General features: G+C 39.3%; 1 protein-coding gene and 1 long non-coding RNA gene across 6 annotated transcripts; one reads left to right on the plus strand and one right to left on the minus strand.

Moving 5' to 3' along the window:
• The first annotated feature begins 434 nt into the window (after positions 1–434).
• On the plus strand, positions 435–76,560 carry SEC16B (SEC16 homolog B, endoplasmic reticulum export factor). Of its 5 annotated transcripts, none has more exons than XM_087890148.1 (27): positions 435–560; positions 8,549–8,715; positions 9,680–10,026; positions 11,597–11,682; positions 17,656–17,776; positions 26,468–26,618; positions 26,787–26,934; positions 30,877–31,034; positions 32,460–32,521; positions 34,418–34,553; positions 35,255–35,485; positions 36,392–36,489; positions 36,588–36,669; positions 39,154–39,271; positions 40,091–40,202; positions 43,935–44,040; positions 46,957–47,097; positions 52,970–53,083; positions 59,362–59,431; positions 60,189–60,455; positions 63,552–63,622; positions 64,410–64,556; positions 69,339–69,449; positions 73,765–73,900; positions 74,661–74,725; positions 75,056–75,142; positions 75,725–76,560. In XM_087890148.1, the coding sequence occupies exons 3-27, from the start codon at positions 9,746–9,748 to the stop codon at positions 75,806–75,808; spliced, it is 3,183 nt and encodes a 1,060-aa protein (XP_087746274.1). In that variant the 5' UTR covers positions 435–560; positions 8,549–8,715; positions 9,680–9,745; the 3' UTR covers positions 75,809–76,560. The 5 variants fall into 5 exon arrangements, 4 of the variants coding, with proteins under 4 accessions (XP_087746274.1, XP_087746273.1, XP_034265622.2 ...); XM_087890147.1 differs by having other exon boundaries at positions 466–560; positions 8,527–8,715; XM_034409731.3 differs by having other exon boundaries at positions 466–560; positions 8,527–8,715; positions 74,664–74,725.
• Positions 68,819–74,452, minus strand: LOC117661172 (uncharacterized). Its single transcript, XR_015733200.1, has 2 exons — positions 74,255–74,452; positions 68,819–70,444 (listed from the first exon to the last, which is right to left on the minus strand). It is a non-coding gene; the product is annotated as an uncharacterized LOC117661172 (long non-coding RNA).
• Positions 76,561–144,179: the final 67,619 nt, after the last annotated feature.

Raw genomic sequence — 144,179 nt, forward strand, 5'->3', positions numbered from 1 at the left:
TGTAGGGTTCCAAATTAGAGAAAAATATACTGAACGGAGCACTGCCCGGCATGTTCTAGGAGAGCTGCAGTGCTAATTCTCCCATTTGGGTTTCATCCTTCATGGCTTTTATAAACACTCTGAATTCGTAGGTGGGAAAACGGGTCGTGGTTTTTTACTTTCTTTTTAAAGCAGATCTTGATTCCCCCCCCCCCCTTCAAACATGCAGTGAGGTTTGTCTCAAACCTCAGTTTGCAACATTGATTGCCCCTCTGCCTCCGCCAATCCATGGCAAGCTTAATTATAAATTGCCCTCAAATTTCTCGACCTTCTTTGGAGTGACCTTCTTTGCATGGCGACCTAAATTTAACCATCGAACTTTCCCCCCCCCCCCCGTCACTCTCAGCGTGTAAAGAAGGAACAGCTCCGGCGGGGAGGAAGAATCCCCGCTCGAAGGTTCCGCTTGGCTGACGTGGCAAGGGGGATAGCGCCTATTCTAATGAGCCGATTCAGCGGCCGAGCTTGCTACTGTCATGGGATGCAGAAGCATCTGCAAGCCTTTTGGTTTAGTGATAGACTTTGTAAGTAATCTCTGTGAAGGTCAGTTAAGAAGAATTGCGGAGGTTTTAAAGGTGGAGCAAGGGAAAGATATATAAAACGGGATATAAGATAGAAGAACATATATAAAATGAACTTTGTCACTAAGAAAATTTTAGTTTCTTTTGGGGAGAGGGAGGGAGAGGAAAGAAAATAAATTATTTCCGGCAATGTTTGTTTACAATCATGTGTGGATAAAGTTTTGTTCCAGCTAAGAAGTAGCCCTAGGTGAGACTATGTTCAATTTATCTTCAGTGGTGATCTGCATGGTGATCTACCTCCCCTTAGATATTTTTGTGATTAACAATGTTAACAGTGTGAACTTAAGCAAGATGGCACATTCAGTTCTGAGCTGTGTCCAGGTTTGAAATACTTGTTCCAGTTGCTAATCTATGTGATAGAATAAAATGCAGATCTGAATTAGAATCTGAATTAGAATTTCTTTTTTTTCCTACACCTGCATAACCTAGTTACCTAGTAACCATGTATTTCAGTTTAATGTGAAATCATCAAGCATTTTGGCTCGAAAGCAAAGGATTTCTGTCAGTACTCCATAGTACTGTCTCTGATGTAATCAACTGGGCTAAAAGAATGAATGAAGGACTCCTGGATTCTTTTTTTTTTTTTTTTAATTTTTTTATTGAGTTTTAAACAGAGATATAAAGACAATACAAAAAATACAAAGACATTACAAAGACAAACAAGTTCCCACCACCAACCTACCCATACCAAACTTTACATATATGTTTTGATCATCATCAGAATATATATTGCTTTATAAATTAATATATAAGTAATACTTTGTCAATTTGGATGTTTTAGATTGGAAATAATCTTGCATCTCCTCTTAATTTATTTATTTCCGGTTTTATTTTTTCTACCCTATTTTCTTTCATCTATATTTGTACTGATTTTCTTTTCTAGCCATTGATACCACTGGTGCCATACAAGATAGAATTCACTTTCTTCTTTATCTTGGAGTTCTAGTGTCAGTCTATCCATCTCGGCACATTCTGTTATCTTCGAGATTAGTTTGTCTTTGGTTGGGAGTTGATCTGATTTCCAATTTTGCGCAAACAGTAACCGTGCTGCTGTCAAGATGTGTATGATGAGGTATTTTGTCTCTTTGTTGTGTTGTGTTGTTATCATTCCAAATAAAAAGAATTCTGGAGTGTTTTCTACTTGTTGGTTTATTATTTCTTCAATAATTTCCTTTGTGTCCTTCCAGTATTGTTGGGCCTTTGTACATTTCCACCAGGCATGGTAGTATGTCCCCTTTTTTGTTTTGCACTTCCAACAGCGTGGGGAGGTGTTTGGATATATTTTGGCTAGTCTGGCTGGTGTTAGGTGCCATCTGTAAAACATTTTTATGAGGTTTTCTTTGTAGGGTATGGCTCTTGTCATTTTGATGTTCTGTTTCCACAATTTCTCCCAGTTTGCCAGTTGAATGTTGTGCCCTATGTCCCTGGCCCATCTTATCATATTTTCTTTTACTGTTTCTTCCAGTAATTTATATCTAAGTAAGTAGTTATATAATTTGGTTATCATTTTTTGTTCTGGGCCTTGTAAAATCTTATCTAATTCATTCAAATTATTCGAGATTCCATATTGCTTTTTGTCTGCTATGTGTCTTGAGTGTATTTGAGTATAGGGCCACCAATCGATATTTATGCCAGAGTTTTGGAGTTGCTGTCTTGAAATGAGTTCGCCTTCATGATTCAGTAAGTCTTGGTACCTCATCATTTTTCCTATTTCGAGAGTGTTCGGGTATATCAATGCTTCCATCGGGGACCACCATTTTGGTATTTTAGTATAGTGAGTTCTCTTAATATCCTGCCAGATCTTGAATAATGAAGCTCGAATTATATGACATTGGAAGTACATGTGTCTTTTATCCGATCCGTCCCATAAGAAAGCGTGCCATCCTCTTATTAAGTCAAAGCCTTCTAAATATAAAGTTCTTTTGTTGTCGAGTTCCATCCATTCTTTAATCCAGGTCAATCCTGATGCCTTATAGTAGAGTTCCCAATCTGGTGTTGCTAGACCTCCTTTGTCCCGTGAATCCTGTAGGGCTTTGATTTTAATTCTGGCCTTCTTTCCCTGCCATATGTAGTTCATTGTTGTTTTGTTGAGGTTCTTAAAGAAATCTCTTCCGGGGTGTATTGGTATCACTTGATATAAATATAGTACTCTTGGTAATATATTCATTTTTATTGAGGCAATTCTGCCCATCAATGAGAGTTGTAATCTACTCCAAATTTCTAAGTCTTTTTTGATTTGTTTTAACAATTTGGTATAATTATCTTCTTTAATTGTAGTTGCTTTTGCTGTCAGCCAAATACCTAGGTATTTTATTTTCTTTACTATTTGAAGTCCTAATTCTTGTTCTAATTTCAACTGTTGTGTTTGGGTCATATTCTTCGTCAATACTTTCGTCTTCTGCTTATTTATTTTGAGGCCCGCAACTTCCCCGTATTCCTCTATCATTGTCATCAACCTGGTTCCAGATCGTATTGGGTTTTCCAATATGAAGATCACATCGTCTGCAAAGGCAAGTAATTTGTACTCCTCTCCCCGAATCTTAAGGCCTTCTACGTCTTCTTCCTTCCTGATTTCCGTTAGTAAAACTTCCAGTGCGATTATAAATAATAGAGGTGACATGGGGCAACCTTGTCGTACGCCTTTCTGAATGTCAAAAGTTTGTGTCATGTCACCATTTATTGCAATTTTGGCTGTTTGACAGGAGTAAATCTTTCTTATCAATTTAAGGAATTTCTCTCCGCAATTCATTAATTCGAGTTGTGATGTAAGAAAGGACCAATTTAAATTATCAAAGGCCTTCTGGGCGTCGAGAGATATTAAAGCTATTTCCTTATCTATTTTCTTATCGTAGTATTCCAGTATATCTATGATCGTTCTCAAATTATTTTTAATCTGCCTCCTGGGTATGAAGCCGTTTTGGTCTGTATGTATGTATTTATGAATTATTGTTTTAAGTCTCTGCGCTAATATTGACATGAATAGTTTGTAATCTACATTGAGTAATGAAATGGGTCTGTAATTCCTAACTTGGGTCCGGTCTAAATCTTCTTTGTGTATTAACGTAATAATGGTTTCTGTCCATGATTTTGGGATTTCAGCTGTCAATAATGCTGCGTTGAAGACTTGTAGCAATATTTCGTCTATTTCTTGTTGGGAGTGTTTATAAAATTCAGTAGGAATTCCATCTGGTCCTGGAGTTTTATTGTTCTTTTGTTTTTTACGAGCTTCAGTCAATTCAGTCATTGTTATGGGACGGTTCAGGGTCTCTCTATGTTCTTCTTCAAATTGTGTAATATTCACTTTACTAAGATATTTTCGAATTTGGTCTTCCGGGACATCTTCCTGCCGATAAAGATTCTGAAAGAATGTTTTGGCTATGTTTTTCTTATCTACGTGTGTATGGAATAAAGTTCCTGATTCGTCCTGGAGTTGGTGTATAATTCTTTTGTCTGTTTGCTTTTTTAATTTATGGGCTAACCAGCGTCCAGTTTTATTTGCGTGTTCAAAGTTGGTCTGTTTTGCCATTTTTATTTTTTGTGCCAAATCAGCTTTTGTAGTCAAATTCAATTTGTGTTTAGCCAAATTAAGTTTTTGCTGTGCTATCTTATTATTAGGGTGCTGTTGTAATTTAGTTTCTTCTATCTTGATTTCTTCCAATAAGTCATTCCTGATTCTTTGTTTCTCTTTTTTTCTCTTTGCCACGTATGCAATGGTTAGGCCCCTAATATATGCTTTCGTCGTGTCCCATAGATTTTGTAACGACGTTTGGTCCTTTGTGTTAATTTGGAAAAATATCTTAATCTCTTTTTCCATCATTTGTAGATATTCTTTTTCCTTTATAATGCTTGTGTCCATTTTCCATCTTTTTTGTTTTCGGGAGCCTTTCCAAATTATTTTGATGGGGTTGTGGTCAGCCCACATGTTAGGCATAATTTCTACGTCGTGTGTTTCTTTACTTAGTTGGGGTGTCATCCAGGCCATATCCAATCTTGACCACGATTGATGTGGGCCAGAAAAGTATGTGTACTGTTTGGTTGTAGTATTTAACTCTCGCCAAGTGTCATGTAGACTCATTTCTTGTACCAAGTTCTTGAATGTTTGTGGCAGTGTCTTCCTTTTGATTTTGTTCTTCCTGTTACTATAGTAGTCTTCTCGTGTGTTGACAATTGCATTAAAATCTCCGACAATGCAGATATTTTCATAATCCAGCTCTTTTAATTTATCTTGTAATTTTTTATAAAAGTCTATTTGGTTTCCATTTGGGGCGTAGATGGCTACTAACAGTATTATTTTTGTTTCCAGTTTTACTTCTATTATTAAGACTCGACCCTCTTTGTCCACATATATCGGCTTTGTTCTTATATGGTCTCTAACATATATTACCACTCCCCTTTTTTTACAGTGGCCTAAGGATGTGTACATTACTCCTAATTTTTTATTTTCGAGTAATTTTTTCTGTTGTTTTTTTATGTGTACCTCTTGTAGGGTGATTATATCTGCTCCTAATTTTTGCAGTTTAGTGAATATCTGATGTCTTTTGCTTGGTGAATTTAGACCATTTATATTTATAGAGATGAGTTTTAGTTCTTCTTCCATTCCTGGTGTTGTTTATTTGTCTGTTGTTTTGAGTTTTGATGTGTTTCTTGTGACTCTTTGTGTGATCCCCGTCATTTCCTCCTTCCCCAGCTTTCCCTTCTTCCGTTCCTTGTCCTCCTTATTTATTGGTTGCTCTTCTTGGTCACTGGGGTTTGAATCTTCTCTGCCTCCTCTGCTCTCCTGTTCTCCTTCATATCCTAAATGTTGGTCTGCGAAGTCCTGGGCTTTTTCTATGGTGTCGATTCGAAATTTTCTTCCTTCCCAAGAAATGAGTACTCCTTCTGGTATAAGCCATCTAAATTTAATCTTGAGTTTATTTAACTGTCGGGTTAAGAAGTTATATTCTCTTCTCCTATCCCTGGCCCTTCTCGGTACTTGTTTTAGCGTTAGAACTTCCCTCCCTTTGTACATGACTGTCTCCTCTCTCATCTTTCGGTATATTTCTTCTTTCATTGTTTTTTTTGTAAATCTGATGTGTACTTCTTTAGGGAGTTTGTTTCTTCTGGCATAGTTTGTGAAGGCCCTGTAAATTTCGTCAATACCACCTCTTATTTCATCCTTATCCTTATGTGTCGCCTCTGCCAAAATTCCAACCATAATTTCGCCCAAGTCTTCCTCTCTCTGTTCTTCTATATTTTGAAATCTTAAGTAGAAAGATGCCTTTTCCATTTCGAGAAATGTCAGTGCGTCTTCTGTGTCTCGACTTCTTGTTGCTTGTTGGTTCTCCATCTGTTCCAACCTGGTAGCTGTGACTTCCACCTTTTCCTCAACTTTATGGATTCTCTGTTCGTTTTCGGTTATATTTTGTTGAATTTTCTCTATTTTTTCATCTATATTTCTAATCTCATCTTTAATTTCCCCTACATCCAATCGCATTTGTTCATGGTTCTTTTTGGTTTCATCATGATTCAGGGTCATCTTATCTTCCATCCTTTTCATTCCCTCCTGAATCATTGCAAGGGCAGCTTGGATGTTTTGAATACCTATGTTGGTCTTTTCTTTATCTGTTGTTTCCCCTGTCTTCTGCTGGACCGGGGAAGCCACCAATAGTGTTTGGGTTGGGGGTATTTTCTTGGTTGATTTAATAGTAGTTGGTATGTTTGAGGTTGCCATATCTATTATGCTTATTATTTTTGCCCACAATTTCATAAAATTCTCAGGTCTAATGTTTATAACCTAGATGCAGGATTATTTTTACAAGGTTTTTTCAGAGTATTTCTGGTTAATAATACGATATTGGGAAAACAGCAAAAAGGAAGGCGGGGGGGAAGCAAGAGAAGGGGGAAACAACGGGGAAAAAGTAAGCTTCTAACAATTCATTAGTTACCTTATTCTTCAATTACTTACAAAATAAAATGTATTTTATTATAATAGTTCTAAAATAGTATCAATAGCAATTTAATTATTATAGTTCTATCTAATTATTTAAAATCATTTACTGTATATGAATAAATTAATTAAATATAATTGAAGATAATATGCTATAAATGTTTAATTAATTTCAAATAAACAAATTAGACAAACTACTTAAGAAAAAAACTAATAAGTTATTAAAGGTTATTTTCCGGGTCTAGTATCTTATGATATATAGTAGAATAAACTTAAATCAAGCCAAGCATATATATATTGTCCATTAATTATAATCTTTTATCTTTCTTGGTGTTATGTAAACTTATCTTTCTTCCAACCAAATACAGTTCCAAAGGTCTGAGTCACCCTATTCACTTTAATTATTCCACGATCCAATTTAATCTATAGTCCTCTGTATTCCTGTTGTTAGAATCCACATCCGATCCCCAGAGTATAATGTTGTATCCTCTATTTAAGTCCTTATTATCTGGTTCACCAAGTATTAGTCAATATTTAAATTGTTCAATCCAAACAGTTCAGTCTCTAGTAGTCAAATAATCAAAGTCCCTCACACTTTGTATCAGTTTTGTATCCTAATCTTCGCAAGAAGTATCACTAAAAGATAGTTTGTATAAATCCACTCCAATCAATTTTACCGGGGTTTGTCCCAACTCTCCGCACTCTCCCACAGACTTTTTCTTCTTCGAATTATCTAATTCAATCCACTCTGGCCACTCCACATCAGTAAAATCCAATACGATCAATTTATAAATCCACTCTGGCCACTCCACATCAGTTAAATCCAATACAATTTGTAGAAATCCGTCCAGGTTCCTCTTCTCTCCTCCGATCTCCGGTACTCCACACTGCACACGCTCTCTCCGCTCGCTCTGGTGCTGCACGTTCTGTTCTTATTTGTCCAACTCTCTCCGCTCAATCCAGTCCACACTCATAAAGTCCAATAATAATATCAAAATCTTTTTAAATTATTCACTATTCTCGTCGCAGTGTTCATAGGAATTACCTTCTTCCGTTCTTCCGCTCTCACTGTACACTCAGCTGTTCAGATTTTTGCGCTGTCACTTTGCTTTCAAAATGGCTCCATTCCGATCTATCTTCCGTCGCCGCTTATCCTCTTTCTTTTTTCGGGTTTCTCTTCCACCAGCGCTGCTTCTTATTATCAGGTAGTTTTTTGGGTTTTTCTAGATAATAGTCTTCTGTTGATGACCTCTTATAGTTTTCAATCTTCGCTTCCCTCTTATACAGTTATCAGCGCCTCTGGCCAGTCCCGTAAGGCTGGTTTTTCCTCACTCTGGATTAAGGGCTTAATCTTGTACCTTCAGAGAAGGTGCGATCTCCTCTGAGGTCCTAAGATGTTCCCCTTTAAGCTATTGATCACTACGAGATCAATAACGCCTGTTTCGGCTCCAGATGCGGGATTGTTAGGAACTCAGGAGCGGAGCATCGCCCCTTTCGTCCCTAACGCGCTGAGATCGCCGCCGGAAGTCTGAAGGACTCCTGGATTCATTCTCTTTCCTCCCATTGACTCCATAAAGGCAAGTTGCTGTCTTCTCCAAGTCTCCGTCATCCATACTACTCTTCTGCTATAGCTTCACCTTGAGGACACCTGTTCCACCTGGCCAGTACTCACTAGGTTTTACCTGGCCAGTACTAAGTTTTAAATTTAGAATAGCTTTTGGAACAAACCTGAGCATCTTATGGCTCTTGAAACAAGTTGCTCCAAGCCATTCATCTTTCATTATAAAAACCCAAGAATATGTAGAAAAGGTTCCTGAAGATGGGGGAAGGGAAAACAAGTAATCCAATTTTGCTGAGCAACTTCCCATGTCATTCTACTCTACCTGCATTTTAAGTGATGCAAAATGCACTAAATATTTAGTTTGTTTGGAAGGATCCAATGTATTGTTTACAAAGGTTTAATGTGCCCTTTGCTCTGCTCAGTCAGGATTATTGCATTGTCCAGGACTTTGACACCAGGAAAAAACTGAGAGTACTCATCTACGGTGGGTAGAAACTTGGTCAGGTATCCACCCATGTGGCAAATGGACTTTGACAGCTGTCTTGGAACAGATAAGTACCACTGCGAGTAAGCTGAAAGAACTGGAGCTGGTGGTCTCATTTCTAATAAAGGTATGTGCATTGTAAGTAGGGGTATTATGGGTATATAGACATAAGATAGCATTGCTCACTCAAGTTGTCCTGGAGTTATCCTGTAGCATTTTACCTGATTTTTTTCCTTGCCCTTTTGGTGTATAAATGAAATAGGTTTCACCATACACAAATGTTAGAATTGCACAGAAGACACGTTTGATAGAGAGGATTGCAATCAATAAAAATGTGTTGTCAGATGTTTGTACAATATCACTCCCTGCTGGTTTGGCGATGTGACTGAATGACTGATGTATAGATAGAAGATGGACTACGTATCTGTATGACCCTTTTAAAATGGACTAAGAGACCAGAAAGATCTCAAGTTTATTCAACCTTTAGGGAACTATTACAGACATCTTTTCAATAATTAGTGATATAATATCGGAAAGATTATACTGTATGTCAGAAAATAATCAGATATCTGATGTTATCATTAATGTATTAACTAAATAATGAAAGTATTATCAAGCCATTGTTTTCTGATAAATCAAGCAGGATTTGTTGTATAATTTTGAAATAATGTATGTGGATTGGCCTGATTATAACTCTTTATTTTCATTTAGCAGTAAAGTTACCAATGTTAGATATCAATTAGTGTGAAAGCTAATTGCAGTATTAAAAACTTGTAAGAATTCTGTGCCTAGGGCATAAACTTGTTTCTTTAACAGTAACTTCATGTATTTTCTATCAAACTACAAAGAGATGAATAAATATTAACAATCTCATATATTCTCTTTTCCAAAGGGGGAAAAGGTATTTTAAAAATCCTAATTTATAAAGAATTTATAGATATGCCTCTAGGACGTAGCAAGAATAGTCTTCCCTGGAGCCTTTCTAGACCTATAACCATGAAGGCAAAAGTCTTTACAGTTTGGCTATCTTGTTTGGAAGAATGCTTCTTTTCATTGAACCTACTGCCTTTTGATTGTTTTTATATTTATAGGAAACTGAAGAAATTTAGATACTGAACAAAATCTAAATAAGAACAGTCTTTAATAAAAAGTCCTGAATGGACTCATGGATGCCACCACGACAGCCCCAGGATCAAGGGAGGTGTGCAACCTGGTTTGAAGGATATGGAAGGAGCCCATGGAGGGAAGTCTACCATGGTCCTCCACCTCCACATTTCAGGCATGAAGGATACCATCCTGATTTCCAAGTAGGACCTCCGCCTTGGCTAGATACTCAGCACCACCATCCCATCCATCATCCAAGGCCCCAGAACTATATGAGACCAAACTCCAGGGCAGAATATTATAAAAGTAGCTATCCAGACTGGTCTTACACAAGGTAAAGCTAACATGAAAAATAAGGAGTGACAATGTTGGGAAATGATATAGACAGGCAGCACAAGGAGGTCTAGGCTCTGATTTCAGCTGGTTCTAAATCATAGTCTAAAGAAACAAAATTGTCTGATTTCAGAGATTATGAGAAAGTGTGTTTTATTGCAGTTGGGGTTGTTTTGAATCTTTTTCTCTCATATCTCTATAGCCTGCAGAGCCCTGCATGGGGTCCTGAATAAGGTCAAGTGCTACCATAATAATCTTAATTTTGACCTTTTGGATCCTGCACTGTGGCTGAGCAGGAACATCCACACAAAATCTATTTACTTAGCCTTGTTGTCATATTTAGCTTTTCCTGATGCCCTGGAAGCAATTGCAAGATTGAGGGCTTTTAATGATTTGGTCCTACAGCTTTCAAAGTGACTTCCTCTGATGCTTTAATCTTTCTATCTGGACTTAAAACTTTTGTTGACAACACCACCACCACTTTATTTTGATCATTGAGTGACTATAAAGTTGTGGCTTCCCTGCCTTGTATATTGCTTAGTGTGCAATGTATTGTATGTTGTCATGATTCTCTGGCCTATACTGCATATTGTTTAATATACAGTATATATTTAGTAGGTTTTATGTGGTCTAGCTAATCTATTCTTTGGACTGAAACAACTGTTTAACATTATATATTTTTTAGATTTGCCTGCATTTATACAGTATTATATACAAACTAATGTTCTGCTTTGCCCTTATCTTTGAGCATAATTATAGTAAACTAGAAATGAATATTTCTGATCAACTTTTCTAAACACAAACAAGAAACCAAAGGAACAGCTACCCAAAGTTCAAACCAATCCATTTATGCATAATTGAAAAATTATGAAAGTGAAAAAAGACCAAATTATTCACATAATGGAAGCTATAATTTCCTGCTATTATTTTAACCAGGCCTTTGTAACTCCTAAATTAGAATGCAAAAGCTTTGTGGTTTTGCTACTTTTTTACATTTTGCATCCTTCAGTTTGTCCCATCTTTTTGTTAGTACTGCCACTACTTATTCTATTGATTTATAGATCACTAAGTTCAACCGTCTACTGAGTTAGTGGGCCCTACCAAGTTGTCAATGAAATCTCACATTTTAAAATTATTTAATAATAGATTTAGGAGAAAGAGTCACATTAATGATCGAATAATGGTGATATATTATAACAGTAAATAAAGATCTATTATTATTATGTCTAATAATTATGTGAAGACCCAGCTCTCTGGAAAAGGCTGTAATGTTGGGAAAGGTGGAAGGAAGGATAAGAGGATGGTCTGTACCAAGGTGGATGGATTTACAATGGTGATTGGAAGACGTGGAAGATCAGGTTAGAGACAGATCATCATGGAGAAAATCTATGTGGTCACTAGGAATTGAAAATGACTTGATGGCACATAATCAATATGTGTTAGTTTCTGGAACTGTTTTTGATGAACTATTTCCAACTATTTCCAACTACAAAAAGATATACAGTAGATAGCCTACTAAAGCACATTTTTCTGCCTCTTATTTGGCTCATTCCTTTTGGGTTACTTTTCAGGCAAGAATATGAAGGGCTGCATCATGGCTTCATGGAGGACCCTGAAGCGTACCAAAGATTCACCCAAGTACATCCAAGCAAAAGAGGTACTGCGTTTCCCATAGGATAAATGGCTGAGAACATTATGGAGCTAAAATATTTTTCTCCAGTCTGGTGCCTTCTGGGCTAAAACAATTTATAATTTCCAACTAGCACTGACAAAGACCAATCTATATAGGAATAATGGATATTGGGAAATGCGGAAGTAAAGTAATAGGGTATGCTTATATTTATATGTATTATGGGAAGTCATTTGTAAGCATTTCTTTATTCTTTATGAATTCTTAGTATCTTAGTATAGTGAGGGACTAAAGTTTAGAATGGTTAGAGTTGAATGTCCTCCTGAAAAGGAGACAAATGCAGCAGGCCTGTGAAACTGCAACACTTAAGTATTCATAACTTACTACAGTATACTAACATTTAAGATTTGAAAAAGGAGTTCGTAATTCCCTACTTTTTGGGCCAGATTTTGAGACTAAGGTAGGGCAGTCAGTGTGGCATATTTCTTAGAGACTAGAGGATTAGAGAGGATTAGAGAGACTCAGGTTCAAATCTACCCTTGGCCATGCAATTCACTTGGCATCTTTGAATCAGGCATTCAGCCCAACCTAACAGGAATGTTCTTGTAGAGAAAACTACCATAGGTAGAAAGTGTCAAATATGCTGTCTTCAAGTTCTGTAAAAACTGGGGATGTAAGCTAACACCAAACATTTCAGTTTCCTATCTCAATCTCAGTCTCAAAATGAGTCCCCCTCATTTGCGATCTTATTCAGGAGGGGGGAGCGGACCTGGCAGGTATTACGGAGACCTGGTTGGGCCATGAGAGGGGGGTTCCCCTCGTGGATATGTGCCCACCAGGTTTCCGAGCATTCCATCAGCCGAGAGCTCAGGGCAGGGGTGGGGGGGTGGCGGTTATTATAAAGGAAAGTCTTGATCCGAGGGAGACCACTGTTCCACAGATAGCCGGATGTGAGTCCCTTTTTGTGAGGTGGGGTCGTGGAGTACAGATGGGCTTGTTGATCACGTACCTGGCTCCCTGCCGCATGGCAACGGCCCTGCTTGAGCTGCTCAACGTCATAGCTGAGGTGGCGGTTGGTACCCCCAGACTTTTAGTCATGGGGGATTTCAACCTGCCATCTGTCGGCGAAACGTCTGAGGTGGCTCAGGAGTTCATGGCTTCCATGATGGCCATGGACCTTACTCAGTTAATTCATGACCCCACTCACAGGGGTGGACACACTCTGGACTTAGTTTTTGTCTCTGGTCAGTGGTCGAGTGGCCTTGATACAGGGGATATAGTCATCGAACCCTTGTCATGGTCTGACCACTCGCTCCTTCGACTGGACTTTCTAACCGCTGCACCCCGCCACAGGGAGGCGGGACCGACCAGGTGGTTCCGCCCCAGGCGCCTGATGGACCCTGATAGGTTCCAGATGGAGCTTGGGCCATTTCCTGAGACTCTGGCTCATGACTCGGCTGAGGATCTGGTGGCCGCCTGGGATAGTGTGGCTGCTGGGGCCTTGGACCGTGTCGTGCCTTTGCGGCCTCTGACCCGGCACCGAACTCACCTAGCTCCTTGGTTCTCCGAGGAGCTTAGGGAGATGAAGCGCCGGAAAAGACACCTGGAGAGTAGTTGGAGGACCAGCCGCTCCGAATCCGACCAAACACTGGTGAGGTCTCATATTAAGACCTACCTAGTGGCGATAAAAGCGGCGAAATCTAGCTATTTTGCCGCTCTTATCGCGTCATCAGATAATCGCCCGGCCACCCTGTTTAGGGTGACCCACTCCCTCCTCCATCTGGAAGCGCGGGATGACCCCTTGCAGGGCCGAGCTGAGGATTTCGTGCAGTATCTGTATGACAAAATCGCTCAGATTCGGGAAGGGCTGGCCTCTGACTGGGTATGTCCGGACGGGATGACTGAGGCAGGTCTTGAGAGTGTTATCTGGGGGGAGTTCGATCCTGTGGCTCCCGAGGACATGGACAGGGTCCTGGGACGGCTGAACGCGACCACATGTTTATTGGACCCGTGTACCCCCTGGTTGGTACTGGCTTCCCGGGAGGTGACACGAGGCTGGCTCCAGAAGATTGTTAACGCTTCTTTGGGTGAGGAGGTCCTGCCGGCCGCTTTGAAAGAAGCGGTTGTGAATCCCCTCCTCAAGAAGCCCTCTCTGGATCCGGCTGTTTTGGCTAACTATTGTCCAGTCTCCAACCTTCGCTTCGTTGCGAAGGTTGTTGAGAGTGTGGTAGCGCAACAGCTTCCCCGGTACCTGGATGAAACTGTCTATCTAGACCCGCTCCAGTCCGGCTTCCGGCCTGGGCACAGCACGGAAACGGCATTGGTTGCGTTGGTGGATGATCTCTGGAGGGCTCGGGATAGGGGTTGCTCCTCTATCCTGGTCCTGTTAGACCTCTCAGCGGCTTTTGATACCATCGACCATGGTATCATGTTGCACCGGTTGACGGGGTTGGGGGTGGGGGGCACCGTTCTGCGGTGGTTCTCCTCCTACCTCTCTGACCGGTCGCAATCTGTGTTGACGGGGGGGCAGCGGTCGACCCCGAGGCACCTTGCTTGTGGGGTGCCGCAAGGGTCGGTCCTCTCGCCCCTTCTGTTCAACATTTATGTAAAGCCGCTGGGTGAGATCATCCGTGGCTTCGGGGTGGAGTTCCATCAGTACGCTGATGACACCCAGCTGTACATCTCCACCCCAGGCCACCCCAATGATGCCCTTGAAGTGATGTCCCAGTGCCTGGAGGCCGTGCGGGCCTGGATGGGGAGAAACAGGCTCCGACTCAACCCCTCCAAGACCGAGTGGCTGTGGCTTCCAGCGTCCCGATATAGCCAGCTGACGCCATCGCTGGCTATTGGGGGCGAATTACTCGCCCCCACGGAGAGGGCTCGCAACTTGGGCGTCCTCCTGGACGCACGGCTGTCTCTAGAAGATCATTTGACGGCCGTGGCCAAGGGGGCTTTTTATCAGGTTCGCCTGATACGCCAGTTGCGCCCCTTTCTAGATCGGAACTCTCTACGCACAGTCACTCAGGCACTAGTCACTTCCCGCCTGGACTACTGCAATGCTCTCTACATGGGGCTCCCCCTGGGGTGCACCCGGAGGCTCCAGCTGGTCCAGAACGCGGCCGCGCGGGGGATTATGGGGGCGACGAGGCGCTCCCATGTGACACCTCTCCTGCGCGAGCTGCACTGGCTCCCGGTGGTCTTCCGGGTGCGCTTCAAGGTGTTGGTGACCACCTTTAAAGCGCTCCATGGCTTAGGGCCGGGGTACTTACGAGACCGCCTTCTGCCACCAATAGCCTCCCACCGGCCAGTACGCTCGCACAGAGTGGGCCTCCTCAGGGTGCCGTCCGCCAGATAATGTCGGCTGGCGACCCCCAGGGGGAGAGCCTTCTCTGTGACGGCGCCTACCCTCTGGAACAACCTTCCCCCAGAGTTACGGATAATAACAGACCTCCGGATTTTTCGTCGGGCCCTGAAAACTTATTTATTTCAACTAGCTGGGCTGGCTTGAGCTAAATTTTAAATTGATTTTAAATTGGGTTGTTTTAATTACGGCCAAAATATTTAATTATTTTAATACTGTTTTTAAATTTTGTATGCTCTGTTTTTACTTAGGCTGTGCACCGCCCTGAGTCCTATTGGAGAAGGGTGGTATAGAAATTTAATTAAATAAATAAAATAAATAAATAAAAATCTTCCTGGGATCACGTGTTAAGTCCAAAATTCTGTTTCAGTTCTGTGGCTCCATTTGTAGGATTAAATAGTTCACATTTCTGATTCTTTTTTCTCTCTCTTCTCCTCCCCCTTTAGCTTAGCCTTAGTCTGGTTTCCTCTATATCTTTCCAACGTCCTCACCCTTTCAATAGTTCTAAGACTCCTTTCTATAGTTTCCCCTGTTCTTCTCAAAGCATTTCTCAAAGCAAGAAGCATGGATGCCATTTTCTTCATTAATTGTACTTCCCTTTGAAACTGAAAAACCACAGGCAGCAGTGGTGGATTTCAAATTTTTTTATTATCGGTTCTGTGCGCGTGACAGGGGAAGGATACTGCAAAATCCCCATTCCCTCCCCACTCCAGGGGAAGGTTACTTCAAAATCCCCATTCCCTCCCCACCCTACTAACCTGCTCGGGGAAGGAATCAAACTCCCCTCTCTTTATTTCCCCAAATAAAATATTACTTATAAGAAAAGGCTCCCAGAAAAGCAAGGAAAAATCAAGCTGCTAACAAGGAACCTGCCTGATACTCATTTCACATTCCTGTCAGCTGCATAAAGGAAACTTTGTAAGAAGAAAACAGCTACCGGTGCTTAGAGATTATAGAAGGTGGAAGCCGGAAGTTCAGCTCCATTTACAAGCAGGCAGAAAACTCATTCAAGACAGGATATTTCACAATGGAAATCGCCCAAACCTTTTTAGAAACACAAAGCCCATGTTGTACAAACCCCAAAACTTCAAAAACATAGAACCATATAAGAATCCCTCCTCTTATCCAGTTTGTTGTTCAGCTGACCCAGAAACAAACTGCTGAATGTCACTTTGCTTCTGCAAGTAAAAACCTCCTTCCAGCAGCTGCTTCTTGGCTTGTCAATTTAAAGCAACGGCGTTTTATTTCCTTCTTCTTCTTTGCCAAGTGATCTCCTGGCTAAAATGTGAGCCCTGATTTTTTCCTTCTAGCTGATTAGTTGGGAGGCTTCTTGGCTTCTCAATTTAAAGCGATGGTGTCTTGTTTTTCCCCCCTCTTCTTTGTCAAGTGAGCTCTGATTTTTTCCTTCTAGCCAATCAGCTGGGAGACTGGGAGGCAGTAAATAGATTGGGGGCAGGGCCAGGCAGAGGTGGTATTTACTGGTTCTCCGAAATACTCAAAATTTCCACTACTGGTTCACAAGAACTGGGGAGAACCGGTAGCAACCCACCACTGACAGGCAGTTCCACTTACTCCTAACCTCATTTAAAGAAAACCATGGGGTAAAGTTTTACACACACACACACACACACACACACACACACACACACACACCCCACTTCATTTCATTTCACTTCACTTCATTTCATTTCATTTCATTTCATTTCATTTCATTTCATTTCATTTCATTTCATTTTCAAATACATGTGCTTAAAAAAATTAGGTGTGCTATAGCTGGGTTGTAAATATCTGGATAACCTGTAGGTGGAAGTAGTGAGATGCTATAAACAAGTGGCCCCCAACTTTTTGGGCACTAGGGACTGGTTCCGTGGAGAGAGGTTTTTCTGCAGACCAGAGGGGGCATGGTTTCACATGCTGCCTGCATCCCATGGATGGGGCTTCACTTCTTTGCACAGTCCAGTTTCTTGCATGCTGCAGCCCAATGCCGGTCCACGGACCAGGGGTTGGAGACTCTTGCTGTAAACCTTCCATCATACGGTTTTTAAGCTTTTTGTAGCCCAAATATGATAGTTATAAAAAGTGAAAGCTACCAGTCCCTGCAATTTTCTTGGCAAGTTTTTTCAAAAGTGATTTGCCACTCACTCCTTCCTAGGGCAGATAAAATGTGACTGGCCCAAGGTCACCCATCTGGCCTTGTGCCTAAGGCAGGTATAGAACTCATGACATCTTGGTTTTTATCTTGATGCCTTAACCATTGCACTAAATTATATTATAGTTTGGTTTAAATAAGGAAATATTCTCGCAGTGGTGATTTGCTAAGAGAAGGAAGAGGTGATAGCTTCTCTTCAAGAGCAAGTACGATTCCTACAATCCTAGCCAGTATTTGGGAAAATTACTGTAACTCAACCATTTCATTTCTCTTAATTATTTCTCAGCTTCATGCTGTTTACCTGCAATCCTTCTCTCCCCCCCCCCAGGTAAATAATCATTATTATCTAATCTGTTCCACTAGTGCAGATCATAGTTCAATTGTGTAGTTTAAGGAGAATGGCATTCCATTGCTCTATGCCTAATTCTGACTAGCCTTTCATTCTTAATGCATGCAAGAAGACCTATTTGTTTATATTTACTTTGTACAGATCCAAGATGGAGAGATAACTGGAGTGAAAGTGCAAATTCCTGGCACCAGAATTACTATCCAGATTGCCAGCCTAGGAGTGGTAACAACTCTTTGGGGTATTATGATGTTGCACTAACTCAGTAAGTAAAACTCTTGAATGACAATGTTTAAGATTATCCCTATCCAGTTATTCTTAGTACTGTTGGGTCAATGGATGGCTTTGATATTTATTGACAAAATCTCTGGCCAGCATGAGGATAGAATTGTAGATGTTATCTTTGCCTTGCCTTCAGTCTCTCTCTCTCTCTCTCCCTCCCCCCTCCCCCCCACACTCTCTCTGCATGCCCTCTGGAAACCTACCTCCCTACTGGAGATATTTTAGATTTTTCCAAGCTGAGATGTGTGAGAAGATGTATTCATATTTCTATTTTTCATGCATAGACCTTCTATGGATTATTTTAGGGATTCTCTAAGAAAATTACAGGTAGTCCTCAATTTACGACCACAATTGAGCCCAAAATTTATGTTGCTAAGTGAAACATTTGTTAAGTTTTGCCCCATTTTATGAACTTTCTTGCCACAAATGGTTTTTTAACATTTGTACTATGTGTTTTTTATCTTTTGGCTGTTCACCGCCCTGAGTCCTTTGGGAGTAGGGCGGTATATAAATTTAATAAATAAATAAATAAATAAATAAATAAATAAATACAGTTGTTAAGTAAATCACTGCAGTTGTTAAGTTAGTAACATAATTGTTAAGTGACTCTGGCTTCTCCATTGATTTTGCTTGTCAGAAGGTCACAAAAGCTGTTCCCATGACCCTGGGACACTGCAACTGTCATAAAGATGAATCAGTTGCCAAGCAGTTGAATTTTCATCACATGAATACGGGGATGCTCCAATGGTCGTAAGTGTGAAAAACTGTCATAAGTCACCTTTTTTCAGCGCCGTTGTAATTTTGAATGGTCATTAAATAAACTGTTGTAAGTTGAGGACTACCTGTATATGGGGAATATCAGAAATGTACAGATATGGTATTGAACAATTCCTGAGTGCTTATCAGTGCATTACATGTATCTCCTATTAGTGGGTTGTGGCAAAAGTATGCTGCCTTCCAAGGTCATTTAGATTTGAACCAAATACTATGGTGTGAGTAATGTACTGTAGTGTGAGTGCACCGAGAGGCAAAATTGAGCTTTGGCTGGAATGGTGATTTGTGAGTATCTGCTTATATAAATGTTTGTTTTGAGTCCTTAGTTTAAGTGTAAGTCTGTTCATGCATACACGAAGATGAATTGAGAAGCATGATTTTTACGGTCAAAGATTGAGAGCATCATACAAAGATTATGAAAGATTCTGAATGTGAAGCAGATTACTTTTACACAGTACCATGAGTGAATTTTAGAGAATAAAGGACACACAGAGAAAGAAAATAATTGGAAAAAATCAAAGTGGAAGGACTATAGGAAGAGAAAATGTGAGTCCTGCTTGGAAAAGTATTACAAGATAAATGCATTTTTCAACAGAATAAATGAGAAATGTGTAAAAGGAAAGGGGACTTGAAAGCTGCTTGGAACATGTTACAGAGCATTACAGAAGATTGTAGTGTTATATTAAAGGAAATAAAAACACATTGCAGTGGTAAAAGAAGCTGTGGATTAGGTAAATGAACACAAACACAAGATTGTTGCAAAAATGAGCCTGAGAGGCAGATATTTTATAAAATATACTGCTCAAAAAAATAAAGGGAACACAAGCAGAAGACATCCGAGATCTGAATGAATGAAATAGCCTTATTAAATACTTTGTTCTTTACATACAGTAGTTTATACACTGCTCAAACAATTAAAGGGAACACAAAACTACTGTATGTAACGAACAAAGTATTTAATATGGCTATTTCATTCATTCAGATCTCGGATGTCTTCTCCTTTGTTCCCTTAATTTTTTTGAGCAGTGTATATATTGAGAAAAGACAAATGCAGAATATGTGTTCAACAAGAGCAGGATATGGTTAAGATTTAAAAATGAAGTTAAAACAAAATCTTTTTGAAGTGGGGCAAAACTAAGAATGTACAGAGGTGAGAAAGTTTACTGTACATTTGTTGAAGTAAAAAAATATATATGATGGAATGAATAGGCTGGAATTATGGAATGGTTTGTATTAATATAGAATGGAAAGTTGATGGTTGAATGTGATATTAATAGTAGGTGACGGAATTAAAGATGCCAGAGGATAAATGGAGTATTTAGCAAATGGGTCAACATTGAGCATATTGGCTTGGTTGTCTATTGTGTTTATGAATAAATATATAAGGAAACAATCATGGTGATCTTATACTGGTTGGGGTGTAAATGTGCTTGTATTTGTGTATGCGTCTAGACTTAGTGTTCTAATGTCTGAGAATCTGAATGATTTGTACTGAATATTAGGTAGAAGTATGGTATTATAAAGAGTTTGAATGTTGATATTAAAATTTTAACAGCTGCATTGGTGTAAAGTCTGCAAAATACAGTACTTGTTGAAATTCATGTTTAAGAAACAATTAATGAAAGAGTTTTAGGTTTCAGGTTTTTTAACACTTCTAGCTAATATAATAACCTTGCACATTTAAATGTATTAAACTGCAATGTGAACTTGGATATGGAAAAAGATATTTGATAATGTTCAAATTATGGATTTGTATCAGATATTTAAGGATTTTAGACTTCCTATGCAATTAATTTCTTAGATTAAAGTTTATTATCCTAATCTTTCTGATTTTGTAATTATTAAATTATTTCACCAGTAATAAAAGCAAAGGGTAGAACTTGTCAAGGATGTTCTTTATCTCATTTAATGTTTAATTTGCATGTTCCTGCAATGGATATACAATGGCTAATACACACACACACACACAGAGAGAGAGAGAGAGAGAGAGAGAGAGAGAGAGAGAGAGAGAGAGAGAGAGAGAGAGAGTCAATATTCTAGATATAACATCATACATAATATAATGTAATGTAATATACTATAATATACTACAATGCAATGCAATGCAATGCAATGCAATACAATATAGAGTAAATCAAATATTCTGCTAGATGAGTGTCTGGAAAATATTAGGGTTTTTTATATTATTCAGAAGCTATCCCCAGGAAGATACTGAATTTAGTAGGTAAGAATATTTGAAAATATACCGGTATCTCTCAGGTAAAAGAGGCTATTGAGAGGCAAATGAAAACATCCTTAGGTTTATTGTGAAGGATTAGTGTTATTAAAAACAAATTTAGCATCAAACTAATACATATTTTCAGAGCAATGCTTGTCTTGGTTCAGCTTAAATATTTTAATTAGTTTTTGTTTTAACATATTTAAAAAGTTAATGATTATTGTAAATTTGTATGGATGAAGCAAATACCCAGTTTGTCATTGGTTTACTTATTAATCTAAGTCATGTATTAGAATGCAACTTCTTTTAGCTACTTGTGATCATGGGCTACAATTGTAAGATTCAGAATTATTTATTTATTTATTTAATTAAATTTCTATACCGCCCTTCTCCAATAGGACTCAGGGCGGTGCACAGCCTAAGTAAAAACAGAGCATACAAAATTTAAAAACAGTATTAAAATAATTAAATATTTTGGCCGTAATTAAAACAACCCAATTTAAAATCAATTTAAAATTTAAAATTACAATTTACTACCCTTCTAGTCCAGAGATGTTGGTTCTTATCATAGTAGGAATTAGGTTATTTTCTTCTTTATACCATATAGTGTTTTTAAATGTAGTAGACTAAATTTATTTTTGGTAATACAACAATAATATAGTTATATAGTTATATTTATGTTTAGTTTTTAAATAATTTCATAATTAAGGTTTTTAAATAAATGTTTTATATACATTCACATACATATATCAATATGAGAGTCTGTGCCATGTTGTGAGTTAAGGTGCTGGACAGGGAGCAGGGAGATCCAGATTCTAGTTCTCCCTTAGGCACAGAAACCAGTTGGGTGACTTTGGGTAACAGAAAAATTATTATTTTTCCCCCTGTCCTCCTTCATTATATTTCCTTTCAGTGTTCAGCACTTAAAGTTGTGTCACACTGACCATTTCTTTCCTTTGTGCATTTTTTGATAGAGTTTCATCCTAGCTATAAGATAAAGCCAAACTGTTATATATAACAGAATAACAGAGTTGGAAGGAGCCTTGGAGGTTTTCTAGTCCAAACCCCTGCTCAAGCAGGAAACCCTATATCATTTCAGACAAATGGTTGTCCAATCTCTTTTTAAAAACCTCCAATGATGGAGCACCCACAACTTCAGGAGGCAAGTTGTCCTACTGATTAATTGTTCTAACAGGAAATTTCTCCTTAGCTTGGTTCTCTCCTTGATTAGTTTCCATCCATTGCTTCTTGTCCTGCCTTCAGATCCTTTGTAGAATAGGGTCTATCTATCAGAATATCTTCTATTCTATCTATAGATGATGCACTTTCCTGTGTGCTTCATCTTAGCTTGGAGCACCTGGAGGAGAAGAATACTTATGTGTGAATGCTGTTTATTGATTTTAGTTCAGAGTTCCACAGCATTTGGTGAACAAACTGGGCCTATTAGGTTTTAATAGTCCTTTATGTAACTGGATACTTGATTTCCTTATTGATAGGCCCAGGTTTGTGTGAATTGGGAGAAAAATTTCCAACTCCATCTTCTTGAGTACGGGTTCCACACAGGGCTATGTCTTGAGACCGCTACTGTTCACTTTGATGACCCACGACTGTTGTGCCAAAAGTGCTACGAATCATATTGTGAAGTATGTGGATGACACAGCAGTGGTGGGTCTTATTCAGGACAACAATGAAAATGCTTATAGGGAAGAGGTGAAGGCTTTGGTGGACTAGTGCAATAAAAGTAACCTGGTTCTAAACATTAATAAAATGAAGGAGATCATTGTAGATTTTAGAAAGATCCAGCATAGTCATACTCAACTCAGTATCAAGGATGCAGATGTTGAGGTGGTCAACAGTATTAAGTATCTGGGGGTGCAGATAACGAACAATCTGAATTGGTCTCTCCACACGTCATCCTTAGTGAAGCATGCAAACCAGCATCTGCATTTCTGGAGAGCACATCTTTCTCCTTTTGTCCTGACCACTTTTTACACAGGCACAATTGAGACCGTTTTAACAAATTGCATCACTGTTTGGTTGATAGTAGCAGTGCCTCAGATAGAAGGTCCATACAGAGAGTGGTAAGGGCAACCAAGAAGATTATAGAAAGCTCGCTTCCTGTTATTCAGGTTACTGCTTATAAGCGCTTTGTGCTTAGAGCTGAAAGTATTGTTAGAGACCCCACACACCCACTTTACGGTTTGTTTCTGTTGCTCCCCTCTGGGAGCATTTGAAGTATTTCTAATAGAACTATTTGATTCTGTAACAGCTTTGTTTCCTATGCCATCCATCTGGTAAACTTGCAAGATTTGTTTTTCTCACCATGTTCATGTATGCATCCGAACTAGACTGTGTTGTTTCTCTGTGTCATATAATAGCAGCTCTGTAGTGGACAAAAAAACTCTACAGAGAATCATTAAAACTGCCCAGAATATCATTGGACTCCAGCTACCAGCCCTGGATGACATCTTTGAATCTCGCTGTTTGAGAAAGTTGCATGACATTCTCAGAGACTCTTCCCAACCTGCTTACAATCTTTTTGGACTGTTGCCTTCTGGCAGAAGATACAGAACAATTAAAACTTGGACCACACGTCTTCTGAATAGTTTTTATCCCAGAGTTATAATTGCACTCAACAATGAACTAAAGGCCACCATCAGTGAGCTGTTGGACAGTCTTACTTGGTCTGTTTTGTGGATGTTTGGGTGGTTTAGGGGTGGAGAATTTAATGGGTGGGAGTGTGCTTGGGGATTGTTATGTGTGTTGGACCTGGTCTTTGGGTGTTAAGTGAATTTTGTTGTATGGGTATACTGTATACACGTACAATGACAATAAAGTTATTTATTATTTATTTTATTTAATATATGTGGTTATATGCTTTTTTATTTATTTATTTATTTATTTATTTATTTATTTATTTATTTATTTATTTGTTTGTTTGTTTGTTTGTTTGCTTGCTTGCTTGCTTGCTTGCTTGCTTGCTTGCTTGCTTGCTTGCTTGCTTAATTATCAAGTTTATGTAATGTATATTGGAGGTGGTGACCCTTTGAGAGCTGTGTGCAATGAAACTTCATTTTAACGTATGCTGATTAGTGTACATTTAACATGACAATAAGGTCTGAGATTGACCCTTCTTTGTGGCAGCCCCTTATTGATATTGAACTATTGCTATATGTCATCTCTAATCCTACTTTTCATTAAACTAGATATACCCAGTTCTTGCAACTGTTCTTCATATATTTTAGCTTTCAGTCCCCTAATCATCTTTGTTGCTCTTTTCTGCACTCTTTTTAGAGTCTCAACATCTTTTTTATATTGGGCAATTAAAACTGGATGCAATATTCCAAGTGTGGTCTTACCAAGGCATTATAAAGTGTTACCAACACTTCACGTGATCTTGCAGAAAACTGCAATTCTTTGTGCTTGTAGTATTCTGCAGACTTTTCTAATGCAGAATTGTAAGCTTGTGGGAGGGGACATTATCAATAAAGGGAGGCTTTTCTCACCTGGTAGCTAATTTGGTGATAGGTGAGAAAGATTTAAGTGAAACATTTGCTTAGACAGTTTGCTGTGTACACATCATGAGGAAATTGGGTCAAAATTCTGAATCTTGTAGGAAACAGTACATATTCAGATTTGGCATTCATTTTATGTACTTATCATGATATAAGGAGACAGATATATACAGTCATGGCCGTAAATGTTGGCACCTCTGAAATTTTTCCAGAAAATGAAGTATTTCTCACAGAAAAGTATTGCAGTAACACATGTTTTGCTATACACATGTTTATTCCCTTTGTGTGTATTGGAACAAAACCAAAAAAGGGAGGGGAAAAAGCAAATTGGACATAATGTCACACAAAACTCCAAAAATGGGCTGGACAAAATAATTGGCACCCTTTACTTAATATTTGTTTGCACATCCTTTGGAATAAATAACTGAAATCAATCGCTTCCGATAACCATCAATAAGCTTCTTACACCTCTCACCCGGAATTTTGGACCACTCTTCCTTTGAAAACTGCTCCAGGTCTCTCTTATTGGAAGGGCGCCTCTTCCCAAGAAGCAATTTTAAGATCTCTCCACAGGTGTTCAATGGGATTGAGATCTGGACTCATTGTTGGCCATTTCAGAACTCTCCAGCACTTTGTTGCTGTCAAGTATTTGCAAGCCATTGGCACATGTGTCATATAGACACCAGTAGAGGCAGAGAGTATCTCCACCCCTATGTGAAAAGGGCTTACCCTGAGTATAAAACCCCCTCCAACCTTTTCCACCATGCTCTCTCCATCTCTCTCTTTTCATGTTTGTTCCTCATGAGACTTGATCTCTGTTGTACATAGATAATATGATTTATCATATGAATAAATACGTTTAAGACTTTTATTTATGCATCTGCCTCTGAACTCTTCTATGCTCCTGGGTGTTTCTACGATCCCAATTCCACAGTTGCCATCCATTTCTGGGTGCTTTTTGACGTATGTTTGGGGTCATTGTCCTGCTGGAAGACCCAAGATCTCCAACGCAAACCCAGCTTTCTGACACTGGGCTTTACAGTGTGACCCAAAATCCGTTGGTAATCCTCAGATTTCATGATGCCTTGCACACATTCAAGGCACCCAGTGCCAGAGGCAGCAAAACAACCCCAAAACATCAGTGAACCTCCACCATATTTCACTGTAGGTACTGTGTTCTTTTCTTTGTAGGCCTCATTCCGTTTGCAGTAAACAGTAGAATGATGTGCTTTACCAAAAAGCTCTATCTTGGTCTGGACGTTTGCCCAGAAGGATTTTGGCTTACTCAAGTACATGTTGGCAAACTGTAGTCTTGCTTTTTTATGTCTCTGTATCAGCAGTGGGGTCCTCCTGGGTCTCCTGCCATAGCGTTTCATTTCATTTAAATGTCGACAGATAGTTCGCGCTGACACTGATGCTCCCTGAGCCTGCAGGACAGCTTGAATCGCTTTGGAACTTGTTTGGGGCTGCTTATCCACCATCCAGACTATCCTGCGTTGGCACCTTTCATCAATTTTTCTCTTCCGTCCACGCCCAGGGAGATTAACTACAATGCCATGGGTTGCAAACTTCTTGATAATGTTGCGCACTGTGGACAAAGGCAAATCTAGATCTCTGGAGATGGACTTGTAACCTTGAGATTGGTGATATTTTTCCACAAGTTTGGTTCTCAAGTCCTCAGACAGTTCTCTTCTCCTCTTTCTGTTGTCCATGCTTAGTGTGGCACACACAGACACACCATGCAAAGACTAAGTGAACTTCTCTCCTTTTTATCTGCTTTCAGGTGTGAGTTTTATATTGCCCACACCTGTTACTTGCCCCAGGTGAGTTGAAAGGAGCATCACATGCTTGAAACAATCTTATTTATCCACAATTTTGAAAGGGTGCCAATGATTTTGTCCAGCCCATTTTTGGAGTTTTGTGTGACATTATGTCCAATTTGCTTTTTTTCTTCCCTTTTTTGGTTTTGTTCCAATACACACAAAGGGAATAAACATGTGTATAGTAAAACATGTGTTACTGCAATACTTTTCTGTGAGAAATACCTCATTTTCTGGAAAAATTTCAGGGGTGCCAACATTTACTGCCATGACTGTAAGTTTGCTGTAAAGTTGAGTCCAGTAGTTTTTAAGCTCAACCTTTTTCTTTTTCCTTTGATTTCCTCTAGATCTAAGAAGCAGGATCCGTACGAAGATAGCTATGCTTCAAAGAAAGATGCTTCCTATGATATCAGCTACCATTCTCCTTTGTTGCAAGAACACACTTGGGATAATTTCCAAGAGAACTCTTTGAAGAATGCCACTGTTCCAGCCCATGAGGTATCTAATCTCATCCTTGCTGACAGTTTAGCCGGTGGGAGGAAAGATGTATTTTTTTTTCAATAGTAAAATTCCTTGGGAAAGAAGTTATATAGTAGATTATTTTGCTTTGTTTTAATTCAGACTACCATTCACTTCCATATATTTTCTATGTTTTCCCCTACATAGCTTTCATTGCCTGAGGGGCTAACCCCCCTCCAACAGTACAAGGAATGTGGTCTCAGTTCCAGCAGTTATGAGCTTAGTCAATATATGGAAAATTCTTCCAACCACTATGAAGCAGCTCCCTCCAAGGATTGGAGCCCTGTTCAGTTAGGTGAGTTATTCAACAAAGATAAGATGCAGGATGAGGGTAAAAAGGCTGAATACTTGTCAAAGACTGGATAGAACTATGGTGAAACTCAGTGTTAGAGAACAAAAAAAATCTATTTGATTCAGGAGGACAATCCGAAGATTCCCCCAAATTTAAATGCTGGCACTGGATTGGGCTAAATAGCAGTTTGATCTGTAGGGAAGGAGAAGTGTTCTGTGTATAAAGAAGGTCTGAATAGACCTGTCTATGATAATTTTCATCTGAATAACATGGCTACGATTTCTTGTTGTGATATTAGTATTAATTTGGCTCATTTTCCTTTGAAGAGTATGTGATGCTAAGATTGGTGAGAAAGGCCCTTTTTCATGGTTTACCCAAAGGAGAGTTAGATTGGATGGTCTTAAGGACTTTTTATGTTTATACTTGTTTGCTCCAGATTTACATAGTAGTTCTGGGTGAACTCCACTTTCTATCCCTTCTACGTTGTTCCTAAAACTTAAAAAAAACTAGTCAAGCTTTTATTGCTTTTATTCCTACCCTCCAAAAAGTATCTTTAAAAAAACTAGCATTACTTTTATTATGTTCATTATTAATAACATTTGAAAACTTGCTCTGGGAGGATTTGTCTGAAAATGCTGACTATAAAATATTGAATAAATAATATATTCCTGTTGTCTGCCCTAGATTTCCCTTTAGATTGGATTTTTAAGAGTATTGACTATATTCATAGCTAGATCATAGCTTGAGTTAGATCAGACTTGATGGAAACTGCTCTAGCTTTTAAAGATGAAACCTAGAAGTAAGGAGAAATTTTCTGAAAATGATTAATCAATGGAATAGCTTGCCTCCCAGAGTTATGGGTGGTCCATCACTGAAGATTGTAAGAAAACCAGGGATTTTTGGCACCAGATTAGGATATGGTTGGAGGAGATATTAGACCAAAACATAGATCTGAAGCCAGAATTATTCCTATTGGAATCACAAAAGAGAAATATAGCAAAGAATTGATATACTTAATGCTGCATGTTATAACAGCAGCAAGGCTGGTTTATGCGCAATACTGGAAAAAGGAAGAAACTCCCCCGAAAGAAGAAATAATAAAGAAAATCTTGATTTATGCAGAAATGGACAAGCTGACATTAGAACTCAAAAACAAGAACGAGACAGAATACTATAAAATTTGGAACAAAGTGTATCAATGGTTGGAAAGGAGAAAAGGAGTTGGAACAAAAAAGAATTAGGGTTTGTAAAATGGATACTGGGTAATATTTAGACAAATATGTAAATGAGGACAAGGGATATCTATATAAGAACAAAATAGTAAAATTAAATATATAGTTAAATATATTTGTTGTTATGTTAATATATATATATATATAATGGTTTCAGTGGGGATGTGTTTGGGAGCGACTGCAAAGTTGAATCCTTTGGAAAGGACATTGGTTTTGGCTTTGGTGAGGATCCTATCTGAGATGTTATGCACTGTTTGTTTCATGTGTGGCTGTGAGGGGGGAGGGGTTTGTTTCTGGCGTTCTTGTAGTCTTCGGAGTTTGTTAGTGTGTGTGTCTGTCTTGAGGGTGGTCTGTGTTTCGGCTCTCCAGACAGCGAGTTGTTTGGATTTGTCCCAAAGTGCGGGGTGGATCTTGTTGCTGAATTTGAGGTGAAGTGTGAGGAGATCTTTGTTGATTTGGTCTAGGAGGAATCTTTTTGTGTGAAGTTCATTTCTGAACTTCAGTTTTCTTCAGTTCAGTCCCTAACACAAAGAATGACACCAGACCCACACTCACGAGAGCCACACAGGATGTAACCACCACACATCCACGCAGAAAGCAGACTCAAACCCACATTGATGATGAGGCACGACCCCGGACCAGAAGCCAGACCACAGCTGCATCATTAGCCACTTTAAACCCCTCCAATCCATACATGAAGCAGACTGACACCCACCATGAAGAGGTGGCACAGCCACGAACACGAAGCCAAACAACAGCAACACAGCTCACCAGCTCAAATCCCCCTGCTACTCAGACTAACCCGAGCACAACCAAGCCCCCACCTAAACAGAACACACACCCATCCAATCAGAGCACAGCCAACCCCCCATCCAATCAGAGCACAGCCAAACCCCCAACCAATCAGAACACACCTCCGCCCAATCAGAACACAGCCAAGCTCCCACCCAATCAGTTCACACCCCCACTGGCAGTTAAAAGGAAGAAACAGCTGCGATCACACACATTGCTCCTAGAAGCATGAAGACGAGAACACCAGCCTGAAGATGACGAATGAGACTTCGTCGAAATGTTGCCAAGAAACCTCCAATTTTATGCGGGAGAAAACCTGAATAACCAAAGACCTACATACAAACACCCGCGAAAACCTCAGTAAATAGATAGATAGATAGATAGATAGATAGATAGATAGATAGATAGAGATATGACAAGACCGGGATGGTCACACTATGTCCAATGTTTTTAATGCTTGTTTAATAAAAAATTGAAAAATTAAAAAAAAAGATTTTAAAAAATATCTTGACATCTCTTTGATTGGGATGGTATAGGGACTCCTGGCTTGAACACAGGGTTGGGCTAAAGACCTCTAAGGTCCCTTCCAGCCCAATGATTCAATGTTCTACAACCTGAAATGGCTCCAGTCACATAAAAGAAAATGATGCTCACATTGTAAAGCCAAGTAGCTGTACAGAAGCAGAGAGCCAGCCATCAGTTGCCAGTAGCTTTCTTCCTTGTAGTTTCTCTTCCCATATGATTTTCTCCCAAGCAAAGAGACTTCTGGGTATCAAAGTGCACCTGAAGAGAAAAGATCTCAGTGAGAGAAGCTATGGATAGGGCTCCCAGATCTGAGTTACAAGAATCGGGATGACTTTTAGATAGCAGCCAAGAAATAGAACGTTCTGTATTTATTTATTTTTTTGCTATCATCTAGTGATCATCTGGATTTCTGCAGCCCAGATTGGCTTGGAATGGTGAATCATTGGCAGAAACAATGTTTTGCATTTCACAGTCATATGCTCTTGGCTTTTAAAAGCATATTTCTCCCAGGCTCTTTCTACAAAATGTATATGATTATGAGTTTGTACATATGGAACTATAGCCATTGCTGTAGTGTGGTCTTGAGCAGTTCAAAGGCTCTAATCAACACATACTAGATCACCATGATCTCTGCATGACAAGGGGCCAAAGGATGCCTTTCTTTGTTTCCCTAGAAGGTGGGCACTACATTTGAGGCAGGGTTGCATAAAAAACTGAATCATATTATCACTCTCCTTTTCAGTTTTGAGAGGAAGCATTTTTGAAATAAATGGATTAATGGACATAATCCCACTAAGAGCTGTTCTATTGTACCTAATTTTAAGGACATGTCAGAAGGACATGTCTCATACTTCTGTAATTACAAAAACTGGATACCTGGTAAATAATGACTGATTGATCAAATTTGAATGCTGCCAAATCTGTATAAATTCATGGCACCTTGCAAATGTCACATTAAAATGCCCATAGTAACAACCTAAAAATCAGTACATTTTTTTGATGCACTATACATAGTAAGACTTGCACAGTAACAATATCGTACAATCAGTTAATCAATTGTCATTAATCCATAATCACATATAAATCAATGCCACAGTTCAAGGAATCTGGACTAGAATCCAACTTGGTAACTATCAGTTTATTTTCCATTGGATTGGATTTCTGAATAGACAGACACTGGGACATGGTTTGTAGAGCAGGTTTGGGAATATTTATATTTGTAGTTTATCATTTAGGCCAGGGGTGGATGCGTCATGCTCAAACCACACCCACCCCAGCTCCGCAAAGGGAAAAACGTCTCGAAACATCACATGATGACAACATGACGCTGCAAGTTTGACACCCGTGATCTAGGCCATTTGCCCACCAGTAAAAGGACTGTCTTTTTGTCTTCTAGCCGAAGACTTCCAAGCTATGACTAGCCATGTGACCTCTCCCAAATTTACCCTCCCTCATGTACCTCTGTGTTTTGGACCTGGAGGGCAGCTGGTCCGAGGATGTCCAAATGATCCAGCAGATGGACAACCTGCTCTTATTGAGATACATAGCCTTGAGGTAAACTTCTACTTGCCCCTTAGAAACAAGATACGATATTGCATATCTGCTTACATGGGATCGGAACTGTGGCACTATTTGATTGCTCTTTGTTTCTTATTCCTTGGTTTTACTTTCTTCTCTGATTTGTTCCCAAATTAGAGCGTGTTATTAGAGCGTGTCCTAATAAATATCTTTTTTTCTATAAGCACCTCCCATCATTCCTCTTATAGGTAACATGGTTGTTATAATGCAGGGGTGGGCAACTATGGCCCTTTTATGACTTGTGGACTTCAACTCCCAGAATTCATTAGCCAGCCATGTTAGCTCAGGAATTCTGGGAGTTGAAGTCCACAAGTCATAAAAGGGCCATAGTTGCCCACCTCTGTTATAATGCATTCTCTAGACACCCTCAATTTCTAACTGTTTGGCAAAAACATCCAATAGACTTTTCAGCATTCAGCTTACATATTAAATGCTCTGAAAGAAGGAGAGTGCAGAGGTTATGCAGGCAAATAAAATCTATATTGCGAACTGCATTTTGTAACCCACTTGACTGTGGAGATCCAGATGAACTGGTCTGCACTTTGAGTTAGGAAGAGCATGATTCTAAATTTTCCCACCTCAAAGATAAACCCAGAGGTCTCAACTGTGGCTTTTGGGCTCAGTTTAGATTTACCATCAGGCAAGCTCTGATACCCTTTTAGATCAAAGAAATTGACATAAGAAATACAAAGTTCTTTGAACATTTATTTAGAAAACAATAAAGTCAGAATTCAGTGTACCACGGAAAGGGAACCAGAGTATAGGTAGTCCTCAACTTACAACCACAACTGAGCCCAAAATTTATATTGCTAAGCAAAATAGTTGTTAAATGAATTTTGCTCTATTTTACAACCTTTCTTGTCACAGTTGTTAAGTGAATCACCACAGGTATCAAATTAGTAACATGATTGTTAAGTGAATCTGGCTTTCCCATTGATTTTGCTTGTCAGAAGGTTGCAAAAGGTAATCACATGGCCCTGGGACCCTGCAACCATCATGAACCAGTTGCCAAGCTTCCAAATTTTGATCATATGACCCTGGGGATGCTGCAATGGTTGTGAGTGTGAAAAAGTCGCTTTTTGCAGTGCTGTTGTAACTTTGAATGGTGACTAAATGAACTGTTGTATGTCGAGGACCACCTGTAGATAGATTTGCAAAAGGCATATACTTTCTGACTTTCTGATGACTTAAACCAGCGTGCTGTAGCATGCTGACTACACTATAGTTTGGCTTAATGAGTGTAGGCACATAATTCTAAACTATAAAGTAGTTTCTTTGTTTTGGCTTAGTGCGAGTTATAAATCCATTCTTTATGAGTGAACCAGGCCATTATAATTTATTGACAATTTTGCCATACCAAAATCAGCAAGCCAGGCCTCTGAACTTGCTTCTGTTTTACAGATTATTCTACATGACACTGCTGAGCAGGAAACAATGAGAATTTTTCCAGGACCTCTAATCAGGTACAAGACTTGAGGGGAATAGGTTGGCCCTTGCCCTTTCAAACAGCAGCCACATAAGCCAGCAAAGTTTGGACTAAGGGTAACAAAATGGAAGAATTTCTGGGGAAACTTTGGAAGATCCCCTTTGTCAGGTCCATAATAATACAGGTAGTCCTTGACTTACAACAACAATTGAGCCCAAAATTTCCACTCCTAAGTAAGGCAGTTGTTAAGTGAGTTTTGCCCCATTTTATGACCTTTCTTGTCACAGTTGTTAAGTGAATCACTGCAGTTGCTACGTTAGTAACATTGTTATTAAGTGAATCTGGCTTCTCCATTGACTTTGCTTGTCAGAAGACTACATGACCCTGGGACACTGCAACCGTCATAAATGCACGCCAATTGCCAAGCGTCCAAATTTTGATCATGTTACCTCAGGGATATTGCAATGGTCATAAATGTGAAAAACAGTCATAAATTACTTTTTTCAGTGCCATGGTAACTTTTAATGGTCACTAAACAAACAGTTGTAAGTGGAGGACTACATGTAAATGGGTGCAGTACAATACTATTTTAATTAAACCTTTTATGTAGCCATCTATCGATCCAGGTCTTAAGTGCTGTCCTGAAAGTTAAAAGGGTGGTTAAAATGGCAGTAAGCTTCTACAATTCTTGTTCATTCTGACAAATAATTCTGTCTCATGATAATTTGGTGACTAAGAAAAGATAACATTGGGATTTTCTGCTTCAGGCATCCCATACCTTAAGGGGGCCTTTTGTTATGGTTGTCAGGGTTCCAAGTAACAGCCCATAGGAAATCAAGACTCCAAGTCAGGGTTCCTCAAAGTATAGATTTATTAGGCATGTCATATTGCCACAGCTGGTGAAAACCCGAATCTGAAGTCCCTCGGGTTTTCCCCACCCAGTTCAAAGTCCAAAGTTCTTCCCCACATTACACACATCCATCACATGCCCCAATCAGGTCTCTCTCCCCACCCTGTATGTCTCCTTTCCACACCTCTCCAGGTGCTGGTGAGAGTGTCCTTGGTTCCCAGAAGAAAGAATGTTATTTTGGCTACATATCCCCCTCAGCTATCTCTACTCCCCCTCCCTTTCCCACAGCTCCAGCCAGCCTCGCTGTGGCAACCCTGAAGATGCTCAAAGATGGCTCCAGAGTTGACAATGGCATTTTCTTAGGACAAAATTTGATATGTATTTTACATGATTTGGAGATGTTTTTAATACATTGTGAGCCACAGAAAGTATTGCGCTGTAATCCACCTAGTTTAGTTATGTGGCAGAAGACTAAAAGGAGAAAACATAGGAAAAGGAAAGAGATATTTACATATTTCTTTATTATTTTCTGGAGAATGTGATTACTTGGACCACCTATTCCTGTAGCTAGTTCAAAGGGATGAGCCGTACTTTTGCTTTCCAGATGCTGGATAGATTGCTGGCTTGCCAGAAGTTCCCGTTAGGGGAGCTGGCAGAGCAGTCTTTCTAAAGTCTATAATTACTGGCTAATGGTCCAGAATGGCTGGCTGACATTTCATCAAAGGGGAATGGTGACAAGAAATGGTCTCCTAATAGCCAGGAATCACTCTTCAGCTTTGGGAATGAAATACTCATCAAAGAGGGTGACAGATCTGGAGGAGGCACAAAAATGGCTAATGGCAGAGAATGTGCAGAGAATGAGGCAGAAGAATCAGGAGGAAAGTGTGTGTTTGTGTGTGGGGAAGTTAACTGAAACATGGGTGTTCTCTAGGCCAGGGAAGGTGACATAAATGATTATATAGAACAAGTCTTTGCTTTTCCGTGAACTGCTTATACAAAATTGCACAAATATTACACACATGCATTAAATCCTGCTGAGATTTAATTATATTATTATTGTGGTCTTCGTTTCTTCTCTTTCAGGGAAGATCTGCACAAGGTGGATGTGATGACATTCTGTCAACGCAAAGCAGCCACTGTCTGTGACCTGACAACTAAACAGGGACGAGATTCTGCCTTGCTTTGGAAGCTCCTCCTCCTCCTTTGCCGACAAAATGGAGTAGGTATAAAGGAGGACAGTCCTGGGTGGTTATGGCAAATGATGAATTCAGTCCAGACAGGATGAATCTCTATTCTTTTGGGTGAGGGGTAGGTGGTCCCCATAACTGAATATAGTCTGCAGATCTGCAGTATTTTAATCGCTTCCTTGGGGTGTCTGATGATTTCTGACCTGACATAGTTACTGGGATTGAAGACTGAGAACTCTCTTCTTTTCCGCATTTACCCCAATATTGCCAATGCTGTGTTATTGACATTGGAAAGACTGTGGTCAGTCTTGGGCCTGAATACGTTTTTGTAAACGTATTGAAAACATATGGGCTGCCCCTCTGGTGAAACGTCCCTCCATCAATAACGGGTCCCTCAACCCTTTCCAAATCTTCTGAGATAGCTTTTGGAAGACATTAAGACGATGTTAATTCTCAAATTCTAGCAGTAAAGTATATGAGTTAATCTGAAGCACAGATTTGACGATTGAGAAATCAGTTCTTGAATCTGGTTTTCATGAATTTGGGGGGCTTATTTTCCAGCAAAGTAAAATGTTGAAATTAAAAACAAATTAAAGTATGAGATACTCTGGGAATGCCCATGGTTCTGTTCTGTCACTGTTCTGCTACTGCCCCTTTTCTTGCTGTGTTATCTTTGATATTTCTGATCTTCCAATTCATCTAATGTGTGCTGTTTTCTCCTTCCCATTCGCAGTCCATGGTGGGATCAGATACAGCTGAGCTGCTGATGCAAGATCGCAAATATCAGGAAAAGTACAAAAGAGAAGAGCCACGGGTGAACCTGATTAACCTGACAGGAGAAGAATGGCCAGTGCCTGGATGTGGAAATGTGGACCTTCTCACAGGGGAGATGGTCCCAACGGCTGGCACACTAGAGCAAAAAATAGAGAAGTTCACCAAACTCCTTTTCTATGGTAGAAAGAAAGTAAGAGCTACGTCTCCATGTTTGCTTTCTGAGGGGATTATGCGCATAGAGCCTTGGATCATACTCATATCATTATAACCTCTCATGATTACTCATATGTCTGTGAATCCACAGTTTCATTTCGCATGAGAAATACAGGGAGAATGCAAATCAGACACAATATATTTCCTCAGAGAAATATATTGCTTTTATTGAGAAGTACAGCACTATTAGACTGTCTTTTAATTAAACTCTATTTTAAAGTGTTGTACTCCACTGGTTTTATTGTCTTGCTTTATGGAACTTTGTTTTATTATTATTTACTTTTGTCAAATTATTTTCATGGAACATTGTTTTTATTATTTTTATATAGCTCTTGGGGCTCCTTCATGAGGAAAAAACAGTAAAAAACTAAATTACAATAGGAATACTTAGGCAAATGATTATATTGGTTCAGAAGTGACAGTTTGATGTCTTTTGCATGTTTAAGGTTACAGCTTACACAGTCTCTTGCCACTGGCTATGCTTGCTAGTTGATTTGAAACATCTAGAATTTCCAACCCCTCAAAGGGTAGCACATAGTCTGCTCTGCATGAAAAAGACCCACAGGTCCATTTTTTCAGATCTTAAAGAATCTCAAGTTGCTGATCTGGTTCTGCTTAATACCTGGCTAATACTTGTTTTTTTCTGTGGATTATAATATTAGGGCAATAACATTTCCCTATGTTTTCTTGATTCTCATATCCATTTTACTTAGACAGAGGTCTACCCTGTCCATGGGACACATTGGAGACCATTGATATCTAGGCTAGCTCTCATCTGCCATGAACTTTGACTGTTAGTCACACTGGAAAATAATAGTATGGGATAGAGTAGGGTGCAGTTGGTAGATGTCAAAAGTTTTGATTATGTTTTGCTTGCTTATAGGAAGCCCTAGACTGGGCTATGAGGAACCAGCTGTGGGGCCATGCTCTCTTTCTATCAAGCAAGATGAACCCAAGGATTTACAGTTGGATCCTGACTGGGTGTGTAGAATGCTTTGCTACTTCTTCAATGTGAGCTGATATTTTAAATGCCCATATTTGCCATGTCTGACAAAATGATTTATTCTGTCATGTTACAGGTTCACAAACACACTGGCCTCCAACGATCCTCTGCAGACACTTTTCCAGCTCATGTCTGGAAGGATACCCCAGGCATCTTTGGTATTGGTTTCTGCCTCCGCCCCTCTGCTTTCATGGGTCCTGTGTATCTGGCCTAGGCAGGATGGATCTGAGGCGAGGAGATCGTCAAGTGAAGATGGACAATGAAGGGCAGCTTAGATGGAGGAGCCAAGCCTAAGGCAGCAGTTTGATAGGACCAGGTGGAATCCTCTTGGTCACTGGAGTCATGGGCTCTTTGTGCAGGGAGAGCAGGGCAGAAATGCTACAAAGCATCTATTAGGGTGCATAAAGTAGAGAAGTACCACAGTCTACACTGGGGCTGTCAAACTCCCGACCTACGGGCTGGATGTGTCACGTGCTGGCCACACTCACGCCTGGTTTAGCGAAGGGGAAATAAATCCTGATACATCATGTGACACTGCCATGAGTTTGACATCCCTGGTCTAGACGAATCCAAAACTAGACTTTGATAAAAACAAAGCTTTTTTTTTTAAAACTAAGAATGGGCACTTAAACGGATTGCTAGAATCACTTACTGTTTTTGTCTTTCTCCTTCCTGCCACCTCTGTGCATGTGAACATCTGAAGATGCCATAATTGGTGTAGGCATGGCATATGTGCAATTCTAGTAAATGTCTACAAGGCTCAGCAGGGAAGATTGCTCAGCTTTTTCTAGCTGTCAATATTGACAATAGCTTGTTGACACCAGCAACAATTATGGATTGCTAGGATACCCAGACTTACTATAGTTATTGGATCGGTAGAATCCAATAACCAACCTTCTCTATTCTGACATTTTAATCTAGGACTTGACCAGTTTTGTTGACAATGCTTGAGAAAGCATAAGTTACAGTACAGAAGGCAGTGGGTTAAGAAATGATCAGCTATATTCTATTCATTTCTTTGGTGGCTAAATAAGTTAAGCTACTTAACTGACAGACATGTTAGCCATACCTGAAAACTGCTGTGGAAAATTTATGTCTTAAATTTATTGGCTATGTTCTGGGAATGATTAAGAATAATCTTGGCCTAAACCAGGGCTGTTAAATTCCTGGCCTGCGGGCTGGATGGGTCACATGCTGGCCACACCTATGCCTGGTTTAGCAAAGGGGAAAAAAGTCCTGATACGTCACGTAATGCGGCCGTGATTTTGACACCCCTGGTCTAAACCAAAAGTGACTATAGTTAATCAATAGTGTCAAGGCTGAATTGGAATCAGCTGATTCATATTTAGACTGGGACTTAGGATCTGGCAGTCTGACCTTCAGCTGAACAGAGAAGTGTAGAATGTGTTAAAGTGTGAAATTATGCCATTCTAGCAGTAGTGGGTTGCTTCACCCACCCACCCGGACATCTCTGACCATGTGCAGAAACAGCATGTGCACGTGCCCACGAGCAAACTGGTAGCAAACAAAATTGAAACCCACTACTGCATTCTAGGTACCTCTTTCTGCCTGCCAGTTTTTGGGCCATATGTCCCTTCTCTTCTGAAAGGGGTGGTCTGCTGCTGCCTAACCAACCAAATGAGGGTGTGGCCATTGCCTCAGATATAGCTAGCCTGTATTCCAGTGTCCTTGATAGGAATATCTCTTTCAGGTTGCATTGCATTCTATGTAAGTGCATATTCTCCCTTCTGCCTTTGCTGGATGATTAGGGCAAATTAAAGTATAGGTTGATGAAAGAATGAGTTTACTGGGGTGGAGATAGTCTGAATGAAACACTCTTGAGAATTCTCATGGAGAAACTGTTCTGCTATTGCCCCCTTTCTTGCTGCATTATTGCTGTTTTCTTATGAGCATCCAAATCATCTATATATGTGGTTCCTTGGGCCAAGTTCTCTAGCAATCTGAAGATTTCCTGCTGAGAAAGAAACCATGAAGTCAAAGGTTAACCACTGTTCCATGGGAGGCAATAATGGGGCCAGAAACTTTGGTATACTTCAGAAGCCAAAATGTGCTGAAAGTTTACCTCAGGTCAGCCCTCCCCAGTCTAATGAGTCAGTGAGGTGACTGACTCATTAGTGTTGGAGTCAGACTAAAGAAAGCAGATTCAAGTGCCCCCTCAACCATGAAGCTTGCTGGGGTAGTTTGAAGTTTTCTCCCTCTCCCTCCCCCCCCTCTCCCTCCCTCCCTCTGCCCAATCTACCTTACTTGGCTACTGTTGTAGGAGGGAGATCCTCATATACTGTAAGCTGCTTGAATAAAAGCTGGAAAATAAACTTCTCTGTGTTTTGGCTAGGTTGGCCGAGCATTTTAGAAGTTGCCATGTCAGCACTGGCACTTGATGAAGGTTTCCTTAAAGATTATATATTTTCTTTGTGCTTCAAGTCAGATATCCTCTGTGTTTTGTTTAATGTTGTTTTGCTAAATGCATGAACCAAAGTGGTACAACACACACACATTGGTTTGCTTCCCAAACATTTGGAGCATTTTTTCTTGATCTTATGCCATGCAGAGGAAACAACTTTGAGCAAATAGTGATGTTTTATCTTCTTTGTACATTGTAATTTCCCCCTTTTTGACTATAGTCCTGTGGAGATGAGAAGTGGGGAGACTGGAGGCCACACCTGGCTGTCATGCTGTCTAATCAAGGAGGAGACCTGGACCTGAATTCCAGAGCTATCATCACTATGGGAGACACATTGGGTGAGGAAATTCATACAGACGTGGGGTGAGTGGTGGTGGAATGATTTCCAGTTCTAATGCCAGAGGAGTTGAATCTGCATTCCTTAATACTTCAGCTGCATACAAATGGAGGAATCACTTAAAGAGGAAAGGCTATGTGGGAAGAATCACAGAGATGTCAACCCTCTGCTGAACCTTTGATCCTCACTTGATCTTCTCATATAATTCCTCCTGTCTTATCTCCTTTTTCCACATCTGCCTGAAAAAACAATAATAATATCAGAAACGATCAATGAAGTCGGCAACCATATAAGAGCCTTGGTGGCGCAGCAGACTAAAGCACTGTTAAGTAACACCAGCTGCCTGCAATTACTGCAAGTTCAAATCTCACCAGGCTCAAGGTTGACTCAGCCTTCCATCCTTCCGAGGTAGGTAAAATGAGGACCTGTTTGTGGGGGCAATAGGCTGACTTTGTATAAAAAAAGAACACCACTTAGGTGGGGGCCAAAAGCCCTACTAAGCAGGTATATACAAAAGTATGAAGGCTATTGCTTAACGTATTATAAGCCGCCCTGAGTCTCCGGAAAAAGGCGGCATATAAATCGAACCAATAAATAAACTAGAACTTTTGTTGTATTTAACTATACAGGACTGGCAAACTGTTATAATGTCCATGTCTTTAAAAGAGGGATAATGTGGGTGCATTTTAATGCTACAAAAAGGTTGCAGTGAATCTTCTCTTTTCTCACAAGGCTTCCTTTTCCTTAAAACAATCATAATGCATTTTGTATTCTCAAATGTTTTCCCCATAGATTAATGTGTGCCTTTTTATCTATTCAGCTGGGAAAGGGTTAATAGAAGCTGCTCACTTCTGCTACCTGATGGCAAATGTCCCTTTTGGCCACTATCCAGTTCAAACAGATTATATGGTGTTGCTGGGAAGTAGTCAGAGGTGAGTGAACAAGAAATAGAAGTTCCCGCTTAATTTAAAAAAAAAAAAAATATATATATATATATATACTTTTCTTTCCCAAACTGGGGCCGCTTATCCCTTTCAAAATTCCCATGAGCAGCCTTAGTACTGATTTCAAGTTGAAGCAGACCTGAAGCACACCCAACAATATTGGATGGTGCTTGAAGACAAGATAGCATTTTCTACTGAGGTGGTATGAGATGGTATATGAGGATGGGAAGATAACTAGTTCATGTAGTAGGAACTAGAACTAAGTTTAGGATTGCTATTATGCCTTCAACAAATCAGCAAAGAAAGCTAGCCATGGAAAGGGAATAAAACAATATCATTTGCTAATAGATGCATATTAGGTCACAGGCTGGTTGAACATTTGTCAATGTATCTCACAATTATTATACTGGACCAGCTTTTTCTCCAGATACTATAGTTATAATTGTTTGTGGTGGAGCACATCAGTTATCATTACAGATAAATCTATATCCATTATATGCCATTGTACTCTATATCTCTACTTCAGGGGGACGACTTGAGGCTGGTTCATATTTAAGTGGGAGTCCTAGTCGACAGCCACTTAAATATGAGCCAGTAGTGGTGTGCAGCTGCCAAAAAGGTCAACACAGTCCTAGGCTGCATTAACAGAGGGATAAAATCAAGATGCCGTGAAGTGTTAGTACCATTTTATAATGCCCACACTTATAATGCCACATAAAGACCACACTTGGAATATTGCATCCAATTTTGGTTGCCACAATATAAAAAGTGTTGAGATTCTGAAAAGAGTGCAGAGAAGAGCAACAAAAATGATTAGGGGACTGGAGGTTAAAACATATGAAAAACAATTGAAGGGACTGGGTAGTTTAATGAAAAGAAGGACTAGGGGTGTCATGATAGGAATGTTTCAATATTTGAGGGGCTGTCACAAAGAAGAGGGGGTCAATTCTCCAAAGCACCTGAAGCCAGGAGAAGAAGCAATGGATGGAAACTAATCAAGGAGAGAAGCAGCCTAGAACTAAGGAGAACTTTCCTGATAGTGATAACAATCAGTGAAACTGCTTATATTCAAAAGTTGTAGAAGAGATTGGACAGCCATCTGTCTGAAATGGTATATGGTTTCCTGCTTGAGCAGAAGGTTGGACTAGAGGACCTTCAAGGTCCCTTCCAACTCTGATTTTATTATTTTGGGATTTCAGCTTTCAGATCTTTAGCAGACTTGACCTTTGCTTCAGTCAAAAATTATTGAAGTCCCACACCACTGGAAGTCCGCAGTTAGGCCAAGCTGCAGTGTTCCATGCTATATTGGAAGATGTAAAGATAAGCCCAACTCTCTGTTCAAGACAGGAGAACTTATACCATCCCAGATAAAAGATTGTTTAATCTTTTCTTGAAACTGTCCGGTGATGGAGCATCCACATCTCTGGGAGGCAAGCTGTTCCATTGAGTAATTGTTCTCACTCTCAGGAAATTCCTCCTTAATTCTTTCTTTAACAAGCTTCCACCCATTATTTTTTGTCCTGCCCTCAGGAACTTTGGAGAATAAGTCGATCATCTCTTCTTTGTGACAGTTCTCAAATGCTGGAAGACAGCTATCATGTCATCCCTTCTTTGTTAAAATTAAGTTCCCTTAACCATACATCAATCTTTCATTCCCCCTATTATACTCTATAAACCAGACTAAAGTGAATGCCCCTGAATTAGGGAATAGATCTGAAATGAAAGTATAAAAGAAATGTTGGAACTAGGCAATTTTGCAAAATTGGACATTTTGATTTTGATAACTATATTTGAATTTAGCCTGTGATTACTTTAGAAGTAAATCTACTAAATGTAATGGGATTTGGTTCTGAATTATTTTCATAAAATCAAGATTGTATAAAAGTATTAATAAAACAAAGCAAAGCACTTATCTTCAGTACCTATAAAATAGAATGACAGAGCACTGAGAAAATAGTATTATTCCAAATAATAAATATTAGCTAACTGTCTAAAAAAGCATATCCTATATGCTGGAATATAGAAATATAATTTATGCATTTCCTCTCCAGTGCCCCAGCCCTTCTTTTTTGCTACATAAAGTATAGCTACTACAAGATACCAATCATTCTGTGAAACAGGTGATTCATCTGCTACTGATTTCACTAGCATTCAGTATGGATGTCAAATGCTGATGAGAAGTTCAAGTATTGGGCAGACTAGGGAATATTAAGATTAAAATTAATTTTAGCTTCAATGTGGAAAGGAGAGTGTTTGGTATTCTGAGTGGGCACATATAAGTGATTCTCTAGCTGATGAGACAGGTAGAGATCTGAACTTCAGTGTACCAAAGTGCCCTGTTGAAGCTAGCTTCCTGTAAGATAAGGCAAACACTGCAGCTGATGTAATCATTCACCTTAAGAGGCACAGGTAAGGTTAAAAATCCAATTTACAGAGCCAGCAATTCCACTTATATTAATAGCGCTCTGGCAAGATAACAAGGATAAGTGTTTAATGATTCATTTCACCTTTAAGCTGGTTGTGCCTTATTAGTATGACAAAGCCAAACACACCTTGCATCTTCAAGCAACACACGTAACCAATTCTTGGGAGTCGCTTAAAGTAATTTCTGTGAAATCACATGTGTTTAGAAATCGAGTCTTAGGTGAAACCAGATTTTCTGCTTACTGCTTCCACAAAAGTTAACAATGAAGTATCCAAAGGCAACCCTTGTTATTATTTTCCTCCATTTTTCCATTTAAGGCAACCTCCCCATTTCTTAAATTTTCCTAATCTTTAAATACAACTTCTTCTAAAAAAAAAATAAGTAAAGCAACAGCTCCACCTAGGAGTAGAGAAACAACCTCCCTGTATCTTCCAGCTTTCCATTATATTGTAAATGAACTCTTAGGCACTCAAAATGAAACCATGGAGACAGCTGGCCTATAAATACATCCCTCTGGGAAGCTGTAGCTATTTGCTGAGAGGAAACTTAACAGGAGTTGGGTGGGCAGTGAATCCACTGAAAGGGAGCTCAAAGTCCAAATTCTATTTATTACATAATAAGAATCTCTATTCTCCCCATTCCACAGTAATCATAAGACAGAGGTCTTCCAAATTTGTTATTTCTACTTTGCTTTATATTTTCATTCATTAAGTCTCAATTTCATGAAGCAGACACAAAGGAAAGGAAGAAACCAAAACAAACTCAAAATGTTGCATTTATTTAAAGCATTTACATAATGTATTGTCTTTCACTTGTTCAGTGCCAGATGACTTAATAAAATAAAAATGATACAAAAATGAAGCCTCCATATTGTTGAATGAAGAGGAACAGAGAAAAATCAAACAGTGCTAGCAGGAAACACATTTTTGTCATGAGCAGTTTTATTTTTAAAGGCTATTAATTATAGTGTATTTATCAGGGAAGAAACATTAAAGATAGATTCCAATTTTTAGAATGAGATTTACCTTTTATTTTGCATAATAGACATGATGTGCCATTTTCTTTAATATTTTGAAAAATATCCAATAATGAAATTTTAGTAATACTTCAGTGAAGCTTAATTGCCCATTAGTTTTTAAGTTAGTTAAACAATCACCTACCATTTAGACTGCCAGCATCTCTAATTTTATCCTCCAACTTCTGTGGAAGACAGAATTTGATGGAAAGAATAAATTGGGCTCTAAGGATGAAATTAGCTTCTGCTTCTCAATTCTTGATCTGCTTTTTTCTTTCAGCCAGGCCTTTTCCCAGTTCGCAAGGACAGAATGTATTCACAGAATGGAAATCCTTGAGTATTGTCGGTTACTGGGGTGTTCCCAAGCATTCATCCCTTCTTTCCAGGTAATAACAAGCCAATTAAAAAGGGCCAAATATTCACAGGCCTTTATAACAAAAATATTTCTTGGAGTGAGGGCCTCTTGTTTAGTTTAGCCAACTTCCATGAACTGCAAATGGAAGGAGGCAGCTGTTTGAATTTCAAGGTTAGCAAAGCTTCTGGGGAAGGGATATAGTGCAGTACAAGGCATTCTATCTTTTTACAGTAAGGAAGAAAAGAAAAAGATGCTGTAAAGGCAGAAGCACTCTTTGGTAGAAGGATTGTGAAGGAGCAAATAACAGGTTGCTTCTGGTACCAGAAGGAATCCCCAAGCTCTTGTACAGCAAGGCTCACCTCTTCTGGTGATGCTCTTGCTGTCAAAAGATACATATTTAAAAAGCACAGCTGCAGAAAGGTTGCCTATCCCTGCTTTATGAAGATTTATTTAAAACTATTCTGAATGCTCTAGTCTTGCATGGAGAATCTGAGGTAATTCCGCTAAAGTATCTATGCTTTATGTAGTTACCTCTGTTATTTTTTTTTCAATCCAGGTTATAATTCAGTAGTCTATCAAAATTATAATCTCCCCCCTTTTTTTTGCTGATAAGGATAAAAAAATGGTTAGAGGAAATGGTAAAGCAGCAAATAGAGTTAAAACCAGAGTTATTTCTGTTAGTTATATTAACAGAGAAATATAGCAAAAAAACCCAATATTTAATGCAACATGTAATAACGGCAGCTAGAAATATATATGCTCAAAATTGGAAAAATGGAAATATACCCTCTGAGGAAATGGTAATAAAGAAAATATTAGAATGTGCTGAGATGAATAGGTTGACAATAGAAATTAAAGACAAAGAAGAAACAGAAGATTATTTAATTTGGGATATATGGTATAAATGGCTTGAGAGTAAATGCAAAGATTAGAAAATTAACAATGAAAGACGATTAATGAAATAGAGTATAAGTATAAAGAAAGATGAAGAATATTTATTATATACAATATTAGATTGCGGTAAAATGTCACCAAAAAATGTAAAATGTAAAAAGTATTTAGCATGATAAATATATAATGTAAACAGAATAGTATATATAAATGTAAAAAATTAAAATCTCGGGTGTTTTCCCGCGTCATATTAAATAAATTAGTTAAAATGTTTAAAATTCTGATTAAAATCCTAGCTTAAAATCTTCTAAAAATCCTTACAGAGCACTCTGCAAGGTCCTTTAAAACCTTAGCTAAAATCCTACCAGTAACTTTAAAAGTTTTTCTTATAGCAACGTTTCGACAGGCTCACAACCCTGTCATCTTCAGGCTCTTATCTAGTTTAGAAGCTGTGGGTGTGTTGCGAGGTCGGAGCTGTCGCTTTTCTATGTTTGCTGCTGCTGACGTATGCTGGTTAGTCTGTAACTCTATGTTGTGATTGGAGGACAGCAGTTTTTCTTCCTGCTTCCTCATCCTGGCTGTTTGGCTGCGTGTTACAGGCCTAACTTTCTCAGGTTCTCTATTATTATCTGTCTGCTGTAGAGGGGAAAGGATTCTGGTAGGCATCATAGCACCCTTGATTGTTAGTTGAGATCTCAGCCTGTGCAGGTCCCCTATTTGGGGACCTGCACTGAGAGAAACTCGAGTGTTAACATCAGAAGAGAGGCAGAGATTCCAACAAGCAACCAGTGGTGTTGTAAGGCCTGCCAGAATTCTTCCTTCTTTGCAGAGGGTGGCTAGCAATAGGGAGAGAGAGAAGATCGAGCCAGAAGACAGGCTGAGATCTCAACTAACAATCAAGGGTGCTGGGATGCCTACCAGAATCCTTTCCCCTCTACAGCAGACAGATAATAATAGAGAACCTGAGAAAGTTAGGCCTGTAACACGCAGCCAAACAGCCAAGATGAGGAAGCAGGAAGAAAAATTGCTGTCCTCCAATCACAACATAGAGTTACAGACTAACCAGCATACGTCAGCAGCAGCAAACATAGAAAAGCGACAGCTCCGACCTCGCAACACACCTACAGCTTCTAAACTAGATAAGAGCCTGAAGATGACAGGGTTGTGAGCCTGTCGAAACGTTGCTATAAGAAAAACTTTTAAAGTTACTGGTAGGATTTTAGCTAAGGTTTTAAAGGACCTTGCAGAGTGCTCTGTAAGGATTTTTAGAAGATTTTAAGCTAGGATTTTAATCAGAATTTTAAACATTTTAACTAATTTATTTAATATGACGCGGGAAAACACCTGAGATTTTAATTTTTTGCATATACACACCCGCGAAAACTTAAAAAGACAAATGTAAAAAAGTGTAGACATAAGCCGGTATAGAGCTGTTGCAAAGCGGAAACTGTAATGTAAAATGAAGAAAACTGTATAATAAAAACATTTTAAAAAATTATAATCCCCAGGGCTGTTTGTAGTAAATAACAATAATTCTCCCTTCCCATCTCTCCAATAATTCAGCATGACCTATTGAGCACCACTTATAATCTTGTGGGAATGTAGGCAATTGGCTTTCTAAGTGATACCATGCACAGTAGTTACTGGGTAATAAATGTCAAAAATACATTACTGCCAACTACATTGCCAAGAAATTCCAAGGAGTATTGACACATGTTTAACTAATTGGTTTCAAAATACTTTGGAGAGGAATCTGTAGTCTGTAATAGGAGTTTTTATACTTGGAATTAATTACTTGTATTATTTTGACTGTTGAAAATCTTTCATGCACGTGAGCTCAGTGATTTATTTATCAAGCTTATTAATGCAGATAATATTATTCACATAACATTTGTTGGGTCACTACTTTCTCTTTGCCATTTGACCACAGTAGTTGACTCAGTATTTTAAGACAAGGATTCATACAAACGAGCAGACAGGCTGCAACACTGAGAGTAATTCGAGTGTGTATTTCCTCTTTTGCGCCCATACATTTTCTCTTAATTCTCTTTCATAGGTATATAAACTGATTTATGCATCTCGCCTGATGGACTATGGTCTCGCTGCTCAGGCCTTACATTATTGTGAAGGGATTGGAATGGCACTTCTTGCCCAGAATCAGAATGCTTATCCTGTCCTCTTAGAGCAGCTTATCAAGGTGAGTGTCTGGTGAGGGACCCCAATAAGAATTGTGTTTATCTCTTAAAATTATAATTCTTCATGTACTTGTAATATGTGTTGGAATATGTGTTTTACACTGCAGGGAATTTCACATACAATTCATAATGCAATTATATACATTGTGGTTGTTGGTTTATTTATCAAATTCAGACTCTGTCCATCACACTTTCCTTTTTGACTCTGGTCAGTTTACAGAGTTAGTCTTCATTTTGTGTTGTGAAAAGAGTTGGGAGAAACCTTTTTTTAAAAGGTAACACATGTCAACCCACAATGCAGATTTCTTTAGCTAATAAATGAAAGATTAAAAGGGAGGGACATGATGCAAAACAAACTGTGTAAGATATTAAATGTGTACTTAGCACTGTGTACAGCAGCTTCTTGGAGCTCTAATCAGGACTGGATTGCGGTATATGAGAAGAGTTATTATATTCTCCCCCCAAATAATGATTGTGATAAAAAATGAACATTTCATGATTGGTGCAGTTTAGAAACTCATGCTGGTGCCAAAAGGTAGTTCTCTCCGATGCCAAATAGAAAAGGGGGGAATTTTATCTGTAATAGTGGCATAGATAGTAAAGCAATGGTTCTCCACCTTTTCTTCCCTTTAAAAACCTTTGGACCCCCAAGACTTAACTCAAGATCTAAATCATAACATTTCTTCAAGCCTTCGCAGACCCCCTGTGATGGCATTGCTCTGCGTGTCACCTCTGGCACGCGTGCCATAGGTTTGCCATCACAGCCCTATGGTATAGAATGGGTGCATCTTTTGTAAGGTTAAGGTAAAGGAGTCCTGTGGGCTTTACTATGCTAGTCATAATTGACTTTAAAGGGCAGTGCTCATCTCCGTTTCTTGAAGCCATTGAGTCAGCGCTGTCCAAAGACATTTCCATGGTCATGTGGCCAGTGACAGCATGGTGCAGCGCAAGTACAGGTAGTCCTTGACTTATGACCACAATTGAGCCCAGAATTTATGTTGCTAAGTGAGAAATTTGTTGAGTGAATTTTGCCCCATTTTATAACTTTTCTTGCCGCATTTGTTAAGTGAATCACTGCAGTTGTTAAATTAGTAACACCGTTAAGTGAAATTGGCTTCTCCATTGACTCTGCTTGTCAGAAGGTTGCAAAAGATGATTGCATGTCCCCAGGACACCCCAACTGTCATAAATATGAACCAGTTGTTAAGCATCTGAATATAAACCATGTGACCATGGGGATGCTGCAATGGTCATAAGTGTGAAAAATGGTCATAAGTAACTTTTTTCAGTGCTGTTGTAACTTCGAACAGTCACTAAACCAACTGTTGTAAGTGGAGGACTACCTGTATATGACGAAACATGGAATGCTGTTATCTTCTTACTGAAGTGGTACCTACTTATCTATTTGCATTTACAAGCTTTCTAACTGCTAAGTGACAAGTGACAGAAGCTCACTCCATCACACTCCATCCACCGGAGTATAGATGTTCTCCAGCGTGTTTTAAGCCACTGAGTCACCTCGCCTCTTGTGTCTTTTGTGCACTGGCTATATTCTTTCTTACTATCATGCTGAATTGTCTTTTCCTGTCGTCTTCCCTTTTCCTCCCATTTTTTAATTTTTAACAGAACAGGAAAATAATGTCCGAAAAGGCTTTTCTGGGATTGGCAGAAAAGATTTTTCTGTGAATAGATTTAGGAGAAGTTACTCATTCCCATCTATTTCTGATCATTTTCTATCCACCCCTGTGGCCATGGTGAGGAGAGGAGAATTGGGAAAGCCATAGAAATAAGTCCCTTTTTGGAACTTTGTAGAACTTTGTTTCAAGCATGGACATTAGAGGGGAAATTAATCTTATAATAAGTTCAGACAAATGGGAAAGATGAGTGATTTGTATCACCAAACAAAACTGGATCTCTTTGGGGTTGAGTCTAACCCTGTGGAGTTAATTAACTACTGTAGATACAAACTCTGTTTTGGACATCATTATTTCCCTTCCCCAAAACCTGTCAAATATATCATGCAAATAGTAAGAATGATTTTCAGTTCCTGAAATTTCAGAAAGACTGAACTGCTTCTCCCTTTTATCTATAACAATGAGATAACTCCAGTGATATTCACATCAAAGTAGGCATCTACAAGCTCATAAAAAAGGGGTTTTTGACCATAATGCTGTCATGGCCTTCTTCCTTGTTTTGACCCCTCCCTACTAGAAGCTGCTGCATTGTCCATTTTGATTATAGAAGCAAAGAAAGCAACTTGATTTCAATCTCTGCCTGAATGAACACCTGATTTTTGTCCACAATTCTTAAGCAAGAAAATTGCATTTGATTACAGTTTATTCTTTGAAACCCCTTTAGTACAAATGTAATATGCTCAAACAACTCCCTGCTGTATTTTGAATTGATTCACAGAGTCTTCAAGGGCAAATAATTTCAATAATCTGTCCTAGAGGTTACCATGACATATGTCAAAATAGCCAAATAATTACTGTTCAAAATAAGCTGCTTCTCCAGTGAAATCATGAATGGGGGCTTATTCACTTGAATAGCAGTAGCTAAGATTATGTCTGTCCAGGGCAAAGCCTCTGCCTTTCCCCTAACATTGATTCAGTTATATACCAACTCAAAAGAAATGACTCCTCTTAATATTAAAACATCACAAATTACAAAAAAGTACTTTGCATATTTCAAATACAGCAGTTATGAGTCAGCCTAATTTGTCTAATGTTTCATCTGATGAAATTTATATTTTACTTCATTTGTGTTTCCTTCACATAAACACATTAATATGAAGGGCTGTAGGCCCTTCAATCTGAGAAGCATCTTTGACCTGTATCAGGAAATATATCTCTCAAGAGGAGCAGCTGACATGAATAACCTGCTCATAGGAATCAGATTTGGAGATGATGGTTGCAAGTGTGATGTGTATTCTGGCAAAGAGTAACATAGATATAGGGATAAGGTGCCATTTGTTGACTGGTTCTGCATAATAAAAGTAATCTAAAAGGTAAAAGCAACTTTGGATCCAAGCTTCCTCTCTCTGTTTTTACCTTTATAGGAGATGTGTGTGTGTGAACAAAATGAGCAGGTAGCATTTGCAAGAGTAACCGAGTAAAATGTGGTACCTGGGGTCAACATCAGAGAGGGGCTTCTTTTTGATGGGAAGGTGGGTTGGAGATGTTTGTAAAGCACAGCTAAGTATTCTATGTCAATCCCAACAATATACATGTTCTCCAGATGTACCCTGCCAATTGTGGTGAAAGTTATGTTGCTACCAAAACCAGAGCTAAGTGACCTCCAAATGTTTGGCTTAAGAGTGTGTTCAGGAGGACTGTGGGTGCTTTGCATTGTTTCCTATAGCTACCTTAGAGAACAAGTTGCAAGTTTCCTCAGTGTGAGAGCACGGAGCACCTGGCTGCTTCAGAGATCTGTATTGCTGTATTCCTACAACAGTAGAAAGCTAGCTGTCCTTCACAATAGTTCTCTCTCTTTATAAGGAAACCTTTCAAAGAATACGTTATTGGCCCTATTTGTTTGGGATATGTCTATGGCTGGCACAACAGCTATTGGTGACTGTTCGTTGTTTGTTTTTGAGAGAAACTGGAGAGGAAGCCTACAATTTTCAGCCCGCCTGAATTACCTTCTGAAGCAAGGGCCTCACCCTGCCTTTTGAGAGAACTAGTGCTGCCATACAACAAATCATTTTGTAAGAACCGAGCGAGGACTTTGGTGCTAATGAACCCATTGGAGCACTCAATCAAATGGTCCAACCTAATTAATCTCATAAACAAAAAACCGTGTTAATAGCCATTTTCATAAGAGTAAATGTCATGCTACATTACTACAATTAATATTAAATTCAGGAGTACAAATGCAGCTGTCTGACTTTCTTAATGTTAGTATGACACATTTTCTTCCTTTGAATTGTTCAAGGTATAAATGTTGTGCTTGAATGTTGTGCTGAACTCTGCTTCTTGTTCAGGAAAGGTCTTTACTCTGCAAATGAGGGACAATGTTTTTGTTCCTTTTTCAAAGAGATTATAAGATTAAAAACATTCTCAGAAAGAGAGGTTGCAGAAGGTGGCTGAGAGGGTGTTTCATTTTTCATTTGTTTACTCTAAAAATGCCCAGTGTATTTGTTTGTGGCATGCACCCCAGGCTTTTATCCTCCATACAGCTGGTTGTTTACCATTTCAGAATTAGAACTATATTTTACTTGAAGGAAGGAAGGAAGGAAGGAAGGAAGGAAGGAAGGAAGGAAGGAAGGAAGGAAGGAAGGAAGGAAGTTGTAAGCTCCTACAGGCACTGTGATCCAACAGAGCAAGGGAAAAACGTTATTTACCATTTCCAGCAGATAAGGAACTAAGGGGAACTCTTCTCCCCTCCCTGTAGACTTCCTAAACCAGTTCTTATCTCTCCTCCTTTTATTTCATTCTGCTGAAAAACATTTATAACACACAGGAAAAATTTAAAGGGGAAATAAACCACTAGGCACAATCCTAATCCAAATAGATCTTAGATGAGATGAGTGCAAAGGGTGCTGTTGTGACAAAAACTTCAGACACCAGCATGAAAAATCCAGATGTTAGGGGGGGGAAATCCATCCAGCAACATAATATCTCAGCATTATTTTAAAAGGAGATAGCAACACTCTCCTTTTCCTCTGGTGTGATATAAATTGAAAAACAGGGCAAAAGAGAAAGATGCTTTTAGGAGCAGTAAAGGAGATGGTGGGAGATTTATCTTCAATATGCAATCTTATTAAGCTGAGAATCCAGGAAGCTGTTTTCAGGCAATTTAAATTAATTTGTGCAAAAGATACATTTTAAGGCATACTGTGACAAAGCAACATGGCTGAGCGCTCTTTGGAAATGTGAATGATGCCAGTATATTAAGAGCTGTTTCCCTCACTAATTAGAACATACGACTCCTTGCAAAGCAGAAAGCAGAAGGAGAAAACAGCATTCGTTCTTATTAGCAAAGCTTGATATTAATTTTAGATTATACTAAAAGCAAAATGAGCTGGCACATTCTTTTTTAGACAAGGTTTAAGGGCAAATAGGGCAACTTGTAGTAGGAGTAATAATTCTAGGAGTATCAGTTATTTATAAAAATAACAAAGATTGGATATGAATAAATAAATATATTTGTAATCCCTGAATCCCTTTTGTATGTCTGGAAACTAAGGCACAGTTTCTTGCAATATTAATGCAAAGCAGATGAAAACAGAAGTTTAAGCCCTAAATTTATCGATCAATAAAGGCTTCAATGATTCCACCCACCCACCCAGCCCTGCCTGCCTGTATAATGTGGTATTATTCACTTTTCAGATTCTTAAAATGTAGTTCCTGGCTTGAGGTCATATTCTAGTTCTGTTAGAAAATAACCCAGGTTGCAACCGAGCTGATTTTAATATTTAATATTTATAGCTGCAGCCTGGGTTATTTTCTAACAGACCCTCATGATTGCTTATGAAAGGTGAGTTACCATCTTTGGAAAATATTTAAATTTAGTCCTCCAAAAAACAGAACCTAAAATAAACACACCCAAACAAACTCAATCACATACTGTACAAAGAGATGGTCTTATAAAGGATCAATAAAAGCTGGACTTTTCTAGTCACTTTCTGTTTCCCTCCCTTTATTTGCTCATCAAAGTCTTAAAAGTTTTTAATAGAATACAACCCTTGGTTTTATAGTATCAGAAAAATAGTTCTACTGAAGGCAATGCAATGTCTATAGAGTGAAAGATTGTTGCTAGATTCTCCTCTGCCCACAATTTATTTGCTTCATTTAAAAAAAAAAAATCTTTGTCATGCAACTTAAAAAGTCTCTAATAGCTTGGTTACTAATTCTTCTCTTTCCAATGGAACAGCTGGCAGACCGATTAAAGTTCTCTGACCCACGGCTCCTGGAGAAGGCAGAATATGAGATGGATTTGGAATCAGATTGGCTCATTGAACTCAGAGCCCGTTGTCAACAGTGGGAGGTAAGAATTATGGGATGGTGTGCCCTTGCAAATAGATTGATATGTGATTTTGTGACTCTGGCACGCAGATTGAATTGAATCTGAAATCAACATGTTACTAGAATTGATTATTTTTTTGTTATGCCAATTTTATTATTTTTATAGAGACAGTGAACACATCTAACACTCCTTCCTCCTCCTATTTTCCCCACAAAAACATCCCTGGGTGGTGGGTTAGGCTGAGCGAGAGTGACTGGCCCAAAGTCACCCAGCTGGCTTTCATGATTGAAGTTTCTGCGTTTCTAGCCTGGTGCCTTAACAACTAGACCACTTGATGATCAGTGAAAAGTATTCTTATTTTCCCAAACACAGGGATGAAAGTCAAGATCTGGGTCTGCCAAGTATCTGGCTTGATGCAGCCACTGTGTTTTCTTTATAGGTTTTCCGTTTTTTATTTAATTGTCATTCATTGAATGTATTAGTTTTAAACCGAGCTGGACTTCAGTATTCTGGGCCAGGCAGACTTGGAATTTAGGGTGTTTTTTTTTAATTGAATCTACATACCACAATATCTAGTTGACTGATTAAAAAAAAAAGTCAAGTGGAACCAGACTTAATTCATACTTTGATGGGAGCCAGCCAGAAAGTCTCAGGGCTGTAGGTTAGAGATGATAGTCAAAGTGGCAAACTGCTTTTATATTGTTGCCAAAAAATCCTCATGGGTGGGTCCATTTAGTCACCAGGAATCTAGTTCAATTCAAAGGATTGACTCCTTTTCAATCTTTATAAGGACTGAAGCTGAGGAGGTGGGAACTTACTGATGCTTAGGTCAGTCAGAATTGTTATGTCAACATTTAATATGCGTCCTTCATTCTCAAGGCTAGGAAGAGGATGACAAAATTTCCACTGACTTAAACAGGCAGGAGGAAAAGATGTAAAATTTAAATCCTGGAATAGATACACACTAGATATATAGAAACACACATAAGCAAACCAAGTCTGATTAATTTCTGTGTTCTAAGTTGACTACAATAAAGTAATTTATCTAGCCACCTGTCTATGAAACTTCTTCTGTATATAACTTCCTGCTCCTGAATACGGGATTAGATTTCTGGTGAACTAAGATTTATTGCCCTGCCTAGTGTGAAATCTAACCCTAACCCTAACCCTAATTATTTTGATAGTGGTTCAGATTGTCATAGACACATACTATATTTTATTTTCACTACAATGGAGCTCTATAGTGAAATGTAATCCTATGCAGTGAATAAGGGAAGGAGGAGTCAATTTTTTTATATTTGTGGTAAGGAAGAACCTCTCCCAAGAAAAACAGAGGCAGAGTTAGTTGGAGAGAGAAGCAATTCATATATTTATTTAAAAATAAATCAGCTAAAGAATTGTTTAACTAAAAGTCTCTGGCTTTTATAATATGAAAAGAAAAATAGGAGTTGGAACTCTTAGCCATTCTGCAGTGATACAGGCTTCTCAGCATAAGTAGCTCTTCAGTCATGTGAAGTCCTGTAATTTGCAGGTGGATTTGATTTTAATAGCCCTGTTTGGAAACAGGTTCCTGAATGGCCATCAACCAGAATGCAAGAGAAGGGTAAAATTAGATGTGCACTACCATTTATGCTATGGAAGCGCAGATCGTGCAGATTTTTAAATGCCTGAGCTTTTCTGCTGCTGCTAGTAAGGTGGTTAGTTTCTCTTGAGAAAATTTGATGAGCTTTGGGTGCCCAAGAGATCCACAAGACAGCTGGGGTTTGCCAGGGGTATAGGCATAACTTTCTGGATCTAAAGACAAATCTCTCATTAGTGGTGCAAAAATCCAGAGAAGTGCTAAAGTTTCTGTATCTCTTTTTTTGGTCATGTCTATCCATTATTTAGATTTGCCTGTTTTCTCTCCCGTTGTTTCACCACAGTCAGGAAGAAAGGGAAGGGTGAGAAAAGAAAGGGAGCAGCTAACACTGATTGATGAAGAAGCAAATATAGCTTCCAAGGCTCAGGAGTGGCCATGGAGGAGAAGGTGGCAGGAATAGCAGTAACACTAACACTTCCCCTCCCTCTCTAAATTTCATTTAAATGTAAAGAAAAGCTTCCTAGTGGTAAAATAAATAGAAGGATCTCCATATAAAGATAAAGATTCTCTGTTTCTGGCAGATTTCAAGATCTCTCTTGGGGAGGTTGACTGACTTTCCTGCACATTGCAGAAGATTGGACTGATCAATTTCAGCCTGACATTTCTATTACTCCTCTGTGCTGCTCTTCTGGCATATTTCCAGGTAGAGTCTTTGTTTGGGCTACATGTTTGGGCTGTAAAAATCTAAATTGCACATAGCAGCAAAGCGATATCAAAAACTCAAATTCATTGTTGTCCTCTAGTGGGTTGTCTGGGTTTTTGCAGCCTAATCATGAGAGCCCTATATTCCACAATCAGGTTTTTTAAAGGGGCAGAACAAGGAATGGGGTAGCAAGGTGCAGTTGGACAGGCCTCCCATGCTTGAGGACACAAGACAAGATACCACTTTGTATTCCTGGTATTTACACCACTCTTTGATACTGACAAACCTAGAATATTTAGATTTAAGATGGCTGCATAAGAAAATGGATACGTTTGAAGATTGCAGAAATGAAACTACCTGCCTCAGACTGGTTAGTTCTAGGCATTGTGAACTTTATTATTTGCTTATTTATTTGCTCAATTTATATAGCCACCCATCTTACATTCCACATGTGACTCTGGGTAGCTCACACACTTTCCAAGGCTTTACTGGAACTGTTTTAATTTTAATAAGGGGAGTGCAAATTGAAGACGCTTGGAGCTATTCAAGAGCAAGATTATTAAAGAGGCCGGTAGAAGTTTGCTAAAAAGCATAGCCATCCAAACAAATCTACAAAGCAAAATTTTTTGCTTGGCTAGGTCTTTCATCAATCTTTTCTGGTCTCAAGACCGCTGGGGCCAAACTATTCATATCTTATTTTTAATAAAAGGGATTGAAAAGGGAATTCTGGAAAGATTTAAAACTGGTTTTGGAGGGTTTGTCCCTTAAACTCTTTCTTCTTAAACTTTCATAATCAATCCTGGAGTAAATCACCTTTATAGTGTATATAAACATATACATATAAGGCTTGATGTATCCCTAAAAGTTGCCCATTCTTGTTATAGGGGACGTTGCCCACTCTTTGCCCCATCCTGTTACAGAAGGAAAGTAGACAAAAAGTCTGGTTTGACAAACTTTATTCCACAGTCAAAGAACCTACAGTAATTTAACAGAAGGGCTTTAGAAGTACTTGTTGTGGGAAGGGACACGCACAGGGGTCATTTAGAATGTCATGCTAAAATTGCTGAATGTTACAAATATAGATAAAGAGATCACAGCTGCATTCTAAAGTGAGAATACATGCAAAATATAATGAGGATTTTTTTTTTTTGAGAACCAATTGCAAGCTTGATGATTCTGCCAAATCATGAGAAGTGTCTTGGAGACCAACAGCTGTGCAGTGTGTTTAAAACTGATATACAAACTAAAGAAAATGGGTTTTCAGAAGTTGTCTAAAAAGCTTCCAGAGTGCATTGTCTCCAACTGACTACAACATCTTTGGCAGCAAGAAATTAGGCTTCCTAGGAGTATTTTATAGTTAGTAACCAGCACAGAGGCAAAGAATGTAAATGGACAGAGAAGCATCTGTTGAAATAGACATAGTATGTTTATGAGGAAAAACAACATAGAGTCTTGCAAGGAAAAAGAAACCATGAAGATTCTTTCAATAAACTAGAGCTTAAAGAAAGAGTTCTTGCCTAGGCAGTTCATCTGGCCAGAATGATACCAGAGTTGTTGCCAAACTGAAAGCAGAACTGGAAAAGGGGGTTAAATGTGGAGTAACTAAATGATTGTAGCAAACTAATGCATGCCAAGACGACTGGCAGAGCTTGTATGTATTTAGAGCTTTAAAAAAGTGCACAAAGTCATGAACAGAGAGAAACAGCAATCTTCCATGATTTGCAAAAGCCTGCCAGTAAATTAGGCTCATCTTAGGTTGAATTATATCATTTGGTTGAATTTTCTTTAAAAGACAAACTGGAATTTTTAGGTCTCTTGGGTTGTTACAGTGGAAAACATCTACAGCACTTGGAAGATATTTTGATTTTCAGGAATAGCAACTTAGTCTAAAAGCATAAGTCAATGGACTTGACTGAGATTGCCCAAACTTTTAGTCCTGTAAAAGCTGTAATTTTCAAATAGAACAAACATAATGTAAATACCTCTGATGCTTGGAAGAGTTTACATATCTGGGACACTGCAGAAATGAATATGAAATAAGCCCACATCCAAATATAGTGGAAGCTTTACTATCTTTAATAGAACTAGCAAGATTGGGGGCATGGTGCAGTATTTTAAAAGATTTCTACATTTGACCGAAGATTTTATCAAACTAACTTTAAATATACTGCTCAAAATAAACCATTTGATGGTGGGGACAGGTACAAGATAAAGCTTTTAGATGTGTCAAGCATCTCTTAACTGAAACCCTGTTATTGGTATTCTACAATGTCAACCAGCATTCTATTATTATAATGCCCAACAACAGCAGCTATGAAATAGGAGGAGGAGGAGGAATGCTCCAAAAACTTAAAAGGAAGCTGAAGTTAAAAGCCTTTTCTAAAACATCCACAGATCCAGAAACACAATATGCCCAAATTGAAGGCAAGATTTCATGGGAATGTGGAATCCTTAGAGCTATATATAGACTAGAAGGAATTGGATTTCCCTGATAAGTTGCAAATATTTAAATTTGCTTGGGTACCAATGAGATGCCAGAGTCTTGCCCTTGAAATATTGTAACCCTCATATAATGAATATATAGTGGCAGATACTTTATTTTGGCATCTGCTATAATTTGTGATCCGGATTTACTGAAACTTTCAGAAGAAATTGATGATTGCTTTTAGATTATTTTATTAATGTATCTGGATCAGTGTTTACAATAAAGAATTTAGATAGGCATCTGTCCATGCAGTGTTTTGAATTGTTTGGAGAAATATAACTTGGCACATAATAGAGCTGCCATCACTATTTATAAACCTAGTGGGGAAAAAGTGGTCTAAGCTGCAAAATGAATTTCCAATAGATGTACAGTACACATACACACCATGTTGTACATATACTATATAATAAAATTAGTCCTAACCTGCATGGCATTGGTTTCCCAAGATCTCAAAGGTGCATCAAATTAGATGATTAAAAAGAAGGTCAGAACAAGCCAAACGGGAAACAATATCCTATTTACATAAGTAAAGTAAATAAGTAAAATAAAATAAATAATAAGTAATTTATTTACTTATTTCATTCGTTCATAAGATTTATAAACTGCCATTGCTCCAGAGGTGGTAGGTGGAGTGACATCAGATTAATTTTAAAAAGCAGCAATCTTTTTATTTTCAGGAATTTCCAGAAACATGGTCAAACTGGATGTTTGCCAGCAGCCCCAAACTCAGAATTTGAATTAATATCAAAGGATGTCAGTGTTCAACCTTTATCATCAGATTCAGATTCCTTGTCTTCAAATAGGAATGACTGTAGAGGCAAAGTGATTCAAAAGCCAATACAAGTAGAAACTCCTTTATGTAGCTAGAAATAGCAAACATGTATGGAGTAACTAATAGCAATAGCACTTAGACTTGTATACCACTTCATAGTGCTTTTACAGCCCTAAGCGGTTTACAGAGTCAGCATATTGCCCCCAATAATCTGGGTCCTCATTTTACCCACTTTGGAAGGATGGAAGGCTGAGTCAACCTTGAGCTGGTGAGATTTGAACTGCTGAACTGCAGCTAGCAGTCAGTTGAAGTAGCCTGCAGTACCACTGTGCCACCTTGGCTCAGCTCATATTAATACCCATAAATGGGGTAAAATAACGCCCAGGTGCTAGTGCTCTGTTTCCTTCCTTAGAGATAGAAATTGAAATTATTAATGTTGTGTGTCTAATTCCTAGTGCAGTGTGTTTTTTATTTATTTTATTTCATTTCCCAATGACTTATTCTTTATATTTTCTTTGCATTTAATGTTTTAACCTATATTAGCCACTGTGAGTTGCTTGGCAAGCTGGCAGTCATATACCTAGAATGAATAAGTAACTAAATAAACAAAGAGATACGGTAAATATATTATTCTGACTTGTTGAAATTGAGGGTTTTATAGTAGGGGTTTTTGTTTTGTACTTACTTACCTGGTGCCCCAGAGTTTATACCATTATCAGGATTTGGATTTTATGTGTGTTTTCTCTTTATCTAATTTAAGGATCAAAGAGGGTTTCCCAACACCACATCCACCCAGCCAGAGGTTTTCAGAGGCAATGGATCAATATCAGGTAAAAGAACAAAAGAACAAATTGTGGCAGGTGTACCCAGAAGGTGTATTCTAAAATGCATCAGATTAAACCAAACTAAACTCTTTCAAGTTTGATTTGAAACATTTGAGAACTGAGTTGGTTTCAAGTATACATGCCACTTGGAAAAGGGGATTTATATTGAAAGTCTGCAGCTATAATTGCATATGTATTTGTCTAGGAATGTATCTTATTGAATCAGTAAGCCATAATGCTACCATTGAGAGATGGAAGGAAACAGTGAAATTCACAAGACTACACTTCTCCTAACTCTAGTCATACTGTGACCCTTCTAAAGCCTTCTAAAAACAATAGCTTTTGGCCATGGCTTTTTTGGAGATGAGGAGAATGGCAGTATAAAGAAGGTTGCTTCTGAAAAGAATGAATTTGCTTTTTGGAATCTAATTCTGTTCTCCCTCTCTTTTCTACATTTCACAAATCTTTCAGTGAGCTATTTGCTTTTTTAAATATATCCACCAGTTTTGCATAGAGGCACTGTACCTGAGAATTATTGGTGGAAGAGATAATCCTATTTGCAGTCTGATCTTAGACATGCTTTCTAGAAATTTAAACCTTTCAATGGTTATGGTTACAAATTATAGTTACAAGGCCAATCTTCTTTTAAATTAACCCATTTAAGAGTGCAATTTTTTTTACCTTAATAAGATAATTAATTCCTGGCCTCTTTTTCTTATCTATCAGTTGGGAATGATACTAATATTCAAATTTGGATTATCAGGTTTGGCTCCTCATTTTCAGTTTGCACAAGCTGAGGTATGCTGGGAGAATCTAGAGCATCATCCTTGTAGTCATCCATCACCTGTTAATTCAAGTGGGCACCAACCAGATGTGGATCAACAGTTGCATATCTATTCTGGACATGGACATCCTTCAAAGAGGACAGTTGCCAGTTTAGAGGCTTGTTCAGCAGAAAATGATCAAAATTCCACTTTGTTTTCAGGAGGTCTTTCAAATGATCCTTCCTCACATCTGAAACAGCCATCAGGTAAAGATGGGTGCTTCTGCAGCAGTTATCCATGATGTTCTGTTAGTTGACTTTAATTGTAAGGAACTATAGGGCCACACTTACCGTTTGTTCCTATTGCACCTTATTGTCCTCTAGTGGCGTGCAAGGACGTTAGGGGTAGAGAGTGAAGTGCAAGTAGAAAAATAGGGACCACTTTGGTGGGAAGGTAACAGCGCTCCATGCGCCTTCGATGTTTAGTCATGCCGGCCACATGACCACGGAGGTGTCTTTGGACAGTGCTGGCTCTTCGGCTTAGAAACAGAGATGAGCACTGCCCCCTAGAGCCGGAAACAACTAGCACACATGTGCGGGGGACCCTTTACCTTTTTTATATACTACTTAAGGAAAGCACAAAAGAAGAGAAATAATTGTTCATTCAAGAATAGAACACAAGACAACTGAAGAATTTTAAGTAGCATTTCAGTTTTAAGTACATTTGGTAAACCACCATATTCTCCCTCTGCTGATTGTAATGATCTAGAAATAATTAAATTAGACAAGTGAAATTCTACATTTAAAACTCAATTCAGATAACTAATTTCAAGCTTGTCTCTTTTCACAAATATTGTTGATAATGCCAAGCTGTATTTATGCATTAAACAATTTCTTTTAAGCTTTGAATGGCAGAAGGCAGGAAGACAATCCTTATCTTGATGTTAAACCCCAAAGGCTCTTTGAAAGACAGGAGCATTTGCTAATCCTTTGGATTTCAGGGTAGCTAGGAAAGACATGGATTGTTTGAGAGAGAAGGATGATATATTTTTATGGGTAATATTGAAGACTGTGTAATGGGAGAAAATAGTATGATGAAAACCCTTCCCAAAGACAGGAAAATAAGAAATATCTAAGCAGGGAGATGCAGGCCAGAGATCCACATGCCCGTATCACTCCATTCCACTTTAGTTAGTCTTTTTCTACTCAACTCTTTTACAGCAAATCATTGAAATCCTGGGGCTGTTCCATAAACTTGTAAAACCTATTGGTGTTTTTATTCCCTGAACTTATACTGCATAATGTCGGATTTTTGGATCCAAACAGACAGACATCTAGCCCACAACACGCCTGACATTGCTATGGTGGAAAAGAAAAAAGTCTGGTTTATTGATATTGCAATACTAGGTGATACATAAATTGAAGAGAAACAGCTAGAAAAAATAACAAAATAGTGTGATTTGCAAATTGAATTTGAGCAATTATGGAGAAAGAAATCAATAGTTGTACCAATAGTAATAAGAGTCCTTGGAGCAATACCCAAAGGGCTGCCTAGATACGTAGGAATTTTCAACTTATTGGATCTGAATATCCTGATTTTGCAAAAAAGCCCACCTTACTTGGAACTGCCTACTTAACTTTAACTACCTTAACAATTCTTGGTTAGTACTAAAACTGTTACATTTTTATCAGTCCCAGACTGTAAATCTGCGATTTGAAGATTAACCATAACAATAACAACAATAACAATACCCTACTGTTATAAAAATGATCTTATTTTAGCTCCTCTATCTTCTACTCAGCACTATCATGCTTGTTTAATAACCATTTCATTATTTCCAAAGATGGTACTGCAATAAATCTGCCAATTTCCAAACTATTCCTGTATGTTCTTGCTTGGATCTAAATGGCACTCTGGGTGAAGGTAGATATACACTAATCTCTGAGCTGATGATGGTTCTTTCTGTGTCTTTTGCTCCTAAGAGCTAAGGAGATCCTCCAATTTATTTATTTATTTATAATTACCACTGGGCATACATGCTGGTAATTCCTCTTTGCCATTAGTCCCAGTCCATGTACACCTTATTTTCTCCACAGTACCATTTGTCTTGCTCTTCAGTTGACATTTGTGATTGCTTCTAGGAGAAAGAAATTATGTAGGGAAATCAGGTCACAGATTGGATTCAGGAAATGTCTAACAAAAGAGCTGCTAAGGAACAATGAGACCCTTTTTTTTGTTTGCCTGCTTTCTAAAAGCACATTAAACTGAAGGCTAAAATAGATGTGACATTAATCACACTGGTTTGATATTTTTGTTGCTTTATAAATGAAGAGCCAGGTCCTGCTGTGAAATATATGCATTTTCTTTTTACTCGCCCAGGCCCCAAATCCTATTTTTCTTTTACAGAATGTCTCCAAACAGAGGCCGATGAAAATATGAGAGTTCAGAGAGCAGAGTTTTATTAAGAAAAGGACAGAAGGAAGAGACAAGTATCTCCTCCTTTCTGCTCCTGGATTAGTAGCCCAGGTATTAAAAACAAACACAGAAATACTGTAACAGGTTGGGAAAAAAAGCCTTGACTTTTTTTGGCCAGGAGAGGGCGTGCTCTCTCCTCCTCTTTTCTAAATTCTTCAGCACTCCTGCTTCATGGGATGTCAGTGCTGCTTTTCATCTGAGAGAGAAAACAAAAAACAAAAAACAGGGAAAGTCAAATGGAAGGGGTACTGCATGAGAGAGTGTGTGTTTGTGTCTGTGTATTTGAAATTTGTGTCATAAGCTTCTGTAAACAATGATACCATTACAATGCTAGACCAAATGTTAAATTCCTCATAGGTCTATCAGAAAGTTTATTTCACCTGCTCAGCCATTGTAACAAAACCATACCTAACACAGTGATACATGAGGAAAAATTAACATTGTTTAACATTTTTTGTAAAATAATGAAGGAGCTGTAATCATCATAGCAGAAAGTGTGTTATTTTTCCTCCCAAATAAAATTGGAATGAAAAAGGTTTGAACGTGAAAATCAGTGGTGGGTTGCCCCCGGTTCACACCAGTTCTATAGAACCAGTAGTAAAACTGGCGGGAGGCTCCGCCCACCAACCCCAACGTCATCAAAACGCTTGTGTATGGCCCCGCTGTGAACCGGTAATAAAGGTAAGTAGAACCCACCCCTGGTGAAAATGTTTCTTACCTGTTTTTGTCTGCCTCCTTCCATATATAGCAATGTATCTTTATCAGAAGGCAGAGGTTTTAGTTGCTCAGAGCTGCTTCTAGGGTATGAGGGTGTTCTTTGGATATTATTCCACTATTTACGGGAGCTCAATTTCGAATAGTGCTCTGAAATTTTGTTTGGCCTGCAGGGGAGACTGTGGAATCTTGTGGTCTGGACCATTTTCCTGGTGATCCAAAGAAACACATTCCAGAACATCAGGTGAGAGAGGGAGAAGAAGATCTATGATGGTGGCAGGATCCAGGAGTCAGAACTAAGACTTTCCCCCCTTCTTTTTGGCAAACATAGCAATCCTAGACTAATTATTGTTTCAAAGCCATCCAGGTGGGCAATTTTAATAAGCCTTTAATAAGTCTTATGGCATATTTATTATTATTCATTTGATTTTAATTCCCCCTCATAACTTTTATAAATAGCCAACTCAAGGTAACAAGCATATCTAATACTCCTTTCTCCTCCTATTTTCCTGACAACAACTACCCTGGTAAGTGGGTTGAACTAAGAGAGAGTGACTGGCCCAAAATCATCCAGCTGCTTTTCATGCCTAAGGCAGGACAAGAACTCACAGTCTCCCAGTTTCTAGACCAGTGCTTTAACCACCACACCAAACTAGCTCTTATATATATGCCACCTGTCTTGCTGATTCTGCTTTTTAAAATTAGGGAACACTGAATTGAGATATTCCAATTTCGTGTATCCCACTAGTGACTCATGTATTATAAAAAGCAGCAGTTCTGTGATGAAATTGGATGTGTGAAATTTGAATACTAAGACTAAATTCTAGTTGGCCTTGAGAAAGTCACTTATCTTCCACTTTCCATCTTTAAAAGTATTGATTTGTTGTAGGACTGGAAACAATGATTTGTCTTACAAATAGGATGATAAACCAATTATGGGTTTAGGCTACAAACAAAACTATCATTTAGTTGTTTCTATGGACCTGCTCTGTTCAGGTTACTTTGTGCTGTTGTTTTCTCTTTGATGCCAGGCCATTTTCAATGCACGAACCCGGACTGTCTCTGAGAGTTCCACAATAACCCTTTCCGAAGATCCACCTCAGTCCTCAGAAGCTTCCCAGGATGAAACCTCATCGGAGAAGAAATTAGTGGAGAATATAGAGCAAGAGGTAGTGAAGGTGAGGCAATCTTGTTGAAATTTCGGCTGTTATTATCTGAAAATTATGCAGTTGTGAATGCTAGGATTATATTCTGTTCTACCTTGAAGATGGTGGGATCATTGTAGGCAATTGACCCATGCTGAAATTCATACAACACATAACTGCATTGTGGCAGCCAATTCATATTAACTAAGAAATAAGCCGTATTATATATTTCATTTATTACGTTCCAGTGTGTATTATGCAGGCTTCAGTTCTGAGAAAATCAATTTAGATCTAGCAAAAGAGGCCATCATTGATTTACTTATTTACTATTTGTATCTATTTGCTTTAACCTGTATGTGTATTTATACATTTTTTTAAAAATAATTTTTTTCAAAAGGTCAATCGCAAGCAATGGAGTCATCTGGATTTCTGAAAGGAGGTTGATAAACAGGGTAAATGCAATTGACAAAGTCTCCTCCTTTTCCATGGTCCTTATATGAGGGAGGAAGCCTAATTGTCACTGTTCATCATGCAGAAACTGAATGGATTTGATTTACTTGAAATACATGTTCATGAATGGCTTTAAAAGCCAAAATCAGCATATTAAATTGTACCTGACACCTGCTGGTGACCAATGTAGAGCCCTAAGCCCCAGTGTTAAGTCTGAATAATGACTCTCATTCTGTAATAGATAAATTAGAGCAGTTGTAGTCTTTGAATAGTCTTGAAGTCTAGACTGCTTTGCAAAAATCTAACTGGAACATGACAAGGGCATGAATCAGGGTCTCAAGGCCTCCTCCAGGAAGAGCTTCAAATGATGCACCAGTCAGTGCTGAGCAAAGGCCCTTAATTATAATCTCCCATTATCTATCCAACAATAGCCATGAGTCTAAATGATTCACAAATCACAGACCTGTTATTTCAAAGGGAGGACTATCTCTTCCAGAATTATCACTGGTTCAGAGAGAGGCATTATATGGCAGTCCACGGACCCCTGCAGTCCATGGACCCCTGGGGGACACTGATGTCATTCCAGGGGGTCCGCAAAGAAGAAATGTTATAATTAAATCTTGAGTTCAGTCTTGGTGGTCTGTGGCCATGGTCTGTGGTCTCCAGTATTTGAGAGGTTGCTACAAAGAGAAGGGAGTGAACTTATTTTTCAAAGCACCAGAGGGCAGGACAAGAAACAATGGATGGAAACTAACCAAGGAGAGAAGCAACCTGGAATTAAGGAGAAACGTCCTAATTAATCAATGGAACAGCTTGCCTTCGGAAGTTGTGGGTGCTTCATCACTGGAGGTTTTTAAAAAGAGATTGGACAGCTACTTGTCTGAACTGGTATAGGGCAATGATGGCGAACCTTTTAGGGACCAAGTGCCCAAACTGCAAACCAAAACCCACTTATTTATCGCAAAGTGCCAATATGGCAAATTAACCTGAATAATAAGGTTTTACTACCAGTGTGGGATTCAAATAATTTAACAACAGGTTTTTCCTAATGACCTGGTAGGCGTGGTTGGGGGTGGTCATGTGACTGAGTGGGCATGGCCAATCCTACATCACTCATGTGGATGGTGCCTGTATGAGACAGGCAGGGTTGGGGAGGGAATCCAGGGGTCTCTGGTGGGTGTGGCGGGAGAGGGGAGTGGGAGGAAAGAAAGATCCAACCTGTTTGTGTGTGTGTGTGAGAGATAGAGAGCACACTGCTGCCAGCCCTGATATAACTCAGCCTGGATACGCTGATATAACTCAGCCCTGATATAACTCAGCCTGGATACGCTGATATAACTCAGCCCTGATATAACTCAGCCTGGATAGGAGCCTGGATAGCTCTGCAGACAAGGCACTGTAATTTAACACCAGCTGTCTGCAATTAAAGTAAGTTCGAATCTTGCCAGGCTCAAGGTTGACTCAGCCTTCCATCCTTTCTAAGGTAGGTAAATTGAGGACCCAGTTTGTGGGGGCAATAAGCTGACTTTGTATAAAATATACAAAAGTATGAAGGCTATTGCTTAACGCACTGTAAGCCGCCCTGAGTCTCCGGAGAAGGGCGGCATATAAATCAAATAATAAAAAAACAACCTCTCTGAGATTATATCGGATCTCTCTCTCTCTCTATCCCTCTCCCTCTCTCCCCCCTCTCTTTCTCTCTCTCTCTCTAACACACACACACACACACACACACACACACACACACACACACACACACAGAGGTTATATTGGATCTCTCTCCCTTCCTCCCTGCTTTTGGCAGGCTTAGAAAGTCAGCCAGGCCCAGCATGCTGCGGATGGCCCTCGCTCACCCCTTTGCCTGGCTTCCCTCCTCCGCGGTCTCCTCAGTGCTTGCTCTCCTTCCCCAGTCTATCTTGATACAGGTGGCAATGCAGCTCACATTGCCCTTTGCAAGCCTGCTGTCGGTGAAGCTGGGTGCTGGTGAGGACTACCTTTTTGCCTAGCTTTATCCGGCTGTTGGGGGGGAAATGGACGAGAGCCTGGGGAGGAAGCCTGTGTCAAGCTAGACTGGGAAAGCTGGCTGTGAGAAGAAGAAAAGCCAGGTGAGGTGGACCCAGATGCTTCCCGAATCCCCGAGTCCCAGAAGCAGCAACCTCGCACTCTCCCTTCTCTGCTAGCCCCCTTCTTCGCACAGGATCGCACAGCAGTGGGAACGGAGAGGGAGAAGGGGGCAGTGATGGCCGCTAGCATTGAGGGGAGAGTTCCACACAGAAATGGCAGCATGCAGGAACGCCGTCCCCTCCTCCCTCTCCATTCCCGCTGCTGGGTGATCCCATGCGAAGAAGGAGGCTAGCAGAGAGGGGAGAATGCGAGGTTGCTGCTTCTGGGACGAGGGGACTCAGGAAGCATCTGGGTCTGGCTCACCTGGCTTCCTCTCGCAGCCAGCTTTCCCAGTCTAGCTTGATGCAGGCTTCCTCCCCAGGTCTCCATCTGTTTTCCCCCCGACAGCCGGACAAAGCTAGGCAAAAAGCCAGTCCTCACCAGCACCCAGCTTCACCGACAGTGGGCTTGGAAAGAGCAATGTGAGCTGCGTTGCCACCTGCACCAAGCTAGGCTGGGGAGGGAAAGAGCGTGAGTGAGCCAGTGGTGCTTCCTTCCAGCCTTTGCCCACAGCCCCACACCAGGAGGCTGAAGTTGGGATTTCTGCTCCCCTCCGACCCGCACGTACCTTGGCAACGGGACTGTTTCTCTCTGCCACCTTTTCCTGTTTTGTCTGCCAGATCGGTGCAGGGGACGAACCTAGCTATGCTGCCCATTGCAACTAGGAATCTCAAAGCTGAGAATGAACGTTTGTCTTGTAGCCAGCAGCAAGGGTGCTAGATCGACCCTTGCAAACTCCATCTCTTGAGGAGCCCGGCCGAACTTTTGCACGCCACTTGCTAAGGCAGAGGGTGGGGTGGAGCTAATAGGTGGCCAAGCTAAGTGCCTGAAGAAGCCCAGCTGGTTGATGGGGAGGCGGGGCATCTCAACACTGGCAGCTCTGCAGGAAAAGTAACTGCTTTTTTTTTCTGAGCCGAGTCGACACAGGGTTGCATTGTGGCTGTGCGTCATAATGGGCTTCAGGAGGAGGACAGGATCTCTTCTCCTCCATTGTGAAGCGCATGAGTGAAAAAGTTCACTCAATCAATTCCAACTTTGTGAGATCTTTTTCTTTCACAAGAAGCTGGAATTAATTGAGTGAAACACAAAGGAGAAACGCAATTGGAGCTGGGCTGGGGTGACTGCATGCGTGCCCACAGAATGGGCTCTGTGTGCCACATCTGGCACGCGTGCCATAGGTTCACCATCAAGGGTATAGGGTCTCTTGCTTGAACAGGGGCTTGGATTAGAAAACCTTCAAGGTTCCTTCCAGCTCTGTTCTGCTTGATTGAAAAGGTATTTAAAGCAAGTCCGTGGCGAAGAAAAGATTGAGAACCACTGCCATATGTTTTTGGACAAACTGTAACTCAATTTACTTGGGCTTCAACTTTAATCTATTTCTTCCCAATCCATACAGCCTTCAGGTCCCCATGATATCCTGATATCACCAGCTTGGCCAGAGTAGAGACGCCTATCTGGGTATAATCAGAAAAATGGCAATACCTGATCCCAAACTGATAGAGGTCTTCTCCCAGCAGTTTACATAAATATTAAACAGGAAAGAGAGATGCTCCCTATTGTAGCAGGTAAGGGGTAGATCTCTCTTTCCCACTATTGCCATTCGAAACCATCCAATCATGGAACCAGTGTAAAATATACTTATATATGATTTCAGAATAAGGCTTAGATGAAGTAAGAACAGATTGAGTCAGACTATGGAAGTTTAATGGATCTTTCATGTTCAGAATCAACATGCCATTCAAGATTAGGTATGAGGACAAACAACAGGGAAATTAGTTTGTTTCCATGCTTACATGTGAGCTTCTCAGAAACATTTAATTGGGTTCTTTTGAAAACATAATGCTGGACCAGAAGAAGAATTACAGGAATGAAAAACCACTGTAGATGAAGAAGATGAGGTTGGGGGAAGGCTCATATTCTCAACAGTAAAATGTGAGATTCCAGTTCTTCCTGCTCCTTCATAATTTCTTACACTATTTTACACAATAAGCCCTATGGCATGCTTATGGCTGGATCAGAGACTCAATGTCTTCTATGTCTAGAAGAAGAAAAGCCCAGCATGTTCCACTCATTTTTTTTTTAAATTATTAAACATTTTTTAAAAACAAAAAGAAAGCTTTAACCCTTTTTCTGTTTTAACAGTTTCGCATCAGTTAATAATTTCATACTTATACATTCACTCAAGATTTTGTATCCCTCCAGACTACTGGTTTTGGCTGGTTCCGTTGGTTCCGTTCCAAGGCAAATAAAGATGAAGAAACTTCTGAAAAAAATCCAGTTGTTTCTTTGGACTCAACTGCTTCAGTTTCTCAGGTAACAAAGGCTCCATTTTTTAGAAGAAAGAGTTTGGGGTTTTTTGGGGGTGGTAGTGGTGGTTTCAGCAATGTGTCTTCAGAAAAATCTAGTGTTTCTCAGCAGCAGCAGAATCTAGCAGAACAGCAGGAGCTACCACGAATGGTCTTTTAACTGATAGCAGTTCTGAAAGCATCCAAGGACCCCAGCTTGAAAATATTATCCTAGATCTACCATTTTAGGAAGACTGAATACAAAAAGTGGGATCACTATTGCTTACACAGCATATTTGCGTTTTGTAGGAAACCAGTAAGATACTGGAGTTGTTGGGGGCTTTGGGAATCTTGCATTATATCTGCTAGAGGCTTATGTGGTGGGGAGGGGAAGACTGAACTACAAGGGAAACGCTGGAACTGACAGCTTTATCTGACACGCACACACAAAAAGTTTAAGGATTACCTTGTATGCTCAACAGAATCAAATAGTAAAGCTTTTGTCAGATTGTATCACTTTCAGCTACTGTGAAGATCAAACTTTAGAGCGCCCCTAATGAACCCAAGTAAAAAAAGAACAACTGTAAGTAAAAATGAACGCCACAGTCTGTTTGCCGATAGAAAAACAGCATGCTGAAGTGAAAACTTGGCAGGATCCTCTCTGACATTTCTTGTTTGTGCAGAAAGGTTTTCACATGAAGGAACATTCTTTCTTCCTTCTTGCACCCTGCAGTTGGTGTGTCTAAATAAAAATCCACAGATGCATTATTCATGTGTTGTCTCTTGTATTGGCCGTCTTCTCTTCCACTGCCCTCATCTCAGTCTTTGTCTGTTTGCTTTCCCACCTCAATTTCCAACTTTGTACGTACCGTATAGTACCTCCAGTTCCCACTGTGAGTGTTTCGTTAATATTTATGATGTTGTTAAGGATTTATTGGATTCTTTTCTCTTCCACCTATCCTGGCTTCAGGTTAATTTTTCTCTAGCATTTCTTTTCATTCATTCCTTTTGTTTCTTCAGTACCTAGAGATAAAGAAATACTTGCTTATTTTTATTGATTACTTTGCACTTTTATTGTATGGGGATAATAACATCGTTAATAATGCAGTTACTGATACCAATAGCAGGCAACACTTGGGCAATCTTGAGTAATCTCAGAAAACTGGGTTGAACCTGGTTAACACTTGGATGGAAACCACTAGGAAATTTTGGGGCTGTAAGCTAAACTGGGAAGTCAGAAAAGATTCAAAAGAAAGCAGTGGCAAATAAGGATTACATGTATTTAAAGTTGTTGCTTTATATAACTGCCCTTCTTGCAAATGTAACTCTGGATGGCTTACAATAAAAATAGCTAAAATTAAATAAAACACATATAATACAAAAGATAAAAAAGACATCATCTGTAATCATAAACAATCATTAACACAAGCAAGAGATAGGTTCCAAATACACCCAGAGCCTTAGGTTCAGGCACAAAAGCAAGACCAGAAGAGTCAGGACCAACCTAACGTCTGGAGGGAAGATGTTTCAAAGGGTGGATGCCACAGCAGAAAAACTCTTCAACTCCTTGGCAACCGCCATTCCTTTGTTGATGAGATCCAGAGCATATTTCTGTTGCTGGATTGGGCAGGAAGGGTAGAAACAACCAGGAAAACACTTTCCCATATGTAACTTGATCCCAAGCTAGGAAGGGCTTTAAAGTACCTTTAATTGCTTCTAGAAGCAAATCAGTAGCCAAAATAGCTCAAAGAGTAGTGATATGGTAACTGTGGCTACCACCTGCTCCTTGACCTTGAATCCAAGAGGACCCCCACAGCTGTTAGAGGCAGTACCATCCCATCCAGGACAAAAGATGGAGGATCCTTAGATCTAGGAGGTCCAAAATACCTAAGCCACACAGTCTTGCTTGGGTTGACTTGAAGCCTGTTGCACTCAACCCAAGCTATCACAGCTCCAGGAACTGAGACAGAATCTCCATGAGATTATTCAGCAACCTGAAGTGGAGATATAAAACTGAATACCACCAGTATGCTCATGGTACCTCATCCCAGACAGTTGGATGACTTCACTCAGAGGCTTCATTTAGATGTTGAACAGGAAGGGAGGAAATACTGAATCCTGTGACACCTCTGTACTGCAATGAACACAGACTGAAACAAATGCTAGAGGAAGTAAGAGAACCAGTATAACACATTTTTCCCCATTCCCAGTTCCTGGAACTAATCCGGAAGGATATCATCCTCTTGCTGAGAGGTGAAGATGAACTAGGATGGATCCACTACTTCCATCCTCTTCCCACTAGGGGTTATCCAAGAGTATGATCAATTCTGACTTGGTCCCATACTTAGGCCTGAACCCTGATTGAAAAGACTCCAGATAATTCACTTCTTCCAAGGGCCTCTGAAACTGCAGTACAACTACCTTCTCAACAACCTTCCCTACAAAGGGAAGAGACTGGATGAAAATTCTCCAGAAAGTAGGGCTGGACCACCAGTTCTTTAAGAAATGGCGGAACCACCCACTTTGTCAGGAATTAATCACTGCCTGGATTTGAACCATATATCCCTTGCCAGGAGGCCTTAACTAACCAGGGATATGGATCTAATATTGAGTTGGTAAGAATTGTTGCCCCCAAATCCTACATGAATATATTTGTATAGTTACCCAGACTTGAGAGATGCATTTGAATGAGGTTGAAGGAGACATGAAGGTGTATTGGAATAAAGTAGTGTTGTTGGAAAATTTATGATCCAGTCACATAGGATTATCCTAACATTCAGTGGATATCAGAGACGTGATGAAAAATATGTACTTGCCGTATTAAATAGGACCAAAGTTGTCTTTTAAAATAACTAAGAGAAATGAGACATCTTGCCTTTTTTTGCTTCAAAGTTTAGGATTCAAATCCTATTTAGAATTCTATGACAAGAACCAGAATAGCAGAGAATAAGGAGGGAAGAAGAAAATGGTTTTTTAGAGGAGGAAGAAAAAGAACCAACAGAAAAGGCCCCGGGAACTGTCTATCCCTGAAACTTGTCTTCAGGAATCGATCCTCAGGTTTTCTCAGACAATATTGTGTTTCTTGGCTTGGAAGTTAACTTTCAATTTCTCGGCTAGTTTGGTCATTTCTCACTTTCTGAAGTAAACTTACAGCCAGATGACATATAATTAGGTTTCTTTGGGGGAGAGGCAATTAGAAAATAAAAATAATTAACTCAGACGATGTGTGCTACAGCAGTTATAGGTAAAATGGTGTAATTAAGAATAAGATGGAGAGATGGTCATGCTTAGGAGAACCTAGGAGTTTTCAGAAGTACTCCTCCCTCCATTGAGTTTTCCCCCTTCAAATATTTCAGGAAAGATTGAATAAATTTAGTAGCGCCACACTGAACAGGCTGGCCAGATGTGGCTACAGTTTTTATTACAGGCACTCTACTGTCCAAGAAAACATTGAAAAATGAAGAGAGATGTTTTGTATCAACAAGTGTCAGCCCTAGTGATGTTCATGGTATATCAGTTCTTTCTTCCCACATTGATCTGGCTTCTCTCTCTTTCAGTTGGTTGGGCTGCTCCCAGGAGATTTGCATGAATTAATTGTATTCCTAAAGCATTTTGAATAATAATTGTTAATAAAGAGGAACTTTCCAATATAATGAATAGGCTGAGCTCACAAAATAGCAGTGGGAAAAAGACCTTCTGATCAATTTGCTTCATTTTGAATTTCCCTTGGCAAAAAAGAAAATTGGAAATGCAACGGAAGTATACTTGAAACATCTAAATTAAATATTTCTTTGCAATGCCCTATCATAGCTATCTTGGTCCTTTGCTTTATTTCTAAACTCCTTTGGTGCAAGGTCCTTTGTACTTCCAAAGGACGAGCAAACTTGCCTTAAAGTTGAGTCCCTACATAACAACTAATGCTAACCATTGGACAGCTCACATTCTTCTAGGACTCCTCTGGGAGTCACGTGTGCTTTCAAATGGTTGCTTCATATTTCAGGATTTATTTATTTATTTCTAAGATGTATATGGCCAGCCCTCTTGTAATGTGCAACTCTGGGTAGCGAACTTCAGTATTAAAAACACAAACAATAAACCAATTCAAAAAGGAAGAGAAAAAAACCAGGCACCCAATCCATAACAATAACTATTAATCTCTTTGGTCTCTGGGCTCCAATCTTACCATCCCAGTGCCTGTGAGAAATGCCAGTTCTTTGCTGATTTAAGGAAATATAGTGGCCTGCCAGATCTCAAGGGAAAGCTTGTTCCACAAATTTCTCAGGAAGGTTGAAGGTAATAGCCAGCAATTTATTTCATCACTATTGTATATTTTCCTTCTCTAGGAGAAAATCACTCAGCCCCTTTTGGTTTCACCCATGAATGAGGCAAAATCTATGAATGAGACAAAATCTATCGCATGTCATTGCCCTCCTCCCCTTTCTCCGACAGAAGGCAATCCTTTTCCCAAGAGATCTCCAGGTAAATATAACCCTGCATGTTTCTGAATTATTTGCTCAATATTTTGTTAGTTTAGTTATAACTAAAGATTTTTTTGTTGCCTCAAATGGCAAGATAGGTAGGAAATAAATATAATAATAATAATAACAACAGCAGCAGCAGCAACAACAACAACAATATTTCATGCATAGAAAATTTTGGCATTTCATCTCCTTTTTTGTTCATAATGAAACCCTAAATTTTTGGTATACCCCTCAACCTTTGGTATCAGGTTCTTGGAGACAGGGAAAACTAAAGGGTTTTGTCATCAAGGGGATGCAATAGAGAAGTATTCCTTCCACACATAGTCTTTACTGAAAGACCTCTCAAACTTACCGCAGTGCTGAGGGAGGGGGGAAGTATGATGGATCTTCATAATTGTGACTGTGTCCGAATGGTCATGTGATTCTGATTTGGGTTTTGGGCAACTGGCCCTCTCAATTTCAATATCACAGCATCCTGCAGTCACATCAACATCATTTGTGACCTTCACTACTGGCTTCTGACAAGCAAAGTCATTGGCAAGAAGTTGGCAAAAGGTCACAAATGGTGATCACACGACCACAGGATGCTATGACCATGTGAGATTTACCTAACAATACAGCTGGCACTGCCACAATCACTGTTTTAAGTCTGTGTGGTCACCTGACATTACACCATATCTCCCCGAGGACAACCTGTACTACTTTAAATCTGAGCCATCATGATCTACTTTTGAAAAACGTATCTGTTATTTCTCCAGAAGCTCAAAATTCACAAGGCCATAGCAGCATGGAAGCAACTATCATTTCAGATGCTGGTGATCAGGTGAGATGTGGAAAACAGTGTGGAATACAAAATGAAACCTTTGGTTTGGAAAAAAATGTCATTGGGGAAGTCAGAAATCTAGTCAAACAGACTTTCTGGCAATCCAGGTTGGAAGCCAAATGTTGTGGCAATTTCACTTTTGGTGGTATAGTACATTCCAGTGATAGGTTACCATGAACCTTTCCAATGTTTCAGTTACCAGTTTCCATAATAATCTTGATTTGGACTTATTGGATATGAAATTCAGAAATATATGAAACCATAGGTAACTTACTTCTAGCTTTTCTTGATTACTCTTGACAATTCATAATTTACCCCCTGATATTTCAGACTAGTTCCTTCAGACATCAGTACAACCCTGATAATGTGCCTCTACCCCCCACAGAAGGGACAGTTCCTATGTTCAATCCTGCTCAGGTATGTGAGATTACACATGTAAAATGGGATGGGTAGGTTAAGAAAGAGGAGTTTCAGGCCTATGCTATAAACAGCAACCTAAGAAAGTTATCAATAGAACAATGTGAATCTTTCAAATACTCCTTTAGAATCCTTCTAATAATCCCTCAATAATGGAAAGAGAGGCTCATCTAATCTAGATAGCACAAAATTGGGAAAGATCGATACAATTGAACATTTTGCTGCAGACTAGCCAGGAGGGAGACAATAGCTTTTCTTTGATGCCAATCTCTTATCCTAAAGATATACTTTCTGTATGTATGGAGAATTAGGAGGAGAAATATATAGGAAAACCTGTGTTCCAATTGTTTAAGCAATCCATTATGACTTCTCCATCAAATGTAGTTTTGAATGAGTTCATTGGCAAAAAAATTTGGGTAGCGTTCTGAAACACAGTGTAACGTTGATACTTCTCATAACCATTTTGGAGCTGCAACGGTGCAAAAATATTGACATCTTAAATATTCTTATTGTGCAGTCAACAATAGATGATCTGAAGACTATGAAAATTGCCAATGTTACAAGATAATTCTTTCTTATCAGGTCATCACACCAGCAGCCTCCGGCACTGGGCATCTGCAACAGAATTTTCAGCGATACTACCCACATCATCTGCAATACAAATAATCCAGGATACTCCTATGACTGTCCCTCTGATCAGAAGCCATTTCCTTACCCGAAGATGGCAGTTCTATGTTCTCTTTGCTACCCTTCCTGTTTACTGGCATTTGAGCTTGTTATCAAAAGGATAACAGCACAAATATGAACTAATGGATAAGCCCCTTTCATTTTTATTTGCCTGGTACTTTTAAAAGACAGTTTTACAGCAGATAGTATAGAGATGGACATAAAATAAAATCCCCCCCCCTTATTTTCTGTCTTCCGTTCTAAGAAGAGAGCTATTAATAGTCTACATTGCCACTTAATGCAGGTATTCATAATCTATTGCTCAACTGGCTTGAAATTTTAGTCCAAACATATTTGGATGGTACTAACTGGGAAAGAACAACAAACGTCTTTTTAAAATAAATGTACATAGCATTTCTTGTATATTTGCTTGAGAATAAATCTCAGTTGAGATCTATGTAATTTTGGGGCAAATTAAATTATGCTGCTTTGTACTGAAGAAGAACATATACTTAAACATAGCTACTTGGGAATAAATCTCATTTTTAAAATTTGTATGTTATTTGTTAAGAAGTTGTATAACATACTCAGGGTTTGGTTCCAGCCCCATATTGTATGAAAACTTATACACACACGCAAAATTATTTTATGCAGTGCAGAATCTTGAAATATTTTACATATCATCCCAGTAATAAAACCAAAAATTGTAGTCCAGTTGATGTTCTTGTTAATAAAAAGTGCTGGCAGTTAAATGATCAAAGCAAAATGGCTTTCTTTTGCAATACGTGTTTTCTGGATAAAGTTATATTTGTTAGCATACTGTTGTACTCCTCATTGCTTCAGTTTTGAATCACCGAAGATTTTTGTATCAATATAGGAAAAAGTTTTCCACTGTTGTAGCCCTCAATTTGCGACCTTGTGAACTAGATCGTAGTTGCACTTTTGATTATTTGAATTTGAGAACCTTGTCCCAGAGTGTATCTTTTCCCTTGACCCCTTTGGAAATTATCTGATGGAAATCACATTGCTGGGAAGCATAGATAAGCTGCATTGTCTTGAGAAAGCTCTGGTCAGAAGTAATCCTACCTGGAATACTTTTTCTGGTAGACCTTTTGTTAAGTGCTTGTAAATTAATCTGTAAAATCATAATCACATTTTTTTCTCCTTACTTTGATTTAGGGACTATGCTGAACTGCTGAATTGTCTTTTAACCCTATACAGCATTGACATTTGCTTGATACAAATCGGTTTGTGATACGTTTAAATACTGTGCAAGGTATTCTTTGTCAATTGTCAGTCAAGAAAATGAGTGAATGAACAATTGTCTTGTGAGTTTCAGTTGCCATCAAAACCACAAGACTCCCAGCAATAACATAGGAAGTGTTGTGTAAAACCAGTAAAAATGCTGTCTTTTCTACCAACTATTTGACATTAGTGCAGGTTCCCTAACTTAAAGCTGCCACTGACTTTCCAACTTAGACCTTAAAGTACATGATATGAAATCCTACGTGGCAAATGGGACAAAATTGAATGGTTTATGTGTAAAATATTATTAAGGTCAGAGAAGTTCTGTTGTAGTTCCTTGTAGCCAAATCTGGCACTGTCTCATCTGGGAAATGAGATTTTTTCCCCCAGCAACGTTGCTCATATACATTTCAATGTATTTCAATGTCTTCTATCAATGTGTTGCTATCTCCTGCTCCTTACTTTGAAGAGCTGTGTAAATTTGTGGTGTTTTGAGTGGATATTCTGGAGTATGAAGTGCATAAATACGCCAAAGGGTATTTTCTATATAGTCTAGTCTACAGAATTTACTATTGAGACTGCTGGGATCTGCTCATGTTCTGAAGGCTTTGGGAAGCCCTGGGAATGCTGTTCATGTAGTCAACAAATTTATCTCCAGAGGATGCATTTATATATATTTACAGTACATTTATTTTATTTTATTTTATTTATTTTATTTATTTGATTTGTATACCGCCCTACTCCCGAAGGACTCAGGGCGGTGAACAGCCAACAATAAAATACATAAATACACAAAATTTAAAAACCCGATAAAATCAAATTTTTGGCCCAGACAAATTAAAATACCCCAATAATTTAAAAACAGATTAAAATTTACATATTTTAAAAAGGGAAGAGATCATCTTTCTAAGCTTTCCCTGCCCAACCCCAAAAGATTCTGAGCAGGATATGGCATCAGCCAAAAACATAATCAATAGCAAATCCAAATTAATGTAAAGCAGCTGAAAAAATAACTACAAAAGCAAAGCAAAAATAAAACCCAAGGTAAGCGCCCATGATAAGTGAGCTGGGATCAAACACATGTTGGAACAGCCTGTTTACCAAATTGCAACAAGAAGATGCTGCACGTTGTTCTCAGGAAAAAAATACCATAAAGTGGAGGCTGTTATGGAAAAGGCAGGCCATCTCAGTCATGCGCCATGAACCTCAGTCAGGGGTGTGAATTTTCAGTAGACTCTTTCCATATGATCTGTCCAGAGCAGATTTAATTCTGGCAAGGAATTGCCTGATTTATCTCACTGCTGTGCAATTCATAGTGTTTTAAATGGGATTTTAATGGGATTTTAAATTCAGGGTTTTATAAATTGGGCCTATTATTTCATAATTTTAATTATTTTTAAATAGTGTCTGTCTTTGTGTTTTTAATTAGGCTGTACACCGCCCTGAGTCCTTCGGGAGAAGGGCGGTATAGAAATAAAATAAAATAAAATAAATAAATAAATAAATAAAAAATAGTGTTAAAAAACAATGTCCGCAGACTCAGAAACCAATGGAGCAACTTTGGGTGCAATTTTGTATTGTACTAGCTGAAACTTCTGAGTGAGCTCCGGAGACTCCTTGCAGAGTAGATTTCAGGAGTTCAACTAATGGTGATCCAGGCTAATGGTGAGTTACTAAGATCAAGCTTTCTAACTTTCACTGGCTATTTAAATAGATTAAAAGTCAGGAAGAACCCCAAGTCATGAACCCCCTGACTTCCTTTGGGATCACTGTAAAATTATTGCCAGTGTTTCCATGTTAGCATGCTCTCTTTTTAGGCCTGGTTAAAGATGGAATCACTATTATACAGAAAAAAAAGAATCTAGTTTATTTGTCTGCTTGATATTAATTTGTCTGACTAATAAAACCGCATTTTCAAGACTTCTGAGTATAATTTATGATTATGGGGAGACAAGGAGCATACTAAATAGAGGCAAACTGGTTTACATGTACATTGCTTTCATTATGTATGCTGATCAGAACGTGTCCCTTGAGTTGCTGAAGCAGCACACAGATGTATAAAATTTGCATATATGTCCTCCTCCATGGGTAGACAGCATCAAATACTGGGAGAGGGGAGGAAGCAAAAAAGAGCAAGGTGTGGACAACCCAAATTATTTAATATAATTTTTCCCAATCTGTAATCTGGGGACATATGGTGATCTCTAATAGCATGGTGAAGGGCTACCTGATGACAAATTAAACCATTTTTTAAATTGCCCAAGTTCCAAATTATTAAATCTTACATTTGCTTAAAACCATAGATTTACGCCATAATTGCCCCAAATTTTAGAAGAATTCCATAAATCTTGTAAGACTGTAGACTGAAATATGAAGATTTGGTCATTGCCTGATACTTTTAACTTTTACAAACACACTTTTAAATTGGGAGACACAGGTAGTCCTTGACTTACCACAATTCGCTTAGTGACCATTCAAAGTTACAACAGCACTGAAAAAAGTGACTTATGACTATTTTTCACATTTATGACCATTGCAGCATCCCATGGTATTGTGATTTACATTCAGATGCTTGACAATTGATTCATATTTACGACGGTTACAGTGTCCTGGGCTCATGTGAACCTTCTGACAAGCAAAATCAATGGGGAAGCCAGATTCACTTAACAACCATGTTGCTAACTTAACAACTGCAGTATTGCTTAACACTTAACAACTGTGGCAAGAAAAGTTGTAAAAATGGGGCAAAACCCACTTAACAAATTTCTCACCTAGCAACATAAATTTTGAGCTCAAATGTGATCGAATGTTGAGAGCTACCTGTAGTTGTATAGGGACAGATGCCAGAATGCTCACAGGCACTGGGTTGTTGACCTCTACCGCATATACAGATTGGAAAATTGGGATTGGAAACCATTACAGGTAGTCCTCAATTTATGACAATAATTGGGACAGGAATTTTCACTGCTAAGTGAAATGGTCATGAAGCATGATGTCATGTGACTGCATCACTTAGCGATGGCAATTCTGGCAGTCCTGGTTGCTGTTGTGAATCACTGTGAATTCTTAAGTGTCACATGGTTGCCATTTGGGATCTGCTGGTCTTCCCTATTGACTTTGCTTCTGAGAAGCTGGCAACGAAGGTTGCAAATGACTATCATGTGACTGTGGGACTGTGGTTTATGACATAATCCCGAGCTAGGTTCCAAGTGCCTGGATCGTAATCATGTGACCATAGGGAAGCTACAATGGCCAAAACTCCAAAGACTGGTTATAACTCCTGCTTGTTCAGTTTGAATAGTCATTGAACAAGTTGTCGTAAATTGAGAGATACTTGCAATTTAGAGGAGGCAGTCTTCTAGTTTTTCCTAAACTTGCCTGCTACCTTCAAAGAGAAGGGAGATATTAAACATAGAATTGCAACTGGGGAGTGTTATTGTCTTAATGCAGATAACTTTTCTTGGACCAGCCTTGACCCAGTATCTTCCCAGTTCCTGCTATATGAATAATTCCAGGAAAAATAGTATGGTTTACTAATATAGTATATGAACTAGCTCCTAGGCTGGAAAGGTACCTGTGATGGGGAATTTACTGGCATCAATATTCTGCACAGAAAAAATGGAATCTCTAACGTTACTTCAGAAAAAGCTAGTGTTGCCTCTCTCTTGTCACCAAGGGAATATGTCAGTGATGCCTACTGCTGCAGGCCATCCTTGGGCTTTTGCAAACTTTTCATTTACATTAACTTGCCGCATGTCAAGATATATTACAATGTGATATGGATAACCATAAGCCTGGGGGGTGGGGGAGAGGCTCCAGTAGGTTGTGGGCATTGCTTATGGCTGGCTACCCCTGGAATTCCAAAAACCTTGTTGGATATTCATTTCTTTTATTTTAATTGAAGAAACAAAACATTAAAATGTGAAATTATAAGTAAAAAAAGAAATAAACCTGAGATGAAAACAGAAGCTAAAAAGACTTTAAAAAGCACAAAAATTTAGGAGCTTTTGATATGTGACTAAATGCAGATCTAATCTTAAGGAAAAATGCAAACATATTAGGTATTTGATTCAGAACAATACTGGTACAAACTTTATATATTAGAAAAAACATTTTATAGTCCTGTACTTAATCTTAGGGTTTTTCTTTGATATTGTTTTAACTTTTTAGTCAGATCTATTTTACTAACTTCTAGGCTGCAGAATCATGAAACAAAAATATTTAATGTTTAATCAGTGTATATGCATTAGGAAATATAGAAAATAGATAGCAGGACTCAATGCAAACGATTGTTGGATGATATTCTCAGTTTTCCTTCCTTCCTTCCTTCCTTCCTTCCTTCCTTCCTTCCTTCCTTCCTTCCTTCCTTCCTTCCTTCATCCCTCCCTCCCTCCCTCCCTCCCTCCCTGCCTCCCTCCCTCCCTCCCTCCCTCCCTCCCTCCCTCCCTCCCTCCCTCCTTCCTTCCTTCCTTCCTTCCTTCCTTCCTTCCTTCCTTCCTTCCTTCCTTCCTTCCTTCCTTCCTTCCTTCCTTGTAAACAGACTAGGGGTTGGGTTCCTATACTGCTGAGAATCTGTAACAACCTTTCCAAACCTAACACGCTATAAATATATTGGGATTAGAGAATCCAAAATTCCCATCCAGCATCTGGGAGTCTGGAAGATATCAGTATGGGAAAAAATATTTTACTTTATAGGCAGGATATTGTGCACTTCATATTAAAACTAAAGATATGAAAACACAGAACACAGAATAACAGAGTTGGAAGAGACCAACTCCCTGAACAAGCAGGAGAGCCTATATCATTTCAGACAAGTGGCTGTCCAGTCTCTTCTTGAAAGCCTCCAGCGATGGGATACCCACAACTTCTGAAGGCAAGGCATTCTGCTGGTTGGTTGTTCTCATTGTTAGGTAATTTCTTCTTAGTTCTAGGTTGCTTCTCCTCTTGATTAGTTTCCATCCATTGATTCTTGTCTTGCCTTCTGGTGCTTTGGAAAAAAGTTTGCCCCTCTCATCTTCGTAACAACCCGTCAACTACTGGAACACTGATATCATATCTGCCCTAGTCTTTCTTTTCACTAGACATACACAATTCCTGCAACCGTTCTTCATATGTCTTAATCCCCAGCCCCCTAATCATCTTTCCTGCTCTTTTTGGCACTCTTTCCAGAGTCAGAACTGCTTTTTAAATCCCTTCAACAAGAAACTGTGCATAATTAATCTGTTCCTGCTTATCATAAATGTAGCAAGGAGTTATTCATGGCAATGGAAGTCCTTGTGATGATTGTCAGAAATCTTTAGCAGGCAAACTCATATAACTTCACATACTTCTTCAAAAAAAAAAAAAAAAAAAAAAAAGAAAGGGCTAGAAATATAATATTTTGAGAATGGAGGCAGAAAATCTCAGGAAATAAATTCTTTTCCATAAACCACATGAGACAGATGTTCTAATTTCAGGCTCTAGTAAAATCTCAGCATCTGCCATTTGGGGCAAGTTGCTTTGAGGCTCACTTTTTAAATATAAGCAAGGTTGAAAGGGAAAGCAAAAAGATTTATTGAATGAGTGAGGGCATAAAGAACAACTACCACTCACAAGTTTTATTTCATTGACAATAGTATATTTTAATGCAGAAGCAGGCAATTTCTTTGATTGTTAAAAAACAATTAGATACCTGAAAGCTGCATGTGGGGAAGGGGTGAAAGGAAGAAAGATGATATGATGGAGTTAGACAAATGGTTGAGATGGATTGGAAGGATTGTTTTTGTGGTGGTGGTTTTTATATGTTATATTTGCAAAGCCATTCTGAAGACGTGCATTTTTTCCCTCTTGGGTGGGAAAAACAAGAAGCACCATTTATACCTAAATAATAAGATGCATTCATATGTGCAGAAAGACATCAAGTTTAACTTTGGGCCATTGTGGAGATTGTGTCAGCTTCTGTTTACCTAGAGATTCATCGAACTGTATAAATTTAACCAGAAGTGCGTAAAATTTTGCATGATTGTGGACTGAATGTGGTTTGCTCATCTCTGCTTTAACAGATATTGTAAGGAAATAGAAGTACAATAATTTTCAGTGTAATATATATTGACAACAAAAAGCAACTACTTGGAATCCCCAACTTACTTTAAGAACCAAGATCATGAACATCTTAAAATCCTTGAATCCTACTCTTAGATTAATTCTGATTGAAAACTGTAAACAGATGTAACCCTTGATGTTTGTGGTAGCTATGACACATTACACTTAAAGCTAAAGGGCAATCAAGTACTAAACCAAGGCAGGTTGAAAGCCATTTCTCTGGGTACTGAAGATCAGAGAGTAGAGTTTGCGAAGATTCTTCAATAGCAACTTCTCAGCAGCCCCACCAGACTGCAGTACTGTAAGATTCTCATGACAGTGATTCTCATTAAAAAATGATGAGGAGAGACGAAGCCGGTGGCCTTGCCGATATTACTGCCCTACAATGCTCAACTGGCACAATGAACCTAGGCAAAAGTGAGAGATGTTGGGAGTTGTTGCAATTCAGCAATGTCTGGAGGGATACATGTTTCTCACTCTTGCTTTAAGATTTAAGGCTAGCATAAAAGCTACATACTTATTTACATAGATAAATACACAGTAGACCTTCATTGCTTGATGTAGTGTCTGTATTTGCCCTGAGTCTGTTCTCAACAGAGGTGGTAGATATGGCTTTGTGAAAAAAATGGAAGGGCCTCTGCATCTTAATCATTGCATTCAGAGGAAATTTTCAGATTATATCACTTGCATGACAAATTACATTTTGCTGGTTTTTTTTTCTTGTATTCAAACTGTAACCTTGCTGTTTTAAGAATTGATAATCAGAGTCTAAATAAAATATATCTATGGTTAATAATGTAGAATGAGGCACTATTCACATCTCTTCTTCTGATACAGATTCAGTAGATGAGATTTCAGAAAGAAGCCCCTCAGGAAAAGATTTAAAGTTTTGTTGGAAACAGGATATTCCGATTTGATTATAGGCAGGAGCAGTGGTGGGATTCAGCCAGTTCGCACCACTTCGGGAGAACTGGTTGTTAACTTTCTGAGCAGTTTGGTGAACTGGTTGTTGGAAGAAATCATTAGGGCAGAGAACCGGTTGTTAAATTATTTGAATCCCACCACTGGGCAGAAGTGTTGTCTAGCTTATTCTACCCTATGAATATAATGGGCTTTATTTTTTCCCTAACAACTAGAAAACTATGTATTTGATCATTTTGCATGAATTATTCAAGAATTAGGTCTCAAAATGGGCTCCTTGCTTTGGTGGTCATATGTTCAAAGAAAACAGAGTGGAGAAAAGTAGAGTTTATATGAAAAGGAGTTTATAAGCAGTCCCCAGTATCACCATTAGGGGGCGCAGAGCAGATGTACGAAAGCAGCATGCTGGTAGGGTTGGGGACTAAAAAAGAGTAGCTTTTTATTATATGGCTGAATAACTGCCCCATTTTTTATTCACAATCTGAAGAGGGATCCAGTGCCGGGCCACCAAGCTCCCTGCTTTTTTCCTCCCTTGCTGTTCCTGGGGATGTTTTGGTCTGTACAGTAGGAGGTAGGCAGCTACACAACACTATTTTTCTTGTTGCTCCAGTGAAAAGTGTTGCTCCAATTGCACAGGCATCGTGACCTTCTCTTGTGTGACACTTTCCAAGTTTCTGTGTTCAGAGACTGTAGAGAACACCTGTATACCAATAACATCCAGCACAGTCTGGCTATGAAGGACACTGGCGTTCAATGGCAGAAGGGCAGGTTGGAGGTGAAATACGCTGGAACAAACCCAATCTGTCTTCTAGACATGACACATTATCACTGGATCGGGTTGTTCCCATAATTTAGGTAATACCTCCTGATTTTGCAGGAGTAGATAAACACAATGAATGCATCTACATTGTGAGTTCAAAGACTCTAAGCCAACTAGGAACAAAGTCTCCCATCTGATCTGTATTCCTCCCCCACATTTTGAATGTTCTTTTGTTCTTATGTCAGTTCCAAATCACACAGTACAGACGTCAGTAGGAATTCTAAAATCAGATTGAATTCCAGCTTTCCTGCAAATGTCAAGTAGCACAGTAGGAATCTGTCCTCTCTATCTGGATAAAGATTTGTAAATGCATCTCAAGAGATCTCAGCCAAAGATCATGACTGAAGTGACAAATCCATGTGCTTGGCTCGTTCCATTTCAGACCCACTGTGGCTCTATCTCTGGATATATAATGCAACTCACCTCACAGGGTTATTGTTATGAGGTCTATAGGAGAAGGAAGGTGCTGTCACCTTGGATTTGTTCACCACCTTGAGTTATTTGTAAAAATAAAAATGGCAGGATATGAATCAAGAAATAAATAAATATGTAAATTCACAATAATTAACCAACAATAAAACTTTTCAGCATACAAATCTACTTATCAGGGTGAGAACACACATATAAGCATGCACATTTGCACAAAGCTACTTTATAGACAATCAGATGTCTGAAAGATTTCTAGGTTAGTAATTTTTCTACCGGTATCTAATTAGTCTTCTTTGCAAAGTATTTTTTGTTTTGTTTTGTGTCATAAAGATTCTTTTGTCATGTAAGAATTTGAAACAGTATAGCCCAAACAGCTTTAGCATTTCATTGAGATACTGATTTAAAACTATCCGATGAGGGTGTTTAATAACTGTTGCCGCTACTTAGGAACTGTGCTAAACTGAACTCTCTGCTGTTTTTCCTTACCTCATAATTTTCGTTTTAAGTACAGGAAGTTTCAGACAAAGCCACTTCCCCCAGTGATAAAAAATACCATGGTCCTTGCTGGTAAATACTATTTTGTTAGCATTATTAATGTGTTACCAATTGAAATTGTGAGCCTTAGGAAACAAAAATGTAACCCAATTACCATTTTTAGCTATAGAATAGAGAGAAGAATGAATTTAAGTAAGGCTTATTCTGTCATACACAAAACAAAAGCAAGAGAAGAGAGAGAGAGAGAAGAGAAGAGAAGAGAGAGAAGGAGATGAAGATTTGTTTTTATGATTTTCTTTTTATTCCAAAATAAAAAGAAAATTCAACCATAATGCAAAATTTCTATGTTGGAAATCCCAAGTTCCTTATTTAATTAAAAGCAAAACAAAAAGCGGAAAAGGAAGATGTATATGGCCTGAGAAACATAATTTTCTCACATTTTCCCTAACAGGGGCTTTTCAAAATTGTTGGATGGCAACTCCCATCACTAGCCATGCCGGAGTTGTGCAAGGTATCTGGATAGCACCAGACTGAAGGAGTCTGATCTCCTATTGGCAAGTTTGGTAGAAGATATAGTTAGATGTGCTGGGAGATTTGGTCATGCTTTACAGTTGAGAAAGATGGATTTCTCATTTGTGATTGTTTAGCAAGGAGATTGTTTACCATTGCTAGCAAGGAACTCCCGGTAGCCCTAACTGCACTGGATATGAAGAAAGCTTGTGATACAATCTTGGTGTGTGTGTGTGTGTGTGTGTGTGTTTGTGTGTCTAGATATTACTCAGTTCTAGTGCCAAAGTAAATCCCTGAGCTCATTTGATTTTTGCACCTGACTCTGCTTTCTGACTGGTGAATATTTTATTCTAACTACAACAAGAAATGGAAAGAGAATCCCCTTGTTAATAGACAATTTCTTATAAATCCATTCACACCACGGAATCTACATTTTTTGGGGCTAATGCTATTTATTTATACCTTCAGATTAACTGATGGGAGAGTACAAATGGAAAACTATATCAGCTAGTCATATTTACATATTTATTCAAAAACACACTGGGTCTTACTCAGACCCCAATGAATAGCTAATTGCAGCTTTTATTCTAACGTATAAGCTGCTAAAGCCAGTTAGGACAGTTTCTTATCAATCATCTTGAAGCTTTAAAAAAATGCTTGGATTTGCAGGACAAAGAAACCCTAGTAGTCCCTTTCAAAAAACTGTTGCCATCAGATCCTGGCCATTTTTTCATCCAACACAAGGTGTCTCTCTTTATTTTAGAATGGCAATAAGTAAACAAAATATTGGGTATAAAACTGCACAGGATAAAACTGCCTCAGTTCCAGGTGGCACTACTTCTTTATACCCTCTAATGAGGGATACACAAAATCATTTACAAATCATAAACTGTTTGATATCATTTTTGAAGTTTAAGATATTTCTATCTGGTTACCACATTAGATTCTTCCCTATGGCTAAGTTAAAGTAATTTCCTCTGAAAAAAATGTGTGTACAGCATATGTGCATAGTTCTCATTGTGAGGCCCTACATATTCTCACAAACAAGGCCAGAGAGCGGAGCTGTTCTTACACATTTAGTGCATATTAACTTAAGGAGGATGATAGTGGTTTGTCCTACCATCAAACCTGACAGCCTTATCCCACATTTCTCTTTAATGTAAAATGGGGCTGGAACAAATTTTTACAGAGTTATACCTATGAGATTAGCTCTCTCTCAAAACTTGGTTTGGAAGCAGCTGAGAGCTTTTCATAAGCTGATCCTGAAGATCCTAGAACTGAAAAGAGTTACAAGAGAAGTGGGATCACCCAGAACTGATCTATGTGATCAAAGATCAGGTAAGTACTTGCCAACCCTCCATGTCCTGCTGCCAAAATCAGAACAGACCTGGAAAACAGTGTCCAGAGCAACCTAAAATTGTTCTGACCAAGGCTTCCTGAGACAGTAACAATCACACGCTTAGTCCCCAAAACCTTCTTTTTATTTCAATGGCTGTGAATTGAGTTCATTCACAGCCCGTAATGAGTCCCAAGCAGTTTGTGAATAGTCCGACATAAGTCTCCCACAGTGTCTTGGGATAAGGCTGATAAGCACCCACCTTTATTTATTTATTTATTTTATTGAATTTCTATACCGCCCTACTCCCGAAGGACTCAGGGCGGTGCACAGCCATGAAATAAAACACATAGATATACAAAATTTAAAATCGAATAAAATGAATTAAATAAATTTGGCTGAATTAATACCCATAATTTAAGATACCCATATTTTAAAATACATTAAAAATTTAAAATTTACACTTAAAAGGGAGAAGATTTAGGCGAGGCCAGCTTGATGAAATAAAAGCGTCTTCAACTCGCGGCGGAAGGTGCGCAGATCCGGAATCCTCCGTATCTCTGGGGGGAGCTCATTCCAGATTGTCGGTGCCCCCACAGAGAAGGCTCTCCCCCTAGGGGCCGACAGCCGACATTGTTTGGCCGACGGCACCTGGAGGAGCCCCTCTCTGTGGGAGCGTACTGGTCGGTCGGAGGCTGTTGATGGTAGTAGGCGGTCCCGTAAGTAACCAGGTCCTAAGCCATGGAGCGCTTTAAAGGTGGTAACCAGAACCTTGAAGCGCACCCGGAAGACCACCGGGAGCCAGTGCAGCTCGCGCAGGAGAGGTGTTACATGGGAGCTCGATGTTGCTCCCATAACCACCCGCGCGGCCGCACTCTGTTGGAGCCTCCGGGTGCACCTCAAGGGGAGCCCCATGTATAGAGCATTACAATAGCCTCCAGACGAGGCTATTGTATAGAGCATTACAATAGCCTCCAGACGAGAGGTGACGAGGGCATGAGTGACTGTGCGTAACGAGTCCCGATCTAGAAAGGGACGCAACTGGCGAATCAGGCGAACCTGATGAAAAATCCTCCCGGTCACGGCCGTCAAGTGCTCTTCTAAAGACATCCGTGAGTCCAGGAGGACGCCCAAGTTACGAGCCCTTTCCATGGGGGCCAATGATTCGCCCCCAATAGCCAGCGATGGCGCCAGCTGACTATATCGGGACGTCGGAAACCACAGCCACTCGGTCTTGGATGGGTTGAGCCTGAGCCCGTTTCTCCCCATCCAGATCCGTACGGCCTCCAGGCACTGGGACATCACTTCAAGGGCATTGTTGGGGGTGGTCCGGGGTGGAGATGTACAGCTGGGTGTCATCAGCGTACAGATGGTACTTCACCCTGAAACCACGGATGATCTCGCCCAGCGGCTTTACATAAATGTTGAACAGAAGGGACGAGAGGACCGACCCCTGAGGCATTCCACAAATGAGAGGCCTCGAGGTCAACCTCTGCCCCCCTGTCAACACAGACTGCGACCGGTCAGAGAGAAAGGAGGAGAACCACCGTAAAACGGTGCCTCCCACCCCCAACCCCCAACCCTTCCAGCCGGTGCAGCATGATACCATGGTCGATGGTATCAAAAGCCGCTGAGAGGTCTAACAGGACCAGGACAGAGGAACAACCCCTGTCCCGAGCCCTCCAGAGATCATCAACCAACGTGACCAATACCGTTTCCGTGCTGTACCCAGGCCTGAAGCCCGACTGGAATGGATCTAGATACGACGCTTCATCCAGGTACTAGGGTAGCTGTCGCGCAACCACACTCTCAACAACCTTCGCAACGAAGCAAAGGTTGGAGACTGGACGATAATTAGCCAATACTGCCGGGTCCAGGGAAGGCTTCTTGAGGAGAGGCCTTACCACCGCCTCTTTCAGGGCGGCGGGAAAGACACCCTCACCCAACGAAGCATTTATAATCCCCTGGAGCCAGCCTCGCGTCACCTCCCGGGAAGCCAGCACTAACCAGGAGGGACACGGGTCCAACAAACATGTGGTCGCGTTCAATCTACCCAGAATCCTGTCCACGTCATCTGGGGTCACAGGATCAAACTCATCCCAGATAACAGTCTCAAGACCTGTCTCCGTTACCCTCACTGGATCTATCCCGTCAGAGTCCAGACCTGCCCGAATCTGAGTGATTTTGTCATACAGATACTGAACAAAATCCTCGGCTCTTCCCTCCAAGGGGTCCTCCCGCGCTTCCTGGTGGAGCAGGGAGCGGGTCACCCTAAACAGGGTGGCCGGGCGATTATCTGATGATGCAATAAGAGCAGTAAAATGAGTACATTTTGCTGCTTTTATCACCACTAGGTAACTCCTAATATGAGATCTTACCAGTGTTTGGTCAGATTCAGAAAGACTAGCCTTCCAACAGCTCTCTAGGCGTCTTTTCCGGTGCTTCATCTCCCTCAGCTCCTCGGTGAACCAAGGAGCCAGGCGAGATTGGCGCCGGGTCAGAGGCCGCAAAGGCACGACTCGATCCAGGGCTCCAGCAGCCACCCTATCCCAGGCGGCCGCTAGGTCCCCAGATGAGGCATGAGCCAGAACCTCCGGGATTGGCCCAAGCTCCATCTGGAACCTATCAGGTTCCATCAGGCGCCTGGGGCGGTACCATCTTACCGGTTCCGCCTCCCTGCAGTGGGGTGCCGCGGTTCAAAGGTCAAGGCGAAGGAGCGAGTGATCTGACCATGACAAGGGCTCGATGACTATATCCCCTATCTCGAGATCACTCAACCACTGTCCAGAGACAAAAACCAAGTCCAGTGTGTTTCCCTCAGTGTGCGTAGGGCCATGAATTAGTTGGGTCAGGTCCATGGCCGTCATGGAAGCCATGAACTCCCGAGCCACCTCAGACGCCTCACCTACGGATGGCAGGTTGAAATCCCCCATGACCATAAGTCTGGGGGTATCAACTGCCACCGCGGCAATAACGTTGAGTAGCTCGGGCAGGGCTGCCACCACGTGGCAGGGAGCCAGGTACGTGATCAGCAAGCCCATCTGAACCCCGTGGCCCCACTTCACAAGGAGGGACTCACAACCAGCTGTCTGAGGTACAGTGGTCTCCCTCGGCCTAAGGCCTTCTCTAATAATAACCGCTACTCCCCCGCCCCTCCCCTGTGACCTTGGCTGATGGAATGCGTGGAAACCTGGTGGGCACATTTCTACCAGAGGGACCCCTCCCTCTGGGCCCAACCAGGTCTCCGTAATACCCGCCAGGTCCGCTCCCCCCTCGTAAACAAGATCACAGAAGAGGGGGGCTTTATTTACTACAGACCTGGCGTTGCACAACATCAGGCGAAGGCCCGGGCCCTGAAGGTCTGTACTACCTGAAGAACGGGTGGAGCCTTGGGGGTTGGAGCACTCTACCGCTTGAAGACAGCGGGTGCGTGCTCTCTTAACATGATATGGCCCCCTGCTCCCGCCATATCTACCCCTCCCACACAGTACCGATGGTAAAAACATAGTCTGGACCAGCTCGACCCCCTCCGGATCCCCCACCACCCCCGCCGAACGTCCTGGCCAAGCCCGACTCTCCCCCTAGTGGGTTATCCCCCAAACCCACAATCCTAATTCCAATCCCACCCCCTCCCCCCTCCCAGAACCCCTTAAAAGTTTAAACAAGGACAATTTTAAAAAACCCCGCAGCCCCCTCTTTGCGGCATGCCACCTCTCGGGACTCCAGAGCCCGTCATCGAGGTAGGCCCTCGATAGAATGGAGGGCCAAGCCTGCGAGAGGGGGGAGTCTCGCAGACCAAGAAGCTCCGCTGCTGAGTACATTAATCATAATGGGTGACACGACCATATCCTGAGGGTGTATATAAAGGACCGAGGAGAAGACAAAGGAATGGGGGATCTCAGAGACATATTTGCAGGACCAAGTCCCCTGTCCCCTCACAACAGAGGACATAGTCCAAAGCCAGGACGACCACAGTTCCAAGGGGGAAATAGATCCAACCACCCTCTCACGGTGGTTAGGTCAGCTGGACAGTCCCCTCTTGTGGTGGGGTGGCAGCAATGAACCGATGCATATAGACAGCGTCCGGGGGTCAGGTCCAAAAATTGCCCTCTCACGGCATTTTGTCCGGTGGTAAAGACCGATGGTAAAGTCCCCTCGCTGGTAAAGTCCCCTCGCTGGTAAAGTGCATATATGTAGAAAGCGTCCCGGTTCAGCCCCCATTATCTCCCTTTATGTCTTATGGGTGGGGCCAATCATCTCCAAGCCTTACTCCCGAGTTGCCCCTTTTGTCTTAACTGTTCTTGCCTTCTGGCAGCTCTGTGCATGTGCACACTGGGAACAGGCTCTCCCTATTCCTCTGCTTCACTGATGTCCGACTCTTGATGCTCCGGAATCAGCACATAACTCCCAGACAGCCCTGGCCCCATCACTGCCTCTGATACAGAGCCCTCGTCCGAGCCTTCCCCAGACTCCAGGACTGGCCCACATTCCTCCCCAGCCTCCTCACTGTCCGACTCTGCTGCCAGGTCCATAGGCCGGAGGCGGACCACAACAAAAATAACTGATACCAGCTGGATAGATCCCAACCCCTGATTATGTTATCTATCCATTTATTTCATTATTCACGAAACATCATAGATTGTATCAATGGCCAAAACTACCATAGGAAAAGAGGGAAAACATCAGATGTATAATAAAATAGTTAAAGACAAATTGCAGTAAGTTAGAGGTATGATAAACACATCATGGAGACATGCCTTTTAAAAATGTTTAGCATGGCATCTTTAGGCTGTAGCTGGAGAAATGTGTGGATAAATCACTCTCAATCATTGACTGGATGGATCCAACTGTAAAGATGCTTACATGTGTAACAATACTTATATAAGAGGTCCCTTTGTGACTTCAGAAATTAAGGTCACTGGTTGCAAGATACATGGCATTAATATGGCAGAATGGGGTAGTGACTATCAGCCCTATAAGGTAATCAGATTAAGAAACAGACACTGCATAGACCTAAATCTACTTTTATTAGAACAGCTATAGTAACATAATCTAAGTGTGAATCTGCTTTCTTTCATCTTCATATGAATTGGGGGAGGGCTTTCTGAGTTGTTTTTGTAAACCATTTTTTTGGTTTATCTGATTGTTTGCTTTGGTAATGGATCTCCCCTCTGTTTGTCAAGACCATCCTCCATACTTTCTACTTTGATATAATTCATTTGGATGTTGGGAACTGGAATACTATCAATTCAGAAGAGTCAGGATCAGATTGCTGTGCTCGAATAAAGAGAAAATTTCCTTAAAGACCGGCAGTTTGGAAGTTCATTTATTTTGAGATAGCATCGAAACCTGACACAGCACAGATTATACATCTTTCAGAACATGAGTGTATGTTTTTAGGATCATTTATATTCCTTGCTACATGATAAACAATAAGTAGCCCTAGGTAGTGGACAATTATACTGTTATAATCTCTTTTATATGCCAGCGAAACATGGACACTAGCCTCACAATCAATACAAAAGCTATGAGTGGTGCAAAGAGCCATGGAAAGATACATGTTCGGCATCACAAGACAAGATAGAAAGACCTGCATATGGATTAGAGAAAAAACAAAAATATACAATGCCATCAAAAGAGTAAAAGAATTGAAATGGAAATAAACTGGTCACATAGCAAGAAGAACTGACTAAGTTCTGTGGACTAAGACAATCATAAAATGGATCCCACTTGATAAAAAGCATCCACAAAAGAGACCTAAAACAAGATGGAGTGACGACATCAGCATGTATTGCAGGCCCAACTGGCAAAGGGAAGTTCAATATTGTATTGGTTGGAAACATGAGGAAGAAGTCTTCATCCTGCAGTGGATATACAATGGTTAAAATGATGATGATATGAATCTCTTTTATAGTCAGAATGTGTTCATTTAAACAGTTTATTGTGATTAGAGCTATGTCCGTGTGATGTAGTGGTTAAAATGCTGGATCAGGGTCTAGTAAATCCAGATTCAAGTTGACTCCCACATTCAAGTTGGCTCCCAATCCTAAAAATTCACTGAATAACTTGGGCCATCAACTTCTCTCCCATACGGTTTTTATGGGGGGGGGGGAAGCAAGTGCTATGAATACTATTTTGAATTGTTGGATGAATCATGGCATATAAATCTACCAAATAAATAGTAAATGTACTGTTTTTTTTTATTTTTTACTAGCACATGTAAGAATATAGTAAAAATTCTGCTGAAGTAGGCCAAAGATTCATCTAGTACAGTTTTCTGTATCATGCAAGTAGTCAACCTTCCTAACATTCATAAACATGGACAAATAGCCAGTAACCACTTCCACGACACGTCCTTTGCTTCTGAAAGGCATCTACAGTCATGAGAAAGAGTGGTGATTCCCTATTTAGTTAATTTGAGTAGTCCACTTTCAAGCTATTAGAACTGATGTCCCTTACCATAGGTAATAGCAGTGATTTTCATATTTTAAACCAAGCATTGTGTAAAGAAATATTATTTTTTAACTAGTCTTGAATTTTCCCACATTTAGTTTCAGTATTTGACATTTCTAACAATGTGAACAAAGGGGAAAAAAATAACCCTATCGACATTTTCCAGCTCATGCCTGATTCTGTATAGCTCTAGAACAGGGGGGTCAAACTCGCAGCCCGTGGGCCGGATGTGTCACGTGCTGGCCATGCCCACCCCCGGTTTAGCAAAGGGGAAAAAAGTCACGATACGTCACATGACGATAATGTGATGCCGTGAGTTTGACACCCCTACTCTAGAGCATTTTCCCTTATGTATCTTCTAAGTTAAAACACCTGATGTACTATATTATTACTTGGGGGATGTAATAATTTTTTAAATTTCCCTTGTCTGTATATTTCTAGTTCTGCAATAGTCTTGTGCTATTTTTGAGATACACTGTTAAGAAAAGTTAGCATTTATTTATATAAGGATTACAAGATTGGCTATTTTATTTTCAATTTTCTTCCTAATATGCGTTCAATATTAAGAACATGTAAAAATGCCCTGATATGACATTTTCACTGAGCTGTCACCATGACTCCAAGGCCCCCTTTAAAAAAAAAGCATTGTTTATGCGTACAGTATGTGTGTGTATGTATGTTTGCACTTGCTTCCTTTGCACACCCTCTGTTATTTTAATGCCCATTTACCAGTTTGAAGACATTTTTTTGAGACTATTTGCATTCCCATTCATAAATAATTTGGAATCAGCAGCAAACTTGGATACCTTCCAATTCATCCATAATACCAATTCATTTGTAAACAGGTTCAAAAACAGAGATCCTTTAAATGTACCCCTTTCAATTCTCTGCTTTCCTGTTTTGGAGCATTTTTTGAGATCCACATTGCACAAATATTCCAGACTTTTGGAGTTGGGTGAGGGAAGAGTTTGCAACAGCTGATCCATCTTTTCAACCAAAACATATCCTACTTGCTGAAATGGACACATTCTGCATAATATAAAGAAATGATAGTTACAACAAAGAAATGCAGCTTTCAAAAATGTTATTAAACTAACATTCTTTGAAAAACCTTGATAAAATCAAGAAGGGAAATTCAGGTCTGCATTCCCAGACAGCCAAGCAAGATTTATTTTATTTTATATTTATATTTATATTATTTTATTTAGCTTTTTTGGCTATGATCTCATGTATTGTTTGAACCATCTATTGTAGTTTGGGAATCATATTTGCAGTTTGATATTATATTAACACAACAAATTGTGTTTATTACATATGGTAGATATGGTATAGCAAAACCTAGTTTAATGAACCAAATGAACCCAGACCATGATTGTTCTTTGGCTAGTCATTGGTCATGTTTGAACATTATATTTAGTCAGAATTGTGAAGGATTTCAATTTATTATGCACAAACTTAATTTCTTCCTCTTAGCTTCACTTGATTGCTGGAATGGTTAAGTCACTTCCATGATTCTATAGTGTCAAAATCAGGAATTCAATCTTATTTCCTGCTTAACCAGATGGAATTGGAAACTAAGAACAAATCCTGCTGCTGCCTTCTTCCTTCTGTCTTGCATTTATGTCCTTGAAGGGCCTTGGGATACTCTGACTTGTCTATGTTGACTTCATTTCCATCTTGATAGTATAAAATTGTCCTACCAAAATGCCAGAAGAGCAGATATAGTTAATAATTAGATTTAGACAATAAAAACAGTATCCTTGTTGTTACTTAGGTTTTTTTTCCTTTTGAGATCAATTTGGCATATTTTTTAAATAGCTTATATGTCTTCAACAGCTGCTTGCCCTTTAGATGTTAGCAAGCAACAATCAGATTCCTTCTAATTTCAATGTAAAAGGTGCCATTCTTAATAGGTTGACAGCACTCGGCTTCCGAGCAAGCACTTGCTGGACTATTGCTTTAAATTTTAAATAGCAAGGATCAGAGGAAACTTTGATCAGACCTTGCATATTTTTTGCAGATCTACATCTAACTCACCCCCACTGCCAATGGGCAGCCAGAGCTTCCACAAAACTCAGCTTGGAAGGCCGGTTTTAATCTTCCTGCAGAGCCTATTTCATCAGTCGATTCACTCAGGCAGGTGAAAGCACTGTGCTGGCTGCACATCAGCTGAAAAAGAAACAATATTAGCATTTCTTTTTCATGGCTGAGGAAAAAAAATTGGCTGCAGAGCTTATTTGTGCAGGTTCTTTTTAAATCCTATGAGCCACATTCAAAAAGCTCAGGAACCACAGGTTCTCACCTTTCGTGTTACTGCTGTCATTTAAGAAGAAAACCTCAAAGCCAGGTATTTATATTGTTAGAGAGATATAATCTCTTTTAGTTGGGTTGGGTGATTACATGAAATTTGTAGTCACACTAGGTCAGTTGAACTGATGGCTGTTTTTTTGCCTGCACTTTTCACATCTTGTCCTATCTGGATAGTGAAGTGTAAATTCCTATGCATTAATTTGGATACTGCACTGTTTTGGTGTTCACATTCTCCAGGACTTTACAAATAATTTATTACCCAACAAAGTAATGATCTCTATTGAGCTTGGACTATAAAGTCCAAGCTCAATAGAACAGAGAGGATTTGAACTGAATAGACATAACTTAAACCAGAGGTGTCAAACTCTTGTCACGGCGGCATCATGTGACATATCGGGACTTATTTCCCCTTCGCTAAACCAGCCATGGCCGTGGTCAGCATGTGACGCATCTGGCCCATGGGGCGGGAGTTTGACAGACCTGCCTTAAACTAATATTGGGTCTAGATCTGTCAATCTCTAGAATCTCATAGTCTGGGATGGGTGTGATACACAGTAGTCCTTGACTTACGACCACAATGTCATGGTTCTGAGTAATGCTCCCAACCAATTCAAGACTCTGAGGCCCTGACTTCCTCAAAAATCCTGTTTATATTGGCATGGTCAAATGTGAAAGTAACACTGAATAATTTCTGTTTTTTTGGTATAATTAAAGAATAGATACTGGCCACCCCCCTTGTGTCACAGGTCAAGTTAGCCAACCAAGCAGGTGATGGACTTCTCATCACCTAGGCCACATTGATCTAGCCTTGGTTGACACACAATTGAACTCAGAATTTCTTTGCTAAGTGGGACATTTGATAAGTGAGCTTTGCCCCACTTTATGAACTTTCTTGCCATAGTTGTTAAGTGAATCACTGCAGTTGTTAAGTTAGTAACATGGTTGTTAAGTAAATCTGGCTTCCCCATTGATTTTGCTTTTCAGAAGGTTCACATGAGCTTGGGACACTGCAACTGTTGTAAATATGAGTCAGTTGCCAAGCGGCTGAATTTTGATCACATCACCATGGGGATGCTGCAATGGTCATAAGTGTGAAAATGGTCGTAAGTCATTTTTTTCAGTGCTGTTATAACTTTGAACGGTCACCAAATGAACTGTTGTAAGCCAAGGACTACCTGTACTAGTGGAGAATGAGAAGGCCCCGAAGAAGATTACCAGTAAGGGGAAATGGTTGTTAGGGCAGAATCTAGCTACTGAAATCTGGCAGGCCAAGAAATTGATCCTAATGAGGATGGTATTGTAAGCCAAATGGTTAATAGCTGAATCTTGGTGATAATGAGAATGGTGCTAATATTAAAAACTTTTATCATGGTAAGCAGGAAAAGGGCTGCTTCCCTTTTCAGCTCAATGCCTTTTGATTCTGAGGCAAAAGTTTTGAAATGACAAATGAGATTCTGAGATTTAGCTAATCTAAGCAGGTTGAGTTTGCCTGCTGTTTCACAATCTGCAGAAGCCTAAAAGAAATTTGGCAAAACAATAGGATGATTTGGAGTCATGTTTAAAACTGCTATTTGCTAAAAAAAACACTAGAAGAAGAAATGCATAATTAGATAAATTGAGAATGTTCATTCCTATTTGTTTCCTTCCCTACATTGTTTAGGTCACCTTGAAGATATATGGCCTTCAGTTCCCAGAATTCCCCAGCCAGCATGTTGTCTGAGGAATTCTGGGAGTTGAAATCCATACATTCTCAATAATAATAATAATAATAATAACTTTATTGTCATTGTACATGTATGCACAGTATACCCATACAATGAAATTTACTTAACACCCAAAGACCAGGTCCAACACACATAACAATCCCCAAACCCACCACAATTCTTCACCCCTAAACCACCCAAACATCCACACAACGGACCAAGTAATACTGTCCAACAGCTCACTGATGGTGACCCTTTAGTTCATTGTTGAGTGCAATTATAGCTCTGGGATAAAAACTATTCAGAAAACATGTGGTCCAAGTTTTAATTGTTCTGTATCCTCTGCCAGAAGTCAACAGTCCAAAAAGATTGTAAGCACGATGGGAAGAGTCTCTGAGAATGTCATGCAACTTTCTCAAACAGCGAGATTCGAAGATATCATCCAGGGCTGGTAGCTGGAGTCTGATGATATTCTGGGCAGTTTTAATGATTCTCTGTAAAGCTTTTTTGTTTGCTACAGAGCTGCTCCCATACCATGCAAGAATGCCGTATGTCAGGACACTCTCAATGGTGCTGCGATAGTAGGACAGAAGTAGATACTGAGATAGATTTATCTTCCTGAGCATTCTCAGGAAGTACAGCCTCTACTGTGCCTCCTTCACAAGCATGTTAGCATTTATAGTCCATGAGAGGTCCTCCGAGATATAAACATCCAGAAATTTAAAACTACCCACCCTCTCCACCTCCTCACCATTTATATACAATCGTAGATGTACAGTACATCTCTCTTCTTCCTGAAGTCAATTATACGTTCTTTAGTTTTTGTGGTGTTAAGTGTGAGATTATTTTCATTACACCACAATGTCAGCCCTTGTACTTCCTTCCTGTAAGCAGACTCATTGTTCTTATTTATTCAAGCTGCCAAAGTTGAGAAAGACTGGTTTGGATCATGGGCTAGCAACTTGTTTTGCAGTTGGGCCTACACTTTTCTGAATAACTTTCAGCAGCTGAGAATTGCTGAATGTCATATATCTTTGTCGTGTCCCTATGCAACAGTTTGCCATCAAATGTCAACATTATGATTTGGGGGATTCTGAGTTTGCATGCCTGGAGCCTACTTGTTCACCCCTCCAGTTTAGGCCATGACATCCATGCAGCTTCCAAGGGTATATATATAAGGTTGTTTTTCATGTTCATTTGGGTGGAGGGCTACCAAATGGAAGAGTTTCACAGTGCAAGAATTGGGTCCCTCTCCCTTTGTACCTGCTAACTGCCTGGTAGAGCAATGCCTTTGGGCAATGCCTCTCCAGTGCCCTTGAGCAGTGCCTAAAGAGCAGCTATCCTCCCCCCCCACAAGATATTATATTACTCCTCATAACAATTTTTGAAGCATTGAATGCAGCCATGTGGCTCTTCTCAACTACTGATTAATTGGAAAGCAGGCATTGAAGAACAGTTGGGTTCTACTCCACTGCATCTGTCTCTTTGGCTTGCATATATCTGCATATCGTGATAAGGCTGTAGACCAGGGGTGTCAAAGTTGCATCATCATGTTGTCGCCATGTGATGTATCGTGACTTTTTCCCCCTTTGCTATAATGGGGGTGAGTGTGGCTAGTGCATGACGCATCTGGCCCATGGGCCATGAGTTTGACACCCCTGCTGTAGACCCTCAGTTTCTACTATCACTGAAAGAGCTTGCCTGGCTCATTGTCTTGATCCTTTACACATGAATGGGATAAATGGGCAAAAGGAAGATTGAAGGACCCTCCGCCTGTTTTTCATATTAAAAAGAAAAAGTTGGTAGGAACCTGCAGAAGTACTGTACTTCCCTCCCCATGTGTGATTTAATTCCAGCTCCTCCAAGGTCTTCTAATACGTACAGCACTGGTGTCTTAGAGATCACATAAACAGATCAAATCCCTTCAGGATTCTTGGATGCTGTGAAGCTGTTTCCTGCATAGCCCCAAGATGTGCCAGCAGCTATGGACTTTAGATCTTCATTATTCACTCAACTGCCTCCTCTACAGCCTCTTCTCTTCCAGGCAGAATCTTTAAATCAGACTTTGTGACACTTAACTTGTGACTGATGTATTAGATTCTGATCATTCTTTTTAAATGTTCCATAAGGCAAAAGGATGGCAATGCAAACTGAAATTATTGTTTCGATGAGGTGGAAAAACCCTACAGCTAGAGCACTCTCTCTTTTGTTCCCTACACATCCACCTATGTGATCTGAATCCTCAATGGCCATTCATCTTATTCACTTAATGATCCATTGCAGGAAACAACTTCAAACTTCTGTGTCTCACTGAAACATGTATGGGCCATAAATATTCATCAGCCTCTCTCTTTCCCAGTGCTATTCATCACCCTAGCTTGGAGGGTTCTTAGGAGCCCTGATGCTTGGCAGGCAAGAAACTCCTCAATGGAGCAGCAAAGGATGAAACATTGGGGAAGTCAGCCCACCTACACTTTGCCTAAGATCTCTTGCCAGGGGCAGAGTAGACCTAAATTACATCTTCTTTCTCTTCCTTTTTAAGTTCCCTCAAGAAGATAAGCCTGAAGATAGTAAACTGCAGCCTGAGGATGTGTTCAGATTAGCTTTTTGTTGCCCAAAAATCTACATTGCTTCTGAACATAGAGTTTCATGTTGATGGTACTACCACTAACTATATTGTTCCTCTATTAATTTGTGAACCATTTATTAGAAAAATACAATTGAGATGGGAAAGCTATAGTTAGGACGTCAAACCTCTAGAGATTCCCTGAATCAAATTAGATGACTTGGTGGGAATGAGGATTTTTGATGCTTTATTCCTTCATTATGCTTTCCAGATGCATAATCTATTTCCAGAGATGCTACTTGATTCCAAGATGGTACTTTCAGGTTGAGAAAGTGACAATGATATCATTGGGAAACCCTTGGGAATTTCTGGAAAGAAATGGCAAGGTGAAGACAGCTTTACTAAAAGCAAAGCCTATGATCATGGTGGAATGAAGAACTTGAGAAGACTGGTTCCTCGTCAGACAAGGAGAGCACTTGAGATTGGCCAGAAGTAATCCAGACACCACACTCTTCACAAGGAGACTGCAAAACAGTGCTCTTTCGGGGATATAGGATTCTGAGAGATGAGGGAACACTATCTTTGCCCAAACCATGCTCACCACCTTTCAACAGGACATTAGATTCACATTACTTCCTTTCTAATAACTTTCAAAAATTGATTGTTAATCTCTTTTCAGATATTAGAATCTTCAGACTGACAATTTTCTTTCACAACACTGGAAAAACTTCCTTCAGTACTTAATGAAAGAAACTTTAAATACAAATTTAAGGACTTAAAAATTTATTTTTTGGAATAAAAAGCAAAAGGATAATCAGAATGTTGGTTTTTGAAAAATTAGAATTGGACTAAGGGTCCAGATGGATTTGAAATAAGATTTTGAAATTAATTATAAGAATTCTTCCCATGGGAAAATGTTGTTTTGAATTATTTAAAAACAAAGCATGATAGGATGAGACTTTTGATACTATAGGGAACCAGAAGGAACTGAAGATTACAATTAAAGGAGAAGATCCTTTAAATCTGGTTTACTAATACAGAATGGAGTAAAATACTTTAACATTGGGGGATATTTATGAACAATGGATCCAGAATTTTAGATATATTGCCATTATAGATAGATTGTATTTAAAAGATTATATGGAAGAGGAGTACATTTTATTAAACAAGACTGTATTTATTTGAAAGTGAATTTAAAAGTGACAGGCTAAAAAAATATGAAAAAAGATACAGGCTGTACAAATGAAACCATCTGATGTCTTAATAATTAAAATGGATGTATACAAATAAGAAACCAAAAGAATGACCTGGATAACATTTCCATATTGATTCACAAGGAAGACTTGTTAAAGTTTTGAAGAATTTTGTGAGAAGGGTCGAAGAATAAAATGAAAAGAAATCAAATTCTTTGATATTATTTAAAGGGTAAAGGGATAAAGATTATTGAAACAATTATGCTGGAATACAAACAAGGCCTCTTCTTTTTAATGGTCACGTGACGACACTCAGCTGTACATCTCCACCCCGGATCACCCCAACGATGCCCTTGAAGTGATGTCCCAGTGCCTGGAGGCCGTACGGATCTGGATGGGGAGAAACGGGCTCAGGCTCAACCCATCCAAGACCGAGTGGCTGTGGTTTCCGACGTCCCGATATAGTCAGCTGGTGCCATCGCTGGCTATTGGGGGCGAATCATTGGCCCCCACGGAAAGGGCTCGTAACTTGGGCGTCCTCCTGGATTCATGGCTGTCTTTAGAAGAGCACTTGACGGCCGTGACTGGGAGGATTTTTCATCAGGTTCGCCTGATTCGCCAGTTACGTCCCTTTCTAGATCGGGACTCGTTACGCACAGTCACTCATGCCCTCGTCACCTCTCGTCTGGACTATTGTAATGCTCTCTACATGGGGCTCCCCTTGAGGTGCACCCGGAGGCTCCAACTGGCGCAGAGTGCCGCCGCGCGGGTGGTTATGGGAGCAACATGGAGCTCCCATGTAACACCTCTCCTGTGCGAGCTGCACTGGCTCCCGGTGGTCTTCCGGGTGCGCTTCAAGGTTCTGGTTACCACCTTTAAAGCACTCCATGGCTTAGGACCTGGTTATCTACGGGACCGCCTACTACCACCAACAGCCTCCCACCGACCAGTACGCTCCCACAGAGAAGGGCTCCTCCAGGTGCCGTCGGCCAAACAATGTCGGCTGTCGGCCCCTAGGGGGAGAGCCTTCTCTGTGGGGGCACCGACGATCTGGAATGAGCTCCCCCCAGAGATACGGAGGATCCCGGATCTGCGCACCTTCCGCCGCGAGTTGAAGACGCTTTTATTTCATCAAGCGGGCCTCGCCTAAATTTTCTCCCTTTTAAATGAAAATTTTTAATTTTTAATTGTATTTTAAAATTATGGGTATTTTAAATTATGGATATAAATTCAGCCAAATTTATTTAATTTATTTTATTTGATTTTAAATTTTGTATATTTAAATGGGTACCTCAACCATACATTGATCAATTATGCATTCTAATTTTAGTATCTGGACTTGATGTAATCTCAGAAGTTGATTTAACTTCAACTTTTAACTCTTGATAAACTATAATTTACTGATGCAATTGGTAAAACATTATCAACTAATAGTATAATTTATGGAAGAATGGCTTTGTTTTTGGCCAATACATTGGCCCAGAATTCTTTAGCTTGGAAAAATAAAATATATTTGAAAGGCATGAAGTATGTAGATGAAGCTTGTAAAACAATTCAACAATTACAGGGTTGGCACTGGAAGTGAGAGGGAACAGGTAGAAACGGAAAAAGCTATTTCATATCAAAATTCATTTACTGAGTAGAACCTGCATCCCATCTAATGAATGAAACATTGGCCAACGTATCAGGCAAAATAGGCCTTTCCTTAACTTCCAGTGCATACTCTGAGAGTACAATATGCCAACATTTGTATACATGAATAAAATGGCCAGCTAATGTACTGCTACCCCTTACTTCTAAATATAGTGTGATAATGCTTTTATTTTTTTACCCAATTTTAAATTGAATGGAAGATAGTTCCTTTCTCATGCTTTTTACCAAAGGATGGGTTCAACAGCTATAGTTCCTACTGTAGGGATCTCTAATCTTTTGGGGCAATTGAGTGCCTATGGAATTTGAGATAGTTGTGGGATGTCTCATCGCAAAGCACTCATTTCTGGTTTATATGCAAGGCCCTGAGACATTTTTGGAAGTAAAAGTTATGCTTGAGGTTGATGCTTTGCAGCATGCTTTCTTCCCACTTGACATTTTAAAATTTGACTTAATAATTGAAAGCAACTAAATTTTTTTTAAAAAATCATAAAAGATCAAAAGCGTGATGGCCACCAAAGGAGGTAGATAACACTCGTGGGTGCATTTTAGGCCCTACTGCAAGATCAAAACCTAGTCATTGTTCCTTACTTCTGATTACTTCCATATTATCACTATACATTGTGGAGGGGCATTTCTCTGTCCCAATGAAATATTGAAGCAGGGAAGTCAGCTCTTTAACAGTGGCTCCTATGCATTCACACAAACTGCTGTTTCTGAATAATGGCCACCATTTCATTTTGTTGTATGCTTCTGAGGGGCAGTTCAACTGAGTCGCTGAAGTAGGAAACCTGTTCTAAGAACCTCCTCAGATCTGATGTGAAGTAAACATCTGTGCCTAATAAATAGTATTTATAGCTTATGGTATGGAAACTCAGCCAATATGGCACATTCATTAAGGAAAGTTATTTACATATTAAAGCCATAATTAAGGAGCGCCTTCTAACAAGCGCCAGGAAAACTTGTTCTGAGTCTTGTCTACCAAGAAGGTAATATTGTTATGTAACATAGAGAATTTTTTTTTCTGGAAGGCAATCTCATGACAAATTATGCATGCCCCTCATGTTCTTTTTTTCTGCCAGGTATCTCTAAAGCTTGAAATGCTCTTTGACAACATTTCTCTCTGACCAGGAAGACAGCTGTGACAGACTCGGTCCCTGTGACAAAACACTGAAGAAAAGAGTTCAGAGGACCATAGAATTAAGTTTACAGTTCAGGAGTTGAATTCTATAAGGTATTCTGTAGGCAAAACTCAATTTTGAAATGGGGCAAACAGCCAATTGCAATTCTATCCTGAAAGAGGCTACAGATCAGAACTAGCCAGTGGGAAAGTCAGCTTATAAACAGAGAAATAAGGTTCATCTTCAGTTCAAGCTCAGTGTGGTCAAATGCAAAAGATGACAGATTGCTCCTTCATATTTAACATCCACATAGAAGAGAAAATTTTAGCAACTGAAACTTGTCATACTTCACCTGAAGTTTATTTACGTATTTATTTCCCACATTTATTATTTTTACAAATAACTCAAGATGACTCACATCTCTAACATACTTTCCTCCTCCTGTGTTCCCCACAACAACAACCCTGTGAAGTGGGTTGGGCTGAGACAGACTGATTGGTCCAAGGTTACCCAGCTGGCTTTTATGGCTAAGGGACAACTTGAACTCATGGTCTCTTGCTTTTAGCCTATTGCATTAACCACTAGACCAAGTCTGTCATGTCTTCTTTTATACCTGGTACCCCACTATAAATTCAATTTAGACTTTCAGTTCAATTTATAAAGTAAAGTGAAGGTTTAGACTTCATTTCAATGTGAGCATGCAGTTTCTAGGTTAACTTTAAAAACTTGAATATAAATTACCGTATTTATCGGTGTATAACATGCACTCCCCCCCCCAAAGTGGGTGGAAATGTCTGTGTGTCTTATAGAGCGAATGTTGCCAAAGTCCCACCCGCCCATTGGCCCCCACCCTTCAGCCTCTGCCTCCCAGCAATTTGCACAGCCTGATTTAGCATGAGCAGCTGATTGGCGGTTGGATCTGCCTCCTGGAATACCACCTATCAACTGTTACAGGCTCCTGGGATCGCCACCGCCCTTTGCCACCTATCTCCACCTCCGTGTGCCCCTTTTTGGTCTGTTCCATGGAGACCGAAAATAGGATGCGCGGAGGTGGCAATAGGTGGTGGCGGCGCTGGGCAGTGATGGTGGCAATGGGTGGTGGTGATCCCCACAGCCTGGAACAGCAGATAGGCAGTATTCCGGGAGGCAGATCCAGTGGTGGGATTCAGCCAGTTTGTACCACTTCGGGAGAACTGGTTGTTAACTTTCTGAGCAGTTTGTTGGAAGAAATCATTAGGGGAGAGAACCGGTTGTTAAATTATTTGAATCCCACCACTGGGCAGATCCAACTGCCAATCAGACTGTGCTGAACCTGACCACACTGTTTGCTGTTTGCTGCAAGGAGGCAAATTGCTGGGAGGCAGAGGCAGATTTTTTTCCCCTTGTTTTCCTCCCCAAAAGCTAGGTGTGTCTTATAGTTCAAAAAATATGGTACAAAAATTTTCAGGCCTTCCTTCCTCCCTCCCTCTCTCCCTCCCTCCCTTCCTTTCCATTAACAAAATTATAATAAACAGAATGAGAAACATAATCAAACCAGTAAAAACAGTGCACATTAATGAAGCCATTCATTAAAATTAGTAAAAGTGCAATAATTAGAACACTTGCTAAAATCAAAAGAAGTTCTGATGAATATGCTCCACTGTGGCAAGGGGCTTAAGCCATGCTGGAAGCTTATTTCACTAGCTGGATGCCAATTTAGAGAATGTCTTATCCCCATTTTGAACTGTGGTTGAACTAAGAAGGCATCCTTCTCTTACAATAAAGCTAGGTTGTTGTTCATGGAAGTAGGAAGTTCCTTGGATAATCTGTTTACAAGATCCATAAAGTTTATAGCCCCCCAAAATAGCCTTAATCTTATATATGCTTAGTAAAGGATTATTAGTATCATTATGCATTAGCTGCTGTCTATGGACCATTCATAATGATAGCCCTACATACAGTGTTTTACAGTAATCTAATAATCCATGACTCTTACAATAAGTGTCTTATTGTAAGTAGTAAGGCATAAGTCAAGTTATGTCTCTCCAGGAAGATTGCAGTGGGAGTACAGGGAAAGTTCAACTGATCGGCTTCTATCTCCAGGGCATCTGCCCTAATGGAAGCAGTTTCAGCGAACTTTCTTGACATTTATGAAATGTTGTTCATTTTATCATATTTAGATGCCACCATGTTGCAAAAATCTCTGAGCAGTTTTCAATAAATAAAATGCTGCCTACAGAATAAAATATGAAATATACAAGATAAATATCAATGCCACCTGCAAGGAGTAAGTGACAAATATTTTCAATTAAAAATACTTATTCTTTCCACAGCTGGTAGACCCTATGCCTGAGAGCTGTTAATGGAGGTGGGGTGGGGGGCATTGTTAGGCAAGTCTCCATGGAAAAGAAGTTCCACGAGACTTCTGATGGTAAGCCACAAACCCAAAAGAGTTATGGCCGAACCTTTTTTGTGATTTCAATCAGGGGTGGGTTCTACTTACCTTTATTACTGGTTCGCAACGGGGCTGCATGCACGCTCTTCTGCGCATGCGCAGAAGCATTTTCATGACATCAGGGTCAGTGGGTGGAGCCTCCCGCCAGTTTTATTACCAGTTCTATAGAACTGGTGTGAACTGGGGGCAACCCACCACTGATTTCAGTGCAGGAGAGAGAAATACATGGAAGAGGATGGCCTCTGGATCTAGCCTTCACTAGGCTTTAAAAATCAGTAGTTAAACTGAGTCTGAAAACATGAATATATTATTTTAGCATTGTATCATCATCATGCTCCAAATTTCAATCATCAGCCATTGAAAAAGGGGAATTAAACAAAGTCTGTCCTAGTTTCAGTGATCCAGGAAAATGCTATGGATTATGGGGCAACTATAGTCATCTACCTTACTGGGTAAATGGATGGCATATACATTTAATAAATAAATAAATAAACAAACAAACACAATTTGAATCAAAACATATGCTCCCTGTGTGGAAAAGCATAGCCCGGGGACATGCCTGGGCAGTGGATGAGACAAGGGCTTTGGGACAAGAATGAACTTTCTGAGGGTGGAAAGTTGGGAAATTGGAACTTTTCACTTTTCAGAGTCCTTAAATTCCCATTCTCATTTTTACTTTACTTACTTAAAAGAAAACATTGCTGCTAAAATTGAACCATTTTGCTCTCAAATTTCAAGGGCATAATTGTAGTCTTTTGGAAGCCACTGATGAAGGGGTTTGGAGAGGTACATGTGCCTACTATTTGTGTAGGTAAAAATAGGTAGGGGAAAAATCAGAAAGTGCATGATTTTGGTTTTTTTTTAGAATATATTATCTCCACAGTTTCCAACATCTGTGTTTGACCTCAGGAAAGATACTCTCTTTTTTATCTAAGTACGTATTTTAAGATTTAACAAAACAGCTTCTTTATGATTAGCGTAATTATTTAAAAATGTTAGAGAAGCCAATCTACTCAATAACAGGTTAACTCAAGGCTAGATTACATTGCCATTGCTGATTTCAAAAGTATATTGCTGATTAGATACTGAGCGGTTTGTTCTGAAGAAGAGTATAGATGGTCAAAACACTCCAGGAACTCAATCATCAGTTTAATAAATCTTTTTTCCTTCTGGCTTTGTCTTTTTTTCAGAGTGCGTAGCACGCAGTCATGAAACTGGAGAAATACCCTGGAGAAAAAGGTTTTCCCTAGCACCTCTGGGTGTGCCTGCTGTGAGAAGTCAGACATATGGAATGCATTCATCAAAGCTAGGTCGATGCGTGATCCACATCTGTCTAGCATCAATTTAATCACTGTGCTGCAAACAGCTTCATTCCCCCCCTACTCCCCCACCCCCAAATTGGATGTGAATGATAGTTAAAACAACTGTGCAATCTGTTTTCCTCTCTCCAAACAATTGTTTCTGGCCGAACAGTTTTGGCAGATTTATTTTTAAATGACATACCTTAAAAATAGCTCCCTCCCGACAAGCCCACTTAACCAAGGGCAAGAGTTGTGCAATAAATAGAAGTTGTGCTTGGAGTTCCAATGAGCCTAGTATGCCACTTTTGCATTGTGTGCCTGTGTGAATGAGTGTGGCTTCATCTGTCATCCAAGGGTTATCTTGAGATCAGGGGCAGGTTTCAAAACCCATTGCTACCAGTTTGCTCGTGGGTGCACACTCGCTCACGCACAATGCTTCTGCACATGCACAGAAGCATGCGCAGCCTTCCGCCGCTGCCGCTATCGCAAATCAGTAGCAACCCACCACTGGATCAAATCCCATACTAACCAGCTTCATGGAAGCTATGGCTTTCAGTGATTATAATCATTGGAGGTACATAAAGTTCAGTGTGTAAAGTCAGTATGAAAAATAAAGATACCCTTGAGTCCATATGTCCTGCAGGTTTTCCTGCAGGTTTGCCACTGCTTTCTTTCAGGAAATATTCTTAGATTTCACAGTTTGTCTAGGTCCTAATGAGGTCTGATCCTGTCTAGTTTTTCAGAATAAATGTGGGTCAACTAGATTCTGCCACCTGAGGTAGGCAAAAGAATATGGGTAGTCCTTGTTTACAACTGGGATTGGCAACTCAGTTACTGAGTGAAGTAAAGCATCATAATTTTATTTACTCACAATTGCATTTCAGATTTCTGTTGCTTTTCAGACCTACAAAGATTGTAAATGCGAAGACTGACCACACAGTTACTTTTTCATCACTGTTGTAACTGTGAACTGTTGCTAAATGAGGCAGTCACTAAACAAGGGCTACTTGTATGATGCTGAGAACAACCATTGGGAACTGGCTATTGTAATGTGATTAGCTACTATCCTGTTTTGCTGGGGAGGATCTTGAGACAAACCGATGGCACCAAGAGAAGTGCACTTTAATCTGATCTACCTTGACTGTTCTGAATAGCTTTCATTAAAGGTAAAAAGTCAGCTCCCTAGGCCTGTTCCTGGCTGATTTTTTTTTTTTGTGCCTTTCTTGTCCATACATCTAACATTCTTTTCTGATCTCTGCACATTGACTGAAGTCACTGCTCTTTGTCCAGGTGTTCCAGTGTTGCCTCTTTGTAGAATAATGTCTGATTGATTTTAGCTCTTTTCAGTTCAGTGCACACAATCTTCCTCGGCCACCTTCTCCCCCTAACTCCCAGCTCAGGCCCAGCAATGCAAAATGCTCAGTGAAAAAGAGATACATGCTGCTAGAGCTGCACCAGGGAATAATAGCCCTTTGCCACATATAACAGTTTATGGCTCTAGTTTTCAAGGCTGCTGAACTCTATTTGGTCTGTCCTGGATGTGGCACTTCAGACAGATATGTGCAGCAGCAAGGGTTAAGAGGGCAAGAGCTTGAAACTATGCACAAGCATTTTTCAGTGGTTCTTCTCTTGAGAGGCTATTTGTGGCCCTTCTCTTGAGAAGGGACTTCGAGTTAATCATGCTGATTAGAAGCAAAAGGCTGGACTCAAATGTTTATCATTTGCCGGCAATAAATTCCTAGGGAAATTATGGTACATTGTTCAAACTGATGCAAGAACAAAGACTTACAAATGGGAGGAAGTCTAAAATGAAAGCAGGGGAGAGATTTTTGCCAAGGAAAGTCTGCAAACCGCTAGAGAGATTTCATTCTCATTCATAGTAGGTTTGTCCTCTTTGTTCAAATTGTATTATCAAATATAATTTAGTAGTAACATAAAGAAAAAAACTTGGCCTATTTTAATTCCTCTCTCTTCGTTCTGGTATTTTTTGAAATATTAAATACCTTGGATCCCGCTTCCACACAGGCTTGGGAGTTCATGGCTTTTATGGTGACCATAAGCTTGACCAAGGGGATCTCAGAAGAATATATGTAGTACATCATATGCTGGTCCTTGTATTTACCTCACAGCAGTTGTCTGGTGATCTGGATATGGAAGGGAGGATGTCTAACTCTTTGCTGTGGTTAGATCACTTTCCAGTCCACAGTAAGATGAGCTGCCATATTCTCTGTGGAACAAGTGGTCCATTCTAGGTACTTTATGGATCCAGAAGGATCCATAAAGTGGGCACTTGAGGAACTTCCAAACAATGGTTGGCAGTTCTATCAGTTGAAAGACTCTGCCATGAAGAGACAATATAACGCAATATAAGTCAGACTTCCTTTGTTTTCCAGTCCCAGGTGAGTCCTTGGTTTGCTAAGAAACTGTAGGAGAAGAAGCAATAGATGTTATTCCTGGAGAACTGGTACAAAGGAACCTAACTGAGCATGGTTATGTGCATAGGTTCAAGCCCATACCATGGCAATAAGAAAGGCAAAATCCTTGTCTCCTTTTTTACAGTATTGACAGGTTGCTGACTGATTAGCTGCCTTGTTGAGGATGACAAATTCCACACTAGGCAGGGAGAAAGATTGGCTGCCTGCCAGCTATAACCATTTTACATAATGTTTTGTAATAGTAGTTCTTCATTACAGGCACTGACCAGCAAAAACAAACAAACAAACAAAAAACCCAGGAAAAAATGAGAGATAATTTTTTTGCCAGGAAAATTGCTCAAATTTTAAAAATCAGAACACATGTTCTGTTTTGATTCAATGTATAATGGTTTATACCTATTTGTTCAATTATATTGTGTTGCTTGTGATTCTTTATATTTATCCTTGCTCAGAGCTTTGATTTTTAGCTTCTTAAACTGATATATTATATTCAAAAAGATAATTGCTCAAATATGCCAAATTCTTGACTCCTTACAAGCTGATTCTGTGGTGGTGATTAGGTGCTGTAGTACACACTTTCCTTAGAATATAGAACATAGAATAATAGAGTTGGAAGGGAACTTGGAGGTCTTCTAGTCCAACCCCCTGCTTGAACAGGAAACCATTTCAGATATATGATTGCCCAGTCCCCTTTTAAAAGTCTCCAGTGATGGAGCACCCATAACTTGTGAAGGAAAGCTATTCCATTGGTTGATTGCTCTCACTGTTAGGAAATTTCTCCTTAGTTCTAGGTTGCTTTTCCTCTTGATTAGTTTCCATCCATTGATTCTTGTCTTACCTTTTGGTGCTTTGGAAAATAGTTTGATCCAGTCATCTTTGTGGGAGCTCCTCAAAACAATCCTCAAAGATTGGAACACTGCTATCATGTCTCCCTTCTTTCTCATGAAAAGTCCTTCTTTTTATTAGACTAGACATTCTGAATTCCTATAACCATTCTTTGCATGTTTTAGCCCCCAGTGCCCTAATCATATTTGTCGCTCTTCTCTGCACCCTTTCCAGAGTCTCAACATCTTTTTTATATTGTGGTGACCAGAACAGGATGCAATGTGGACTTACTAAGGCTTTGTAAAGTGGTACTAGAACTTCATGTGATCTTGATACTATCCCTCTATTAACACAATTTAGGATTGCATTGACTTATTTTGGCTGCTGCTGCACACTGTTGGTTCATATTTAAGTGATTGTCCAGTAGGACTCCAAGATCCCTCTCACGGTTACTGGCATTAAGCCATATTTCACCTAGCCTGCATCTATACAGTTGGTTTTTTTGCCTAGTGTAAAACCTTACTTTTATCCACAATGAATTTCATTTTCTTAGACAGGTGCAGTGTTCAAGTCAATCAATATTTTTTTGGATCTTGAGCTTGTCTTCTGGGTGTTGACAGCTTAGTGTCATCTGCAAATTTGATGAGTTCCTCTTCTGTTCCCTTGTCTAGATTGTTTATGAACATATTAAAGAGTACTGGGCCTAAAACAGAACCTTGGGGTACTCCTCTGCTTTCTTCCCTCCTTGTGATGTAGTTCCATTGAGAACTATGCACTGAGTACAATTTGTCAGCCAATTGCAAAGCCATCTGGTGTTGGGTTTGTCTATTGCACATTTTTCTAGTTTGCCTAGAAGAAGGTTGTGGTCTACTTTATCAAATGCTTTAATGAAATCTAAGTTTACTAAAAGTTTACTAAGTATATTTAAAAGGCCCTCACTTCAACCAGCTGTATTGAACAACAGTTGCCCTGTGTATATCCTCTCCTTTTTGGGGAGATTGTTGAGACTATGTTGAGGAAGCAGCTTCTACAAGTAGACCCTTTTCGGTCAGGGTTCAGATGTGGGTACAACATAAAAACTGCATGGATGGTGCCAATTATTTTTGTTGGAACTTAGGTGGGATTCTGTTAGATCTCTTGGATACCCTTAGTACAACAAATTATTATATTCTTCTAGACCATTTTTAGAGATTGGGGGTGTTCTGCTTAAGAAGTTCCACTTTTTTAGTAGGGGACTTGGTGCTATTAGAGGAGAAGAGACAATAGCCTAATGCCCCCTTACATGAGGAGCTACAAGGTTCAGCATTCTTTCTCTCATCATTATGAAACCCATGGAAGAGATCATACATCAATTTTGGATGTGGTACCATCAATATACTGAAGATGCCCAATTAAACAACAGCCATGCCAATGTTATCAAAATCATGCTCCAGTGTGCGGAGGTTGTTTGTGTCTGGATTGTTAGAAACTGATAGACTCACTGAGTGTAGAATAAAGTTCCAGTTCCAGGTACACACACCATAGATGTCATATCTATGTCCGATGTTTTTAATTTTGAATGATTAATAAAAAACTTGTCAGATGTAAATGCCTTATTCCCTAATGTGTAAATAATGTATATATGGGATATCAGGGGTTAACTTATTCTTTGACTCTTAATGTATTCATAATTCACCACTCCCACTCTTAGCTCCACCCTTTGTATATATAAGGAGCCACCTTCACCATTTTCTTTGCTTCTATCTGTGAATATTCAGTGAATATAGAATGCCTATTATAATTAAAGAGAAATATATTTAAACCTCTAATTCTTATCACTATTATTGAGTCTGATCCTGAAAATATTGCAACAAGCTGGTAGCAGAGGATGGTTAATTGACTCAATAAATACCTAAAAATGTCTAAGAAAGATAGGCCCAACACCAGGGCCTACAGCAAAGAAATAGAAACTGAACAAGAAATAATCAACGAATCCACAAACGCGATTTCGAGAGAATCCGAAGAATACACCACTGAAGAAGAAGAATTAATAAATGAAAATGATGGCCAGGAGGAAATCGAAATAGAAAATAACGAACTCAGGTCAGAGATATTGAAGTTATTAAAAAGCCAGAAGAATGATGAAAGCCTCATCGCGAACCTCCAAGAAATGCTGAAGAACAGCGGAGCAGCGAGAGAGAAAAACATCGCTAAAGAGAAACCCAAAGACCAAAAAACTGTGAGTGATATGACTACAGAGAAAGTCGTTATGAAAAAGAAAAAATGTGATCCCGCGCTAAATTTTGAATGGCAGCCATCTTGGTTTCAACAAACCTCCAAAGTAAGCGAAGCAGAGCCAATCAAAATGCTCAGTTCAAAATTTCTGGCGCGAAAAACGTTATCAGACAACGAAAGTGAAAAGGAGGATTCAAACTCTTCGGAAGAGCCAGAATCAGAAAATGAAGACGACTTAACGAAATCCCAAGTAAAGTCAGCAATGAAGACGCTTTTTGCTGCATTTGGGCCAAAATTAAAAATTTCCAAAGCGCCAACGAAGAAGCAAGCGAACAAGCCGATACTTCAAGACATGCACGCTCCCATCCTGACTTCGAGAGCGACGACGCCCGAGCCCAGAGAGCCATGTCGATTCCGCCCTACACCGCAAACCGAAGCAAGTGCCAACGCACCCAAAAGAAAGAGAAGAACAGTCGCCGCCATCAGAACTCCTAAGACCGAGCCAGAGACCGACTCGTCTGAAGAGGAGCGGAGCGAGCGAGCTACAATGGAGAGAACCTTCCACGACGACGCCAAAGAAGAAATGAACAACGCGCATGTGCGAAACTACGTAGACGGTCCGGAAAGACTTGAACTGGCCAGAGAACCGCGCAGACTCGTTGCGAGCATCCCCATGCCGTTTTGCAATTTCCTACACTTGCGAGACCACGGACTACCTCAGGTTGTAAGTAATGGACAAAATAATGTGGGAAACTTACCCAGTGACTTCCCAAAACTTAGGGTTGATGGCATTAATTTGCAAGAATGGTATCAACAGCTCCAGGTTGTCTTTATGAAAGAAAATTTACTATTTTTTATCACTAGTCCCCCAAGAAGACCTTGGACTTTAAAAATAGATTGTTTACACCATAAGGCATTTTTCTTAATAATATCTAGCGTGTCTCCTGCAATATATCATAGCATCAAACCAAATCTAACTGTTTCAGAAATAATTCAATGCATGTTTAATTTGTTTCACAGCGATAGCGTAGCTACCACCACAAGAATATCTAAGGACTTCTTTTCTTCCAGAGTAAAACCAGGGGTTTCCATAAGTGAGCATTTAATATCTTTAAACAAAATAAGAGCTGAACTGCATTTGAGGGGGGAAGTGATTTCAGATCAAACAATGAAAAGTGTTATTATCAACTCACTTGATTCATCATGGGATAGTTTTATGTCACACTTAGACACCATCAATCTAGGATATTTATCAATAGAAAGTCTGTCTAACAAATTGATAGCAGAAGACAATTCAAGAAAAAATCGTTATAGCAATCACACAGAACACAAATCTTTTAGGAAGGTAGCTTTCCAAGAAAAATATAATGAAACTTTTAAATGCCACAATTGTGGGTCCAGGGAACATAATAGAAGAGATTGTCCCAAAATTTCAAAGGAAAGACACAGGTCAGAATATAGGAATAAATACAATTATAGACAGTCTTCCACAGATAGACATAAATATAGAAGCCCACCAAATTACAGAGAAAGTAGAGGGGGCAGAGAAAATTCAAAAGAGAGAAAATCTGGTTCACTGAATGGACTAAATAAACAAGACAGCACTAAAACGCAACAAAATGAGAACAATAATTGGCTTATTGATTCTGGGGCAACTAATCACACCACTAATAACAAAAATATATTGTCTTCATTTACAGAAGATAAGTTTGTAATAAAGGTAGCTAATCAAGAAAAAGTTCAAGTATTAGGCAGAGGGAATGTGACCTTGCCTGGTCTAGGAAAAATAGAGGGGGTATTGTTAATACCAGAAATACCTCATAACATACTAAGTGCCATAAAACTAAGCAGAGATTCTGACATCAATATAGTTTTCTCAAAGGGAAAAGCAACTTTAGAGAAGAATAAAACAAATGTAGGCACTGTGATGATTAAAGGAGGCCTACCCTATCTGATAACAAAAGAAAGATGGTTACATAACATTGATTCAAATATGGAAGATTGTATTGAGGCAGATGATGAAAATATTAGTAACAGTGACAATGATGAATGTAAAATATCTCATGATCACACAGATACACACAATGAGAAGAAACCAAAAATAGGTAAACCAATTCATGACGAGTGTGCTCATATCTTACATAGGAAGTTAGGACATGCAAGTTTTCCTGTAGTACAAAAAATGACTGAACACGCAGAAGGTGTCAAAATAAAAAATTGTGAAAATTATTTGGAATGCTCAGTATGTAAATCTACTAAACTAAAAACTAGTCCCAGGCCAAAAAAATCCACCAGATCAACTAACAAAATTTTTGACTTAGTACACATGGACTTAGTTGGCCCATTAACTCCATCAATCACTTATAGAAAACGTTACTTCCTAACAATAGTAGACGATTACAGTCGCTATGGTTTTGTTTACACATTAAAACACAAGGATGAAACCTTTCAAAAATTTAAGGAATTTTACAAACGCATAGAAACACAACATAATATCAGAATAAAACAAATTATGACAGATAGGGGATGTGAATTCATGTCTAAAGAATTCTCCCAATGGTTAAAGGATAGAGGAATGCTACATTACACGTCTAGTCCATTTTCTGCGTTCCAGAACGGGATTGCAGAGAGAAAGAATTCCACATTACAAACCATGATTAGGTGCACATTAGAGGATGCTGGTTTAGGCAAACAATTTTGGTCAGAAGCCTTACATTATTCAAATTACACTCAAAATAGAACCTGGTCCAGTATTGTGAATAAGACACCATATGAGGTGATGTATAATAGGAAACCAAAATTAGCACACATGCACATATTTGGGGTCACTGCAGACGTACACATACCTAAACAGTTGAGAAGAAAGGGAGAAAACGTATCCAGAAGACTAAGATTTATGGGATATGAAACTGGCACCAAAGGGTACAGATTCATTGATAATAATAACAAATTTATAGTTTCCAGAACAGCTGTGTTCCATGAACAGGCCAACTGGTCTAAATTACATCTTAATGAAATATTTCCAAATAAATGCAAAGACACAAAATCTCGTGAGGAAGGGACAATAGAAAATCAAAATATCAACAAAAATAAAAACAAAACCAAAACATGGACAAATAGTCAACACAAAATAAAGACAGACACATTAACAAAAAAGGAAGCAAGATATTTGCATGACTACCATAGCAAACCTGAAAGAGCTATTAGGAACAACAGAAATCAAATACCAAATAAATACAGAGATTACATAATGCATATGGATGGTGAACAAATAACACCTAATACATATGAGGAAGTATTAAAACTCCCTCGTGAAGAAAAGGAAAAATGGGAACTAGCTATGAAAAAAGAAATGGAAAGTTTGCAAGGATTAAATGTATTCACACCTGCGATTGCACCTAAAGATAAAACAATTATAGGTACCAGGTGGATTTATAAAATTAAGAACCTAGAAGGAGGCAATACCTTATACAAAGCTAGATTGGTTGCACAAGGTTATGCACAAAAATATCCGGAGGACTATACTGACACGTACTCCCCCACAGTAAGAACAGAGAGTGTTAAAACAGCTCTAGTAGTAGCATCCGCACTCAATCTTGATGTATTTCAATATGACATACAGACTGCGTATCTACACGCAAAACTAGATAAGGAAATATATGTAAGAGCACCTCACAGTCAGTACACTAATAAAAATGAAATTTGGCTATTGAACAAGAGTTTATACGGATTAAAGCAATCTGGCAAAAGATGGTACGATTGCTTGGTAAAAGTACTTAAGACCATGGATTTCAACGCTACCACTGCTGATAACTGTTTCTTTGTCAAAAAGAGTGATGATTACATTGAATTTGTATTGATTTATGTAGATGATATTTTATATATAGGAAAACACAAAGAGAGAAGAGAAATCTTTGTAAACAAGCTAAATGAACATTTTTCGTTGAAATCTCTAGGTAAAGTAAACAAATACCTTGGTGTACAAATTAACAAAACTAAAAGGGGATTCAAACTTACCCAGAAAGATAAGATTATTGAACTTCTAAACAAATGCAATTTAAACAATGCCAAACCCTGTGACACTCCTATGCAAACTGATTTCCTTAGAAATACTGATGAATCTTCCCCTGAATTCAAGGATAATACATTTTATAGATCAGTCATAGGTTCACTTCTTTATATATCTAATTGGACTAGGCCAGATATTGCATTACCACTCAATTTATTATCAAGGCACGTTAGTAAACCAACAGTGTATCACTGGGAAGCTGTCAAAAGAATTTTAAGATATCTGAAAAGTACATTAGATTTTTGCCTAGTATTAGAACCTAGTGATAATAAAGAACCAAAACTTACATGTTACGCAGATGCGGATTGGGCTGGAGATATATCATGCAGAAAAAGTACTTCTGGTTATATTTTTCTGTTAAATGACTGTCCAGTTTACTGGTACACTGGTAAACAAGAACTGGTAGCCACTTCAACCACAGAAGCGGAATATGTTTGTTTATCCAAAGCTGCAAATAACCTTGTATGGTTTAATGATTTAATTTCAGATGTTTGGAAAAAACCTGTTTTGCCTTTTGTTATGCATGAAGACAATAAAGCAGCCATTGAAATATCTAGATCCGATGCCATTGGACAAAGATCCAGGCATATAGATATAAAATTTAAGCATGTGAGACAATTGTCTCAAGATGGATTTATCAAAGCAGTACATTGTGATACCTCTGAACAATTAGCTGACATATTGACGAAGCCTTTACCTTCTAAACAGCACAAATACTTAACTTCCAAATTGTATGTCTTATATTGTCCTGAATCTGAATGTAATTGGTGTTGTATAGCGAACCGGCATTTAGAGGGGGATTTGTCAGATGTAAATGCCTTATTCCCTAATGTGTAAATAATGTATATATGGGATATCAGGGGTTAACTTATTCTTTGACTCTTAATGTATTCATAATTCACCACTCCCACTCTTAGCTCCACCCTTTGTATATATAAGGAGCCACCTTCACCATTTTCTTTGCTTCTATCTGTGAATATTCAGTGAATATAGAATGCCTATTATAATTAAAGAGAAATATATTTAAACCTCTAATTCTTATCACTATTATTGAGTCTGATCCTGAAAATATTGCAACAAAACTTTTTAAAAATAAAAAAAGGTTCCAGTTCCAGGTACACACCAGGGGTGGGTTCTACTTACCTTTACCACCAGTTCGCAACGGGGCCACGTGCGCCTCTTCTGCGCAAGTGCAGAAGCACTTGGGCGGAGCCTCCTGCCGGTTTTACTAGTGGTTCTATAGAACTGGTGTGAACCGGGGGCAACCCACCACTGGTACACACATTGTGTGTACAATAAGGTTCCAGTTCTGGTGTCTTGTGGGAGTAGTACTGTTCAGAGGTTCTCCTGGACCCATGGAAACTGCTGGTTGGGCAGATGGCAAAAAAAATATCATATTGGCCACAAAGGAATGCTATGGAAATGGCAAAGCAAGCTTTGGGAACTGAAAATGGTAAACACTGGTGAAAATGGTAACTGTCAAAGATGGGAATAGTGAAAATGGAACCAAAGTAGTTATTACTAATTTGCTCTAGAATATAAAAAAGTAATGTCTCCTGGAAGCTGAGGTCATTATTAGCAACTTGAAGGATTGAAGCACACAGGTTTTTTGGCAACAATATAGAAGTAGTTTGTTTTTTTCCTCCATAAATGCAATTTAGCTCATAATCATGTGTTTTTCTAGTAGCTTTCCATTGAAGTATGATCCAGGTCTGATCTGATTTAGCTTTTCAAGGTTAAATAAAGTTAGCTAGATGTTGCCATCTCCCTGAGCTGTTCTAGAAAAAGGAGAACACAAATAATCTCAATTTTTGATCCCACAGGGAGGTTTGTTTGGGGAAACATCTGAGGGAAACAAATGATATGCAGACTTGATGAAAAGCTCAACTAATTCAAAATTTATTCTGAAGTTTTAATAACTTGATAAAGGTTATAATTAAACTGAAAAAATTGGTAGCAACTTTCCAAAATGTTCTAAATTTTCCCCTTAGTCTCTTCTTCTCTGGTCAAACCCCAAAATGGAGGAAGAAGATGGAGATAAAGGAGGGGGAAGCAGAAGAGCTAGAGAGGAATAGTCTCTGGGAGGGCATCGTAGATAAAAAACATAAAAGCTTCCACTTGTATTGCCATAGTTAATTGCCATAGTTGCAAAACAAAGTACACCTTTAATTCAACAAGATCTGTGACACAAAGTAATGCTGCATACTCTCACATATGACGATGCCTTAAAGAAAGGAAATTGGAGCTATTACTTCAGAAATGTGATTATAGAATAGAATAGAATAAATCAGAGCGAGTGCTAGGAAATAATAATTCTTGAATACAAATAGGGACCCCCCCCCAATGCAAGCAAATACAGGTTTATCCAGAAACCAAGCTGAAGGTCAAAAGGATACTGGATATCCAAGCAAAAATAAAGCAGAACGGATGCTCATCCCAAGGACACTCTAGAATTTAAAAAGAGAATATACAGCTTCCAGTATCTCTGAGGCAATAACCCCACCTAGGTAAATCAATATTTGGATTCTGGGGACTAGAAAGAGAGATCAGGGCGGTTTCCTGATGATTGGTGGAATTAAAATGAACTGAACAGTGCAAAAGCAGTGCTATGAGATATCAATTTGCATGACAAAACAACACTGTCAGAACCAGGTCATTTTACCTATAAATCTACCAGACTGGGCTATGTATAGGTACCTTCATCGGTGAGTTTGTTGGGCAGTGACTTAATATTTGCAAGTCTGCAGTCCATGAAAGCACCTCTGTTATATTTAATCAATAAATGAAACATATAAATAACGAGACTTTGACCCTTCTTCAACAACCCAGGACCATCTTTGTATTCTAGGCAGCCCTCAGACTGCTGACTCTGCTGCTTTTCTTGAACAAAATTGATTTTTTAAAAAAGCCAAGGTGTTGCAGCAATGCCAATAGAAATGCAGGGATACAAACTTAACACGTGTGTAGAGGTCTGGTTGAACATTTCTAGGATAATGAAGAGCAGGTTCAGCAAATAATTCAGTTTATTTTCTTTTGCTCAATGACCAGCCTAAAGCAAGATACAATTCAATTTAAAATACTCACATTAGTGTATAATATATTATATGTAAATAAAATCTAACTTCCAACTATTAACACTATGTTTATTAAGTTAAGGCTATTATTTAAAATGCAATATCTATTGCTTAGATTAAAAGACAGTGACATAACAGTATAAATGTGGATCATAAAATCGAATGAGTCTAAACTACTGGGGCCCAATTTCTATAGTCACACAAGCAGATATTCCCTTGCTCAGTAGGCTCAGTAGGCAACAAAGCAATATTTACAGCCAGTCAGTGAGATTTTATTGCTTCTGTCAGACAATGATGATTGAAGATAATACAAATGTAGTTGATCTAAGCAATTCATTATTAAGAGATGTATATAATGTGCACAAATATAAAAAGGACAGTATAAAAAAGAGCAGTGGTCTCAATATTTCATATTTCACATGCATATATTTGATCATCATAGGGTTTTTTTTTAATGCTTGCCTTCCAGACCAGCATTTAACAAAATGTCAAATTATTCCAGCTTAAGGGCTTTTGTCAGGTTCCAACTAATGCATCCATCACAAACTGAACTCCGAGACATTCCGATTTCTCAAAGTACAAATTAATTTGGACATACCATATTGGCACTAACTTCTACATTTAGATAAGATTTAATTTGATTAAGATATCGGATCAATTTTAAAAAGAAAGGATTGAGTGTCTAAACAACAACCCTTTCTTGCCACACAAAACTGGGTGCCAGCATTTTAGGTGATTGATGCTATTACACAATTTTGCACAAAGATCATGGATGCAAGAATGACAAAATAAATAAAAAGCAAAGAACTTGTTGAAAAATAAGCAAAATTTCATACAAAAGTCTTGGGAGATTTGATAATTTTTGTGAGAATTGGTGGTGCTTATTATTAACTTTGGAAGGGGATCCGAGGGTGTCAACTCATGTGGCTGAACCACAGTATACAATAAAAAGAAGTTTGAATGGAAAAAGACTAGAACTCACTAATGCTGTATACTTAGCTAGGTCTGTCTAAAGACACATCATCTTCGGCTGCACACTGATACCCAAAGTCTTCTCAGAGAGCTGTGGGGAAGTATTGTTGGTTGAATGCATGGATAAAGAAATGCCAACTAATTGGTATTAATTAGAAGAGAAACAAATTGGTTCAAGATACAGATGTGAGTGCATTATCTTTGGTATCCCCATGTAGAAATCTTCAGTGCATCTTATTTAATATTCAAATGGAGATAATTGAATATTGCATGGGTAATTGGTATGACTTTGAGGCATGAAAATTAGGCTCCTGCCCATTAAATGAGAGCAATGGAGCCTCTAGGGAAAATGTGCAAACAAAATAGCTTTGCTGGACAAGCTAGAATGGACAAGTTAGCTTTCTGGGAGTAATACATTTGTCTCCTGAGTACATCACAATTAGTACCTTCCAGCTACTGATTTAGTTGCAAAGACAATGTACCTTAGAATACGTTCTTCCAAAAGTATGCCTTGATGAACTAAATGGCCAGCTAAGTTATAGAACACATGACACCTGCCTGTCCTTGACAATTCACCCTACTCATAACCTTTGGGCTTTGTATAGTATCCAGCACAAAAATACCCCCTCTTTTCCCCAGACTCTTATAGACAGAAAATTTGTTAGCCTGTGTTCATGGCCAAAGGGGCGCATATTAAAGTTCTCCTTACCTTGCCAGCTTCTAGATCAGGACTAGTTGGACTGTGTTCCCCATCATCTCCAAATAGCATTCCTGGCTAGAGTTCCAGGTTGTAATAAAAGACATTTGGAAGATATTAAGTTGGGTAACTAAGTTCTATCTGTGAGTGTGGAATTTTATTTCTGTACTGTGAGTAATAAATAAATAGGAATTGGCATTTGCTGTTGTCTTCAGCCTATGGAACAATGAGCATAAACATAGAAGGTATAGACAAAGGAGCATTTTTTTGATTATTGTATCTATTAAAGATTGTCTATACCCCATAATCACTAGTATTGAAGGTTTAAGCATTCATAGTATTTAAACAATATATTTAATAATATATTTATTAACATTTGCTTTAATTAATTAATTACTAGATGGAAGGAATATGTTTAACTTCCAAGTTGATTTTGGGATTTTTCCCCTGTGATTCTGCAATCCGGAATGAAAAAGAAAACTTGAAAAGAAAGGTGGTACATCAATCAACTACATAATAAAATGTTAATCATTTTCTTTCCTTCAAGCAGTGAGTTGTTTAATTTAAAGGTATCTTGATTTAATATCCCAAAGGCTTGTTTGGTGGAATAGTGATGAAAAGGTAAGTTTATTTACATGTATTTATTTTGTAAAAGGTTGATGATTAATCCATTAATTTGGTTTTAATGATCAACAATTGCATTACAGAAGGGTTCATTAAAACTGCTATTCCTTCTGTTCACCTGATCAGCAGCCTTAAAAGTACCAGGGATATTTACATGCCTATGAAGCAAGGACCTTATCTTGCTGCTCGTTCTTGACTGACATCTGAGCTTCAAGAGTTTCTTTCCAGATAGACAAAATATGGATTGGAGGGGAACTCAGTGAGGTTATGCTCCAAACCAGATTTGCACCCCATGATTTTCAAAGGAGAGAGACTCTATGACCTCACTGCCAAGAATGTTAATTGTAGTTGACCCAACAAATGTGCTGGGTTAAATAGAATCAAGGAGAGTTATGTAACTTTCTCTTTTCATCCCTGTGTGCCGTCTGTCAAAGATTTGGATTTTTTCCTCCTCTTATACCATTTGTTAAAGGCAGCTTCTGCAGTTTCCATGTTTTCCATCTTGCAGTCTTGAACACCTTCCTGCCAAATTCTCTTTCACAATCAAGTTCACCTTCCTTTTTAGATCAGCAATGTGCAGAACTAAGAATAAAAGAAAGTTATAGGGATAGTAGGAGAAGCATAAAAAATGAAATACGAGCATTTCATTGCCAGGCCCAAAATCTTTGACTACTTCTGGACAAATTGAGTTGCCTTATGATTACAGTTGCTTTGATCTACCAGGTTTTCAACTCTACCATTTGGCTTTCATTCTAATATCTAGAATCCTGTTGAATAAGAATTTTTCTGAATATTGTTGTTCTTGGGCTACAAACTTGGGTTACAAACTATGTAATCACTATGTGATCACGTTCAAATCTTGGTTAGTTTTAGGGAAAGTTGTAGTAAACAGAGATGTTATTTTCCAGCCTTGAAAGCTCTTGGATATATTTGGTTGATTATAGATAAGATTTTAAAATTTGATCCAGAAATCACATGAAAACCTGATGCCGTGGAATAATCCAAATATGAAGATAGTGGGAAAGTATTTTATTGGAATGTCTGGGCTAAATCAAGATAAATACCTTAGATCAATTGATTTATAGTGGTTGTTTTAAAGATCTTGAAAAATATATTACTGCTGCTTGGCAATATATACAATTGCAAAAAGTACTGACAAAATAGTATGGTCCAGAAACACCTAGCAGTTTCTGAAGTAACTGATATTCTTCCACTATAAATAAAAAGAAATACAAGATGAAAGTCAGATAGATAGATGATAGAATGGATAGACAGACAGACAGACAGACAGACAGACAGACAGACATAACCTGAAATGTAGAATGAAGAATTGGACACCCAATCTTGGTAAACCAAGAAGTTCAAATCTTAAAATATGTGAAATATACTTTTACTATTTAAGGGTGAAATTAATGTATAAAGATATATTGTTTTGTATTTTAGATTCTTCAAACAATGGTTTAGAAAAGGCTGGACATCAATTTTTCTGCATTGGTATTGTAAGAAATTTGTTTTTCTTTAGTTCGTATGATTTGGTCTTATTCAGCCATAGCTTCATTTGATTTCAGGTTACAGTGTATATTAATAGAATTTTGGAAAGAAATACAAGAGGTAGGGATATAAATATGATAAGAAATTATATTCCTAAATAGCAAATTAATTAAGATCTTTAATTTTATCAAATTTGGTGGTCTCAGAAAAGAGGATAATTTTTGTAGACAGAAAATTATTTTCCTTATGTTAGGGAATAGATATGTGTTTGTTATCTATTTTTAAAAATGCCTTTACATTTCAAAATAAGAAGACAAGAGTAGAATTTTTTGCTATATGGTCCAGATTTAATGAAAAGTTTAAGGACTGAATTGAATAATACTAAATTGATACTATAGGGATTTTTATCTTAGTTTACGTTTATTTCAATCATTATAGTCTATGTGGTTTTTATATTGTATAATCACTACTATATTTTGCTATTGTAGCAGTTACTATATTTCATTTGTAATTTTTCAACAAATATTAATATTGTTTAAAAAATGAGAGATGGATGGCAAACAATAAGCAGAGATTAATCGGGAGGGAATCAAAGTGAGAACATCTAAACTGTATAGTGAATTAGGGGGGAGTTGGTGAAATCCTGTCTGAGATATTTTCATACACTTCTCTCTTTTTATTGGTTTAAGCCCTGTTTATTGTTCATTGCCTTGGTAATGAATCTTCCTTCTCTCTGTCAAGGTCATCCTCTATACTTTGCACAATAACTGAATTTGTAATCCAAAATACCTGAAGTTCCAAGGTTAGCAAAGAGTACTTAAGGAATGAAAAATGGAGCAACTATAAAGAATCCTTCTTTGTGAAATAACACTTCATTTGAATTGAGCTTTCTTTCCCATACATTGGCTGGGTTCAGATATGCTATGCCATAAACTCTGTGTAGGCATTTGCATTTACAAGACAAATAGCTACAACCATTGTGGTATTTATTATAACAGTCCTGGAAAAAGTAGCTCTAGAATACAATAGAAACTGTCTAGTTGGACAGTTTATGTCCCTGTATGTTTAGGAATTTTATAACGTGGAATTCTCCACCTCAAGATATTAGATTCCTAAGGAATTGGATGTGAATGAAATTCCTCTCTGAACTCGCCATACTGCATTGGAAGCCTACTCTTTATTGCACTATCATCTATCCTTCACTTAACTCAGCATCCTTGTAATTCTTTTTGTGTATTATGCTTTCATCTATTACCTATGAAAATCATCTTAGGACTGTTAGGACTTCCACTTGAGCAGAAAATTATATTGGCACAACATTTGTTACCTTTATTACAGATTCTTACCCTGCCTCTGTTCCCAGTTACAACCATCATCCAATGTAAAGGTAAGATTAACTGAGTTTATATACCTTGAGGCAGGGTGAAATCCAGCAGGTTCTGACAGGTTCTGGAGAACTGGTAGCGGAAATTTTGAGCAGTTCAGAGAACCAGCAAATACCATCTCTGGCTGGCCCCAGAGTGGGGTTGGAATGGAGATTTTGCAATATCCTTCCCCCAAGAATGGGGAGGGAATGGGGATTTTGCAGTATCCTTCCCCTGCCATGCCCACCAAGCCATGCTCACCAAGCCACACCACACGACATCCACCAAGCCATGCCCACAGAACCAGTAGTAAAAAAAAAATGGATTTCACCACTGCCTTGAGGTATTGGAATAAGAGGGAAATCTCTCTTTAATGGTGGTATAACTACAGGCTGTCCTCACTGAATGACCAGTTGTTTTCAAAGTTACAATGATGAATGGGGGAATTTATGATGAGTTCTTATAACTGGAGTCATTGCAATGTTCCAGCAGCCATGCGATCATGTTTAGGCACTTCACAATGGGCTTGCAATTTTGATGGTTGCAGCATCCTGCGGTCACATGATTGCCATTTGTGTCTTTCACTGTCCATTTCTGGCAAGCAAAATCAATGGGGAAGCCAGCAGGACATTAAAAAATGATGATCACATGACAGCAGGCTGCTGTAATCACACAGGTCTAACCAGGACACTCAAATCCTTCTCACTCTACTATTTTTGAGCCAAATGCCACTAATCTTGTATCTGTGCAATTGATTTTTAATCATAAGTGCAGAACCTTATGTTTTTTTGCCTCTGTGCTGTATTTTGTTGGGTAGGGCCCAATGTTTACACCTATAAAGATCTTTTTGAATCTCGAGCCTGTCTTTGAGATGTTGGCAATCCCTGCCAACTTTGCATCATCTGCAAATTCGATGAACATCTCAACTATCCCTTCATCTAAGTCATTTACACAATGCTGAAGAGCACAGGCCTTAAGGCAAAATTCTGAAATATCCCACTGGATACTTTCTTTTCGTTGACATGGATGGCAAAATAAAAGCAGCATTCCTTTTAAAAAGTGTGAATAATGCAATGTATAGCTCAATAAAAATAACATAATAAATCCACTTTGGAAACATGAAAAAGAGGACACTAATATAGCTGTCTGCAAGAGGGCAACAGAGCCAATGATAAAATGTGCGATGATATCTCTACATAATCATTGAGGTTTACTGCAACTGCTGTTAAGCACTAACTGTAAAATGGGATCAAAGCCTTAAGTGATTGAAGCTTTGATAGGCTTGCTTAGTTCTGCCCATGTATGAGCTGTTCCAACATGGCCTTCTATTTTCTCTCAATGCTGTGGGTGTTTTATATATCTTTGAATTAATTTTGGTTCAATTGTTGCTCCAGAGGAAATGTTGTGGTCAATTTTGCAATCTGGGGAGTTTGTTGCTGGTGAGAACTCATGCTACATTTTGCTCCAGGCATTCCATTTCTCTCACCTGTACTCAAGGTACTAGGGAGTGTTAATGTGTTCCCTTATCTTTCTTAGCTCCTCTGGAGGGTGGATTTAGTGCTATCCCACAAAATGGCTAAGAGCCAGTTAGGTGAGGTGATTAAGACACCAGGCTAGAAACCAGGAGACTGTCCTGCCTTAGGCATAAAACCAGCTGAGTTATTTTGGGCCAGTCACTTTCTCTAAGCACTCGGAAGAATCCAAGGGCCAACCACTTTTGAACCTGTCAAAAAATGGCAGAGATTAGTCTCCAGGAAATAACATTGACTCAAGGGTACAAGCGTACACACATGCACTCATGTGCGTACAACACTCACACAGACAGCAACTCATAAGCTTTGGTTTCTTCTCATGGTAAAAAGTCAATGACAATTTGCTGGTTGTTTGTGGTGTTATTTTGCTCTCCTGTTGGCCAGCTAGAGAAAATGATGGTCAGCTCAATGCTGCAAAGCCAAAGTGAAGATATTTCTGGGGTGAGGGCAAGAGGCAAAGCTGATGTTTGTATGAAATTGCCCTTAGGCAACAAGTGTCATCTCCAACTTCAATGCTCCTCATATTTCTGTCTCTTCCAGCAGGAATCTAGTAGACAGGATTCAGCTGACTAATACAAGCCTTTCAACGTTTTGCTTATTATCTGTACTTATAATTTATTTGGTCCCATTCCAGGACAAGCCTCATTCTCCCAGGCTAACCATTTATACTATAGTGGTCTGTCCTGCACTGGTTTCTGAAGGAAAAATAAATGAGAGTAATTTGATCATACCATGCTCAGTTTAGAATTTTTTTTTAAAAAAAATCAGTTTTATTTTACCAATGAGATATAACCCAAATCTGTTTAGCAACATTTGCTACCCAGATTGTGATAGGAGGTGACGAGAAAAAAAAATTCCTGCTGGAGTCTTGTGTTTAGAGAGTCAGTTTAAGTGAGGTTAATTTTGGAGAAATGCTATGCTTTTTTGTATAAAATATAGTTCTCTATAGTACATTAAAAAACTAGCAAAATTAGGGCATTCTATTTTGTGGACAGCAGTCCATTTGTTATGAAGTGACCCATAGTCCATGAAAGCTTATGGAATAATATTTTTCTAGTGTTTCTGGTTTAACTCTGTATAGCTACAGTATATCTCTAGTACTTAGAGAACACGTTCTATTCACCTTACTTTTGCTCCCCAGCCTCCTTGAAACAGGGAGTCATCCTGCCACAAGCTAAATATAGGGAACAAAGAACACACCATACCAAATTCATGTATTTATTTGTTTGGTTTCTTGGGAAAAAAATCTGCATGACTTGTATATTCCCACCCCACATGCTATTCCCTAGGAAGGAGTTTTTGGAACAGGTGAGGCTTGGGAAGCAAAAGTTCTCTCCATGAGAACAAGCTCCATGGAGTCATAGCAATTCAAAACATTGCAAAACAAATTAATAGCTTCAGTATAGACAAAGAGACCAATGCTTTCCAAAATGGCCAGCATGGTGCGATCTGAGAGACCAGAACTTTATCAAAGCAGTGCAGAATTCTCACATGCAGGTGCATTTTAATATTTTGTATAATGAACAGTTCAGAATGAACCATCTTTTGTAGTGTACAACTTGGCAAGCCGTTATGCCCTTTGTTTATTCTGATTTATTACATAGTGTGAACATAGCCTTGTGATTTGTTCACCATTATGTGTGGTTTATCACATTGTACCAATGCAGCCACCTTGAAGGTGAATCTGAAAAGGAAAATCTCTGGTGCAAAAGAATAAACTACAGAAATATAGTATCAGAAAGGTTAACATTAATTCTCCCAAGACTTTCTGGGTCTGACTTTAAAACAGTCATTTTTGAATACTAGGATTTCCAACGGATGTTTGAGAAGTCACTGAATGTAATGACCAAGCTGCCTGATTCCATTACTTGTGGCTTGAACAGAGATCTTATCCTAAAAGTTAGCTTACCAATGCCAAGAGGTTGCTTTCCATCAGCTTGTTGTTACTGTCATTATCACAATCTGTAATTTTTCCCCATTTAATTTCCTTCTGATCTTACTGCTTGAAATCACAAGCATTTCTCCTTCCCACACCCAGAGTATGTATACTATATATGTATATGCATATATCTTGCAGTTGAGGAAAACATTTAAAATCAAATAGTGCTGACCCTTCTCCATAAATGATAGATTCGTTAATGTTTAAAGTGTCTCAGGAATTTTTAGTGCGATGGTGTGCAGAAAGTAGTGAGTAAATTTACAAATAGATCTCTGGAGCTAATGCAATAGATGGCAAGGATTTCCGATTCCAAACTGTTTAGCAAGTGACAAAAATGAGTCTTCCTGGCCCTACATATGTCATATGTTTGTTTGTGTGTTTATGTGAGAGAGAGGGAGAGAGAGAGAGAGAGAGAAAGGAGGGGGGAGAGATAGAGGGAGGAAGAGAGGGAGGGGAAAAAAAGAGAGAGAGGCTTTTGCACAGACCAAAGAGGGATAGTGTTTTGCAAAGAAAAGAAGCAAAAGTCAAAACTGACTGTAAATAGTAAAGGCAAATAACTTATTCCAGACATGTGGAAAATTGTTGTTTTGAAGGCATATGGGAAGTTGCCAATGGGGGGGAAATCAGCTTCTATGGTACTTAAAAAAATTTGCCCAGTTTATTTATCTGCCCAAGGCCAGTGTTACCCTACACTTTCATGCAGCAATTTCCTTCTCCATTAGGAAGAGGATTTATTTTGCTTTTAGAAAAAGAGGCTGGCCCATTCTTTGCAAGCAAACCAGTCAAATTGTCAGCTGTCTTGGTGCTGCAGCCAGGAAGAGAAATATTCTAGCAATGCAGAGAGCAACCCTTTATGTCCCAGCAGGAGCTGACCTTGTGATAGATGGGTTTGCATGCAATATCGACAGAGTGAAGACTGCAGGAAGTCAGCTCACTCCCTTCCACCTTCCTTGGCAGTTTCCTTTTCATAATTAGCAGGCTCTTGGATGATAAATGCCCTCTCAGGGTCTACCTGAAGAGATAGATAGTAGGCATGTTGAAATGTTCTGCCGTTCGTATGATCATCTTTGCATGTATAATATCAGCATACACAACTGAGACTAGTTGTGTCATTGATATGTGGGTGTTTATAGATGAAGTGATTTCCACCCACCCACCCCTATGGAAGAATATATAGAAGTCTGATTTACCTTATCTGTAGCTCAAACTGAAGAACTGTTTGTATTACTCTCCTGAATGAATGAACTGGCAGAAATGCTCTGATACAATTTTATTGGTGGAACTGTAGTCAGAAGAATAGACTAGATTAGACTAGACTAGACCAGTTTATTGGCCAAGTGTGATTGGACACACAAGGGTTTGTCTCTGGTGCATAAGATCTCAGTGTACATACAAACAACAAAGTAATATCATAAGATATCAATAGGAGAAGGTAGTAGAAAAGATGAGAAGGATAATAATAATATAGCCATACCTATATAGGTAAATATCCTTAGACCTAAGACAGTACTTTGGTAATTAGGTGGTCAGCAGAGTGATGGCACAAGGGAAAAAGGAAAAAAAAGACCTGTTTAATTGTTTTGGCATACAATGCCTTATAGCAGCGTCCTGAGGGGAGGAGTTGAAACTGTTTATGTCCAGGATGTGAAGGGTCTGTAGATACTTTCTCAGCCCTCTTTCTGACCAGTGCATTATACAGATCCTCAATGGAAGGCTGGTTGCAATTGTTTTTTCTGCAGTCCTAACTGTTCGTTGAAGTCTGTATCTGTCCTGTTTAGTTGCTGTACCAAACCAGATAGTTATAGAAGTATAGATGATAGACTCAATAATTTCTCTGTAGAACTGTATCAACTGAAGAACATTCTTTTGTTGTGCCTTTTAAATGATGGTTCTAATATTAGCTGTCCATTTCAAATCCTGGGAGATTATAGAACCCAGAAACTTGAAGGTCTCTACTCTTGATTCTGTCTAATGTAAGAAGTGGAAGAAGAGGAGGGCTCCTCCTAAAATCCACTTTTATCTCTACAGTTTTAAGTGTGTTCAGCTCCAGATTGTTCCAGCTGCCCCACAAGGCCTGTTGTTCAACTTCCCATCTGTATGCAGACTCATCATCATCTTGAATGGCAGTTCAAGATGATGATGGCAGTTGTCTCATCTGCAAACTTCAGAACTTTAACAGAGGGATCCTTCAAAATGCAGTCATTGGTATAGAGAGAAAAGAGTAATGGAGAGAGCACTCAGCACTGGGGGGGCGCCTGTGTTAATTGGGTGGGCATGCTATGTGATTTTATCTAGAATAGATGTATATATCTACTTGCTGTTTGTAGAAATCTGCCAAAGACAAACTAACACAAAATCTATAGTTATTCATGGATTAATGATTTCAATGTCTATAATTTTGTGAAAATCAACCAAGAGATGAAGATGAAATATATGTCTTGCCAACCCAGAACATGAGTAGCAATTCTAAAGATAAAAACAGATTTTTATTTCATCTTATTTATGTTTCTGTTTATTTCAAGTAGAAGAATTTTTGCTTTTAGTGAGAATGTAAAATTTGCACCATTCTTTTTTCTTTCTTGGATTGACAAATCATGGTATTCTCAATTAAATAGTAATCATAAAAATGTACTACAGCATATACTTATTCTTTATGCATTACATCCTGCTGGTTTTATAAACTGATTTTATAAATGGTGAGTAACTACTATTCACCCCTAATAAGCTGCTACATATGAGAATGGGTATCAGAAAGCATGGCTGCTGTGTAATGTTAATATCAGTCATATCAATTCCCACAGTTCGTCCCTCAGTTTGAAAGATTTTTTTTAAAAAAATATATAGAAATGGACACCAGAAGTCAGTCATCTGACTATCTTTTGGTGCTGGCCTTCCTGTGAATTAAGGATTGACTTTGTGTTTGAAATCTGAATTTGCTGGAACAATTTATCTGCTAATTTCCTTTGGCAGAAAATTCAGCCGCTTCTTCAAATCTAAAGAAAAACACAGTCCAGCCAAGCCTAACTTCAGTCTAAATTGGGCATGGTACCAACCAAGACCCTTACTGTGGACTTTGCTTACTTTAAACATGTTAAGCTGATACATTTTCCTTATACATTTATTTTCAACATGTTTCCCCTTTCTTAGTTCAGATACATAAAGCTGCAGGACTGTAAGAATAGCAAAATCAATTAGTTAAAATGGGGAAGATGCAGTTGATGTACTGCTAGAGCAAAGTTTCTTGCCCACTTTGTCTGCTGGGTAGTCATATAGACAAAGGGAGCTGAAATCAATCAGTGTTGTGGAACTTGGAGAGATGTTTATTATTTATTTATTTAATTCATTTATATCCTGCCTTTATTATTTTTATAAATAACTTAAGGTGGTGAACGTACCCAACAAATCTTTCTCCTCCTATTTTCCCCACAACAACAGTCCTGTGGGAGGAGTTGGACTGAGAGAGACTGACTGGCCCAAGGCCACTCAGTTGGGTTTCCTGCCTAAGGCACTAGAATTCATGGTCTCTTGCTTTCTAGCCTGGTGCATTAAGTACTAGACCAGAGTGGCTCTCTGATATGGAGAAAAGGAGGAGAAAGAACGCAAACGATTTTCTCAATCTAACTTTTTTTTGAAGATGCTATTTTTACCTTCCCAAACTTTTGATGAAATGTTGCCCAAACATATCACGTCCAATTGTGATATCCATTATTGTCGGAAATTTTGGGCATTCTATTTCAGATACATGTAGTAGTGTAGAGCAAATAGTGAATGGCCTTGAGGGACAGGAGAAAGAGCTGCAAGCAAGACAGCAGTCAGATAAGAGGGGCTTAAACCTGGAGAAAGGTTGCAAGATTGATGTCAGCTCAACATAGTAGACCAGACTAAGAAACCAATGCTATATACTGTAGGTTAGAACTAATTTTATTAGAAGATCTCCAGTAATAGAAACTTGTAAACTTCACTTTATCTTATCATGCACTAGGGAGGAGCCTGTCTGAGACATTTACTCAAACTAATTTCTTGACCCAGTTTCAAGTCCCTCTCATCTGCTTTGAAGACCACTGCTTTGGTCTTCTTCCTGTCCTTCAAGGCCATTCCTGATTCCCTCTACAGGCAGAAACCACACAGGAATGGTTTTCAAGGTGCACAGAAGAGTATCTACCATTAAGAACACCTACTATTCTGCATTTTAATTTGCAGTTGCTTAACAAACTATCTAGTCACTGCAGCACAACTGATGTTCCCGAAGAATCTACATTTATTTTTAATCTATCTAACTCTATACTGTTTTCTCTACTCTTCTTACCATTTACATAGTACATTTTTCCAGAGTATGTTTGAAAAGCAAAGTATGTTTGAATGGCTTGTCTTAGTAAACTGCAAAGATATTTCTATGGGTTTGTCTGTCATTCAAAGTCCAACATATTTATAAACCAGCAGAAGATACCTTTTCAACTGTGGTGGCCTGGCTTTGGAAAGGTTCATGCGGAAACTACTCTTTTGTCTTTTCAATACCAAGCCAGATCCCCCGAGGCCTTTAAAAATATGCATTATATGCTTTACTTAGTGCTGCTTATATGGATGTGCTGCTTTTTTCTTATTTCACATTTATTGTATTTTAAATGTTTTATTGTGAGATGCCCATTACATACCTATTGAAGGGTGGGTATATAGACAAAATGAAATAATAACAGCCTTGTAAGGTAGGCCAGTATAATCAACCACCCATGTTGTGGAAAAATGTTGGTTTGCTTAAGAGCTGCTCATCCTCATCCTGCATCAGCATCTGCTTATTGGTCAATGGCCAAGGGATGAAAAGGACACCATCCACTTTGTCACAGGAAAGTGGCTGCTAAGAAGGCATGCTTAATGGCTGAGAGCCTTTAACAAGATCAATATCACCTCTAGAAAAGATTACATGCTATGCTAGGCAGCAAATAGACCTTTGCTGCTGGATTTGGAAACCATTTATAAAACCTATTAGGGACAATAAAGCAGAACAGCAAAAAAAAAAAAAAGAACAAAAAAGATCCTATCTATTCACAGCAGGCTTCTGACTCTTGGGTTCCTTCCGCTATCCATTATATTAAATGACCAGATTAAAAGCCAGATACATCAAAAAATAATAAGATTTGCCATGATCATTGGTGACAGCAGCAATGTGGAAGTGGGTCACAGTGACAATTGCATTGCTTAAACTTGCTAAACAGTGTACCTTCTGTGACTTGAGTTGTGATTCAGATTGCATGGCCTGTCGCTGCTTTGGAAATCACTCAAAGGCAATAATCAACTGGCAAACTTTCTTGAAATGGTTTAGAGAAAGTAAAAATAATGGTACGATAAAAGTAAAAGCCTTGTGGAGCGCCAAGTTCTTCCCAGAAATAGATTGTTCCATGGATAATACTTCAGTTTAGCAGCACTTTAATAAGGCCAAGAGGAATCTGAATGGCTCCCCACTTCACTGGACCTGAGTTATCTGTTGCAAACAGGTTGACTTGGCCTAAACAAACAAAGTGGAGGTAGGCTAACTTATTTCTGGGGTTAGAGAAAATGATCTTGGGAGACAAAGCAGGTCTGTGCAAGTGGTGTGTAAATTGAGTTCCATGGTCAACAGGAATTTGTCTACTTTGCTTGCTTTTTTTGCATGACAGACACATCTATCCTTTCTTCCTGTGCGAAATTGTGTCCATACTTGCATTCTTAAATGACTGGGTAATTGTCCAATGAAATTAATTATATTCTCCTAGTGGGAGGAGCATACAAAGGGTAGACATATAAATTTCGAGGGAATACCTAAAAACCAAAGAGGTCAAAATGAATCAATCTGTTAAACAATATGAATTTTGGTAAGTAGCATGAGGTCTGAGCAATAAAATACAAAGTTGTTCTTCTGAACTCCCTTATTACAATTCAGTTCACAGAAGGTCATATCAACGAAGCTCAGTGATGAGTAACTTTCCCCAAAGACTTTATATATGTATACAAAATCTTTGTTTAGACATATATGAACGTATTATGTCTACATATTTATGCATCTATATATATAAAAGTGAAAACCACTCATACATTAATCACAAAATCTCCAGAACCGTAAAATCTACAAACTTGAAATTTGCCACATATGTTCCTCTTGGCTTCTAGGTGCTCACTAAGAAAGGATTTTTTGAAATGACCATCAGAGCATTAGTATTTCCTATATTATTATAACACTCTCTGATGCTAATTAGTTAGACGTTCTATTCCCCCTACCAACTTGAAAATAACTCTGGAAAGAATGGGATAGCATAGGACAGGCTTCTGTGGGGCAAGGGGCTAGATAGGAGAGGATCTATGGGGCCAAGCCTGAGGGAGAGAAGGGGAGAGGAGAGGACAGGAGAGGCTTCTGTGGGGTTAGCCTGAGGGAGAGAAACGGAGTGGAGAGGACAATCATAACTACTCATTAATTTTCAAACTCTAAGTGTTGATTTATCAAGCCCGATCGGGTATTCAGCTAGTGTAGACATAAGTGAAAAAATACCAATTGCATCTATAAACAGAATAAGGAAAGATGTAACAAAATGCCATGCAGAAGGGAGTGAGCAGTAGAAGGATGACCTGTAAGCCTTTATACAGGGTTTAGAAATATAACTGAGGATCAGAAGAAATGAGGAGGGGGAAGTAGATCTAACCTATGTGGCTAAAAGGTCACCACCTTACATGGATTGTGGTATACAAAGAAGTAAGGTAATTATCTTTGATAAATTGTGGTAGGCATTGTAAAGATTTACATATCCTGTTACTGGGCAACTTAGAAAATGTATAAATATTCCTCGGATAGAGTCCCAGAATATAAAATTATTCTTGCAGCTGCTCATATAACTTCACTTGACAGATGTACATGGAAAAGGCCTCCAAGATGATTGAATTACTACACTTTTTTGATTCTTTTAAAGGTACTGTCAAATCCTTCCCCTGTTTTGCTGCATCTTCTCTTCATGTCTCCTGCCATCTTGGGTGAAAGCATTAAACAGATCTGATTCAAACATCTTCAAAAGTTTCTGTTCTTTAAACAACATGCTTAGTTAGATTGAATAGATTGAAGTGGCATAAAAAAGTGTGCAATAAATATTTAATCATTTAGAGACCAGCCCCACTATGTTCAGTGACACTGACTCACAAGTAAAAGCACAGGATTGTATCATAGGCTTGTAAAAGAAGGAACTTTAATGGAACATCTGCAGCATTTCCCCTTAAATGGTCAAATACAAAGGAGAACAAGGCTTTTGCAATTTTAAAAGTGGGTTTTGTGAGGAAGGGGCATTTTAAACAATTGCAATTTCTCATGTAAGGCTACAGGCTACAGAAACAATCCCTTTGAGAGAACTTCTAAAGGTGTAGGAATCTTGCTTTCTTCATATCTTGTCCCTGTGGCTTCTGATACTAAGGAAAAGTATATGATTTTGAAGATGGCTCTAATAGATAAATCTGCCAGTGAGAGGAAGGAAAAAAAAGACCCCTGGGTTCACATATTATGATAAGCTATTGTTTGCTTAATTACTGTGTATTGAATGTGATAATTTTCTAGACAGAACTAAGTCTAAGTCAAAAACTGCAACTGCAAAAACTGGGTGGGCTATAAAGCAAGACAAAACTGAACAAACACCATTATTGCTTAGTGTAGTGTATGAACCAGGTCTTAAACTGGGCTAATCTTGATAATGTCTTGCTCATCTCATTTGCTGAAAATGGAAAGGTAGATGTTTCAACAAGCTAAAAAAAGATTCAGTCACAAATGATCTGAGGGTCTGCATTTAGCAGATGAGAACCTTCACAGTTTTTGTCAAGTTCATTTGCTTTGTAACACTAGACCAGGGATCTCCAAGCTTGGAAATTTTAAGCCTGGCGGACTTCAACTCCTAGAATTCTGGGCATTGAAGTCCTCCAGGCTTAAAGTTGCCAAGCTTGGAGACCCCCTGCATTAGACAATTGTGGCTCTTTTCTTATCTGAACATTTCTTTTCAATTACAGTTTGGTATAAACTGCCTCTTAAACCTCATAGACAGAATTCAGCCAACAGTGTGATCCTATTTTGCACATTGCATCTGAAATTCATCCTCTGGGTCATTTAAAAATTAGACTGGACATTACCCAAGAGAAAATACTGCAGTAAAACCTTGTACGTTGCCCTCCTGAGGTTAAAGGTCGGGTGACTGAATCCTATCTGTAATTTATTAGCTGATTTTATTATTCATGGTGGGCCATAGTTAAATGGCATGCAGGCTGAAAATAGCCAGCTGAAGTAAACATTTCCCTGGGATGTTCTCATGAACAAGCATTGTCATAACTGGACTGATTGGGAATTGAGAAAGCTTGCAAAAGAAATGCAAACAACTGGGGAGTTCTGCTGAACAAACCCCCTTGGACCAATTTTGTCTGAAAGAGGCTATTGTTAAAGCGATTCCAGTGGGATGCGTCCCAAATCTTATTAAATAGGCTAAAGTGTAAGGAGAATTGATTTTAAAAAAATCTCCTTTGTAGAAAATCTCAACATTTCTCTTTGGATGGGAAAGAAAGATCCAGCATAGAGACAAGAGCCACCTACAGAAGTGAAGGCTTGTTTGCTTTCTTTCTCCACTTTAAATTTCTTTCCCTTTCTGTACAGTCCTATTCTTTGATGTATTTTGATAATTCTTTCTATTGCTCCTGCCCATAACTTTTTTCTAAGATGTCTTTGGTTGAGCCTCCACTGTTTGCAGTTGTACTGAACACTTTGCAGAACCTGCTTTCTGGAGAGGTTCCCTTAATCATGGTGACCTTCTTACAACCTATTTAAGTGAGCTTGGACCGTGTGGTCATTGTATATCTTGGGAACACCAACAAGAAAATAACAAGGGCCAACATATTCCTCAATTGAAATTGAATTAATAGATTAGAATTAATTCAAAACAAGCTAGTCTTGCATAGGGACCAAACTTCTCCGCCCAGTCACGCATGTCATGGGAATTCCAAAATGCAACCAGTTGCCTATTTTTGCTGATCTACACATCCAAGGGAGGGGAGCAGCTTAGGGTTAGGATAGGGAAGAAAGAATGGATCAGAAAGCAATCTGCTTTATGGAAGTAGTCCCAGCTATCATATCAGCAGTCAAATCATGACTAAAGCTGCTTGTTTTACCATTGGGAAAGAGGCTTGAGATATCTTGATGTCTTGCTAATGTTCTCCTGATAAGACACAGGGGTATAGACAGCTCCTGGGGAAAGTGAGTGATGGCTTTTTATTCCATTTGAATAGGCCAGTGGTTATGTAGATTAATTTGCTGAAGGAACACGGTCTTTATGACACCAACTTTTCTTTCTCTGCAAATATCTCTGTTTGGAATCCATGCAGTTTAGAACCTAATGCAAAAATCAAGAATGTGGGGGGGGAGTGAGGGGGGCAGAACCTTAAACTGACAGGAGGGAAGTTCCTGGTGAAGTAATGTTAGAAAGTATTACTTCACATAAAGAGTAATGAAAGTTTGGAACCAATTTCCAGAGGAGGTCGTGGGTCAATCATCAGTAAGTGAGTATAAAATGCTTGGGATAATACATGTCCATCATCTGACAAAAATTTTAAAAAAATTAAATTAAAAAGCAATAAATACAAAAATTAAAAAGGGCAGACTTGATGGACCACTAGGTCTTTTTCTGGATTTTCTATGTTTTTATGTTTCTCTGTTTTTTTAGATTGAATTATGTTTGAATTTAGCTGCTGAACTTCTTAATGAGGATTGGGATATTCTGTACAGGAATTTTAGCTTTCAAATTGATAGTCCATGTTGTAAATTTAACTTTCCATTGAGCTGGGAGATGAGGCAAAAAGTACTTTGCCCATGAAGATTCAATCATTGCTTGTTCACTGTCCTCAAACTAACTGTAGTAAATATTAATCAAGTCAGTCATGCATCAAGTGAGGATACTATAAAGAAAGGAACCATGCTTTTTGTGGGGTGAAAAAAATGGGTGGGGCCAGTGGTGAAATTCAGCCTGTTCTATCTGGCTCAGGCAAACCGATAGTGCTGGTGGCAGGAGGCTCAGCCCACCCGCCTGGATGTCATCCTGTCCCGTTTTTGACCATCCAGGCATGCGCAGAAGGCTCTGCGCATGTGTGGAGGAGGCGTGCACGCTCACATTTGCGAACCGGTAGCAAAGGTAAGTGAATTTCACCCTGGGTGGGGCGTATCTGGTGATATACATAAAGATTGAGCATTCTCTCCAATATCATGACTCTAATCCCCAAGGACAACTTGAAGATACAACAGAATAAAAAGGAATATTATCGAAAAAGGTAGATCTGTGCTTACAGGAAGACCATTGAGAGATTTAGGTAGATAGTTACTATAATTAGTAGATAGTAGAAAGTTCATAACTTTATTTTTAATTTCTATGCTATCTTTCTTCTAAGGAGCACAAGTTGGCATGTGTAGAAATCCATCTCCCATTTCTCCCCCCAAAAACAAATCTGTGAGGTAGGCTGGATTGAGAGAAATAAAAAGACTGGCTCACAGTTAGCCAATGACTAAGGCTGGACTTAAAGTTGGGCCTCTCTGTTATTAATCTTTTCATGTACATTTTTATTGGATTTCATTATAAAATAAAAAATACAGAAAAAAGAAAATTAAGAAAAGAGAGAGAAAAGTGACTTCTGATTTATTTATTTTTTATGTGCGGTAAAATGCAAAAAAACTCCTCAAGCTTTTGCTTTACATTTCACAACATTTTCAGTAATTTTTGTAATAACAAAATCATCAAAACTTAAAATCAAAGTTTCTGCAGAGCCAGAGTATAGTAAGATTTTATGATGGAGTTGGGTATCCAATTAGTTCTAGTACACTAAATACAATTGTTTTAATAATTTCTGGGTACAGCATTTTGTAATTCTCAGTGTGTGCATTTCAATCTAGTTTCCAGTTGATAAATCTTGAGTCCCAGTAAAAACTAGAAAGTGATATTGATAACGTAAATCTGCCCAATAGCACAAGCTAGAGAAACAGTGGATCTTGCTCCTAAACAAGCAGGAATCTTTTAAACTGAAAAAAAACCTCCCCATACATCCTGCTAACTACAATACTTCAGGATCCATTGATCTTCCAGGATCATAGAAGAGTCATTGAGTTTTGAAGTACACAGCTTCTGCCTGCTTATTCATTGCTTTCAGTACATGCTCAGGAATCATCTGGTTTAATGTTTTATTGGGGAGGGGGTTCTTGTAAACCACTCAGAGCTTATTGGAATAGACTGGGCAATAATTTAAATAAATAATAGTAATAATAATTGTTGCCTGACTTGTTCCACCATAGGCTCATTCTTGATAGGACGAGACAGATGGTGTGCTACCACAGTATTCCACACATTGAGAACCAAGCTCCAGAGTTTTGAGAAGTGACCCAATTCTGCTAAGATGCAGCTGGTAGCTATCTTGCCTTAACCAGAGAAGCTTTGTGTGTTGCAATAGTCAGAGCCACTGGGTTCCCTCTTCCCCCTCCCCAAAAATTATTTGCTTCTCCTGGGAATAGAGGCAATTTATGTTGTGGGTATAAAAGCAGAACAGAGTAAAAACTCTGTGTTGTGTCCTGTTCGCTTAACTTGGCTTTGTATTTAGCATTACAGTTCTCCTTGCTTTTCCTGATCTGTGCCCGAAGGGAAGGGAAATGAGTTAAAACCATCTTCAGATACGTTTGTATTGATTCTGTCACATTTTTTGCAGCTTGCTGACAAGTGATGGATGGCACATAATGCTGCTAGCACAGTACATTACGTTTCGCATCCAGGGGCTCCTAAATCATTTCAAAATTTCAAATTCCCCAATCAATATTTTAACAGAAGAAAGCAGAATAGGTTCATTTTGCTGGAGGAATGAGAGCAGAATGTGCGCATACTTGTGAGGGAGTAGTGAGAAAAATATCTGTATTCAGCCAAGTCCTGCTTTGGCAGTAGAAACAAGTCTCTGGATCTGGAATGTCAAGATTTTTTTTCTCCTTAAAAATACCAGGGACTTAGCAGAGTGTCCATCCCATCCTCACTCATTCACAGATGATCAGCCTGATCTTTCCTTGAAGGACTGTGCTACCTAAGAGGAATATAAAATTTTAATACTGTAGTAAATTATAGTAAGACGCCTTCCCATTTTTATTGGATTACCATGAGGGAAAAAAAGTTTTTGTCAGGTCCACTATCATGTCCTGTGATTCTGTTGGAAGTGGGGTAGAACGGCTTGCTGGCATTTTTCACATGCTTTTATTTTTGCTGTAATTGCTTGGGAATTAGGGAGGGGATTGTCTTCGGAGATGAGCAGACTTCCTCCCAGCCAGTTGCAGCCTGATTCCAAGGCCATCGTGCCCTGAGAGTGAACTGTTATCTGCCTAGCACCTCAGCGTTCTCAAAACAACCTTGTGGCTTTACATTGGTTGACGGTGGACTGCTCAGGGGGGTTAGGTTTGGGGAAACAAAATATTTGCTTTATTCTTTGTGTGGGGTTTTTAGATTCTGCCGGACTTTACTGCAACAACTTTTTCACAGTAAAAGTTCTTTTGATTCAACCCAATGAAGTCAGGAGTTTTGCTTTCTTGAGAGACAAGGTGGGGCAGATCCTAACAGTTTTACTCTTTCCCTTCCCACTGACAACTTTTGGAAAACCCACCTGCTAGATTGCCGTTAATAATTGTAAAAAGGCCAATAAGATGTGTTTTTTTCCCCAAATGAATACATATAATACATATGGGTAGTGTGTGTTTGTGTGTGCGTGTATTTGAGAGTGAGAGAGAAATTGGGTTGGTCAGGGAAGGGCCAACCTTTTCTTCCCTGGGCACTGTTATTTTCATAAAGAATGCAAGTCCTACTCTTGGTATTAAATTAAAAGAGCACAAAAAAGAAGTATCTGAAGCTGCCTAAAGCATTCATGTTTCCCTCTGAATACACCAGTTTCTATCTCTTGTACAGCTATGAAGTCCAAGGGTTTTCACAGACAAAGAGCTAATTTTTTTTGGACCTTCCGCCAGTGACTTGAGGTAGGCAAGACTGCATTTTTATTTCCAATTTATATACCGCCCTTCTCCCTGAGGACTCAGGGTGGTGTACAGCCGGAATTAAGAACATGAAATACAAATATTAAAAAAAGCAATTAAAATACATATAAATTTGGCCCAAAAATTAAAAATCACAAACCAATTTAAAACTTTTAAAAATTTCTTCTTAAGCCAGCCCGGCTTGCTGGAAAAAGTGGGTTTTAAGGGCACGGCGGAAGGCACTGAGGTCTTGGATTCTCCTTATCTCTGGGGGTAACTGATTCCAGAGGGTAGGTGCCCCCACAGAGAAGGCTCTCCCCCTGGGGGTCACCAGCCTACATTGTTTGGCTGATGGCACCCTGAGGAGACCCTCTCTGTGGGAGCGCACGGGTCGATGGGAGGTCGTCGGTAGCAGCAGGCGGTCTCGAAGATAGCTAGGCCCTATGCCATGGAGCGCTTTAAAGGTGATGATCAACACCTTGAAGCGCACCCGGAAGACCACCGGGAGCCAGTGCAGCTCGCGCAGGAGTGGTGTTACATGGGAGCGCCATGCTGCTCCCGTCACTACCCGCGCTGCTGCGTTCTGGACCAGTTGGAGCCTCCGGGTGCTCTTCAAGGGGAGCCCCATGTAGAGAGCGTTGCAGTAGTCAAGGCGAGAGGTGACAAGGGCATGAGTGACTGTGCACAGGGAATCCCGATCAAGAAAGGGCTGCAACTGGCGAATCAGGCGAACCTGACAAAAGGCCCCCCTGGTTACAGCCGTCAGATGTTCCTCCAAGGACAGCTGCATATCCAGGAGGACTCCCAGATTGCAAGCCCTTTCTGTGGTCTACCCTAAGACATTTTGTTGAGAACTTCACATACTGAAAGTGTGCAGCACCAAGACTAACAGGTTTTAAGTAGCTCCCTTAAAATAGCTATTTTGTTTCCCTTCCCTAGGTGTAGCACTTTTTCTTCTCCCTCTTCACTCATTATTTCTTGCTGTCATCCATAAATGGAAAAGTGAATCATGACTTGCAATTTTACTGCTGGCTTCTGCACTGACTTTACTTCAGGGCTGTCAAACTCCCGGCCTGTGGGCCCAATGCATCATGTGCTGGCCACGCCCCACCCGGTTTAGCGAAGGGGGAAAAATCCTGATACATCACATGATGCCACCGTGATGATGTGTATTTGACACCCCTGCTTTACTTGTCAGAAGCCGGTTGTGAAGCACACAAATGGTGAACACGTGATTGTGGGATGCTGTGACTGTTGCAAATGTGTGCCAGTTGCTAAGTACCCAAAGCCTGATGACATGACTACTGTAGCTGCAAGTTCAAGGACCAGTCACAAATCTGCTTTTTCAATTCCATCATAATTTCAAATGGTTGCTGAACAAGGCAGTTTGTAAGTGAGGTCTACCTGCATTTCTCCATTTCCTTTCCTTTCCCCCTCTCATTAAATAAATTTTATTTTAACAAGGACTGAATATTCATGTACTTTATTTCTCCATTCATTAATGCTTGGCACACTTCCTAGCCTTTTGTTTTTAGAATGTGGCATC

Source organism: Pantherophis guttatus, chromosome 3, assembly GCF_059756535.1.
Source record: "Pantherophis guttatus breed Tessera chromosome 3, ASM5975653v1, whole genome shotgun sequence".
NCBI lineage: Eukaryota > Metazoa > Chordata > Lepidosauria > Squamata > Colubridae > Pantherophis > Pantherophis guttatus.

Coding starts and splice junctions, on each gene's coding strand:
- SEC16B (XM_087890148.1), top strand. CDS start 9,746: ATGGACTCATGGATGCCACCACGACAGCCCCAGGATCAAGGGAGGTGT. Junction 31,035..32,459: donor TTGAGATACATAGCCTTGAG/GTAAACTTCTAC, acceptor TCTGTTTTACAG/ATTATTCTACATGACACTGC. Junction 53,084..59,361: donor CCCGTTGTCAACAGTGGGAG/GTAAGAATTATG, acceptor ATCTAATTTAAG/GATCAAAGAGGGTTTCCCAA.